This window comes from Solanum stenotomum, chromosome 12, assembly GCF_019186545.1.
Source record: "Solanum stenotomum isolate F172 chromosome 12, ASM1918654v1, whole genome shotgun sequence".
NCBI lineage: Eukaryota > Viridiplantae > Streptophyta > Magnoliopsida > Solanales > Solanaceae > Solanum > Solanum stenotomum.
This window is the reverse complement of record NC_064293.1, coordinates 43,016,903-43,160,464: the sequence shown is the minus strand read 5'-3', so window position 1 is coordinate 43,160,464 and position 143,562 is coordinate 43,016,903. Positions and strand designations below refer to the sequence as shown.

Sequence of the window (143,562 nt, the reverse complement as noted above, 5' to 3'; positions counted from 1 at the left end):
AATTAGAATACTTATCTTTATTGATTGACATCTATTTCATTATTTTTAAAAAGTATATAATTATTTTTAAAAATAGGGTGATGTAAATGTAATGTAAAGAAAACAAAAAACTAATTTTTAACAATGACAGTTAAGAAAATTACAGGAGATTTGCGTTTTTTATTTTTTTTTAAATAACAGATTTAATTAAAGAAAAATTAGTTGTTAATATTTTAGGAGGAATATATGTATAATCAAAATTTAGTCGATAATGTCATGATATTAAGTAGTTAATAATGTAGTAATAAACAAAAGCAAGTATATTGTACAAGTTATCAAATGATCACGTGATTTCTTCTTCAATTTCATGGAGATTTAATTATATTGAGTTTAAGAAATAGATAACAAAAAAAGTTTTTGATTAAAAAAATGAGAAATGATATATATTGAAATAGGTCATTATTATATATATGATTAATAATTCTTTATATTATCCGCGCAACGCGTGGGCACGTATACTAGTTAAATGTAAAAAAAAGTTTCATTTTTTTTTATAGATTTTTTTTAATAAAAAGACTTTCTTATCTTTATCACTTTTTTTTTGTTTGCTTTTACCCATTTTATCCATTTAACTACCCACTTTTTAATGAGTATTATGGGTATTACTCGGTTTTTACCCATTTTAAATGAGTTGGATACCCAACCCATTTAAAATGGATAATATGAGCGGATACCCATATTATTTACCCATTTTGCCACCCCTATTTACAAACATCACTGTCACCTCCATTTACTAACATGCCTATGATGTGGCAGGTCAAAGTGGTACGTAACATTCAATTCACTTTAAAGTTGTTATGAAATATTTAAAGGTTCATAATTAAAGTGTTAAAGTAAATTTTATTGTTGTAAGATGAATTTAACGTATATAGATAATTCCTGATTCCACCCACTCTTTAAAATGCATGTAAAAATATTTACTTCGTACTCACTTTTAAAATTTAGATATCTAATATTTTTTTAAATATAAAGAATTAAAAGGATGAGAATTACGTGCCTGCCTGGAATTTTAGAGCGGTGAAGAGATTTAAAAAAAAAAAAGAGGTGCCAAAGGCTGAAAACTGGCGGGAAAGGATATTTTATTTTGTTTTTTTAGTTTTAATTTCATGATTACATGCTTTTTTTTCCTTTAATTTTTTAGCATATTAAAATAAATATTTTACAGGTACATAATATTTTTCGGAGAAATTTAAAGACTATTTATGTATTTTTATTTAAAAGTAAATACTCCTCTCTTCCTATCTCTCCCCTTTCCCCCAAATTCATCAGAACCCTAATTTCATCGATTCACCGGCAACACACCATTTTCCTCGATCGATCAGTACGATTCCTCTTCCGTTACAGGTATGGTATGCTTATGATCGGTGTTATTTCGTTTAATTCATTATTTTTTCTGTTAGCGTCTCAGCTGATTGTAGATAACTGAACAGGAGATTGACGATGGAATCATCTTCGTCTGTCATAACGCCAGAAGATGTAATGGGGACACTCATGAACGATGGAACAATTGATTCCATGAGGTTGAAAATCATTACTCAGCTCAAAGCTAATGTATGGTTTGCTTTCACCTACCCGCAATTACTTACTTTTTATTCAAACATATGTTTTCCTACTAATGTTTATCTAATATTATAAGTCGGTGTGTGCCGAGTACTATGAAACCCGTAACTCTTTTGTTATATGATTCCAGAATTTGAGTGTGTTTATATATTATGCCTTTAGTAAAAATATGTATATCGAAAAAAAGATTTCTCTCTTTAAGCACGCAGACTTTGTATGTGAGGGTATACACATTGCCTGAACATGCATCAGCCCTTCTTGTTATTACACTGATAATCCATTTCTATTGTCATGTAGGAAGAACTCAAGAATACCACCATAAAGATGGTTGAGCAAAGCAGGGTCCTGAACACACCTGGTGCAGAAAAGCAGACCAAAAGGGAGCTCTTTGATGCATTGCGACAAGAACTTGAGTATGTTTGTTATTTGTTCTGGTTTGGCTTCTGCATTATCTCAAGAAAGTTCAATTTGACAGCATGAAATATAATTGAAAGAATAATTTTTTTGAAACTTGGTATATCCTGAATATATTATGATTCATCACCCGTAAATCCTAAATATATCTGTTATACCAGCAAAAGAAATCCTGGATATATTTTTCATGACCCAAATCCAGGACATGACCGGCAGGCACCTAACAAGTTAAGCCTGAAGACCCATTCAACCTGTAAAATGCAGTCTTATCTGTTTTTAGGGATATCTGTACACCTGTATCAGCCAAGAACTCGATTTCTCAACACAGCGATTAAAAGTATAGTGTATAAGCCAAAATGCATTACGACATTGTAATGCCACAAAGGACATCTTCCAAAACCTTACGTCAAAACTATTGAACTAACTAAAGCCCAAGACTGATGAAGTGAATCTTCTCATGTTCTTTTTTTTTAAAAAAATTGACACTCAAATTACTTTTTATAAATATTGGCCAAACACAAATTGTTTCTCTAATATTGGCAAAAGCGGTTCTCAAATGATTTGGTTAAATATAAACTGCTATTCTCCCCAAGTATGTCTTGTAAAACTCTTTTTGAAAAGAAGTCCTTTCAATGTAAGTAGATGTTGAAAGCTGGACCAAGAGGACCCTGAATTAGTTATTAACAAAAATAAGACTCATTATGTCTCTGTAGGAGAGTCAAATAATTTGAAAATAGGAAATTTTAGGATACATGAAGGAAGAATACTCCATACTATTAACCTTAACAAATCGAAAGAATTTAAAACATTCTAACACTGAATTGCTGCATTAATTCTTGACTCACTGGGGCCCTGAAATTGAGTTGTCAACCTAAGTTGAAAAGTCAAGTGAAGCATGTTGAAAGAACTTACAGTTTGATGACTTATCAGTACCACTAATGATTCTCTCGACTTTCAGTACATTTGCTCACATAAAAATTTGGTTTTTTGACTGGTGTGCATAATCATCTCAGAATACTGAATTGAAATACAATCGAGGTGCGCGAAAGTTGGCCCCGACATTACGGTCATCAAAAAATAAAATAAAATACTGAATTGAAATACATTGGGGGAATTATTATTTTGTCTTATTATACTTGTAAAAATGGTCCATACAGTAAATTTAGTATTTTGTTTTGCTTGCACTATTTTGGTTGAGATATTCCTCAAGTGCGGAGTAATGAAACATTATCGACCCAAATAGAGCATTTATCATATTAAGGATTCATTCACCTGACCTTAGCTTGCTTGAGATTGAGACAGTTGTTATAATACACTATTTTGGTAGAAGGTCAGACATATCTCTGACGGTACATGTGAATGTGGGTTTTGGGTGCATTAAACATATAGGAAGAGTAAAAAGGCATTTCAAGGAAGTCCCTTGACCTTGTGCTACATCTCAGCAAGCGTTTGATTGGTATGGAAGTTTTTACAAAGGTTTTCAGGATCTTGATATTAGACATTTGTTGTTGGAGATGCTGATGCTTTATAATTAGAGCTTGAAAATTATGTGATCTTAATCAACGTTGTTCATTTATAGTGTATATTTGGTAGATAACTGAATCTTGTCCAATATCCAAGTTAGTCAGATTTAATCCGCTCCTGTACTTTCACCAGGACTTGGAGATGCTCATTGCTCCTGCACACCCTGCTTAGGATGCGATGATGCTGAAAATTTCACGTGCTTGCCACTGTTCTTAATTTATTCTAGAATTATATTCTCACAAAATCTCACCTACATCATCTCATTTAAGAATTGACAAATTTTCAGCTGCATAAAATCAGAGTGTCAATGCTTTTTCCTATTTTAAACGCGTCAGACCTTGCTGGCTGAACTCAAACCAAAAATAAGTACAGTGATAAGTGCTCACCTTATGAAATTGTCTCTTATTTTTTTGGTTGCCAATAATTTGGTTTTTATTCTCTGCTTGCCCAATTTTTCCTGTAGGACTTCAGTGCTTGAGAAAGCCTCCAAATCGGTTTGGGAACTTATTTTGGATAATAAAGGGATAGGGAAGGAAATAAGTGAAACAGTTGAACAAGTTTTCTGTCGGTTGAGTGGAAGAGAAGCACCATTATTTGTGTCGGATTTCGGACCTCAACCAGAGAAAGGGAAAGAGAAAAAGAGCGGGCAGAAAGAGGAAAACAGTGAAACTGGGAAAGATAATTCTGAATCTGCAGCAAAGAAGAGAAAGATGAACACAGAAGAAGAGTTTGATGAAGCTGTCTGCAAATCTAGTGACAAATCACCCTCATCGGATGATTCTAGTAAAATGCCGCCACCAAGTGTGAGAAGTCAATCCACTTCCTGAATCAACTCCATTGTGTCTTATCCAGCTTTTAGCGAGGGTATTCTTTTCTCCCTGCCCTCTTGTTTGTTCGTAGATAGAATCTTTTTCACATATACTGGATCGACATAGTTAATACTAAAAAGTTATAACTTATCCCTAGGTGTTAGCTTCTTTGAAATCTATGTAGCTGTATCATTTACTCCTGAGCTTCCAGAATGAGCTTCTTGTCCCAATTGGAAGTAGAATAAGTTTTATAGTGGTATTGAATTAATCTCTCTTGTTTTCTTTCCTAAAGAATTTCATGATATAATTTGGAGTATAATTTTGAATTCCTATAAATTAAAAAGGAAAAGTTAGACATGTATCTTCAAATCTTTTATCACACCAAATTATTTAGTCAATGAATCTAATTCAAAAATTTCTTATTCAGTTGTCATTCTCTTGTGAAGTAAAGTTCAATAGATGGGTTTAATTTTATACTAAGTTGCTAGGACTCTCCGAAATTGTTGGTACCGTCCAAATTTAGCTTCAAACTGTCCATCTTCCACCCTTAGTAGAAACATATTTAGATGAGTGATGAAAATGTGTTTCCTAAAAGATCGAATGTTTAACGAAGGGGGATTAGGCATAGATGTGTTGTGCTGGATTTTTTTTTTTGTTGTTGCTAAAACAAAGCTTTTATTGATAGCGAGTAGAAGTTACATAATAGAGGCTGAACACGAGGTTAAAAGTAGTACAGTACAAAGAAAAGGTAAGTAAAAGTCGGAGGGTTATTTAGCAGCAACGAGCATTGTCTTCAGCAGAAGTCAGGGTCTTGCTGTGTTTTGCCATAGCATCAGCCACATTATTGCTCTCTCTTTGAATGTTGCTAATGTGTTGAATTGCAGCTCCGCCGTTAGCTGGTGAAGGAGTACATGATAATCTGTTTCAATTAGCGCAACTTTTTTACAGTAGCAAGTTGCAGTTCAAGCATTAGCGCATATAGTTCAACATATATTACCATAGTGTGATATTGTGATTGCATGTATCCAACAACTGAATGCCCACTATGATCGTGAATAACACCAGCAGCCTCACCTCTGAGTGAGTGTAGGTGCTTTGCGTTTTGGTTTTTGTTTGAGAGGGAAAAAAGAAGACAGTAAAATGCAGAAATTTCAAATATGTGTGTAAAGAAAAGGAAAGCAGCCAACTTGGATTGTTTTTAGTCTTGTTTATACAGCCATTTCAGTATAAATTCCTATACATGTTGAATGAAAATCTGAATTTCTATCCTTATATTTGTTTTTCCATCCTTCCTACCGCCGTGGAATTTGCAACATTGAGTGCGTGTTACCTCTTTGTATGGTCTTGACTAACTCTTTTCTCATAAGTTAACTTTTTTGAGGTTGAGTTAGAGAATGTTTTTGGGGGCATTTGCCCAAATTGCCAGACACTGAAAATTTTATCTGCCAGCAGAAAAAAAGGGAAAAATCATCCAAATATTTTGAAGTTCGAAATTTAGGCATTGAGTTCACAGTAATAGGAAAGAGTGACCTCAAAAAAGGGCCATATTATGCATACAATCCAACTTTTGATGGCAGCATATTCATGGATTTAATCAACGATGATAACTTGGTTGATACATGGTCCAAAGCAAATATAGTATATTTCCCCGACTATGCCTAAAATTATTAGTATAAATATATTAAATTAAATGCGATTTCTCACTTGGAATACTCGCAAACCATTAGTTTAGAGTTGAAACGTACGGCTATCTTTCTTTAATAGCAACATGGTGAATTTAATTGTTGAGAGACATATGGGTGTATTTCGTAAGAAGAAAAATATTTCTACGAGAATTGATTTTCATATGGGTGTGTTTAAATCTTGTTATAAATTAATTATAGGTAGAATGTAGTAAAATATAATAGTATATTAATTTTAAATATTGTTAGGTGAAAAATTAAAACTAAAGGGTTCTCACTTATTTTTACGGATAAACATGAATAACTAGATTCCTAAGTAAGCCGATGGCTCACGGGTTGAGTCTCCTTCCCCCGGTCCCGCACACAGAACCGAAACCCAAAACCGCAAATTTTATTTACCGGTTTTTTTCCCCATAAGCGGTTTTCCCGTAAACCGGGAGCGCTTTAACGCGGGGACACTAAAATGGTCCACATTTCTCCAGGATATGTGGCGATTCGACCGCACTCTGACATTTTCACGTGATATCCACGCGCTCTTCATCCTTCCAATATACAGTATTTTGTTGTCACTTGCATGGCACCAAAGCCCAATGCTCCCCATCTCATCTCCACCTGTCTTTTCCTATTCCTCCATTTGCCCATTTTTAAGCTTCTCTGCTTCAATTCATTGCTCATATAAAGTAAAGGCAACTGCTTTTGGACCATTTGTACAAACAAAACACCACATTTTAGACTACTTAAACCATGCATGTATGTTAATGACTTACCAATAAGACTGTCAAGTAAACTATAATGATTGGGGTGTGAAAGGCACGTAGCTAGAACGAGAGTGGGTAATGACATTGCAACAATGTAATTTTATACTATATGATGATTTTAATTTAATATAATATGAATTTTCTTCTCTTTTTTTTTTTATATACAAATAAGGTGGCTGTGCATCCCCCTTATTCCAAGAATGTGGAAAACTGGTTTTCCAATGAAAACTTATACTGCTATTCTTCCTTTTTGAGGCAAACCACTGCGCCTCTAGTAATCTCACATAAGTAATTAATAAAAACCCAGGGACTTTTATATATATAAGTCTCATGATTTCTAACTCATAAATTATATAATCTTTCTCTTATCTCTGTACTTACCAAAATTATTGACAAATTAAAAATGCGTATGAGTTGCAATGGTTGTAGAGTTCTTCGTAAAGGCTGCAGCGAAAGTTGTAGCATTAGGCCTTGTCTTCAATGGATCAAAACCCCTGATTCTCAGTCCAACGCCACTGTTTTCCTTGCTAAGTTTTACGGCCGCGCTGGTCTTATGAATCTTATTAACGCTGGCCCTGATCATCTTCGTCCTGGTAAACTCAATTTCAATTGTATTATTCAAGTGCATGTATAGGTTATATGTACAATTTTAATTTGTATTGACATTTTTTTAAAAAAATTTGCAGCGATATTTAGGTCATTGCTTTATGAGGCTTGTGGAAGAATAGTGAACCCGATTTATGGATCGGTAGGGTTGTTATGGTCAGGGAATTGGCAGCTTTGTCAAAATGCTGTGGAGGCGGTACTGAGAGGAACTCCAATTACTCCCATAGCTTCTGAAATTGCTGTAAACAACAACGGTCCTCCTTTGAAATTGCCTTACGACATTAGGCATATTAACAAAGATGAAAGCTCTACCAGGTCCTGCGAGCTTCATCGGGTCAGGACCCGATGTCGATTCAAGCGCTCAGGTGCTAACACAAAAGCGACAAAATCGAATCCTGTATGTTCCGGGTCGGGTGATGAATTCGCCCATGAGAAAGTTAACAGGTCTACGAGCCATGAGTCTTCATTGAGTCACCAGTCTGAAGAAGAAGCGGCGGCGGCGGCGGTGGCTCTGAATGTGGAATGCGAAAGCCCGGAAATGGCTGAAGTAGAAGATTCAGCTAAGGCGGACGGTGAAGTCGAATTGGAACTGACGTTAGGTTTTTCGTCTTTAGGAACTGTTGAGGGTAAACCGAAGGAAACTAAATGGAATAAAGGTGTTCAGCTGGTGGACGGCGCTGGAGAATGTAAAATAGAGCTTGGACTTCATTGTTTAGTTTAGTACTAGTAGTTCATTTTTCTTTGTTTACTTTTTTGCCCTCTACATTAGTACAAATATCAAGTTATATAGTAGCAGAAGAAACTGTTTATTTCAAATATATAATTGTTAACAGTAAGCTTGTTAATTAGTAATTATTAAAGTTATGGAGGATACAAATTCATTAACTTATAATTACTCTTAATATATAGTTTATCATCATGTTGAATTGGTTAAAAATATTTGGGAATGGAAAAGTGGAAGAAGGATGCAAAACCTCTATCATATATATACTCTGTTAAACAAAAAGAATTGGAAAAGGTGGTAACATAATCAACGAAGTGGCTACCAAAATTATAAGTAATGCTTATTAGTCCTTGTCAATTGCCTTACCAGAATGTTAATCAATATGGAACAACAGCCTTACCAGCAAATGAGTAGGTTCCTAACCGCTATTGAGGCATTATTTGTACCATAATGTAGTGTTTCAGCATGTTTAGATGGTTCCAAAGGAATTTAAGATGTTGCATTATATTAAAGCTTTCTGGCTTTGGTGAAAAGTTACACATTCTGGTTGGTTAGATCAGAGCACCATGGATTCTAGAAAGCCAGTTACGACATTTTGTTCGTCTTTACAACATAGTACTTACTGCCTTTTGGCGAGTGTAGATCAGGCATTGCTGTATTGTGTTCTTTGCTGCATTCCTGGCATGAGTACTCAAGCTTCATATTTGTTGGCAACCTTCTATCATAATATATACTCGACGTTCATATGCATTGACTCTTTGTTTCAATAGTCAATTTGAAAATTTTCATTACTAAACTGGATTAGATTAATTTCTTTTAACTAAATTTAAATTCAAATCTACATGAAATCTACTCTAAGCTGCAATATTACTCATATCTAAATAGGGAAAGTGAGCATGCCTTTTTGTTATAAAAAACAATACTCCCTATGTCCCTAATTACTTGTCTATTTTGACAAATTAAGAAATGACAATTTTTTTACCTATTATACACTAAATTAATTACTTTAAAAAATGTAGATCTTCTAGAAGAAGATCTTAAGTTTTTAATTCATCAACCTCATAATCAATAGGGATAAAATAGTAAATTCATTATGTCAATTATTATTTTCTTAATAAGTGTGTCAATTCAAAAGTGAACAAGTTAGGGACAGAGAGAGCGCTACTCTAAAACTAGCAAAACTAGCTGTAGACAGTGTGGCTCCCTCAATTTTCTCTAATCAGCTGGGCTCAGCCCATGGGCTATGTACTGGTTGGGCCAAAAAGATTATAACAGTTGGGCAAGGTTAATATTAATTGGGTAAATCACATAAATATTTTATATTAAAAAAAACATTTACCATTTATGGCAATACAATTTTTCTAACTAAATATAACACTTTTTTGGAATTAAGAAAATTGTATAGTGGCTTGCCTCTTTCTCTGCCGTTTTTCCTCTTCCTCCTCTTTTTTTTTTATTCTTCTTCTTCGTCTCTTTCTATGTCATTATTTATCTTCCTCTTCTTCTTTCTTTTCTTTTTTTTTTTTTAAATTCTTCTTCTTCTTTGAAATTTTCATTTAAATAAGGCAGAAGTACTCACTACCCCCCTGAACTTGAAGCTTTTTATACGGTGTACACCTAAACTAAATTTCGTTTTAATTACCCCCGAACTTGTTTATTCCTCTGTCGCGTGCACCTTTTTCGTCCACCTGGCGTAGATATTGACAACACACTCTATTAGGCGCGTGAGGAAGTGATTTTTTGCCACATCACAAAGCTACAACGGTAAAAAAACGTAAAATCTCCATTTTTCTTTAGTATTTGACATAGTTTAAACGAAAAATAGGGCAAAATGTAAATGAAAAGTAAAGGAAACAAAGATTAACACTTACTTGGTAAGAATTTCAGACAAATTTGAAATTTAATCGACCAACTTCACGTCTAGAAAACTCAAATCCAGAAGGAGTTCCGCGAAATCAGCCCTTATTCAAAAATAAATTTTAAACAATGAATTTTAAATTTAAGAAATTTATTTTTTGCAATATTAATTTATCCATGTGGCTGTTATTTATCCAGGTGGAAATCCACATCACCAATTTAGATAGCTGTCGCATGCGTGTAGTCACAACAGGAGTAGGTGGACGAAAAAGGTGTACGCGACGGAGGAATAAACAAGTTCGGGGGGGTAATTAAAACGAAATTTAGTTTAGGTGTACACCGTATAAAAAACTTCAAGTTCAGGGGGGTAATGAGTACTTTTGCCTTTAAATAACTATCCTCAAATCAATTTTTGTCCATACTTCATTATTTTTACCCAAAAATACGACGAAAAGAGGAATAGAAAGACGAAAGTTTGTACAAAATCATGTTTTCAAGCAGAGATTTCAAATCTCTAAAATTACAGCAACAAAAGTTCACCATTAATGGTGATTATAAAACTTTAAATTTTGAATACATTATTTGAATTTTACGAATTTATGATTAGTTTGGACATGTTGTTCCTACAAATAATTGAAAATGTTGTTTGGAGTTTATATCTCAATTTTAAGAGGGTTTGGTTAAGTTTATAATTGATTTTAGGAGAACTATTAGATTGAAACTCGAAAAATGTAAAGTTTATGGAATTGTTTCACAATTGTATTAAAGTTGTATTAGATATGTTTCATAATTATATTAAAATTGTATTAAAATCATGAACAATACATTTATAATATACACATATTACAAACTTCACTACTTTTTTAATAATGTCAACGAAAATAACTCAAGTAACACACTCATAATACATTTATAATATAGGAACAATACATTTGTAATACGTATTGCAAAAGTCGCTCTTTTTTTTAGTGATACAAATCAAAATAATTTATAAAATATATGTAATACATGTTTTATTCATGAATAGTACATTTATAATACATATTGCACACTTCACTTCTTTCTTAGTGCTACCAACAAGAATAATTTAGGTAACACACTAACAATACCTTTATAAGACATCCACATTACATTTTTAATATATATTGCAATCGTCACTCATTTTCTTAGTGATAAATTAAAATAATTTATAAGACACATATAATATAAGTTTTATTCATGAGCAGTCCATTTATAATACATATTGCAACCATCACCCATTTTCTTAGTGATACAAATCAAAATAATTTATAAGACACATATAATATAAGTTTTATTCATGAACAATACATTTCTAATACATATTGCAAACTTTACTCTCTTCTTAGTGATACCAACCAAATGATTTAGGTAACACACTTACAATATATGCACACTACATTTTTAATACATATTGCAAACATCACTCATGTTCTTAGTGATACAAATCAAAATAATTTATAAGATACATATCATACATGTTTTATTTATGAATAATACAAGTTTAATTCAGTCTATAGATTATTGTCTTGTCTTTCGTTAGTACGTTTTTTATTTATTCTTAATTTTCTTCTAATTCAATTTTAATATTGTGTAATACACTTTTAATGCAAATTTAATTCATTTTGTAGTTTATTATTTGTTACTATTAGATTGCTTGTTTAATTCATTATTGATATAAGTCTAATTCACTCTATAGGTTATTGTTTGGTATTTCATTAGTTACATTTTTTATCCTTGCATAATTGTCTCTTCTAATTCAACTTTAGTATTTGTGTAATACATTTTTAATACAAGTTAATTAATTTTACAGTTTATTGGTTGATTTGTTATGATTAAATACTTGTTTAATTCGTTACTGCTACAAGTTTTATTCAGTTTACAAATCACAAAATGCTCTTTCGTTTGCTACATTTCGCATGCATGTTTAATTCATTTCTAATTCAACTTTAATATATGTGTAATACATTTTTAATTCAAATTTAATTCATTTGGCAGTTTATTATGTTTCTTCATTTGTTACGATTGGATTACTTGTTTGCTCTTTCGTTTGCGATTAGTTTGGATAGGTTGTTCCTACAAATAATTGAAAATATTGTTTGGAGTTTATATCTCAATTTTAAGAAAGTTTGATTAAGTTTAATATTGATTTTAGGAGAAATAGTAGATTTAAACTCGAAAAGGATGAAGTTTATGGAATTATATCGGGTTTGTATTAAAGTTGTATTAGATATGTTTCATAATTGTATTAAAATTGTATTAAAAGCATGAACAATACATCCTACATTTTTAATACATATTGCAAACTTCACTCCTTTTTTAATGATATCAACTAAAATAATTTAGGTAACACACTTATAATACATGCACAATACATTTTTTATACATATTGCAAACACCACTCACGTTCTTAGTGATACAAACCAAAAATAATAAGACACTTATAATAATGTTTTATTCATGAATTATATAAGTTTAATTCAATTTATGGATCGTTGTCTTGTCTTTCGTTAGTTACGCTTTTCATTCATTCTTAACTCTCTCTTCTAATTCAACTTTCATATTGTGTAATACAATTTTAAAGCAATTTAATTTATTTAGCAATTTTTTGATTTATTTGTTACTATTGGATTATTTGTTTAATTCATTATTGATACAAGTTTAATTTATTCTATAGATCATTGTCTAGTCTTTCATTAGTTACGTTTTTCATTCATGATTAATTCTCTTTTCCAATGCAACTTTAATATTTGTTCAATACAATTGTAAATCATTTTGCAATTTATTGGTTAATTTGTTACGATTGAATTACTTGTTAAATTCACTATTGATACAAATTCATTCAGTTTACAGATCATAGAATGTTCTTTCGTTTGCTAAATTTTGCATTCATGTTTAATTCTCTTCTAATTTAACTTTAATATGTGTGTAATACATTTTTAATTCAAGTTTAATTCATTTTGCATTTATTATGTCTCTTCATTTGTTACAATTAGATTATTTGTTTAATTAATTAATTATGATACAAATTTTATTAATTCTACAAATCATTGACTACTCTACGAAAGAAAGTAGAGAGAGAAAGAAAGGGGAAAAAGCAACAAAAAGAGACAGAGAAAAGCAACAATAAAAAGCAAGAAAAAAAAGCAACAAAAAGAAAGCAAAAAAGAAACAATAACAAAAAGAAAACAAGGGAGAAAGAACGACATAAAAAAGAAAGAGAAAGAGCGAGAATGAGAGATAAAAATTAAAAAGCTGAGAGAGAAAAAAGAGAAAGAGGCGAGAGAGGGAAAAATCTAAAAAAATATATAGTATTGTTATATATTGCTATAAATGGTAATAGTTAAAGAATATATTTAAAATAAGTAATTGTTTTTAAAAGAGATTCACTCAAGTAATTAATCCTATTAGGAGGTTTTTTATACACTTGTTTAGCTTTTCATTTTGCAAGTATTATGTCCAGAGTACTCTTGTTACTATTTGTTTTGGATTTCTAGAGTTTCCTGCATTCCCCTTCTTTCATTTCCATGTTTCGTCCTGCTGCTATGATAAACGATTCTAATATAATACTCTGTGTTGCACTATAATACCTTATCGCATACTTAAATTTTGATAGAATGACTTAAAATATCTCTATTGAAAATTGAACTTGAAACCTAAGCCTTTCCATGTCAATGAACACGATCTGTATATTTCTCTTCTTGTCCCTATATTACTCCAACACCTTGAAATTATATAAAATAATTACTATGAGCTCAGACATGCCCTTGTATCACAATTTAACTTTACACTTAAACAGTTAAATCCATTCACACAATCTATTTTAACTTGTTAAAGTTCCATTACCTCCTTTGTTTTCCTGAAAACTAGTTCCACCTTGTCAGAATCGTGTAAACAATTTTAAAATTCCCAGTGTATCACTATGTATATAAGTCAAAACAAAACACATATTTTTCTAGGTTCCCCATAGTTATCACAGACATACCTAAATGTATCGGGACGTCGTTGAAAACAGAAGTGGGCACAGTGCATGATTTCTGCTCTTTTTTTAAGAGTCGTGACTTCCTTTGGTGAAGCATTGTTGTACATGTGTGTTGACATACTTTTTTGAGTGGCCAAATTTGTACAGTTATTTGCGTGTTACACATGATCTCTCATAGTACGTAAAAAGAAAAAGAGAGTTGTTTTCTCTCGCCTCGTCTCTTATCTTGTCGTAATCATAGCTTGTAGGCCAAATCACAACAAAATGGTCGTAATAGCCTTACTCTATTATTATTATGCCACCATTTATTTCGATAAAATTCACGATATATGGCCATAATTAATAAAGTGTTTGCTGTTCGCAATTTATCATATGCTCCACCCATATATTAGTGCTCTTACCCACTTGTCCACTCTCTATCTAATCTCCACAGATAAATATTGGGTGGGTAGCTCTATTTAGGAAAAGGTTCAATTACCATCTATCCCCAAAAAAAAAATAACTAGTCTACGTGATTAGAGGTAGGCATAATAATTAAGAGAAGCTTGAAAACACCCTAGAATTATTAATTAGTTTCATCTCTGAACTATTAACAATACTAATAATATTCTTCTTACTTGACTAACTCAACTTAAATTATACACCCACGATCTGTCGCATGCATGGCATAGTAAGTGGTCTCAAACTCTTGTAAACGTGAAACCAAAGTGTTGAAAACACCCTTAAACTTGGGCGAGAATTCAGAGATGTATTTCACCCCTTTGGCAAGATCCGGGGTGTCTTTAAGTTCAGTTAGTCAAGTAGATGAGTGTTTTTAAGGTTGTCAATAGTTCGAGGACGAAACTAATAATTGAATTATTGATTCGAACTGAGATTTATCGTATTGAAGTTTGATTTGAATCTAAATTTGGTATTTACTTTAAATTATCTATTACCGAATTATTTAAATCAAACTTTAATCTGAAAATAGTGAATCAAATATCGGATGGCCACTTCTAAAGATCCTGTGTCCGTCTTTTGTTTGTGGTAACAATTGTCAGGTCACATATTTACTTACCATGCATGAATACTAGTAATAATGATAAGTTGTATTATTATTTTTAACCTAAGTATTCTCTCTAAGCATATTATGGCTAATTGATCTAATTAACCAAATTCACCAGGAGCCCATGTTAGAAAATTTTGGCTATTTACTTTTAAGTTGGTGATCAGTATGAGTTGTTTACCATATAAATAGATAAACATTAGTGAGTGATTTGATTGATTTCTAACGTCAAGTTTTATAATCTGTCCTTTTTTTAAAAGCTACTAATATATTAAAATATTGGACAAATATGAGAATATATTTGTCAAAATGTATAATTATTGAATTATTGTATCGGAATTTATTGTATTAAATTTTAATTTGTCATATTGTACCGAATTTTAAAAGTTTGATATTTGATATTTACTTTTTGTTATCAATTATATTACTATTAAAAAATATAACTTCGTCGCTGGTCCATTACTATTTTGCGCTAACGAAAATCTGTCACTAATTCATCACTAAATAGGAATAGCAACATATTTTACTGTTTAGCTACAAAATTTGTCCATCGCTAAATAGGATTAGCAATAGATTTTAATATTTAGCTACGCTGAATTGTCGAATCAAATACCAAATGCGCACCCCTATTGCATATCCCGCATGTTAAGATCTTGTCATTTCATAGCATTAATTAATTAGTTTCTTTTGCATCTCTACAGAAACTATCACTAATCTTGGATGATATAATACTCACATTTCATTTATATCTTAAACAATAGTTCTAAGTTTGTCACTTATATTCTTTAGGCGTGAATCAATTACTATTGAGACTCTACTATTCACTATTCTCTCTGTCCCAATTTATATGACACCTTTTATGTTTTGAGAGTCAAACAGTTTAAGTTTGACCGGTAATTTGTGCATGGAATTTTCAATTTTTTTGGAATAAAATTTATATATTTGTAAACTACGTAAAAAGTACTATGAGTTAGAATAATTGATAATTCAAAATGTTTAAAAGATCTATGAAAAATTTACGTTCAAAGATAGACTTATTTGACTCTTGAAATCCGAAAAGTAACATATAAAATGGGACGGAGGAAGTATTAATGCTTGACATCTACATCAGATAATCATGTCTTTGCTAGGAAGCGTGATCATTAATAAAGTTAGGCATACCAAGAGATGAGATTATAAAACAATTTGTTAGCTACTTATGCAGGTATTAAATTATGCATAAATAATACTATCATGTTGGGTAGTTGAATAGGAAATCACTTATCAATGTTTAAAATATGGTATTTAGTTTGCAACTTTGAAACCTGCTTAACAAGTATATATATAAGTTATGAGAAAATTTATATACATTATTTTATGCAGGATAATACCATATAAGTGAATTACTAAAACAGACATAATAATAAAAAAAATACTAATCTCTTTAATTATTAAAACATGCATAACTCAAATCAACTACCGATCCTCACATTATGGTTTCATGGCCGGCATTCTGAAAGGATATCGTAGATGTGATGGTTCAAATCTGGTATAATGTTCCATGTGAATAAGAAAAGACACCATGAGAAAACCACTCAAAATTAGTTCAGGTGACCTTTGTGTCAGAATATATTCATTTTCGTTTGTGGCTATCGACTCAATAACTTATCGTTCGATAGTTGGTTAAAGTTATGTATTATATAGGATATGTATTAATTATTTTATTTTTTTAAATTTTACATAAAATTTTTCGTAACTTATAAATATATTAATTATGTAAATTTTAAAATTACAAGAAAAATATTTTATTAACTATGCTATCAAATATAGTATTATTAATCATGCAAAATTTAATATACGATTAATTTATCTCATAACCAACTACCAAACGATCTCGAAGGAACAAGAAAAGGGGTAAAAATGAAATCACGATTTGGCGTTTAACTTATTCCTTGAGTGGAAGTATTCTATAGAGTTTTATCTTTGAAAAACTTTTTAAATTTATGTCTTTATTGATAAATTAGACGCTAATTAATAGGTTAGGTTGTAGTGTTGTACAAAAATCCTATTTTAGAGGCTTTATATTTTTGGTGTCTGACATGCCTTCCAATAGAGATAATTGTTCAATTGCATTATTAGTCAATTAGTTTATGAGTGCCTTAGGACCTCGTTGACTAGCATTTTTTTATTATTTTTTTTAATTTGAAAATTAGCATATGATCATAATAAAAATTCACATATAATTTTAATTTTTATAAAATTTTATTTTTCAAATTTACCCCTAATTTTTTTAATTATAAAATTACAATATTTAAATCAAATTTCATGTTTGTTTGTTTTTTTTTTAAAAAAAATACATTTAAATCAATTTCAACTTTAAAAATTTCTTTTGATATTTTATTTCATGATCAAACATTCACTTAATCTCACCTAAGAGAAAATAAATATGAGGTCAATATCAAGGATCTTCCTCACGTATTGCATGGGGATTTTTCGTTTTGATGAAATCAATTAGCAGTTTGACTTGCTCATAGTGATTGGCATCATAGGCGGAGTCAGTACTAGCAGTTTGGGGTTTTAAATTTTCTTCCCCTTTCATAGCATTGAGTTGTCAACAGTTTTGTTAGGGGTTCACAAGTTAATACATATGTATTTACTTAATTTTTTAGTACAAATACAAGGTCTACAAAAAAATTATTGGGTTCGTTCGAACTCACGAACCCCCACCTAGCTCCGCCCCTGATTGGCATGGTTTGTCGGTCGTCTAAACGCTAAACATGTTGTTTACAAATATCAGTGGGTACGTATTATTCGCTTTGGCTCAATAGACTTTAATAATTTGTTCTTTGATTATGCAATCACCAAACTCAAATTTATCTTATTTTGATATGGGATTCATCTGAAGTGTTACTCTTATCAGTCTCTTTTTTACTCCACCGTCACATATATGAAACAACAACAAAAATTATATAGTTGATTTCAATTTGTTTTGGAGTGAAGCGTAATTGTATACCTAATTAATTAACTTTATCAATTAAATTATTTTAAAAATATGCCAAAATGGAGGAGACTATATCTTTAAACCACAGAAGGATATCGGACACTAATTTATCATTGACTTCTATATCGAACTAAAAAACTTTCAGTGCGATTTATTTATATCTTGTACTTTTTGTCTTGGAACTTATTATTTCAATGAAATGAATAATTAATAAAACCTGCCTCCAATGCTATTTGTATTATTTATTGCATTTAGAAGTTACAGAAACACAATATTTGATATCTTGCCATACATACTACAAGTACATACAATATAAACTTACCATGTTGCATTTTAAAGTTTTTTTTTTTTTTTAAAAATCAATAGAGAAAAAAATATCAGGTAAATTTTTTCATCTGCTCTAATTTTAATAGACAAAGTTATCTTTGTTGAAGGAAGCGTGAAGACTGATGGAAAATGTCGAAGGAACAGGTCCATCGAAGCAGGCTGACGAGTTAGAGTTAGAGTCATACTAGGATTAGACTACTAAATTCTAAGTTATGTATGACTAAGCTACTGAATATTGTAGGAGTCGACTATGATAAGGTATTTGACTTGTAATACAATACTACTCATGTAATTAATTGTGTTGTATGTAGTAGAATTCCTAGTATAACTAGAATAGGACTCTTCTCCTATATAGGAAGCTTGTAACTCAATATTATAATCATCAATACAATCCTTGATTTCTCCATACTTACGTGAGATTTCTACATGGTATCAGAGCAATAAAGTTTTTCCGTTCTTTAACGTTTAGATCAAAACCAAAAACAGCCAAATTATCAAACCGCAATGGCCCCTTCTACCAACACTCTTTCAACTTCTTCACTTCATCATCTTATTTTGTCCTGCTCCATTAAACTTAAGCCAATGAACTATCTTATATGGAGGACACAAATGACTCAGTTGATTCAAGTGATGAGATTAACATACCTCATCACAGAACCACCTAAAGCGACCTGTTCCACTGGACAAATTATTGAGAAAACTGTAGCAGGCATGAAAGGTGCAGAAGACAGCAACATTGTTGATGACTAAGAGGAGAATGATGTGTTACTAAGGAGTTGGATCTCAGGCACCTTGACAGAAGAAAGCATGTACCTGATCGTAGGCTGTTCAACTGCCAATGAAATGTGGGAACGCTTGGAAGAAACTTATCTTCAAGCAACAAAAAATAAGAAGTTCCAACTAAAGCAACAATTGCAAAGTGAATCTAGGAACCAAAACAACTGACGAATACATTAAAGAATTCAAAGGCATATGTGATGGCCTTGCAGCCATTCACAAGCCTGTAGATGAAGATAGCAAAGTGATTAATTTTGCTAGAGGTCTAGGTCCTACGTATAAGATCTTCAGGACTGTTATGCTAGGTAAGACACCGTATCCTACTCTAAATCAGTTTGTTAATGCTCTCAGGGGTTTTGATACGAGGGAGGATAAAGAAGAAATGCCTCAATAAAATCATAACATGGCATTCTTTGCCCAAAGAGGCAGGGGAAGAGGAAACTATTCTTAAAAAAGAGGAAACAAAAACTTCAATTCTAGAGGAAGAGGCTTCAAGCTTGCTGGACATGGAACATGTTCTTATAACAGTAGAAACGGACCAGGTCCTCAGAACAATCCTTCAAGAGGAAGTCATGAGAGGAACAATTCTGATGCGTGTCAAATTTGTGGTAGGAATAACCATACTGCTCTTAAGTATTTTTATAGGTGGAATTACTCTTACCAAGCCACAGATGAGCTATCACAAGCATTGATTGCTACTAATCTACAAAACACGACTGATGACACCTTGTATGTGGACTCAAGAGCAAGTAGCCATATGCCACATAACTCAGGTATCCTAACTGATCTTAAACACTACAATGGACCAGATCAAATAATTATTGGAAATGGATCAAAGTTATACATAACACATGTTGGGAACATATCTGGAATAGGTCTAAAGTTAAAAAAAGTTCTTGTAGTTCCTAAGATCAATAAAAAATTACTCTCAGTTAGTAAGCTTGCAAAGGATAATTGTTATACTCTTGAATTTGATGAAACTAACTTTGTTAGAAAGGACAAAAGGACAAGGACACTGCTGGCCAAATGATCTAAAAGAAATGGACTCTATGCTTTGGAATATAACAATCTTTATGCTTTAACTGTTGCACACGATTGGAACACGTCAGACATCACGTGTAATACTAGATTAGGACACCCTAGTTTGAAGTCTTTAAAAGTTTTGAGTAGTAATAGTTGCATCAATATTAGTAGTTGGAATAAAATGCCTACTGTTTGTTCTAGCTAGTTGACAATTGGGAAAGAGTTGTAAACTTCCTTTTGGTTTGAGAAATAAAATTGAGAAAAAACTTTTATTGAAAATTCATTGTGACGTACTCTTGTCGAATCTTCCCAACATATGAAATATTATGTCGTTTTTGTTGATGATCACACAAGATATACATGGATTTATCTACTGAAAAAGAAATCTGAATTCTTTGAGGTCTTTCTAAAATTCCAGAAAATTGTGGAAAAATAATTTTCTAAAGAGATTAAGATGTGATGGAGGTGGTGAGTTTATCCAAACAGACTTCATTAAGCATTTGGAAGATTATGACATTGTGAGACATATTTCATGTCCTAACACATCTGAACAAAATGGAGTTGCAGGGAGAAAACATAGGCATATTGTGGAGACTGACTTAACTTCACTACTTCATATTAACCTACCTTTGTTTCTATGGGTTGAGGCTTTCCTCACTGCAATATTCCTCACCAATAGACTGCCTTCATCAATCCTAAAGATGGTGACTCCATTTGTTAAGTTGTTTTGGGAATTACCTGATTACAATAGCTTAAAAGTGTTTGGGTGTAGATGTTTTCCATATATCAAGGGTAGCAATAAGTTCAGTCCAAAGACCTACCCTTGTGTGTTCATAGGGTACATCAGTTTACACAAAGGATATAAATGTTATCATCCATTTACAAGGAGGGTTTACATATTCAGATATGTTGTGTTTGATGAAAACACATTACTCTATGTGATTGCAAAACAATCTCAGACTAACATTGATGTCTCACTTAACCTTGCTACCTTTGTTGAATCTTTCTCTAAACTGCAGGTATATGATACTTCTGATTCAGGGGAAGTACAAACTGCTAGTCCACACATTAATAGTGATAATGCTGCTACAATTCATATACTTCTTGATGATGAGAGTACTATTGACTTTTCAGGCGCAGGATCAGATGTTGAGGAACATGTTGAAGGTGATGATCCATATAGTAGTATTGAAACTCCAGCTGCAGATTTTAAATCCGCCAGTAGCAGTGAGGAACAAGTTACTCTTACAGGTCCAACCAATGATCATCAAACAACTACTTTAGTTGATGTACCAGTTGACCATCAACCTGACAATGCTACACTCCAGTCAACTACCTTGGTTGATGTATCAGTTGAGGTTCTCCCTGCACTACAAGGGCATCATATGATCATCGGGAACAAGGCGAAGGAGCATCACTTGTCACTTGTTGCTCGCAGCAGCACATAAATTGTGAGAGAACCAAATACTATTAAGGAAGCACTAAGATCACCTCAGTGGCTTGCAGCAATGCAGNAGTTGAGGTTCTCCCTGCACTACAAGGGCATCATATGATCACCGGGCACAAGGCGAAGGAACATCACTTGTCACTTGTTGCTCGCAGCAGCACATAAATTGTGAGAGAACCAAATACTATTAAGGAAACACTAAGATCACCTCAGTGGCTTGCAACAATGCAGGAAGAAATTGATGATTTACATACTAACAAGACATGGATTGCCCAAATCTCATGGTATAAACTTGGTTGGCTAAAAAATGGTGCTCAAGACAAAATTAAAAGTTGATGGGACAATAGATAGATGCAAGGCCAGACTTGTGGCAAGGGGATTCCCGCAACTTGAAGGGATAGATTTTGAAGAAACATTTAGTCATGTGGTTAAAGCTACAACTATTAGGGTGGTTTTATCCATTGCTGTCAATTCAAAGTGGGAAGTTAGACAACTAGATGTCAAAAATGCCTTTCTCCATGGCTTCCTACAAGAGGAGGTGTACATGAGTCAACCTCGTGGTTTTATTGATCCTCAGTATCTTCAACATGTGTGCCTTCTTAAAAAGGCATTGTATGGTCTTAAACGAGCACCAAGAGCCTGGTTTGATAGGTTTAACATGCAACTCTTACACCTTGGTTTCATTTGTAGTAAGGCTGACCCTTCCTTATTTACTTTGCAAACTCACAAATGCAAAATATTTCTCTTGTTATATGTGGATGATATTATTGCCACATGAAGTAATACATCTCATGTTAAGGAGTTTGCTATGAAAGATCTTGGCCCTTTACAATTCTTTCTAGGAATTGAGGTGAAGTATTTCAACGGTGGAATTCACTTAAATCAAAGAAAGTATGTTGCTGAGCTGCTGGCCAAGACAGAGATGACTTTGGCAAAGGCTGTAGCCACTCCTTTGGCTCAAAAACATGGTTTGCATGAAGTTGTGGGAAGTCTTGTAGATACATCCGTGTACAAAATGATAGTAGGGAGCCTTCAATATTTGACCCTCACAAGATCTGATATCACTCATGCTGTGAATCTAGCAAGCCAGTTTATGCAAAGCCCAAATATTGAACATCTTCGAGGGGTAAAAAGGATTCTCAGGTACATCAAAAGTACTCTACACTTTGGACTCATAATTATTTTATAATCACCATGTAGGTTGTATGGCTACTCAGATGCTGATTGGGGATGTTGTTCCACAACTAGGAGATCAACTACAGCCTATAACATCTACCTAGGTGCAAATTGTATTTCTTGGACCTCCAAGAAACAGACCACAATAGCCCGATTGAGTGCTGAAGCTAAGTATAGAGCACTAGCCTCCACTACCGCAGAAATGACTTGGATTTTGTATCTTCTTCATGACCTTGGAATGTTCCTTCGATTTGTTCCTACGTTGTATTGTGATAATATGAGTGCCTTGTACATGACAGTTAATCCAGTTATGCATGCTAGAACCAAACATGTTGAAATGGACTATCATTTTGTTCGTGAGAAAGTGGCCAGGGGACAACTTCTTACTCAATTTGTGAAGTCTAAGGATCAACTAGCTGATATTCATACCAAAGCCTTAACAAAACAGGTTTTCTCTAGTTTTCACAGCAAGCTAGGAGTTACAGTTCCTCCACTCACTAGCTTGAGGAGAAGTGTTAAAGGAAGCTTGAAGACTGATGGAACATGTCGAAGGAACAAGTCCATCGAAGCAGGTTGACGAGTTAGAGTTAGAGTCATACTAAGACTAGACTACTAAATCCTAAGTTATGTACGACTAAGCTACTGAATATTGTAGGAGTCGACTAGGATAAGGTATTTGACTAATACAATACTACTCATGTAATTAATTGTGTTGTAGTAGGATTCCTAGTATAACTAAAATAGGACTCTTCTCCTATATAAGGAGCTTGTAACTCAACATTATAATCATCAATACAATCCTTGATTTCTCCATACTTATGTGAGATTTCTACAATCTTATACTTGTTACAGGTAGGAGATGAAAAATATACCATAAAATTAATCAAAATGCACGCAAACTAGTCCAAACACCACGAATATCAGCTTTAATTTGAAAATCACAATCTCAATCTCTAGTCTGAAATTTCTAGGAAGCTCATCATCCTTTTTAAGCAAAGCAAATAAAGAATGTAAATCTTGATTGACCAATGGGCATTGCCATTAGTTAATAATAAGATCAATTTTTTCATATCGCACTTATTGCCGCCATGTGAGTCAACACATTAGTCTAGACTAGATTGAGTGGATTTTGGTAAGATTTCCACTCATTAATTATCTCAAGTATGTTTGTCAATGTCAAATAATATTCAATGCTCTTCCCTACTGTTAAACCACATCTTTATGTACAAAGAATAATTTAAAAATGCAACTATTAACATACATAAATAGTTGATACTCTCCGTCCATCTTCACTTGTTTATTTTAGAAAATCAAAAGATAATTATTAAATACATAATACTTGTCATGTTTAGAAAATCAAGAGATAGTTATCTTTTATGTTTATTTTACCCTTGATATTAATTATTAAATACTATTCAATAGTATCTAATATATTTCTCAAAATATTTTTAATATATGCAAAGGGTAATATAGTAATATTATGTCTATTATTTATTGTTTCTTAAAGTGTGTGTCAAGTCAATAATGAAAAACTATTGAAAAATAGAATTAATTGAAGTAATTTTTTACTTTGCTTAGAGGGGATATTAGGGTCTAAAAGTAAAGGTAAAATGATTTGTAGAAATCACAAACTTACCATAATTGCATTTGGAGTAGTGTGTTATCAATCGACCTCAAGATCCATATATTAATATTTGTCTGCCCTAAACAATCTTTTCCAATACATATATTGACCAGCCGCCTCAATTATTATTTTTTTGTTTATGTTTAGCTTATTTTAGCTACTTCAAACGGAATTCAAAATATTCAAAGTGGGGGAGTTCTTTATTTAAATATTTTCAGAGTACGATTTCTTTTAATTTGGAGAAGTGGAAAATCGGAGACACCTTTTTTGAGTACTATGAGTGGGAGTTAATTTACACTTTTGTCCCTATTTTGTTTTGAATTTTAAATTTTATCCCTCATAATAAATATTTTTTTTCATGAAGCTTAAGTGTATTGTTTTTTTATTATAATATCTCATAAATTATAATTCACTTATTAGGCATAAGTTTGATTATTGCTAAAAAAAAATTAATAAATAATCTAATTTTAAAAAAGTAAAAATTAAACATATACTGATCCATTTGAAAAGCAAAACGTGTCATTTTATAGACGAGAGAGAGTCTTACAAAGATTTTTTATTTTGCGACCCTACGGGACTTTGTTTTAAAAAGAATAATCCAAGTTGATCATTAATTTTCAACTTGAAAAGTAAGCACTATGTTAAACCAGTTGAGTTGGGCAAAAAGAAAGAATCATAATATTATCAATCTTAATAAAGGTATCAAAGGAAAGAAGAAAACCTTTTTAACAATAATAAACTAATTTTGTGTTGTGATCACTTAATTAAATATATTTCTGGGTGCTTATCTAAAAATTAAAAAAAAGACCCTCATCAACTTAATCGTATCTTCCTTGTCTGACTTCTTATTCTAATCATTAATCTCCAAAACCATCTTTTTTTGAACCCACTCAATTAATTGATAATTAATCAACCTCAAAAGCCATAGTCACAATATCTCTTCACTTATCTTTTGTTAAAAAGAATAGTACAAGCACAACATGATCACTCCATCTTTTTACATAACCATAAGTTGCCTACTTAAGTTACCAAAAAGACAAAATAAAAAATACAATAACAATTACGTTTCAGTTGCAAATAAATTGAGATTAATCATTTATGTATAAATCATCACTGACTCTGTCAGCTCATTTGAACTCATCTCAATCCGATATTACATAATAAAGCTACTTATATCATTAGTACTCTTCTCCAACATCCTCCCCAAAAACTCTTCTTCACCAAAAAAGGAAATAAAAATGGCAAAAAGGAGGAAAACAAATCCTCTAAAGACCAAAAATTAATTTCTCTAAGTAGTGATCAAAGGTGTTAATTTGACTTGAACCCCATATTTAGGCTTAATTGTGAGGACAATTACAGGTGCATGACGATAATTTTCTGAAATGGTGAATCGAAATTTGGATATTAACATTGCTAATATAATCTTAGCTTCCATTAGGGCAAATGACTGTCCAACACAATTCCGAGGACCCGCGGCGAACGGAAGAAAATTTCGCCCGGCAGTAAAGGGCTTAGAGGCAAAACGATCAGGCCTAAATTCATTTGCATCTTTTCCCCAAATTTGTTCACTATGATGTATGGCAAGTACTGGAATCCATATTGATAAACCTTTAGGTATATTAAGATCACCTAATTTAAAATCCTCAAATGCCATTCTTGGTAGTACAGTAGCTGGTGGATATAGTCGTAACGACTCGTTGATTATCATGCTCAACTGCAAAATAATAAAAATCAATCATTTATACTTGTCAGTATATATATAAATTAAGTTACGAAGAAGAATGAGGAGCCGAAAGGACCTTAGGAATATTTAAATCATTCTAATTTTTAGTGACTAGACTTTAAAATTTATCAAAATATTGCCCCAATGGCAGCAAAGCTGTCAGTAGAATCTAAAGATCAATGGAATTTATTGACAAGACAAGTTCTCAGTTGACAGATCGACCCTCAACGAATGATAATAATTTTAATTTTTTCGTATTTTCCCTAACTAAATAACTAATTTTATTAAAAATAAAAAATAAAAAGAAATCTCAAAATGTGGAATCCTTGATATATAAAGACGAACTCAATTTAAAAAAAAAACTAACTCATGAAGTGACAATAGACTATTGTGGACCTTTGCCACCACTAAAGTTTCACCGAACAGACTATTCTCGTTTTCTTTTAGTTTTTTAGTCACCAAAAAAAGTCTCACACCTCATAGCGAAAAGCATAGTAGAAATTAAAATTACTACTAGCACTTACCAAAGTAAGCTTTGGAAGGTTATCAACAGTAGGCGAATCTCCTTTGCAAACTTGGTTAATTTCTTCACGAACTTTATCCTGCCAAGAGGGATTACTTGCTAACAACATAACAGTCCAAGTTAACAAAAGGGCAGTTGTTTCATGTCCAGCAAAGAAAAAAGTCTTGCATTCATCCATAATAAGCTGCAAATTCAAGCTGAATCCATTGCTTGATCTTTTCTTTTGCATCTCATTTAGTAACATTCCTAACAAATCATTCCCATACGAACTACTTCGCCCAATTTCTACACAATCTTTTCGACTTTGTATTATTTCCATCAGTAATCTCTCCACTTCCATTTTTAATGTTTTTATGTCTCTGTTATATTTACTCGGGAAAAACCTGGATAAAAAAAGAATTAATATGAATCAAAACTCGAAAATTATGAGTTCAGAATTAAATTTTTTTCGAAAGTTTAATAATGTTGAGTTGAATAAACAATCCAATATGCCAATGCATATATCACATTGATGAGATTACTCGGAAATGGAGTCACACCAGTCGATTCCAAGAATTGAAACTGAATTTTGTCTTTTTCTTAATCTTTTAAGAAACATTTTCAAATGTTTTGGAATTAATTAATCTTTTTTTTTAAAAAAAAAAAAAAGGAAAATGGGTATTCTGTGAGCACCAAAGACAGAGACTGTGACAAAAGTTGTAATGGCTGCGTATTATACTGGATTCCAAAAATTTACCTGCTTCCGGGAAAGCACAAGTGTTTGCTAGCTTGCGCGCACTTTTTCTGTAGAATGGTTAATAAATGGAATATTTGTTTTCCCTTCTCATAGCTACTGTCAAACTCTGTTCTCGAAATTATTTCAGCAGTGAGTCGAGTCATGTACTCTCCAATCTCGAACTCCATTTGGCCTGATTTAACCGCATTTCCAAGTGATTGGAGCATCCCACTAGTACATTCCACCATGTATCCCGCATAACTCTGTCCATATATACATATAAATTACTTTATTTGATAGAGTTCTATAAAAAAATTATTTATTGAGAGGGTAAAAAAAAAAAAATGTTTCGTACCTTCAATTTATCTCCGATGAAAGCAGGAGCAACAATGTGGCGTTGATGGTACCAATCGTCGCCGTTAGCCATCAATAGTCCGCGGCCGATAAAATGCTTCGAACCTTGTTGTTGTAGCCATGATTTTCCAGAAACATTGCTGTACTTTGAAAAAAGTTCTTTGATTAAATCTGCTTCTGATAAGCACATTCTCGGCTCTGTCCCGTTCCAGAAAATGAATCGTTTCCCTGTTAGTTAATTTATTTGTTAAATTATTACTAATTACAGAATATATCATTCTTTTTAAAACGAACTGAAAATAAAAAAGTGTCCCAAATCAATATGTATTAGTTATTACCATAAATCTTAGACCAGGCGACATAATGGGGCAAAAGGCGAGCGACGATATCATGGTGAATAGAATCCATGTCATTTGAGGTTGATTTGGAGACAAGAGAAGCCATATCCAAGATATTTCCAACAAGAAATCGAGGTTTAGGGCCACACACACCTTGTTTTTCCATGATTTTAGTGATACGTCTGGGAATTAGATAGTAACATAAGAGAGTTTCATAGGCAATTTTCAGTGACATCAAAATGATGCAAATCAAAAGTATCACTACCACAATAGCCATGATGGTTACTTTTAGTATACAACTATCACTCTTGTTCCAAAGGAGAAAGAAAAAAAATATAAAACTCACAAGATTTGTGTGTTTGATGTCTTTGTGAGATTTTGAGGGCTATTTATAGGATGAAATTTATTTTTGAAAAATAAAGGTTAGAGAATTTCAAGCCACGATATTTTGTCAAAAGGCAAAATTGTCTTTATAATGAAACATATTATAATGGAGAAAAAAATATTCATCATTATTATTATCCCCAAAAAAGAAAAAAAGTTATTTAATTAGTAGGAGTATTAAAAAGTAATTAAAGTTATGGGAGCAAGGCTTGGTGGAGGCGGGGAAGGTGGTTAAAGTGAAGATGATGGGTGGAGCATAAATCTTAAAAATTAAGCATGAGTTGAAACATATTTAATCAAGGGGATTATCATTAAGGGCCCCAGATTGACTCCAAAAGAAGCTGTCTAATCATGGGATTAGGGATGAGAATTAGACTTATAAACAACTAGTAATTTAATTTGAAGAGTCAAAACAATTGAGTCTTTGTGGCTCATTAGGTATATAAATAAATATAATTATCTTTGTGATCTTCTCCACCTATCTCTTTCCTTAAAAAAGAGTGTAAAAATCAAGAAACTTTGGATTGATAAGATTTTGGAAATTTTAGCGATGACAGACTTTATTTTGTTGGTTTCGTCTTGAATATTATTTGGCTCCATTCTAAGCTTAATAGACATAATTACATTTCCATTGGAATTACTATACTTGAAAAATAGGTATCGGAAATTTTTAAAATGCATATTCAAACATAATTTAATTTTTAGATATTTTTTTCAAATATTATTCTTTTGGATATCATATTTTTATATCTCAATATACAACTTAGCAACAAGCTATATTATATTTTGCGTAATTTCAAAGCGGAGGTTGGAGGGAGGGGGTTGTACGTGTGGAGTCTTATTTCTATCCAAAATAATATTTTTGGATAGATTTTCAACTCAAGTAAAATATAACAACAATCAATAATAAATGTAAAATATAATGGAGAAAATAAAAAATAAAATAAAAAGAGAAAAAGGAAGTGGTTATTGTTGTAGCCATCAAGTTAAAGGCACACTCGTGCAAGGAAATGAATAAAATAAGTGGTGAAGTGCTATCATCTAATCATATAAAAATTGTTTTATGAATGTGAGTGCGTTACTGCCATTTCATTATTATTTTTATAGAAATTAAAGAAAGGGTCTTTTTCTTTCTGATAGCTTTCTTCATTTTTATTCATATACTAATTCCTCTTGTGTTATTTTATATGACACCATTTAATTTTGTATAAAAAAAATAAAATAATTTTTTAAAAATTTGTAATTTAAAATAATCCTGAGATATTTATATGATTAATAGCATTTTATTAAGAATAAAAAATATATTTTAATATTATAATAAAATGACATTATATTATTTTGAAACGAACTAAAAAGAAAAAGATGTTATCAATCCACCTCCAAGATCCATATATTAATATTTGTCTGGCCTAAACAATCCTTTCCAATGCATATATATTGACCTGCCGCCTCAATTTTTTTGTTTATGTTTAGCTTATTTTAGCTATAATACTTCAAACGGAATTCAAAACATTCAAAGTGGGGTGCTTTATATATTAACCTCAAAATTCAAATAGTTTTAAGAGTACGATTTCCTTTTATTCGGAGAAGTGGAGAATCGGAGACACCTTTTTTTTTATTACTAAGGGTGTATTTGATATAGAGCAAAATATCTTTTAACATTTTTTTTTATATATTATTATAAAATATTATTCTAAAATTATTTGTATATCATATAAATAATAATTATGAGGAAAGGTGGGAGGGAGTAGGAGTGTGGGGTGGTACGAATAGGGACTACGGGAGTGATAGTATGTTTATGAGAGGATGAAGATGATGTTGACATCATTAATGTAGAATGTTTGTGGAATTTGTTTTCCCTATATCAGCTAATTAAGAAGTCATTTTCTTTATTTTAGAAAATTTATTTTTCTAGAGAAAATATTTTTCGTGTTGTGTATGCGGATGATGGGGTTGGAGCAGGGGTTAATTAACACTTTTGTCTCTATTTTGTTTCGAATTTTAATTTTTATCCTTAGTAATAAATAATTTTTTTCACGAAATGTAAGTGTATTGTTTAGGTATTATAATATCCTATAAATTATGATTCAAGCATGATTACAATTGCTAAGGAATTTATCGCTTATTAGGCATAAGTTTGATTTTTGCTAAAAAAAAATTAATAAAATTATTAAATAGTAATAAAATTATATGTATATATAAATCATCACCGACTCAGTCAGTTCATTTAAACTCATCTCAATCCGATATTACATAGTAAACCTACTCATATCATTAGTACTATTCTCCAACATCCTCCTCAAAAACTCTTCTTAAGCAAAAAAAGAAAAAAATATTTTGGCAACAAAAGAGGAAAACTAATCCTCTAAAGACCAAAAATTAATTTCTCTAAGTACTCAAAGGTGTTAATTTGACTTGAACCCCATATTTAGGCTTAATTGTGAGGACAATTATAGGTGCATGACGATAATTCTCCGAAATGGTGAATCGAAATTTCGATATTAACATTGCTAATATAATTTTAGCTTCCATTAGGGCAAATGACTGTCCAACACAATTCCGAGGACCCGCGGCGAACGGAAGAAAATTCCGTCCGGCAGTAAAGGGCTTAGAGGCAAAACGATCAGGCCTAAATTCATTTGCATCTTTTCCCCAAATTTGTTCACTATGATGTATGGCAAGTACTGGAATCCATATTGATAAACCTTTAGGTATATTAAGATCACCTAATTTAAAATCCTCAAATGCCATTCTTGGTAGTACAGTAGCTGGTGGATATAGTCGTAACGACTCGTTGATTATCATGCTCAACTGCAAAATAATAAAAATCAATCATTTATACTTGTCAGTATATATATAAATTAAGTTACGAAGAAGAATGAGGAGTGTATATATATAAATTAAGTTACGAAGAAATATGAGGAGCCAAAAAGGACAAGTTCTAAGTTGACAGATCGACCCTCAAAGAATGATAATAATTTTTATTTTTTCGTATTTTCCCTAACTAAATAACAAATTTTAATAAATAAAAAATTAAAAAAAATCTCAAAATGTGGAATCCTTGATAAAGACAAAATCAATTAAAAAAAAACCTAGCTCATGAAGTGACAATAGACTATTGTGGACCTTTGCCACCACTAAAGTTTCACCGAACAAACTATTCTCGCTTTCTTTTAGCTTTTTAATCAGTCTCATTACTCGTAGCGAAAAGCATAGTAGAAATTAAAATTACTACTAGCACTTACCAAAGTGAGCTTTGGAAGGTGATCAACAGTAGGTGAATCTCCTTTGCAAGCTTGGTTGATTTCTTCACGAACCTTATCCTGCCAAGAGGGATTACTTGCTAACAACATAACAGTCCAAGTTAACAAAAGGGCAGTGGTTTCATGTCCAGCAAAGAAAAAAGTCTTGCATTCATCCATAATAAGCTGCAAATTCAAGCTGAATCCATTGCTTGATCTTTTCTTTTGCATCTCATTTAGTAACATTCCTAACAAATCATTCCCATACGAACTACTTCGCCCAATTTCTACACAGTCTTTTCGACTTTGTATTATTTCCATCAGTAATCTCTCCACTTCCATTTTTAATGTTTTTATGTCTCTGTTATATTTACTCGGGAAAAACCTGGATAAAAAAAGAATTAATATGAATCAAAACTCGAAAATTATGAGTTCAGAATTAAATTTTTTCAAAAGTTTAAGAATGTTGAGTTGAATAAACAATCCAATATGCCAATGCATACATCACATTGATGAGATTACCCGGAAATAGAGTCACACCAGTCAATTCCAAGAATTGAAACTGAATTTTGTCTTTGTCTTAATCTTTTAAGTAACATTTTCAAATGTTTTGGAATTAATTAATCTTTTAAAGGGAAAAAAATGGGCATTTTCTATCCAATAAAGAATCTAAAATTTATCAGTGCTCACTGAGTTAGCACCCAAAGATAAGAGACTGTGACAAAAGTTATAATGGCTTCGTATTATACTGGGTTCCAAAAATTTACCTGCTTCCGGGAAAGCACAAGTGTCTGCTAGCTTGCGCGCACTTTTTCTGTAGAATGGTTAATAAATGAAATATTTGTTTTCCCTTCTCATAGCTACTGTCAAACTCTGTTCTCGAAATTATTTCAGCAGTGAGTCGAGCCATGTACTCTCCGATCTCGAACTCCAGTTGGCCTGATTTAACCGCATTTCTGAGCGATTGGAGCATCCCACTAGTACATTCCACCATGTATCCCGCATAACTCTGCCCATATATAAATATAAATAACTCTATTTGATAGAGTTCTATAAAAAAAATTATGTACTGAGAGGATAAAAAAAATATATGTTTCGTACCTTCAATTTATCTCCGATGAAAGCAGGAGCAACAATGTGGCGTTGATGGTACCAATCGTCGCCGTTAGCCATCAATAGTCCGCGGCCGATAAAATGTTTCGAACCTTGTTGTTGTAGCCATGATTTTCCAGAAACAGTGTTGTACTTTGAAAAAAGCTCTTTGATTAAATCTGCTTCTGATAAGCACAATCTCGGCTCTGTCCCGTTCCAGAAAATGAATCGTTTCCCTGTTAAATTACATAGCATATCATTCTTTTTAAAACGAACTGAAAATAAAAAAGTGTCCCAAATCAAATATGTATTAGTTATTACCGTAAATCTTAGACCAGGCAACATAATGAGGCAAAAGGCGAGAGACGATGTCATGGTGAATAGAATCCATGTCATTTGAGGTTGATTTGGAGACAAGAGAAGCCATATCCAAGATATTTCCAACAAGAAATCGAGGTTTAGGACCACGCACACCTTGTTTTTCCATGATTTTAGTGATACGTCTGGGAATCAGATAGTAACATAAGAGAGTTTCATAGGCAATTTTCAGTGACATCAAAATGATGCATATCAAAAGTATCACTACCACCATAGCCACGACGGTTACTTTTAGTATACAACTATCACTCTCGTTCCAATGGAGAGAGAAAAAAAAAATCTAAAACTCACTAAGATTTGTATGTTTGATGTCTTTGTGAGATTTTGAGGGCTATTTATAGGATGAAAAAAAAGCTAGACAATATATCATGAATTTCTACGGGCTATTTTGGACATAAATTAAAGTAGACACAATCTTTTTTTTTTGTTTTTGGTTACGAAATCTAGCTCTCAAATTACACTAGGTGACTACGTGGATTGGTAAGATAAAGGCTAACACCTTTGAATGGTTCTTATTCCTATTAAGGATGTTTTATTTTTAATTAAATGGCATTTGACACTTTTAGTGATATAATTAAGTTTAATATTTGTTACTCTTTCAAGTGAAAAATTTAATCATATCCAGTCTAATACTTATCCTGTATTTACTCCCAAATCTCATTAATTAATCATGGTAAGTACTAATTAATATATTGAGCTAATTAAGAAAAATGGTAAAGAGATAATTATGTTGGTCAAAGATAAATGTTATATTATATGGTCATTACTTTATTGGAAAATGGTCAAATATACTCTGTATTAATGGAAATGATTTAAATATACCATTTGTTATACTTTTGGGCTAAATATATCCCTCTCATTATAGTTGAATAACTAATAGAGTGACACATGGAAAGTCAAAATTAAAATGTCATTTTACATAAATAATATAATATAATACATTAATTATGAATTATGGTATAATATGTACGCTTACAGAAAATAACATTAGTTTTGTTATCAAAAATAACAAAACACATTTTCTTTTTATATTTTTTGTTCTATTTATGCGGTTTCTTACTCTCTTTCTCGTTTCTTCTATCATTTTCTCTCTCTTTCATTCTTGTCTTTTCTTCAGCCAAATTTTTTTCTCTTCACGTCATTTTCTTTCTCTCTCTTTTATTCTTGTCTTTTCTTCGGTCATTTTTTTCTCTTCTTTTCTTTTCTTTACGTCGTTTCTTTCTCTTTTCTTCCACCATTTTCTTTCTCTTTCATTCTTGTCTTTTCTTCAGTCATTTTTTCTCTCATTTTCTTTTCTTTACGTCATTTTATTCTCTTTCTCTTTTCTTCCATCATTTTCTCTGTCTTTCAATTTTGTCTTTTCTACGGTCATTTTTTTCTCTCTTTTCTTTTTTAAATTTCAATTAATTTAATGTTTAAGGATATTTTGAAGATTAGCATTTTATCTTTAAAAAAATATGTATTAATAAAATAAATATATGTAAATAATATTTTTAATACATTTTGAATTCAATACATTATATATATTATATGCATTTTTCAATGCGCAATGTGAATATATAACTAAATATTTTAATACAATAATATATTTTAATATCGTTAATAAGAGAGAAAAATAACAATTGTAGCACATTTGAATTCAATATATAATACATATTATAGACATGTTTCAATGAACGTGTTGAATATATACCTAAACATTTTTAATACAATAAAATATTTTAGTATCGTTAATAAGAGAAAAAATAAACAACAATTATAATACATTTTGAATTCAATTTATCCTACATATTATAGGTATGTTTCAATGCATGTGGTGAATATATAATTAAAACATTTTTAATACAAATATATTATATAAGTATTATATGTGAATTTCAAACATTTTGGTACTATTTAAATTAGTTTACATGTTAGAAATGTATTATATTTGTTCTGGATTAATAACTATCGAATTTATAGTAATGTATAATATCGAATTCGAATTATATTATAATTATCGTTTATATTTATACAGTACTCTAATACAGATTTTTTGGAGTTTCACCTCTTCTTTTTCGGTAAATTACCATCACCAGACCGCCGATTGTTTATAGTTAATACAATTTTGATACAACTTTAATACAAATTTTCAGTACTTCACCTAATATATAACTAAAATATTTTAAACACAACTATGTTATAAGTATTATATGTGAATTTCAAATATTTCGGTACTATTTAAATTAGTTTACATTATTAGAAATGTATCATATTTGTTTTGGAATAATAACTATCGAATTTATAGTAATGTATAATAACAAATTCGAATTGTATTATAACTATCGTTTATATTTATACAATTTTAATACAACTTTAATAAAGATTTTCCGAGCTTCACCTCTTCCTTTTCGTAATCACCACCATTAGACCACCGATTGTTTATATTTTATACAATTTTGATACAACGTTAATATAATTTTTCAGAACTTCACCTAATATACAATTTTAATACAGATTTATATCAAATGGTTATTAAAGCTAATATTATGTTATATATGGTAATAAAAATAAAGTAACACTTAAAAACGTAATTAATCAAATAGAATATATTATTTATGTAAAACAAATTTAAAAGAACTCATCTAATTTTAAACTATATCCGGTGCTAAGCTAACCCGCCCTGCCCAATTAATATTACCCGATCCATATTACATTTCAAACATAAAAATTCCTAACTCGTATTTATCTTCTTTGATTGCCTCTTTTGTGAAACCGAGAAGATAAATACGTGCTAGGGATTTTTATGTTTGATGTTTAATTTGGGTCAGGTAATATTAAGCGGGTGGGTGGGTTAGCTTAACATTGGATATAGTTTAAAATTAATTGGGTTCTTTTAAGTTAGTTATAAGGATTTATATATGTCTAAGTATATCGAGGGTATATTTGAGTTATTTTTAATAATATAGGAGTATATTTGACTACCAACTTTAAATCTTGATCTCATCTCTCTTCTTTTGAAAGTTTAGTACTATTTAGTTATCAGGACTATTAAAAATATTTGATCCAATATACCTATCATGATATAAAATTATTTTTTATTTTATTTTTAATATAAATTAATAAAATTTCTAACATAAATAATATTAATTTCATCACATATATAGACATAACTCACATAAGTATAGTGTGTTACAGGTAAATACATATTAATATGAATTTATTTTAGGTAATTTTAAAAAATATGGACTTTTTCTTAAGTTTGATGGAGACTTATAAAAAAGATATATTTTAAGGTAAAAAGGTAGCTCTGAATCTTTAAATAAATATGGTCCCTAAACCTTACAGTGTTTTTTTCCCTTCTTTCTCTATTTCAAAAAATAACAACTAAAGAAATTAGAAGATTATATCTTCTTCAATCAAATTATTGTAATAGAAGAAAGTCAGTAATTTTCTTTTTCATTTTTACTATTTGTGATCTTTGGTGAATTCCATAGAAGTTTTCCAACATAGTATACATTTATTTTTTGTGATTTGTTTGAGGAGAGTGTAAAAGGAAAGTATGATGACTAAAAAGGAAAATAATTATTTAGGATAATCTTTATTTGCGGACTTTTAAAGATAAAGATATAGAAGTAATTAAGTAATTTTTTTAGTGGTGATTAAGAAAATCTTTTAATTAATTAAAGATCTGTAATATTTTGGATTTGGAATAGAAAAATAAAAAGAGCGACGGCTCCAAATGTAGAACGTGGCCTCTTGTGTTTCGCGAAGAGTCAAATTCGGGCTCGGTAACACAAAATTCAGTAAGACAACTAATTAACTAATTAATTAATTAATTAACTAATGAGATTCTCTGAAAATAAAATAAAAAATATATAAACTACTTTGTCAGTTTATGTGAGCCTTCCAAAAAGGGAAAGCAAAAAAAAGATTTTCTTTATCTAGTTTAGGCATATAATATAGTGGACGAGAAGACATGACTTTAAATAAAAAGAGATGAATATTGAGTTATTGTTTATATCGATTATCGTACTATTTTTTTTTTTGCTTCAGTTATCGTATTATTAGATATAAAAAGGAGGTATTAAATGTTTGATCCAAAGATATTTACCAATTTGATATATTAGTTCACTTAAATTTTTAAGAGGAAGAAATCGTGTTCTGAATTTATTCCTAAGAAAAACAAAACAAAAATATACTTACTTAATACACCTAAGAACGAGAAAAATTAACTCGAATTCTGTGTTTGTACTGAACAATGTTTATTTTAAATCATAAATTAGTGATAAATTAAAGTACAAATACAAATTCATTAACTATATGAGATAAGCCTTATATGTAAAAAAAAGCATGTGTTTATTTATTTATTTATTTGTTTGTTTGATGCATGCACTGAATGTTAATAGTAAATCTGACCAAAAAAGAATGTTAAGGTTAAAAAAGGATCACTAGGATGTGCTTTTTTTTCTTTTTTCTGTTCGATGTTTAAAAATAAAACAAATTATTTTCTGTTAATTAAATTGGACTTACGAAGAGTTATTTAACGTATTGGCTAAAAGGAAAAAAGATAGGAAGACCGAAGATATGGCCTAAAAGAACTTCATGCGCACAAAATGGTGCAAAAGTCAAGTGAGTGAATTATGATGTCATTTGATGGAAACACCTCTTTTGAGTTTTTTTTTAAAAAATATTATTATTATTATTATCTAATTAATTATTCGGAAAAGGGTCAAAATTGCCCCTGAACTATGCAAAATAGCCCACTTATACCCTCCATTACATTTTGGAACCAAAAATACCCCCGCCGTTATTCCAGGAGACCACAAATACCCTCAAGAGTTAACACCCCAAATTTTTAGTTATGTGGCAGGCCACATGGGACTAATCCCTCCACCTAAGCATTGCCAACTAAGATTCACTACAAAAGAACTTGACCTTTAGTGGCGACAAAGTCGCCAACAACCATTCGTTAGTAAAACCTATTTTTTCAACAAAAAAATATGATAATTAATTTTTGATTGCAACCTAATTTTCTAAACACTACTAAAAAACTACTAAAAAGCGACGGACAACGTCTCTCCAAAAAAGCGACGGACTAAGAGATGCCGTCCGTCGCTTTTTAATTAAAATAAGTATTTTTAAAATTATTTTACAAAAAGCGACGGACTACATCTCTTAGTCCGTCACTTTTTTTTTACAGATTTTTGCGCTAAATATATATATAATTAATAATAATTTATTTAATATATATAGAGACGTCGTCCGTCGCTTTTTATTAAAAATAATTATTTATAAATTAAACAATAACCACGCTGTCAGTCGTTTTAATTTATTTTATTTTATTAATAAGTTTTTTAAAAAAGCGACGAACGGCATCTCTTAGTCCGTCGCTTTTTGGTCAAAATATCTAGTCAAACATTTTTAAAAAGCGACGGACAGCGTCTCTTAGTCCGCCGCTTTTTAATTAAAATATTTTTTAACTTTTTTTTTTAAAAGCGACGGACGGCATCGCTTAGTCAGTCGCTTTTTTTCGCGTATTTTTGCTAATCAATTATTTTATATAGATAGTGACGCAGTCCGTCGCTTTTTATTAAAAATAATTATTTATTAATTTAAAAAAGTCACGCCGTCCGTCGCTTTTTATTAATTTTAATTGTTTAATTATTTTTTAAATTAGCGACGGACAACATCTTTATGTCCGTCGCTTTTTGGTCAAAATATCTGGTCAAATATTTTAAGAAAGCGACGGACAATGTCTCTTAGTCTGTCTCATTTTGGTCAAAATGTTGGTCAAACATTTTTTTTAAAAAGTGACGGACATAGAGACGTTGTCCGTCGCTTTTTTAAAAATATATGCACTAGCAGACGCGATTTTCCCTATTTCTCCATATAAAAAACAAAATTGAGAAATATTTCTATTTAATTTTATTTAAATCGTTTTTCAGAGAATGGTTTTGTGTGAAATAAAAAACAAAAGAAATTATAATACCGACTTTCAGATGTCGATAAAATTAAATAGTATGTAATAAATTAATATTTTCAATTAACTTTAAATAAATCGTCCTCCGAATGACGGTTTTATATAAGTTAAAAAATAATTTAATATAAAATACCGATCTCCCGATGTCAATATTATTTAATTAACATTATTACTTTTTATTTATCTTAAAATTTAATGTGATACCGACCTCATGAGGTCGGTATTTTTTATTATATCTAATTACTTTTAATAAAAGCGACATCCGGAGGTCGGTATGTTTAAAATATTCCTATTAATCATAATTTTGCTATTGTGCATAATATTAAAATTTCATTTTACACCTACGATTAATTGTTCAAAAAGTGTAACAATTTTGTATACTTTTACAAATAAAATGTTAGAATTCGTGAAATAAATAAAAAAATATCTATAATCCATATTTAGAGTATGAAACTACGTTGATATGAATTTGGAGATAATTATACTTATATTTATAGAGTAATGTACAAATCCTATCAGTCTGTCGTCTAATTATAAACTTAATATCTCATGTCATGATGTAGTAGAGCTGAAGAGCTAACATATAATCCATTCCAGTATGAAATGTGAGATAGTATTATTATATACATTCGATCTTGAATGGATGTCAAGTGTAGTGATCACCTCCTAATTATGATGACATGTAAAGGATACTTCATAGGAGTATGAAATACATTGATTAATTGTTTTTTTTATATATATATATATATAAAGTCTTATATACTAGTGGTTCAGATATGAAATACATTATCAATTAAAGAAATACCGATGATCAATTCAAGGAGATTTATATATTAAATTTGATATTGATAAACTTTTGTTGATCAATAAAATTAAATTTATATAATTAGAAGGTATCTAATTTAAATTTATAAAATTAACTTGATCGAAAAATTAAATTTATTAAAAAAACACGTCTATTTTTTTAAAATAAAAAATTGCAATTGAAGAACATAAATAAAAACAAATCATAAAAATTAGTATAAGTGTTTAAATGGTACAGAAAAAATAGAGTTAAAGGGTTAAAATGGAACAAGGCTAAGTTGGATTGCCAAAATGAAAAATGAGGGCAAGTTTGAGGGGCTGTATATGTGTTTGGCCTATATATATATATATATATATATATATATATATATATATATGTATGTATGTATGTATGTATGTATGTATGTATGTGTATATGTAATTTTAATTAATAAAATCAACCTCAAAAGGTGAGTTTATATTAAAATAAATTAATAAATACCGACCTAAAGAGGTCGGTATATTTAAATAATTATTTTATTTAGATAATATCGACTTCACGATGTCGGTATGTTGACACCCAATTTTGATAGACCTATAACCCTTTCGGAAGTGCTATTTGGTTAAATTCGTGTTTTTTTTTAAATATTCCGAGTTTAAATTTTTAATCGATTTTGTCTAAAAATTATATATTTTAGTTTGCATGCTTTATAAAATTATCGTAAATATTATTAAAATATTTTTAAAATTATAAGTAAAACTCGGAATAATTATTTTATTCAAATGTTTTAAAATTTAAGTGATTTTTATTATATAAAATGTTATAATATTTGTAGTATTTTAATTGGATAGCGTTTCTTTAATTTTTCTCGAAATTATTTAATTTTTAGCCTATTCTAATCTAATTCCTTTCAATTTTAGCTTTTTCCTTATTCAATTCATTGCAATTCTAGCCACCTCAATCCAATTTCGTTTTTCAATTATAGCCTCTTATTTCAATTTTAGTTGCAATTTTAGCCATTTATTCATTGCAATTATAACCTTTTTTGTCCAAATCTTAAAACATTAGTTTAAATCTTAACCGTCCATCATTTAAGTGAATCCTAGATCAAATTCTAGGCGCTCATCTTAACTAATCCAATGGCTCAAATTAAATCTACCTAACCTTCCTATTTTTTACCTAAAAAAAGACCAAACCCTCTAATTTTGAAAACTCATTCTTTTCTTCTCTCTCAAGCAGCCCAACCTCCTCCCGCCGCCCTCCGCCCTCCGCCCTCTGCGCGCCACCCTCCTCTTCTCATCTCTTCTCTCCTTGCTCCCTCCCGTGTCTTCTCACCTGTGAGAACGGCGAGACAAATCGCCGCCTCACTCTCGTCTCTCCAATCAGCGAAAGTTCGCTACTCTGTCTCTCCCTCAACTGCTCCAGCCAGAGAGCTCCAAGTAATCAACATCAGCAGCCGGCGAGGAGAGCAACAACATCTCCGGCCAACTGACCCCGACCTCGATCCACTGCCCTTCTCCTTTAATTGAAGGTTAGGGTTTCATAATATTATTTTTAATTTCTTTCAATTTGAGTATTGAATTTGTTAATTAGTGTATTGAATTAGTTTTTTTATTGATTGTTAGTTAGTAAGTGAATGATTTAGGGGTTTTTGATGGTGAGTTTGAATTAGGGATTATTTGATTGTTAGTTTGTGTTTGTTGATTGTGAAATGAAAATTTTAATGTTGGGGTTTGTTTGAATTAGGGTATCTTTGGATTTGTTTGAAATTCGGTATTTCTTGAGTTAATTTGTTCGATTTTGGAATTGTAAGATTAGATTGAATTAGGGTATTTAAGGAGTTGTTTGAATTTAGGATTTTAGCACTATTTAGATTTTGGGATTTTAGGACTAGTTTAAATTTGTGATTTCAAGACTAGTTTGAATTTTGAATTTAAGACTAGTGTGAATTATTATTGAAGTTGAACTTAGAATTTGAACATGAACTTGAACTTAGAATTTGAAGTTAAACTTAGAACTTGAACTTGAACTTAGAACTTGAACTTAGAATTTGAAGTTAAACTTAGAACTTGAACTTGAACTTAGAATTTGAACTTAGAATTTAAACTTGAAATTAGAACTTGAACTTGAACTACAACTTGAACTTAGAACTTGAACTTAAACTTAGAACTTAGAATTTGAACTTGAAATTAGAACTTGAACTTGAATTTAGAACTTGAACTTGAACTTAGAATTAGAACTTGAACTTGAAATTAGAAATTGAACTTGAACTTAGAACTTGAAATTAGAACTTAAACTTAGAACTTGAACTTGAAATTAGAATTTGAACTTGAACTTAGAACTTGAACATAGAATTTGAACTTGAACTTGAACTTAGAATTAGAACTTGACCAATCCCTACATCTTTCTAAGTTGTGTTATTCCAGGTCCCCGGAATCCAAAAAGTTTGATTGATGTCTATCTACAACCATTGATAGATGAGCTCAAACAATTGTGGTTTGAAGGCGTTTTGACTTATGATATATCAACTAAGCAAAATTTTATCATGCGTGCTTCTTTAATGTGGACTATTAATGATTTTCCTGCATACGGGATGTTGTCTGTTGGATGACAGCTGGAAAGCTAGCATGTCCGTATTGCATGGAAAATAGTAAGACATTCACTTTAAAGAATGGCAGAAAAAATACATGGTTTGATTGTCATCACCAGTTCTTGCCAATGGACCATGAGTTTAGAAAGATGAAAAATGCATTTAGAAAAAATAAGGTTGAAAGTGATCCCCCACCTCCATTGCTCACAGGGCATCAAATTTGGGTGAGAATTTCTCAATTAATTACCTAAAGTTACAGAAGCTTCACCTTCTAGACTTCCTGGATATGGTGTTGAACATAATTGGATCAAACAAAGCATATTTTGGGAGTTGCCGTATTGGAAGGACAATCTGCTATGACATAATCTTGATGTGATGCACATTGAAAAAAATTACTTTGACAATTTGTTTAACACAGTGATGGATGTTAAGGGTAAGACAAAAGACAATCCAAAAGCTAGAATGAACATAAAGGAATATTGTAGGAGAAAAGAGTTATGGCCGCAGGAATTACAGAATCGAAAAATAGCTAAGCCCAAAGCCAGCTTTTCATTCACATTGGAGGAGAAACATGAAATTATTGAGTGGGTTAAAAATTTGAAGATGCCAGAGAGCTATGCTTCCAATTTAGAAAAGTGGGCATATATGAATGAAGGAAAATTCATAGGTATGAAAAATTATGATTGTCATGTGTTCATGGAAACTTTAATTCCTATCGCTTATAGCCATCTACCCGAAAGGATATGGAAACCAATCACAGAGATAAGTCTTTTTTTAAAGATTTGTGTTCTGAAAAGTTGTTGGAGAGTAGTTTAGATAGGATGGAGGAAAGTATTCTTGTCACTACTACTAAGTTGGAGAAGATATTTCCATATGGTTTTTTTGATGTGATGGAGCATCTTCCAATTCACCTTGTACAAGAGGCGCACCTCGGAGGTCCGGTTCAAACAAGATGGATGTATCAATTTGAGAGGTATCCATTTGAAATATTCACTAAGTTATATATATTCGCCAAGTCTTTTATATATTAACATACATATACATATATGCATGCAGAAAAATTGGTAGTTCGAAGCAAACGATTAAGCAAAGGGGAAGGATCGAAGGATCATTTGTTCAACGTCATATTGGGAGAGAAATATGTGATTTTTATTCTTATTACTTTGGTCATGATGTGTCATGTATGAGAAACAGGCTCAATCGCAATGATGAAGGCGATATTGATCCTATATTTCCACTGATATCAATTTTTAATCAAAATGATCGGGGATCTAAAAAGCGTAGAAAGCAAGGCTTCACTGATATGGAAATGCAATCAGTTGTGACACATATTTTACTTAATTGTCCAGAGATTCAATCATATGTCAAGTAAGTGTTAAAAATATGTTATTAAATTACATACTAATAAGTGATCATTAACTAACGAAATACTTGAATGTAAAATGATCAGCTTGTTCGTAAACACATGGGGTAATGAAGCCATCTATATAGAATTTTCCAAATGGATGATGAACTATGTAAGTGTGCAATCACTTAGTATTTAATAATATATTCATGTTATACTAAATTATATTACTTGAAATAACAATCGCGTAGGTTTACGATGAATACTCAAGTGTCCAACATTTGCAATTAGTGAAAGAAGTAGCCCTTGGACCTGAATCTCAAGTACTGACAATGAATAAGTATTGTGTCAATGATTTTAAGTTTCAAACTGAAGAAGTATCTAGGAACAAGAAAACAAATAATAGCGGTGTCTGTATACAAGGTGATATTGATGGTACTGGTCAAACTATTGAATATTATGGTGTCATTCAAGAGATTATTAAAGTGAGGTATTCAGATTGACCTAATAAGAAGATTGTATTGTTTCGGTGTGAATGGTTTGACCCATCACATAGAGGCACAAAGGTGGACCATCAACATAATATAATTGAAGATAAGCACACCAGGAAATACAGAAGTTATGATCCTTTTATTATTCCACAACATGCTAAACAAGTGTATTACGTTTTATATCCATTGCGTAAAGACAAAGCTGATTGGTGGGTTGTTATAAAAAGTAAGCCCGTGGGAAGAATTGAAATTGACAATGTCTTAGATGTGGCGTATCAAAATGATGTTGCAATTGTTCAACAACAAGTTGATGTTGAATTGGAAACCACACTACAACATCCTCAACACATATTAGAAGAAGTATATGATGATGAGATATTGAATGTTGAGGAAGAAATATCCGAGAATGAGGAAAATGAATCATTTGGTGACGAAAAATGGGGCGATAATGAAAATGAAAACTGAGGAGGGAGAATGGGAGAATAATAGAATTGAAACAAGCGAAGAGGAATAGTGTAGAATGAAAGTTAGCTAGTACATATGTAAGTGAATTTTACTAATTTTATTTAATTTATGATTTTTATATATATTATACATGTAAATTTGCATACATATGTCATCAGGCGGTGACGGTGATAGATATCGTGAGCATCTTGGAGTTAGCGAGACTAAACAGGCTAAGAAGAAGAAGTCTAGGAGACCGATAGATCCTGAGGATATTGCAGGATCTATTTCTTCTGCACTAGAGCGCATCAGTCATGATACTCATTTATTTGTTGTTCTGTTTGGTACGGCGGATCCTCGGCAATATTATCCTAATTATCGTCAACCAGTCGGTGTTTCATCTACTTCACAGGCATTGCCTTCACGACGCTATGAGGACCTACCTTTACGGGCTATTCATCGAGCACGACCCTTATCGGCAGGTACTTCATCTCCCACATGTACATCTCCTTAGTTATCTGCCATGAGGCTTGGAGATTCTAGTAGCGAGCAGTCAGATGCTATGGCCGGTACGCCTTCATTGACTCAACGTTTTGTGCATCCTGATGTATCACCCTCGTCTATAGCTGCACCTAGTGATACACCACATGATACGATGTATGCTCTAGCTCATGGCCAGAAGGACAGACTTGGTAGAGTTCTGATTGAGCCGGATGGATCATCGTAAGTTTGTTTTGTTATCTATTTGTTAGGTTATTTTATTTATTTCTTATACTTTAATATATTATTCATGAACTAACATATTTATTACTCCCTCCGTTTCAAAAAGATTGACCTCCTTTCCTTTTTAGTCTTTTTCAAAATAAATGACTCATTTCCTTTTATGGCAACACCTAAATTTTAAGATTCCAATAATACCCTTACCATCAATTTAAAAATTCACTAAGCATGGACCCACTGATATAAAAACATGGTAGATTAATATTTTTTATTGGATGGAAAATACGGTAATCATTTAAAAGTACAACCAATTAAATTGTTAACTTTGCCACTTTTAACTTCTTCTTTCTGTATTTTATTCTTTCCTAATTTTTTGTCTTTTTCATTTTTTTTCTAGTGCAATACTTAGGATAGTACCAATTCATAATTTTTCAACAAAGAAATTTTCTTATTAACACCATCATAGGAATATTCAAGTGCATATCACTATTGAATTATCAAAAGGCTTAGTTGAGACCATCAAATTTAAAAACACTCATAATATGAATAATTTCTTTGTGTACATTAATCTCTTCAATTGAGAGATAAAATTACATTAATTTTAGATGTAGAAATTTACATAAAATAAGATAAAAAAGGTCAGCCATGTAAGAGCTTATACAAAAAAAAGATCATCTACATATATGATCTTATACCAAAAAAGAGCCCGCACCAACTCCTATTAGGATTGACATACATATATTTCATATCACACTTGAAGCAGAGCATTAGCTTCATTGACAATGTCAATATCACAAGAAAGTTGAATCGGAAGATTTCCTTCTCGTTCTAATCTTTCTTTCATCATGTGTGGCACTTTATAGTTGTTCCCTCCTTTAGCTTTCATCACTTCAATCATGCAAGCTTGCAAAGTTAGAAACACGTGATTGAGTCGCTCCCATTTCATTTCGTTAAAAGATGTTTCAACTGCATTTATCAACTCATCAATGGTTAAAGGAGCCTTTTGATATTGAAGAGATTGAATGGCTCTAAAGAATCCAAGATTTAAAACATTTAAATCCGGGCTATTAGGAGGCTGAAAGCAAAGTCTGATATCAAATCCACCTTCTCGAGCAGCTTCGTTAAATTCCATATCATTTATATCAATATGAGGTCTTGCGTTATCTTGTTGGATGAAAATGGGAGTATTTGACTCTGAAATTGGCCATTTTGATCTAATTGCTGGAAGAACTTTTTCGATCAAGCAATTCCTTGTGATATCTTTAGTCATAGATAAAATAGGTTTTGTTTCCAAAGTTCCTGTAGCTCGATTTTTGCTATTCCGCTTGGCTGCCTCCTTGACCACAAAAGGAAAGATCCCTATTTTTCCCGAGAACAATTCAACTCCATTTTGATCAAATCTAGGACGTGCAACAACAGCCATGAACATAACTTTGGTGATGAAGTTCTTACTTTTACATGATCTATATGGATTAGACTCTAGTTCTTCTGGGAGGAGATAGTACCGTTCACATTTCTTAGATAGAAGAAACCATTTTTCATCTATGTGAACATAATTGAACATATCTGAAAATTTTGGATTCGAATGAAGAGTATCCGGATCAAGCATTGATAAACAAAATTGAACCCTTACCTTTTTATTATTCTCTGTCAGATGAGGCTTTATAGCATTTGTGTGCGCCCTTATAGCACCTTCTTTGATACGTCGAAAAAGAGTTGATGTTGACACGTTGACCGCATATGCTAAAGATCGAATATTTGTTCGACGATAAAGAGGAATTTCTTTTATTTGATTAAAATCGATTTGAATTCGTTTTCTCCCAACTGTACCAACAAGTCTCGGTGAAAGATTTAATATAGTTCCATTATCAAGAGATAATCTTGTTTGTCTCCAAATTCGTTTGATCGTACTTTCCGAAGTGTGAAATAACTCTGCAACTTGCTTTACAGACCCATATCGAAGACGCCCTGCTTTGCTTTCTTCCAAAAGCCATTCACCAATAGCTTGATGATCCTTGCAATATAGTCTTGAATTTACTGTAGTTGGATTTAATTGTCAGTTCATTGTTTTTGTATGTACAAAGGGTAAAAAATCTCAGCATCACTATAAATACATAACCTTATTATCAATAAATTTAAAATATTTAGCAAAATTATTTGGCTCCATGGAGGGAAAAGAAAATTTACCCTCCAAAATCTTTGATCATTGTTGGAGGCTATGTAGACTAGGAAATCATGAGTAATCTTTTTTAAAATAAAGAAGAATATAAAAGAAATAATCTAGCATATAAAAGAATACAAAAACCAATAAATTAACCTGTAATTGTTGAAATAAATAAATAAATCAACCTGTAATTGTTGAATTTTTTTTAACATTGCTAATCTTCACTAAGATAAGCTTTGCTCTTCAAGAAAAAGAGAGAATTGGATAAGACACTAAATTAAAAAAAGAAAATTGAAGAATGATTTTATGAGAGAGAAATGACAAACTTAAAGAAAATTAAAAATGGACACACATTTAATGCAAATGAGACAGCATGCTAGAGATGTCATAATTGTGTACAGTATTTGAACTTTCTTTTTGGTATTAACACGTATCCATTCACTTTCTCTTCTTTCCACAAGTTCATTTACTTCACTGAAGAGCATAATCGGTAGTTTATATATATTTGTGATGATATGGCAAAAGTCTTCCCTTAATATTAAACTCCGTGCCAAGTCAAACCAGATCAATCTTTGTGAAACGGAGGGAGTATGTGTTTTACAGGTGGCATCCTGCAAAGGATGTTGCCCGGGCTTTAAAAGAGTATGTTAGAAGACTCTATACACAAGCTTATCACTCTTGGAGCGAGATTCCAAACAATATACGCCAGGCGATGTTTAATAACTTCAAGGTATATATTTTTTAGTTAAGTTTAGTATACTTTACCTTTTTTTACTATCGATTTAATTAACGTTATTCAATTTTTTTTCAGACTATGTGTACTTGGGAGTCGAGGTACAATTTGGTCATTGGGACCACATTTGAGAGGAAGGCATCCGCTAGACTGTCTAGCTGGCTAAAGAGCGTTTGGGATAGTGGTGAACGTCCCGGTTGGATGTTGCCTCATGTTTTTGATGAATTGGGTCTGTATTGGAACACAGACAAATTTAAGGCAATATCAGATCAAACCACAATGGCTAGAGGCAGTCTTAAAGGTGGCTCGTTGCACACCGAAGGTGCAAAGACGGTTGGAACAATTGCACGAGAGATGGTAAGTTATAATTCAAACTTTTAAATAAATAATTAGTTGATACATATATATCGTTATAAATTTCAGCTTTTATTTATAGGAAAAAAATTGGGACGCACTCCCATTGAACCAGAGGTTTTCAAAAAGACTCATGTCAGGAAGAAAGAAAATGAGTCGGATCCGGATGTGTGGGTAAAGGAAAGGGCCGAACGAACTTTTGTAAGTTATTTAATATGAATAATATATATCAATAGTGAATATATTTATGATATGTATATATATTGATGTCAATATTTATATTTAATATACAGAATGACTTTCATAAGTACGTCGCTGGGAATCTAGATAGTCCGGTTCAATTGACACCTAAACTGCCCACTCAAATTTGGAAAGAAAAAGTGGTAGGGGAAGACACAAGGGTAGATGCTATGGTCTAGGCTCTCGCAATGATGTTAGATGCCTTCAGTCAGGCTTAGAAGGTATTGGATCGTCACGTCAAGCTGAGGCACTTGATGATGTTCAGATTGCTGCTATGTCGGATCAAATAGCTAAACCTATAGCGGCACTAGCAAAGTCAGAGCGGAAAAGAGTAGTTGAACAACAAAGCATGAGTGAGACCGTTTAGCAAATCAAAGAACAAGTGATGAACCTCGCTCGTCGACCTACTACTTCGGCTCCCGATGACGAGAGTGATGAGGATGATTATGTAGATCTCACTCCTTAGTTTAGATCTCTGGACATTTATGAACTTTTTGATATTTTAAAACGAATTTTAAAAGACTTTATAAGTCTTTAATTTATGATTTAGATACTTTTGAATGTTATTTTAAGTTTGTTGTTTTATGTTTTGTTTAGATTGTTAGTAATTGTGTGTGTTTCATTGGGCTGAATAGTGTAGAATTGAATTGAATTGCATTTGCAGGTGGGCAGCAGAAGCTGCGAGCTGCTACTATCAAAAATATTGCAGAAAAAGCGACGGACAGCGTGGTTTATTACGTCGCTTTTTTGGGTTTTAATTTTTTTTAAAACCCAGAAAAGCGACGGACAGCGTGGTTTTGTCCGTCGCTTTTCTGGGATTTTCAAAAAAAAAAAATTCCAGAAAAGCGACGGATTGCATTGCCCTTTAGAAATTAAAAAAAGTGAAAATTAAAATAAAGCGACGCAGTCCATCACTTTTTTTTAAAAAATTCAAAAAAAAAAGTAACAAAGCGACTCAGTCCGTCGCTAATAGAGACGCAGTCTGTCGCTTTTTTAGTGACGCAGTCCGTCACTTTTTTAAAAACGACGTTGTCCATCGCTTTTTGAAAAACATCAAGCTAAAAAGCGACGAAAGTGACTGTGTCGCTTTTTCGTCGATTTTGACCAAAAAAGCGACACAATCCGTCGCTTTTGGCCGTCGTTTTTTGACAATTTTTTAGTATTGAAATAAATAACTTGCAATATCAATATTAAAAACATACAATATTATTACGAAAAATCATCAAAATTACTTCTTGATTCAAATCTCCTACTATATAATGCATCATTGTACATTTTATACATTTACATATGACATAAAAATAAAACATACAGTGTCTTCAAACTCCTACTTAATCGATATCATTTTTTATTTTTTAAAAACAATGAAGAAAAAAACACAAAATTATAATTTAATGTTAAAAACTTTTAGTGACGGTTTTCTGGGCTTCTGTGGCGACTGTTGTTGCCGCTAAAGGCTTAGTTCTTTTGTAGTGAATCCTTGTTGGCAACGCTAGGTGGAAGGATTAGTCCCACGTGGCTTGCCACATCAATAAAAATTTGTGGTGTTAACTCTTGAGGGTATTTGTGATCTCTTAGGATAACAACAGGGACATTTTTTATCCCAAAATGTAACGAAGGGTATAAGTAGTCTATTTCACATAGTTCAGGGGCAATTTTGACTCTTTTCAGTTAATTATTTAATAAGAAGAAGTTGAATTGCTCGTAATATCAAAGTTAGTGTTAAATAAGTGGAATGAATTGAATTTGTGCTGGTCAAAATGGATTGACTTTATAAATAAGTGAGTTTTTGATAATTTGACATGTTTAAAAGTTACTAAAGCTGAAATGGATCAAAATACGAGTTATAACTTAATCCACCTAATTTCTAATAAGTTCTAATTGCTTTATTTGTTCTTATACAATTATTCAGTGACTAATAAAAAAGTCTTTATTATGATTATACATATAACATATCAAATAAAAAAAATATTTTGACATTTTTGATGGATGAGTGGGGTTGAAATGGGTCAATAACTCATTCAAGGATTAATCAATTGGCCAATTATATTTTCATGAGTTAATTTTATAATTTCAAATTGAACTTTAATTAGTATTAAAAACAAATATTTAAACATACTTTGAGTCTTTGGTTTATTTATTTCTCATCTTAGTGCTAAAATATTGTATTTTAATTAGTGGGCCATAATTTCCCATATTAAAAAATATGTTTAATTGCTATGTTGATTAAGTAATATTCATTATTTAAGCTTAAGTGCTCTGAAGATTTGACCCATCCCTAATTTTGGCTGGAATCCTTCTTCTCTATTAAATTTAAATTTAAATTTAAAAGAATTTGGCAGATGTTTTTACAAGCCAAATTAAACCTGTAATGCCTAGTTTTTTGTGATAATAACAACTACTCCCTCCGTCCCTTTTTAGTTGTCCACTTTAGAAATGGCACACAGATTAAGGCAACAATTATTAGCACAGTGAAATTACAATTTTACCCTTATGACAACTTTTCACTTCAAAATTACAACCACTTATTTGAATTAAAGTGAAATAAATTGGAGGGAAACAACATACACTTTTACAATTTTCAAGAAGTGTAAATAAGGGTATAATAGGAAAAAATTTGTTGTCCTTTCTTGATTTGTCAAAATGGACAACTAAATAGGGACAACCAAAAAAGGAAATATGGACAAGTAAATAGGGACGGAGGGAGTATTTAATAAGTCAGGTACAATTTTTTCTTAATAGTGACTGCCTACCTACACTAGTGAATAGTTAATTGTGTATATATCGACTATCAAAGTTCACAGACAAGTCAATTATATATGATTTTTTCAAAAAATCACACAAAATTAGAATAAACCTATACACAATTATATAACCTTATTGATAAATTTTAAAAATATATATTAATGTGACTTTATTCACACACCTAATATATCATTAAAGTTTTAATAAGCTTTAGGCGGAAAGAGAAATGCCCTTTGACTTTACTAGGCGTCTAAGATTTGACTCCTATTAATTAAAGATATCTTCTTGTTCATTGTTCATGATACTTTTGGGCTTGAGGCACAATCACTTTTTTTAAAATTTATCACCATTTTGCAACTTGCCCTCAAAAATAATTTTATTTTCTCCACCAGTATAGGATTCTAATTAAATTTGAAATAAAATAATTTGAACATAGATTCAGATCGCATGCAGTGTCTATTATGACATTTTCGTCATCATTACCCCCACAATTATTCATTTTGATACCAAGAAAGCAAAATAATTAACCATAATACTATATTCAAAATGTTATTTGTTAAGTTAAATTTGAACAAACAGATCAATATATATATATATATATATAAAGAGAAAAAAAACAGTAAGCCTATTAAATAGATTTAGATCTAACTCACGCTTCAAAGCCCGATTATAACATAACATTTTGTGAGTTTATATATTTCAATCTTCCATGTCGTAGTTATAAGAAAAATACTTCCATTTATTTTTCTATAACATTGCGCATTATGGATATGTATGTCTTTTTATTTTATTTTATTTTTCACCCCGTGTCAAAGAGCTTGTATTGGCACTCTGATTAAATCCGGATAATGTATACGGAAGGGCTCATTCGGAGGTGACTTCCAATAGAATTTTCTTCATACTTAGAATTCAAATTCGAAACCTCTAGTTAAAAGTGAAATAATTCCATCATCATTGCAGCACAATCCATATATGTGACTTATTTGTTTGAAAGTGCAATTATTCGATATTTCCAACACACTAGAAAATGAGAGAACTTTTTTTACTTTCTAACAAAGTAAATATCCTAATTCCATGCACCGTATCGATGTGGAATATATTTGAATATGTGCTCTAAATTAAAGGTTACCAAATCTTGGAAAGGAGTCAAATGAGAAACTACATGATTATCCAAAATCTTGAAAGATTAGATTAATGAATAAAATGAATTAAAATATTTATTAATAGGATAACCGAAAGCCGAAAGGTTCGAGGAAAATTCAGACCATCACCTCTAGACCTTAATTAGTTATTTAAACCATGCAAAACACATTGATGCGTCTCACTAAATTGATCATAACAATCCGTACAGATACCAAAAGATTCAAAATTATTTTAGATATGTTCACATTTTATAAGTTAGCTCATGCAATAAGTTCACATTTTATAATTTAGATATGTTCACATTAATTCTGAATATGTTCCACATATGCATAAATGCATGTAGATTGTAGGTCGGTTACCACTAAAGGTTGTGGTGGGATATATAGCCGAAAGTACTTCTAATGCACTTTTAATTAAAGTTTTTGATAATCTGATTCAACTTTGAAAATGAAAAACTTCTCAATAGAAAGCGATTTATCTTTTTTGATAGGTATACTTTGTGATCAATGAGCTTTCGACTCTTGAATAATTAAGCACAAAAAAAAAAAAAAGTGAGTCGATGTTCAAGGAAAAAAAAAGAGAGGGAATGGATTTTTTTTTTTTTTTTTTTACTTTACATGGTGCATAATAACAGGTAAAGTTGCATCATGTAATTAGGAAGTTGTAAATTCAAATTGTGTAAACAAGTCTTTTAAAGAAATACAAGATAGGACTGTATATAATAGAAACTCGTGATTCGATTTTTTTTGTTGCCCATATATATATATATAACAAAAAAAAATAAAAATTAAATGACACTAATAGTAAAAGTAAAAGTAAAAGTAAAAGAAGAGTTAACTTTAGTGATAAAAAGAATATAGATGTAGAAATGCATGATGGATACTGAAGATTTTTTGGGGGTAAGAAAGTTAAGATGGTGAAAAGATGTCATCAAAGACGGAAAGAGGGATTGAAAACGAGAGAAAAGAGTCGTTAATTAAGATGTTTTCAATGTTATGATACACATTTTCAAAAGTATATAAAAAGGAATTAACAACATTATGATAGATTTATCGAGAAACGGATGGACTATCTATTATAGCAAATTAATTAAAGTATTTGACTTTTCTCTATTAATAATGTAATAAAATTTTCATAATATATGACTTCAATTTAGTCCACTATTTTATAGTTTTTTTTTTTTTACCTCTTCTGTTCACACCTTTTGCTTCTCGAATTTACAACCTTTGAGTTATACGTAGAGGGTGTTTAGTCATCAAGTCATTAGGATGCATGTTTTAATATTACTCTTCCTGTTAACTTTTACTTGTCCAGTATTTTAAAATAATTTTTAATTTTTACTGTCAGATTTCACATATCAAGAAATCAAAGATAATTATTTTTTTCTTGTTTTACTTTTAACATTAATTAATTATTTCTCAACTCATTGTTCATGACCTAAGATTATACATTAATTGATATAATATTGTGATAAAATATCTATATTAATAACATTATGTCTTATGAAACGTGCAAAGTTCAAAATAGACAAATAAAAAGTATCAAATGGAGCCGAATGGTAATTCAGGTGAGTCTGTAAGGACCAAATTCTTCAAATTGTGAATTTTGATAGCAAATATATTGGGCCTGTAATAAGCTTGGGTCAGTCCATCAAGAGTTTAGAAAATGGGCTATTCAGCAGGCTAAAAGCCTTAAGTAAGAACCATTTGAGATTTGATTTCCCATAAAAAGAGATGTAAATTTGGTAATAGCCACTTTAGTATCTTTTAGCAAATTAGACATGATATAAATAGCCATTTCATCATTTCAAACAACTATTTTCAACAAAATAAAAGTGTCTATAAGAAATAATTTACTATTAAGTACTAATCATTTTTAAATCACTCTTCAATAATTAGATGACTTATTGTAAATAGGAATGATATAGTAAAATTATCTTTTGTTTATTGATGTTTAAGAAATGTGTCAATCAAGTCAAAACATGAATGGTGGAAGTAGTATATCATACAAATGATAATTAAGACGAATAGTATATATCTTTAAGCGATTTTTCGTATCATAAACAAAACATATATTACAGTAAAAAACATGGATCGATGGAGCTTCTCTTCATTTCTCTACTCTTTATTTTTTTTCAAGTTCTTATTTAGATTGAAAATACATGACATAAGTTAAATGAACAATCAAAAATTTAATTGACTAAAAAAGACTCTATTCAAGATTTAGATAACCAATTCCTTTTTTTTTTTTTCAAAAAATGAAAAAACATCGTTACCTTTTCTTTGACAAAATTAATTTATACGACACCACATTTTCTCCATACATCAACAATGAACTTCTTTCTTATAACATTTTTCTTCATCTTTTCTTTTCCCCATTTCAAAATATTAACTCACAAGGGAATTAAAATATAGACTTTATCAATTCAAAAATAAAAATAAAAATGAAAGATATATATAGAGCAAGGAAAAAAAGTATGGATAGGGGAAAAAAATTAAAATTTATGAACAAGATAATATGCAACTCTTATTCTAGGGTTACTAAAATTCTTGAAAACAAATATATAAAATATTAATGATCTAAATCATGGTTAATATCTTTTTTTAGTCAATTAAATTTCATCCATTAATTTTAACAATATGTCATATATCCTCAATCCAAACAAGAACTTGAAAACAATAGAGAGAAGAAAAATGAAATTTGTTTACACGTTCTTGGACTCGAACGAGAATAGCATTGTTCACAATAGTAACAAAAACTTCAATTGGATTTGGAAAATTAAGTTCTTCATTTGGCTCCTCCACCACAACAAATTACCTACTAACCAATATCTTAACCTTATTGGCATGAATATGTCTCCGGTTTGCACATTTTGCGAGACTGTAAATGAAACCATCAACCATATAATTTCTGATTGTTGTAATGTAAAGTTGTTTTGGAACACAATCATCCAGAATAGCTCTAATCCCACTCTACTCAACAATATCATCTTTTCTTCTGATGAATGGTGCAACACCTGGAATCTAATTAAGAACAGTCCATTTAACAACTTCTTATCATGGAAAGAACTAATTCCATTTTGCTTATGACATATTTTGTTAACTAGAAATGACAATCTCTTTAATAAGAAGAAGGCTCCCATAAATACTCATGATACCGTCGCAAAAGCTACTGAATATGCTCTTTTAATTGCTAAGAAAGATGTTGCTATTAAGCATACTATTAACGTAAAGTGGGAACCTCCCTTACTTGGCCATTATAAACTCAATATTGATGGTTCCTCCTTAGGTAATCCCGTTGTAGGGGGTATTGGAGTTATACGTAATAATAGAGGTGATTGGATACTAGGCTTCATGAAGGGTATTCCAAATAGTACTAATACTCTGACATAATTATTAGCTCTTATGTAGGGACTTAAGATTGCAATGGATAACAACTTGATGCCTTTGAAAATCTCCACAGACTCAATCGAGGTAATAAATTTTATTAACAATGACCACGAATCTTATAGCTCTCTAATTTGTGAATGCATGTCATTGATGCAACTATTGAGAGATCTGAAAAGATCTCGCATACCTATAGAGAACAGAACAAGGTAGCCGACCTCTTAGCCAAGAAAGGGGCCAATAGGCGATTATTTGAGCGCACAAGAATTTTGCAAGTTCCTCCGATATTCGCAAATGAGTCAGTTTGGACAAATATACTAGGAACTACTTATCCAAGGGAGATTTCGACTCATAATAGTAATTTGATAGCAACCAATGCTACAATATATACAAGGAATAATACTATTTCCTTATTTTGTAATGATATTTAAGCTTTTTTGCTAATAATATTATCCAGTTAACCAAAAAAAAAAAAGTAGATCCAAATAATACGTCATAAAAACATTCTAGGAATATAATCATATGTTTTAGGGATAATGGTCTGAAAAATATCCCAATTTTGGTCGAATTTGTTGTTGTGATACTAAACTTTCATGAGAACCTATTAACTCCCTAGACTATTTAATACCGTATTTTTTACCCTGTGAACTATTTAATAGTGTATTTTAAAGTATATATGTGTCCATGTGGACACATTACTATTTATAATTTTGCATTATTTTTTATGTTCACGTGGGCAAATATATATGTTTTAAAATACGGTATTAAATAGTCTAGGGAGGTAATAGGTCCTCATGAAAGTTTAGCAACAGCAAATTCGACCAAAATTGAGGTATTTTTCAGACCCTTATCCCTATATTTTATGAAAACTTAATTTTAGCAAATAATTTAAGCATCTTCTACTTGTCCGTTCGTAACTAAATTTCATCAATTAAAACGCATGACATTTCCACCGCCACCTGGCCTAGCTACTTGTTAATTAGCCGGCGCCATTCACAACGTGTGAGAGCATTTGTTAATTAATTAATGACAATAATCAAGTAGAGTTACGTGGTTCTGCCCGCCACGTAGCTCATATATTTAATATATAAAAAACAAAACTACCTAATAAATATAGCTCGTATTTATTACTACTACACTATGCTACTTGCATGGAGCGCAAGTAGAATACAATGGTCAATTAGCCAGCTAATCCATTCGCCCTTACCATTGCGACATAACGACATATTCAACTGAATTCATTATTTTTATGTTTTATCGAATCAAAGTTTGAAATTAGCTTGCATGAATGGTACTATAAAAGACTAATTTCAAGAATGCAGAAGGGCACAACTTTCAATGAATTCATTAAACAGTTATCATTCTATTTTCGTGTATACGATTCATCAAATTATAACTGTTGATCTTAAAAGGAGGGGGTAGGTAGCGTACATGATATAAATTCGTAGTAGTTGAGAAAAATAAATAATTATACAGTTTTTCCATTGGACGTACAGTAATAAACACCCTAACAACTAAATGCAAATGGTATATATGTTGCAGACATTTGACCAACTACCATTTTCCAGCTGTCCACAAAGAAGAAAACTGATGATCCACCCGATGAGCACATTGAATTATCCATGTGTCTGAGAGCTCACACATTTAATTTCTAATGAAGTTTAATTAACAACACCCCTAATATCCTCTTTTATTATTATTTTTGAATAAATAACTTTGTAAGATATTAAATAGTTACAGCTTCACAATCTCTGGGATGAACACTGGGTACCTATCAATGCAATCATCCCATGGTCCATCAGTTGGTGTCTTGATTGTGCGGTTACACTTCCAAACTGCACTGTTACACTTGAATCCACTTCCAAATGCTATTTGCCAAATTCTGTCACCTTTTTTCATCCTTCCTTTTGCCTCGATGTAACTCATCTCATACCATAGTGAAGACGATGATGTGTTACCTGTTCAGACATAATATAATTAAATAAATTAAACATATCGCTAACTGTTGTGATCATTCGCCCTTGAAAAAGAATCAGTCATAGACAAACAAGGAGTAGAGTTACAGTTCTGCTTATAGATTTGATAGATCCCAGTAGCTTTATCCTAGATACTTTAAGTTGTCCTTTTAAATATCCAAAAGCAATAAACTCAAAATATTACGACATATATACTTGTGAGGGGAGGGGACGTGTTGAAACATAATATAATAAAGTGAAGAGTGTGGTTACCAAATTTGTGCAGAGTCATTCTTGAAGCCTCAACATGTTCAGCAGATAACTGAAGATTCTTCTGAAGCTCATCAATAACAGCTCTTCCACCAGCATGGATGCAAAAATGTTCGAACGCTTGTTTGAAATCAGGAATATAAGCTTTCCATTTGGGATTAAAAATCTTCCTTCCAATAAGAGTGAACAAGAAAAGAAGCTGCTCTGATGCTGGAAGAACCAACGGACCAATAGTAGTAATATTCGATTTCAAAGCTTCCCCTGCTATAACCATAAGATCTTTTGAAAGATTAATACCAACTTTTCCTTGTGGATCTTCTTGTTGAAAAACACATTTAAATGCCTTATCATCAGCACCTTTATGTGTTCTCACCACATGCATTAATCTGTACTTAGCTCTTCTACTATCTTTTCTCTTGTTAGACAAAAGTATAGCAGCACCACCCATTCTGAACAAACAATTTGGAAGTAACATTGCTCTTTCTGAGCCTTGATAATAATTAGGAGTGATAATTTCAGTACTTACAACTAAAGCACATGAATTTGGTACAACTTGAAGAAGATCTCTAGCCAAATCAATTGAAATTAAACCAGCACTACATCCCATACCAGAAAGATTGTAACTTTTTATGTTACTTCTTAACTTGTACTTATTAACAACCATAGCAGATAAAGATGGAGTTGGAGAAAACAAGCTACAGTTAACGATAAGAATATCGATATCTTTAGGCTTAAGTCCTGTTTTCTGCATCAAGTCATCAATAGCAGAGAATATAACAACTTCAGCTTCATTTCTAGCAGTTTCCATTGTTGGTGTTGGAGGGATATAATGAATTGCTGGTGGCAAACATGTTTCCTCACCAAGACCTGACCTTTCAAGAATTCGCATTTGAAATTCAACACTTTTTGGATTGTCTTTCAAGATTAAACGCGAATGTTCCATGAAAGTCGAAAAGGGTACTCTGCATGTAACAGGGGCTTTGTAACATGAGTAATCTACTAAGTAAATGGATCTTGGTTTTGACATGAAGTAAACTGTGGCTATGAAAATGATGAGGAATGAAGAACAGAGGATTTGGAGGAGATCAAAGTGAAGTGAATTCCAAATACTTAGAATTTCTTCAGGGCCTAATTTTAGTACCTGAATAATGAGAGCAGCCATTATGGGAACAATCAAGAAAGTAAGAAAATTATTAACAAGGTATTGGTAACCAAGTTTCACATATTTCAGCTTAACAGAGTTTGAGAAATTTGGGACTGGTTCTGGCATTTTCACAAACAAAAAAAAAAATTGAGAGATTTTTTTTTTTTAGAAAGTAAGGAGGGAAATTGTTTGATTGTAGCTAAGATAATAGAAAGGGAAGATTGGTGGGAATTTAAAGAGTAAAATGTGAGGGGCAAAGAAATTAAATGAATGGAGGGGCAGATGAGAGGAATTAATGAACAAATATCATGTCACACAACTTCCTCTTAGCTGGAGTTTTTTCATTTGTCTTGTCATTTTTATTTTTTTGGTTTCGCAGCGCGTTAAGAGGAAAGTGTTTCCTACCAAAGATTTTTTCATACCTAAGACTCGAAACCTGAGATCTCTAATTAAGAAAAGAGCAACCTCATCCATTGTACCACATTCTTTGGTGGACCATTTTTTTTTCTAAAGAAATAATATTCGTCATTTTCGTAATTTTTTGTTAAAGTTGGTAAAACTATGCTTTAAGGACCAAACGTTTACCCTATCGTGTGTAATTGATTAAAGAAAAGTTTGTGTTTCAAGTTTCAATTGCTACTAGAGTATTCTGATTGATATATCATCTTAACTAATGAAAATTAATCAAAGTTGTTTGATACTGAGGATAAAATTAAAATTCGTGACATACATCAAGAACTTTAATTACACATTATGTTTGATTTGTAGTGTGAGATAAAAATGAGTTCCTTACTAGTCCTCCTGGTTTCAAGAATCTATTTATTTTGAAAAATTTGTCGTTATAGAAAAAATAAAATCTAGTAATTTCTCCCCTAATTCTATCGTTGTAGTTCGAATTAGTGTAGTGTCAATTAAGTATTAAGGAGATAACAGGTAGTAACTACGTATAGCTTAATTTAGACAAGTACACTAATGATTAAAGATTATTGAGTGTCTCATTTAAAGGGTGTGCAAGAATCTTTAAAAAAATGGATAAACACCTAGTTTAAATGTCTTATTTTTTAGCGTATTATCATATATACATTATAGAAATGTAATGTAAGGCTGCGTATAATAAACCTTTATGGTTGGATCTTTCTCTGAACCTTGCATATAGCGGGAGCTTTAGTGTACCGATCTCCCAGTATCATAGATATACATATATATTAAGTCATTCTTTAAGATATTTTGAAGCAGCAAATAGAAGGAAGATGTGCTTGTGATTATTTTAAAGTGAAAATGACCCAATATCACATGACTTAATCAATTAGTAACTCAAGAAAGAAGATAAAATTAATACTAATGGATAATTTGGCCAGAATTTTATTCTATTATAAATAAAATGGGAATTAATAAGACAAGGCTTGAGGCTGAAGGAATGAACCACAATCATATTCATAATCTTGTATTTCAAGGTTAGATGCTCTAACTTCAACTTCCTCCTCCTTCTTTTTTCCTTTTTTGTACTTTTTTTATTTAATAAAGAACTCGTTCCTTGTGGACTATACGTTAGTAGAGGTATCAAATAGGCGAGTTGAATTAAATTTGAACTGATCAAAATGAGTTAAATTAATAAATGAACATGTTATTGATCTGCCCAAAAGATACTTAAATGGAAATAGGCTAAAAGCGGGTAATAACCTAAACCCAGTTGTGGTTTATTTATTTATTCTATTTATATATTTTTTTAATACGTAATAAAACTAAAAAATATATATATTATTTATATATAACATATCAAGTAAAAATAATACTTAATATTTTGTCAAAATTTCTCATAGTTCAATTTGGACTTTATATCAACCCAAAATTTATGCGTTAAACTAATAGTGAAAATTAAGCAGGTTAATAATCAGCCCAAATTTAAATAGATTAGACCGATCATATTTTAAGCAGGTTAATAATCAGCCCAAATTTAAACGGATTAGACGAATCATATTTTATTGCGCTAATTTTGTTATTACCCCTTGCTATAAGCGAAAACATTGAAAAATACAGTTATGAATGTGTCGATGCTTTGCACATTTGCAAAATGAGCAGTGAACAAATTGCTGTGTAGCATTAACTCTCTAATTATCAAAGCTTTAGAAATTCCAGACATGCATAACCATACATGATCTGGTATGTTTTTTTATGTACTGTATTTATTTATTTATTATTTTTCACTATTGAATACGGTCCAAAAATTAGATCTAAAGGATTGGGGAAAATATATACTTACAAATTATTGATTTTTCAGTATATTGGAGAAGATAACGTCAAGTTACTTTCCTATTTATAAAATTTGATATTCAAAGCATTTTGGCCCTCAAATAAGACTAAATTATATGTCAAGGTTTGATAATGACAGATTACCATTAATTGCAATCAAGGTTAATTACAGATTGAAGCAAAATGTAGACAGTTGGGGTAGTTGTAAGTTGGGGTTGTGACCATTACCCTCCCAGTATTTAATTCTCTACAGCTACCCATTAATCTATTGAGCTAACAATATAATATCCACCTTTTTTTTTATTTTTTTTTTAAATGCAATGATTTGTTACAATTAATTGTTTTTGGAGCATATAGTTCCCATGGTATGGTACAAAAATAAAACTCAGATCCTACCTATTTAATTGTTATTATTTATTTTAAACTTGATTTTTATTAAAAAAAAATAAATGCAATGATTAGTGACAATTAATTGTTTTTGGAGCATATAGTTCCCATGGTATGGTACAAAAATAAAACTCAGACCCTATTTAATTGTTGTTATTTATTTTAAACTTGGTTTTGCTTTTATTAGTTAGTACAATACAATAGTAGTACATTTGTGGTGGATATGATTTATCTACTTTGGACGCCATTTGGTAATAAAAGTCGAGAAAAAGAAAAAACAATTTAAGTACCTAAATAGCTTTATGGTTGCTTCTAATTAAGAATACGGTACCTTTTCATTTTTGGTTTTCAATTTGACGTTCGATATGTGTATAGGAGTCTGACTATTTTAAATTTGTGTTAGGATCTCATTCGTAGGGGAGCACTCTCTATTAAGAATTTTTCCATATCCAAAGCTCCATCCCGAGATCTCTAGGAGCAACTCCTTCCGTTGCTGGTAATATGGTAGCTAAATAAAGCACTTCATTTGAGTAATTATTTGGTTTAAAAGTAGCTCCTCTTTACTTAAAACTTAAAAGTACTATCTATTAAGTATTTTTTTTAAGTACAATTATTAGTGGCGCATATGTTTGTGTGACACGTGTATGTAATTTGATTACCTTAATTATTTGCTCTTCAAAATTTAGCCAAATAAATTACCTAAACTCTAAAGTGCTGGTCCAACCTTAATTTCTTTTTATTCCTTCCATTTCCGGTACTATTTGGTTAAATCAAAAAATGTATATTCAGATTTGAACCACTGAATCAAAAGAAAGAATTAAAGAAAAAACTGTATATAGAGATGACTAATTAAGTGTGTCTCATTTAAACACCATGTTGACTTGTCGTAGTCCACAATAGTGTTTCTAATTGTAATATTCCTATTTCTGTATTTTTATTGTGATAAAATTTCAAATTGCAAAAATTGGACCATATAAAAGCTGGCCATATGACTAGATAATATTCACTGAATAAAAAAAAAATATTTCTACTTAAAACACTAGTCAATACTGTATGGTAGTATGGTTTTTGGATTAAAAAAATACTTGCTTAAAGAGCTTATAATTTCCAAATTGAAACATAAATAAATTTTCTCAAAAGAAAAAAACTTGTCTTCCATTGTTATAGGAGTAGTAATTATTTTGACCAACAACAAATCGTACAAGTGGTAAATATTTTTGTGCGACGAATAAGTTATCAACAAGTCCACCAACTCTCTACCATTGACTTAATTGATAGGAATATTTATGATGCATAATTTTTCTGAGCTCTGAGAAGCTAATTACTCTCCCGTTACAAATTATCTTCTACACACTTCTTAAAAAATAGTATTATTTTCGTTTACTTTTACTTGATATATAGAAAGATTTTACCATATTCCCCTTATGGATTGATATGTAGTATTAAATCTTAGAAATTATTCAGGATATATAAATAATTAATGTCAAAGGTAAAACAATATGGAGAAAAAAATCTATCTTGTTTTATATGTTTAAAGTAACATATGAAAGTAGAAATCTATTTTTGAAATAGGGGATATATAAGTAGAAGTCCGAGGAAGTAATTATTTATAAAGAAGGATTTTAACTATCTTATTCTTATTTATATCTTAAGATATAATCTCATTTTATTGAATATTTACTCTATATATGTATCATCACCCCATAATTAAAGTGTGCCTAGTCTTTAAAAACAATTACTAAAGGGTCCAATGATAGATAATTTGAGATAACTATTTTTAAAAACCACGACAAATAATTCGAAATGAATATAAGTAATATTTTTTTTTTGGTACAGATTGAATAAGTTACAATATTTGTTTCTTTCTGTTGTGAAACTTGAATGCGCTAGGTACCCCTAATCAATTATTCCCATCAATATTCAACTCAGGATTATTAAATTCCTTATCCTTATTAATTCATTACTAGCTTTCTTCCCCTTTTTATTTAATATTCTTACTCCACAATAAACACAAGTTGCTAAAAATAATTCTGTGTTTTTTTCTTCAGTATTTTATTTTATCAGCTTCTAGAGGACATGCATAATAATAAGGAGAAATTACACGATTAAATAAATTTATAATATTTAATTAGTCATCATAGCTATAGTTTGCTACAATTATCACTCGCGACTAACATTAATAATAATAATAATAATTTTAAAATTGAAAAAAAGATAAATGTATCATATTGTTTTTTCAACTTTTAGGGTTGGAGAAGTTAATTTGGAAAATGACAGGAGCTGAAAACAACAGAAAAATCAACCAATAGGAAAAAAGAATAAAAGTTTATGAACCGATGTATCATTTTTCTTTCATCATTGAATACAAGCGATAAAGTATCGAAATAAAATTTGCCTACTTTTATTAATGTTACATCTTCTACACATGCCTACGTTACACGTATACAAAAGTGTTGCTCTACATATTTATTTCTGCTTATTGTATTTGATATATTTTTTTGAAAAAATAATTTTATTTTACTATTAATTATTATAAATAATTTATATATTAAAAAATAAGTAATACTTAGTAATAGCGATATAAAAATAAAACAATCACATATTTTTAATTTATCAAATTAAATAAAAATTAATATTTATTTTTTAATAAAATAAAGTAAAAGTGGACGAAGCGACTACAAGGAGTAGTGAGATAATTGACATTAATTAAGAAATTCCACTCATAGCTAAAAACTCCAAAAATGAGACATATACGTGGCACTTGAAGATGTAACTTAGAGTGTTCACGGGTCGATTATTGGTCAAATTCAAAATCAAATCAACTTAATCGATTTTAAAATTATCATAATCAAATATAATATATATTTATCAGTTTGGTTGTTATCGGTTTCGATTTGGTTTGGTTTGTTATTAATCATAGACAAAAATAAAATAAACAATTCATTCAAAATGTAAAAAAAGTGACAACAACCCATCAAACAATTAAAAATGAAAATAATTAGAATGACTGACATTACATAACTTTCATTAATCATTGAATTTACTATGAATAAAGCTTCAAAATTCATTATTTTGGCCTAGAAGGAAGAAACAATGACATTTTCAATCTCATAAAGAATTGTCATAGACACTCATGTATACATGAAACCAATAAGATAAATATTCTCACCTTGGACATTTTTACTTTCATAAGTAAATTATAAATAAATTTTGATGAAAAACACATTTAAGATCTTTAAAAGTGTTTCTAAAAATAATATATTATGTATGTATAATAATAATAAAATATATGTATATAATTTGTTGGTTCGGTTGGGTTATTTCTTCGGATTTTTTCGAACAAAACCATAATCAACTCAAATACTATCGATTTTTAAAAATCTAAAACCAAACCACACCTAACCCAAATAAAATTGATTTATTTAATTGATTTGATTCGATTTTTTCAATTTAAATCGATTTTCATCCAAACCGTAAACACCCTTATATCTAATAAGTCCCCCTTACAAATCTGTAAACCAAACTATTTTTAGGTGTAAAATGTACGGCTATTTTGCATGTAAAAACATATTACATTCCAATTAAAAGGATACAGTAAGGTTTCGGTTGCTGATCTAGTCTTCTTTTTTTTCCTTTTCGATTAACTATATGATCACTTAAATATAGATAATCAGTAATATATATATATATATATATATATATATATATTTGTCATCTCAAGTTAATCACTACCTACTATAAAAAAAATCGACTTTGTGACGGACCTATATTAAATCTCGGTCATCACGTAGTTGCTCATCTTTAAAAAAAATTGTAATCAAATAATGACTTTGTTACATATTCATGATAGATTTGTAATGAAATTAGTGATGGGTCAAAATCTGAAAAATGAACATACTAAGTAGCCGAAGAGGGTTCAACATCTACCCCTCTCTTTTAATATATATATAATAATTTTAATTATGTATAAATAATATGCCAAAGTGAGTTCAAATGAACCCCATAATTATAAGCTAGTTCCGCCCCCAAACGTAATATTGACAAATTTTATTAATCAGACACAAAATATTTAACGTGGTAAAGGTTAAAGCCTTCATAATATCTACTTGAACATCACTTCATTAGTTACGTAAATTTTCCTCATTAGACATATCGAGAACATATTTGATTACACGAAACCTGATTATTTATAATAAATTAATAGCCTTTTAATTTCTTGCTTAAGGAGTTAAACTTTTACGTGTGGTTTTTAATACTGTCATCATGTGTCCAATCTAAAGAATACGTAGTCAAATTTGAGAGCAACGTTAATTTAAATTAGTCAAGCTTGACTTGATGGATAATATTATTTATATATATTAAAAAAATCACTGAAAATTAAATTCATTTTGTCAGTATATATACTAGTATATGGGTTAGGAGTCTGTCCCAACCATGCATATTGAATTTGAACCATCAATACTACCCCGCCACAATTGACCATTTAAATTTAGCCACCCATACAGGGACCAATTCTAGTTACTACTCACATAGATAAGTACAGAGCTAAATAATTACTCCATATAAGATATATAGTACTATAAAAAATATTTAATATTGGGGATGTGTTGTTATTGTAGGTGTGTTTGGTACGATGGAAAAATATTTTTCAATAAAATAAGTAAATTTTTATTTATTTTTTGGTGTTTGGCTATAAATAAAAAATATTAGTACTATTCTAAATAGTTGTATATAATCTAGATAAAAATAAGGATAGGGACGGAGGCTACGGTGTGTAGGGGGGAGAGATAAGTGTTGGAGGGTAATCTATTACTTATGAAGTTTATTTTTAAAAATTTTGTATTTCTAAAAAAAATATTTTTGATAAAAGTGAACACAAAAAAATCTATCACACTTTCTTCGTACCGAACATACCTTTAATTATATTAACAAAAAGAAGAGTAGAATTAGACTATAGGAGTTCTCTTAATTAATTAATTTTGACATTATGCTGAAATGTTTTATTTTATCTTACCTTTTTGTGTTCCTCTACTTAAGAAACCTTTTTAGAAAGTTGAAGACAAATCGTACTATCTTCTACAACACCGTAAATAAATTTTATTATAATCCAAAATTTTTAAAATTTTCATATCCCTTTTTAAAGTGTAAATAACTTTATCCCATTTCCTAATTCTTGCGTCGATAACATCTTTATTTTCCTTTCAATTCTAGACAAAATCAACAACTAAAAATACCAACTTCTTGAAATAGTCTATACCAAAGGCCTATCACGATATTGTTTCTCTTTTTCACGGTACAACTGTCTGATATTCAAAATTCACTAACCTGCCTACTTCATATTCATGTAAGTAGTCCTACTTTGAACTCGAACTCAAAATATTAATGAGGGACCGTCACGCAACACTCCTTGGATTTGGTCATTGTCCTCTCTTCCACATACATTACTTTAGTTACGATAATCAAGTTTTCTGCTACTTGTTAATTCCTATCAACATATAGTAATTAACATGTACACTTGGAAGACAACAAATACACAAATGTTGTGGTCCGGCAATAAAGGCCTAAAGATAGAAAAAGAAAAAAGCAACTAAACTTACCAGTATGGCTGTAGAAGCTACCATTTAATGGCAGTCTCAGCATATATTGCCACATAAATATTGTTATATATATATATATATATGTACATAAAAGCAAATGAATGAATTACAAACAAATTTTGCTGGCCAATAAATGCATGCTATATAGGCTGCCTACCAAACGGGGTGACTCAAATTTAACTCTAAACGTCGTTGCCTTGCCCCTACTTTACAATCAATGATCACCTTCAAATGTATGTATAATTCAAGATATATATTTAATATACATGTTTATGATAAATTTGAATAAATTGCACAAAGGGATAACTCTAAAAGTACCTAAGGCATTCAACAGTGTTCATTTACAATTTTGAATCCGTCTCTATCTCCCCTCCACCTTCGTCACTCCTGCTTAGAAGGAGACGAGGTGGGGGTAGAGCTGCAAGATTTAACATGTCAACGCCAATTAGGTCAGTAATGCACATCAAATTAAGAGGAAAAGTGGAGTTACTGGAGTTATATCCAACCCCCAACCACTTAACGTGATCGTCATTGTTTATTTATTGTATATATCCCTTTCTGTACAACACAAAATGTGATCACTTTCAATAATTCTGATAATAGTTAGTCATATTTATTGCTCCTACACCCCACGGGGTTCATTTGGTATATAAAACAAGTCAACCCTCAAGTCTACATAAATTTACAACCACTAGTAAAAGCTTTAAAAAAATAAAATAAAATACCAATGAGTCAAAACAAGATCCAAACAACTTCTACTGCGTTTTCTTTGCTACATCAAACAACCCAGACCCCACAATCATGTTAAAATATAAGTTTCACTATGCATGTTTCCATACTACATATACCCAAAATATATTTAAACATAGAAGAAATAATCAATGAGTAGACACAACCTTTGTAAAGATATGACACCTGAGTCTAAATCAACCTCAAAAGCTAGCTCATAAGGAGAGGTTTGTCCAAGTCCATATAAAGAGACCAAATTTCCATCTCTCTACTGATGTGGGACATCTTAACACTCCCCCGCACGCCCAAACCTCAACTGGAGCGTGAACACTTCTAAATGGGGGACATCATCGGTGAACAACAAATTGAAATGAGTCTGACTCTGATACCATGTAAAGATATNAGCTAGCTCATAAGAAGAGGTTTGTCCAAGTCCATATAAGGAGACCAAATTTCGATCTCTCTACTGATGTGGGACATCTTAACACTCCCCCGCACGCCCAAACCTCAATTGGAGCGTGAACACTTCTAAATGGGGGACATCATCGGTGAACAACAAATTGAAATGAGTCTGACTCTGATACCATGTAAAGATATGACACCTGAGCCTAACTCAACCCCAAAAGCTAGTTCATGAGGAGAGGTTTGTCCAAGTCCATATAATGAGACCAAATTCTCATTCCTCTACCGATGTGGGACATCTTAACAATCTTCCCAATTGAAATGTTTGATTAAGATGAAGAGTTGAAGTCAGTTTCCTCTTTAATGCCCCTAAGTTATCAACTTTTTTCAAATAATACAGCTAGGAACATTGATTAACTTGATTAGGTACTCATTTTGATAATGGCTGTTTTGAATGATATAAAATTGAAAATGACCTAAACCAAACCGGACTACACACGTTCACACATACAACTACAACGACTAAAACAATAAACCAACTGAATCTCTCTCTGACAGAGGGATACACACACAAAAAATATCACTTGCTTGTGAGTTGTGATGGTAATCATTTCACAAAAAAAGTGAAAGGGTGAATGTAATTTAGCCCGCACAAAGTAAGAGGGATAAACCAAACATCATTGAATTCCAAATTCTTCGAAGGACTATATCTCTATTATGTTGTATTATTACATATCAATCTGAACCGATAGCACAAGACTCAATTGGTCATAGAAATCAAAGAGTTAGAAAGTTTTAGATAGAGCAAGTGAGAGCACTTAGGCAAGCCCCACCAAGAAAGGGGGGAAAATGAACCACAAACTTGATATCCATCACTCTAGCCATTCTATTTGTTCTTGTCTTAGTTCCACAAGTAATGAAGGGAAGACCAGCTTATCTATAGGTATGATCAATGCATTACGAAACGTTTAACTCAGTTAAGGGGTATTGATTTACTAATTTCTTTCTACTACCGAGTGTCTGATCTCCTTGAGTGTAGAACATTTCATCACCAAGCATTCATTTTAGATATAAAAGAATAATGTACAAAACATGGTTAACCACGTCACACACAAGAGAACTATGTATTGGATATCCATCCCTCTTATGATATGTAGATAACATGCAAACCCACAGAAAGGTGGCGCAATCAGAGAGAGCAGCTGAACAGGGGTAGGAGTCAAAGAAATAAAGGTAACGCAGAAAACAACGAAAAATGAGATTAGGCCAATCAAAATCCACACGCAATGGGCTAAAATAGGAGAGTCGTCTCCTCATAGTTCTGCTAAGCTCAGCCATACAAGTTAAATCAGAAGTGTTCCAGGCACTTGAAAGTATAAGCATCTTTACCATTTGAAAATGAAACTAAAAAAATTCGTTTACAAATTTTCTGGCAAGAAATCACCAAAACTACTAAATATTTTTCTTTTCTCTAACTGTTTGACTGGAAAGCTTCAAGAGCTCCCATTGTTTCATGTTTGTGTACATAAAAATAAAAAAGAACTGAGAGAAGCAGAGGAGCATCATTACTGCCTCAAAGAGGAAGGGGTACCTTCTTGGTGGAGTTATCATGAAGTAAACAATATGCAGAAGAAGAGAGCAGGTGATGACAAAATATTTTAAAGTTGTAAAAGGAGAGCGAGTCTGCCTTGTGTCTTCTCTTTGAACAGGTGCATTGTACAGGAGGACAAAGAGACCATATAAAGCAACGTATGGAAGAATCAATTCATCACGCCTTAGAAGAGGGAGCATAGAGAGCAGGGCAAAATATGTTAGCCAGCGAAAAATAAGAGGCTCATCAATCGCCAAGAAGCTTGCTGGAAGAAGAGGCAGCAGAATAGATTTCTCATGAACTGTAATTCAGCACAAAAGCATCAATTAGAGTTATACTGAGATGAGAGAAGCACAATCACATAAGTAGAGGTGCATGGCCAGATAAGGGAATCAAATCGGTATTTTGTACCTTGAAATGAGAAGAAGTAGAATGATAAAGCACTGCTGAGCAGTCCAAACAGGAAGTTTCTTCTGCTCGGTGCCAATATTAGCAGCAGCATTGAGGGCAGACACGTGGAAACAGTTGAAACAAGACTTAGAATCCTTAGTGCTTGAGTACTGAACAACCTCTTCCACTTCACAATGACTGAAGTGGTACACCAGAAGCTAGCCACATAATCCTCATATATGCCCCTCTCAAAAGGAGCTAGGCGGGAAAGAACCTGTATCAAGCATCAAAAGAAACTGAGTCCATAATCTCACATATTGTGATGGAAATATTTGCAAACAGGATGGACAAGACTCAATCCCCAATCAGGTCGTCTGTTTCCATTTAGAAAAGAAGACATAAATGCAAAAGGGGTGGGCTAACGTAAAGGGTTTCTGACACATCTGAAAAATAAAATCAGGTTACAACTTTCGTGCCGTTGTGATTATGAGGGTGTATAAGCACTTTTAACAATCTCCCAAACTACATTTTGAAAAGTAAAAGGTATAGCTCAAAATTCCTGATGTTTAATTATTTAATGGTCATAGTAAAAATTGGATAGCCAAAGGAAGCCACCTAGCAATCAATAAAGTAGGGTGAAAATCATGAAAACCCTATCTGTTGGCTGGTTAAGTAGAAAACCATATCATGGTACATTCGCTTGACCTTTGAGACTTCTATGCATTTGATTGATATGACCTAACAGGCTAACACCTAAGTGGGTCGAGAGGATGTGGAATGGGATAACTACCGAGTTACAACAGAGGCATTGCTTGCTCTTAGTAATCACAGTTTCAATTTACACTTTTAGTTCTTTACTCTTTCAATGTGTTATCCACCAAATCCTCCTGGAGGACCTCAAGAAATACACCCACACACAGAGAAACTCACAAACTAGGTGAACTTTCATGAGAAATCCAAAACAAAGAAAGAAGAAACAATCAGCAGGATTTCTCATTCCATAGACAAGTAAAACCTCAAATCAGTAGCCCCAGAATATGATCATCTTACCAGTATACTCATTTACTCAAAACATCTCCCATCATCCATGCATAAAGCTGACTTCTTATTGGAATTTTCCTCCTGTACCTTACTACTAATAGGGTGTTGCTCATATATCTAATATAAGAAAGTCCCCCTATATGCTCTTGCAGTCATTCTCATTCTTCTATAGAACTAGTAAGTATATGAGAACACATGTTTTCAAGTATGCTTACCTTACATTACTAACTCATTCTTCCTTATTCATTTTTTAGACATGACTAGAAATCAATTGTTCTTATTTATATGAAAATTCCACCATGAAATTACCCCTCCCTGCATAGGCCATTCTCATCCCAACCCTTCTGGGCAGTGTGGTAACATCCGCAATTGCCACTCTAACGCCACTGTGAGAAACTAACATCTTAAGTATGTTTGTTAAGAAATTCTAATGTAATCAATAGGAAATATCCTAAACTGACAAGAATTACAGATGCAATATGCAATATCAAGAAAATAAGGTAGAATCCTTCTTTTAAAGGCAAAGGTATGACATATTGACATTTTACCTCTATCTGGCAGGATAGAAACCCTAAGGAAAGAGGCGTGACAACCATAAGTTATAAAATTGTATACATTTAGTACAATGACATACTATTTGAATAAGAAAAAAATACTGAAAAGGTTAGGAATGAGGGAATGTTCATCTTTGCTAAAAAAATCTTTGTTAAAATTTTGTTTCTATTATAACTAAGAAATCCCAGAGGGCACATGGTGCACGATTCAAAACTCGATGCATAATGGCCCCGATCCTCTACCCTTCTCCACTTATATCAAACTTTTGTTTGTGTCAGAGTTCGAAGCCGCGACGTGTGCCTAATCCACACATCACATGTTGCGCTCTCACCACTAGACCAAAACCATGGGGGGCAAAAAATATTTGTTAGATTAAATAACCTTTGATATGAAATTGTTCTTTTCTTATAGAAATCAATTAAATGGTGACAAAATTATCAATCTTAGAAAGAAAAGATCCATTTTCAAATAAACCTAGAAACTAATATTGGCATTTGACTTTCTTTTGCACTCCCCATTTTTAACATAAAGCAAATGTTTATGGTACAATTACTAGATAGTCACACGTAATATAATCATACTTAATGTCATGTAATGTTAATATCCAACGTCGTAAATATAGCTATATACACTGTACACTGTGCCTATAAAAAGATGTCGTAAGACATTAGAAATCATGTGTTCTCTCTATTCTTTTCCCATTTTGCTTATTTCTCAGAAAGATTTTAACATAAGTATATCATCTGTTTTTCTTATATCTTTAGCAAAATTGAGGCTCAAAAGGTATCCTACTTGCTTAGGTATTTGAACAAACAAAAATAGCCCAATGTAGTTTAATTTACCTCAAGCAATTTCAACTCGCCCTTCCCCAAGGCAAGCCTTAGCATGAGTTCTGAAACTGTATTTCGCAAAACAAATATAACAATGGTAACTCCTCCGATTATTAGATGAGGAGATTTTAGGATATTGGTTATCATCTTCAAAACAATGGAACCACTACCAGTAACCTAAAGCAGGTAAATCATGATTCAATGTACTTGCAATTTAAGGCACCATTCTTTTACCTCGAAAGGTGCTTCCAAAGAATAAAGATATGGCCACCAAAGAACAGTGAACGTTCCTAACACCGCCAAGCCCAATTTCAAGACCTCAAGAAAAGGATTATGGCGCCTTAAGCACTTGCCAAAGAGATAGCCAAAAAATGCAGGTGCAAAATAGGCACTCATCTGCATAAATCAAGATCTGTAAGTAATACTTAATAATACAATGGAGCAAGGGACCAAACACCAATAACTTTAAAGAGTAACTCCTAGTAAATCTAGAAGATAGTCAAGCACAATTACAAACTTTTGGCATAAGTTTATCATCACATCAAGTTACTCAAGTAAGATATCATAACTTCAGTATCAACGTAAGATCACATAGCTAAACATTAATCCAGGTAATCATTGTTCCCCTCATTTGATTTTATATGATAATATTTGACTGGGCGCAGAGTTTAAAAAAGAAAGAGCTAAAAATAAGCCAAATATGCACAACGTACCAAGTTACCAACAATACCCCAAGAATCTACTAGTCTAAAATATGCTATGTCATTCCTATAAGAAAGTGTCATAAAGGGTAAAATGGAAATATTAGAACTAGACATTTTCAATTACAAAAAGGTATCAATCTTTTTGGAATGAACTAAAAATGAAAAGAGTGTCATATAAAATATATGACGCTACCTTCCCCTCATTTCATTTGACGATATTGGACAAGTTTAGGTGATTTAAGCACCTCTTATGACTTGCATGCTTTATCACATAGGAGTGGATCATCAATTTTTAGTTGAAACTTATTTGATCCTTGTTTCTGCAAACTTGACCCCAGACCCCACTTAGTGGGATTTCACTGGGTATGTTGTTGTTGTTGTTCTGCAAACTTGAGTGGATCATCAGTTTCTAGTAAAAACTTATTTGATCCTTGTTTCAGGCTTTCAGCAAACTTGAGAGCCATTCAAGATTTCAAAAAGAAATGATTTTACTATGAACTTCTTTATCAAAAAAGAATTCACTGTCAACTATTTGGCGCCTGAACAAAGTTATGATCTTTTACCCAAAGAGAAATATACTTGTTCCTACTGATCTTGATTCAAGAGCTTCGGAACACAGCATATGTCCTACATTAGTTCAACAAGAAGTTACCTCATAAACTCTCTCATGTGTGCAGTAGAATATACATGGGATAGCTCATAGCAAACAAAAGGCTTAAAATTTATCACTTAGTCCAACACATCTACTACACTCTCGCATACATGGCTAGTAGACCCATTAGAACCTTAGATCTTTGAACTTTCTTTCCCTTTCTGTAAGCTACTTTGGTCATTGACTATTTCTTTATGTAGGATGACTCTACTTCCTCTCTTTAGAAATTATATCCTTTTCATCTCTTGAAATTGGCTTCAATTTTTCTTAGGGCATTAGGAATACATACAAATTAGCAGAGATACTCAGTCACCAATCAGAAATCAAGCTAACCGATTGCCACAAGATACTAGGTTTGTGAAATTAATATTATTGTATATCTTAGTTTTTCCACCAAGAAATGAAAAGTTAACTTGCACGTTCACAATTTGGTATTTGTATATCCAAGCACAGATATGTACAAATTACATGTTCAAATTTGCTTCTTTCAATTGGGATATACATACGTATAGAAAGAATGGTACCTGTTTATGGTTAAGAGCAAGAGAGAACAAGATTGAACCAACAATGTCTCTATCAGATAGGATTGCAGAAACCGCAGCAACAGTAAACCCCAAGCTAATACAATTGTACTGTCAACAAATAAATTGAATCAAAGGCCAAAGCATTCAAACAAATGAAAAAACACTTCAAATCCAACTGGCAAATCCCAGACCATGAGAGATATAGTACCTGAAAATGACCATGATCAATCAAGATGAGACATGGATTCAACAAAATCATGGCAAAGTGCCACAGCCTACCACTTTTCGACCCCTCATGAATACCGGAGTAATATGCAATTATAAAATAAATAACAGCAGGAAAAAATATTAGGACATCGGACAATAACACTGTCCACCGCATCAACAATTTTCTGCATCAAACAACCAACACAGATCAAATTCGTTTATCATCTCATCTTCCAGTAGATACTCCAAAATATCAAAACTTTGAAATTGATCTGCCACAGCATACCCAATATACGACTCGTAGCCGCGAGAAGTGTAGAGTTCAACTGACTGTGGATCAAAATATCTGAGGAAAAGGCCATGAATATAGCTCTGATACGCTGTAAGAGGAGGGTAATCTAGACCCCAGTATTTCAAATCATTGACAGTGCTATTTCGGTACCATTCTCTAACAGGGAGATTAAGAGTGATCTCCATCCAATGCCGCTGAGCCTCGTAATCTCCATACTTAGGCGGAGTTCCGGCGCCTGAATAGGGGTGGATTGATACTGCAATTCGCACCAAAATAGCAAAGAGAGTGATGCAAATGAAGGAAGCTGTAGTGCCCTTTTGAGTCAGAAATGACCAGATGGTAGATTCTGAATCGTTGCGCGATGGCTTCGTTGCCTTCTTCTTCTCCATTTCAGTCACAGAAATTTCACCGGAGACAAAAAGGGGAACTCAATTCCGGTGGACGCGGGGTCGTAATCAGTTCACGGCGGGGGGAAGAATCCAATTCAACCCGCAAAGGAATTCGGGCTGCTCCTATAATTGAATTTTGGGCTTAAAGACATGGCATGCTCGGATTATAATATGTAAAAATTAGGCAAATAACACAGTATAAAGAAAGAAATTAGTTCTTTTCCTACTCTTTTATTAATTACCAAAAATCTTTTTTTAGTGTTTTTCGGATACATAATATAGCAGCGTGGATACTTAATATAGCAGCGTGGATACTTAATATAGCAGCGCGGATACTTTAATTAATAACGGGCGGATACTTAAATTATTAAGTTGTTAGCAGCACGGATACTTAATTAACGGGCGAATGCATAATATAGCAGCACGGATACTTTAATTAATAACGGGCGGATACTTAAATTATTAAGTTGTTAGTAGCACGGATACTTAATTAACGGGCGGATGCATAATATAGCAGCGCGGATACTTTAATTAATAACGGACGGATACTTAAACTAATAAAGTATCCGGTTAAGTTGAATTGGGGGAAAATAAGGGATTTTTGTATTTTAGTAAAAGAGTAGGGAAATATTGAGAATAGGTAAAGAAGTGTTGTGTATTTAAGTAATTTTTAGCAAACACAAAATTCATATTTGTATGTTATAGCAAAATTTGCATAATTGCGCTCCATAGCAAATATATATATGTATAATTCGCTATACATATACAAAAAAAAACAGCTGTATAATTCGTTATACATATACAAAGAAAACAGTTGTATAATTCGTTATACATATACAAAGAAAGCAGTTGTATAATTCACTATACATATACAAAATAAAGCAGTTGTATAATTCGCTATACATATACAAAAGAAAGCAGTTGTATACAAAAAATCAATTGTATAATCTGTGTATGTATAAAACGAGAAAGAGAGAAAGACAAAAAAAAAACTGGGCAGAGAAATATTTGTATTGTATAATTATAAGTGTATATGACGAAGATATATGTATTTACATGTGTATATACAATTTTCTCTCGCTTTATACAAACAGAAACGTAATTTATACATTTTGTTTCCGTTTGTATAAGCGAGAAAGGCGAGGGTGGCGAGCGAGATCTGGGAGAGGGGAACGAAAATATACGTATATATACAATTTCCTCTCGCTTTATACAAACACAAACGCATTTTATACATTTGTGTTTGTATAAAAGCGAGAGAGGCGAGCGAGACTGCCACCAAACTAGAGTGGCGAGTGAGATTCCACCAGGGAGAATGGCGAAAAAAGCAATAGTTTGTTATAGGGTACAATTAAATCAAAGTATATTTATAGCATTTAATTATATAATTTTCCCTATAATATTTTATTAGAAGTTTAGTTTAATAAACTGCAAATTTAATCTTTTAAAATAAAATACTATGTAAAAGTTAAGTTTGTATAAATTAGTATATGCATTATTAAGTTTTTTCATCTTAGTGGTTTTAATTTATGCATTATTAGTTTTGCTTTATATTTTATATCTCAAAAAATAATATAATATAAATTTTCACATATTATTTGAGAAAAAAATTAAAATTAATCAATAAATATTTTAATTAATATTATATTTTATATGTCGATTAAATCTCCACCAACCAAACAATCTTTGCACTAGATTTTGTAATAAAGTAATCGTTGACCAAGTGTTTAATTGCCTTTCAAAGAAAGAGTTGACATTGCTTTGACATAAAAGGGCGTCCGTATTAGGATTGTTCAGAAACAAATCAAAATTGATAATCTAAACTAAAAAGTGCTATTAATTATTCGAATTATTAGTTTAATAATTTAGTAATGGTTTAATTTTTTTTTATTGAATTATTGATCTCGTATTAGTTCAAATTTTTCTTAACACTGGTTAATTGATAATTTAACAATAATTGAAAATAAATTTTATAAGTTTGATTTACTTTTTAGATTGCAAATAATGTAGAATTAGTTGGTTTCTTGTGTTGAAAATAGACAATAGTCCACAAGTCGTTTGTCAGGAAATTTGTCAACTTATACAAGATACTCAGATATAAGTGTCCGTGCTAGTACGGGCCCAATATATTATTTGTTTTGTCCCACTTTATATGACATGAATAAAATTTAAAGAGCGAATTAAATTTTGATATGATTTTTTAAATATTTTAACTTGTTAATTATTGTAATTTTTAAATAATATATATTACTTTCCTTGTCCCAATATATGTAGCACAAATAGAATTTCAAGAGTCAATATGTTGTCAATTATTGAGATTTACAATATTTTTTACATAGTTTTCAAATTAAATAATACACGTTACTTCTCTTGTCCAATTTTATGTGACACGAATATATTAATTTTAGTTGTCAATTATCATGATTTATAGTATTTTTATGCAATTTTTAAATATATAAAAAATTTTAAAAATAAGACAAAAAAATTAAAACGGAGAAAAAAGTAGGCAAATATATATGTATGTGTGGAACCACACAGGTGAAGCAGGCAGACCGCCACATGTGTGGTTATCCACACTTATATATAAGCACTAGATTTTGTTGTCTCACTTTATGTGACATGGATAAAATTTAGAGAGTCAATTAAATTTTGATATGATTTATAAATATTTTAAGTTGTTAATTATGCAATTTTTACGTAATTTTTAAATAATATATGTTACTTTCCTTGTCCCAATATATATAGCACAAATAGAATTTTAAGAGTCAATATGCTGTTAATTATTGAGATTTACAATACTTTTTATGTAATTTTCAAATTAAATAATACATGTTACTTCTTTTGTCCCATTTTATGTGACACATATGTATTAATTTTAATTGTTAATTATCATGATTTATAGTATTTTATCCGATTTTTATATATATTAAAAATTAAAAAAATAAGACAAACAAGTTAACACGGAGAAAAAAATAGGCAAATAGATATGTAAGTGTGGAACCACAAAGGTAAAGCAGGCATGTTGACCTCCACCTGTATTGTTATCCACACTTATATATAAGTAGTAGATTTAGTTTTAAAAAACAATTAAAACAACTTGATAAAATACTGTATAGTTCAAAAGAATAAATCACTACAAAAACAAGAAGAATGAGAATGAAATACCTCAATCTCAAAATATAAGTCCAATATTTATTTTTATGTTTTATCCTCTTTTTTTCTCATAACAAATACTTTGAAAATCGAAGATACGGATTAAAATTGACTATCAAATATTATAGTACTTGTCTTTTTTTCTTTTTACAATTAATCTTCCAAACATCACGTGTTGTTGGTGCTTATTCTAAACTGATAAATTCCAATTTAATGAAACTTGATTTTCACATACAAATTACTAGATAATTTTTTAAGTACCCTATTAAATATTTTGAGAGTATTATAAAGATTTTTTTTTAAAAAAAAATTGATTTGTTATACCTTCAAAATCAATTGATTGATAAACAACTTTACTTTACATGTAGTTTTAATTTTTATCTTATCAAATACTTTACTGAAATAAAGTTTGCTAATAAATCATCAATATTCGGCTTGAAATGTCAATCATTATCTACAAGTCATCTTTGAATAACTTTATATAACTATAATTTTATTCCTATATTGTGAGGGTACTGGGTACATACTTAACCATCCTTGAATTTAATTGTATTTTGAGTCAATTGTTATGTGTAATTCATATGCTCATATCTTGTGGGTCAGTGAGTCTTTTTTTATATTTAATTTTATGCGTTGGTTATTAATCATATTTATCAATTGAAATTTGAAAATGATCTTTAACAATTCAATTTTATTTTACAAGTACTTGTAATAATTCTTGGTTTTGATTAAAAAATTATATTTATTTTAATAGTACGAATGATACATACGAATAAGAATTATAAGAATGATAAGAATAATGTCGAACAAATTAATTACGTAATTAATATGACTTATGTACTATAAATAATCTAAACAGTGCTCACTATGGTGTCGTATTGGGGATGAAGAATTAGGATTATCTCCTAAAAGTTAGTAAAAAATGGCTCGTTACGATTTTATTATTAGATACTATATTTTAAGCTAAACATGAAAGAACCAAAAGTTAAACATACACATATGATAAGAGTAGTAGACTCACCAATTAGTAACGGAAAGAAAGAATAAAATCACACGCGTATATGTAATGTGCGGTGAATATTTAAAACTATCATCAACGATAATTAGGAAAATCATCAAAGTTTCATTTAGTCTTACTATTCAACGGTTAATTCTCTCATATATAAATATCCTTAAAAACGTTAAAGATAAATATACAAATTTATCAATAAACATATTTTCTATTCTATTTTTATTCAAAATGTTAGGTTTTCACACTAAATTGGGATGAAGAAAGTAACAAAATTTAAGATAAATTTATGTCAGTATTTGATTATAGATTTAAAAAAATTATCATCAAATATATGTTTAATTATGAAGTTTGATAAAATGGTTTAATTTTTTTTCTATTTTTAACTTCGATATGATTAGACAGGAGCTATAATACGGCTGTCAACGTTGAAACGTGCGGAAATTTCCCCTTACGTGGCATCATACTATTGGTAGAATATGGGCTGTGAAAGACTGTCGGGTCACCAAATAATTGCCTTTCCTAAGGTTATATAAATTACGTCACAGACATCAGCTTCGGTTTTCACTGTGACTCCGACTTCAGATTTTTTGCTCTCTCCGAACGTTCCGCCGGCGACGGCCGGTAATTTCACGTGCCGGTTTCCAATAAGTAGAGTAACGGGTAAACAAGAGCTTGAAGATGAAGATTTTCGTGAAGACTTTGAAAGGCACTCACTTCGAGATCGAAGTAAAACCAGAAGATAGCGTAACTAACAACCCTTTTCTCTTATTTGTCAATTGTATATGCTGCTTGAATATTCTTATTCACGTGCAATCTAATGTGTGTATCAAATTGAATGGCTTTAGCGGCATTGGAGTCTGATTAGGGTTTTGAGTGGCAGCTCGTGTGGTTTTAGGGCGTTACTTTAGTAATTCTGAATGTGTATCTGTATTAGTTCGAGTCCAAGTTATGCTCTTCAGTATACGTGTTAATGCTGCTTATTAATTTTTCTCGGGACATCCTTATATGACTGCTTGGAATAGTACTCAATTTTGTGTTACACGGATAATTGTTTGCCAGTTAGTAGTTTTAATAAAATTGTTGCATTGTAAGTATTACAATACTCAAATATAACTATCAGTTACTTGCTTCTGGTGTTGTAAAAATGCTTTCTGTGAGATTTTGCATAATGGCCACCGTTAATTGAACTAGTTGCACACAAGTTAGGTTGCAAAAAAGAACTTCAAGTTGTTGTTTGTTCAAGAGGTGCAAGCTTGGGTATAGTTTATCTTCCCTTTTTTTTGGGGGAGGTGATCATAGAATAGTTTTTCATCATCCAATGCATGAGAAGCTGCATTATTCAAAGATGGTTCCTTTAGGATGTGTATTGATTGTATTGATTACCGTTAGTTGAATAAGGTCACCATAAAGAATAGTAACCCCTTCTTAGAATTGATGACCCTAATCCCCTACCTCCTCTCGCATTAACAAAAAGGGCGCCTCTCTGTTGCTTGGCGGCAAAGTGAAGTTCTTCGTAAATCTTTTTCAGCTGCTACGTGTCGTAAAGACACCACATCAGTGGCAACAACAAAATAAGGCGATGCAGTTTTTTTAGGATGGCTCCTTTAGGATGTGTATTGATTACCGTTAGTTGAATAAGGTCACCATAAAGAATAATTACCCCTTCTTAGAATTGATGACCCTCATCCTCTACCTCCTCTCGCAGGGCGCCTCTCTGTTGCTTGGTGGCAAAGCGAAGTTCTTCGTAAATCTTTTTCAGCTGCCACGTGTCATAAAGACACCACATCAGTGGCAGCAACAAAATAAGGCGGTGCAGTTTTTTTTTTCTACGCGTGCAAATCTAATTCAATTGGGTTTGGGTTTCCTAAATTGTTTTGAACTCAATTATTTTATTTAGGGTTTCTATATCTATATTTTGGGTCCCTCTCCCCCTCCCCCTCCCCATGCTTTTTCTTTTTTCCTTTTTGCAGAAGCTGATGTACCAATATGGCTAATTATTCAGGTTGCGGATGTGAAGAAAAACATAGAATCAGTTCAGGGGNGCTCCTTTAGGATGTGTATTGATTACCGTTAGTTGAATAAGGTCACCATAAAGAATAATTACCCCTTCTTAGAATTGATGACCCTCATCCTCTACCTCCTCTCGCAGGGCGCCTCTCTGTTGCTTGGTGGCAAAGCGAAGTTCTTCGTAAATCTTTTTCAGCTGCCACGTGTCATAAAGACACCACATCAGTGGCAGCAACAAAATAAGGCGGTGCAGTTTTTTTTTCTACGCGTGCGAATCTAATTCAATTGGGTTTGGGTTTCCTAATTTGTTTTGAACTCAATTATTTTATTTAGGGTTTCTATATCTATATATTGGGTCCCTCTCCCCCTCCCCCTCCCCATGCTTTTTCTTTTTTCCTTTTTGCAGAAGCTGATGTACCAATATGGCTAATTATTCAGGTTGCGGATGTGAAGAAAAACATAGAATCAGTTCAGGGGCAAGATGTCTACCCTGCTGCACAACAGATGCTTATCCATCAGGGCAAAGTTCTCAAGGACGCTACGACGCTCGAGGAAAACAAAGTTGCTGAAAATAGTTTTGTGGTCATTATGCTTTCCAAGGTAGTGACTGTACAAGCATGTGTTGAGCAATGAGCTTTTCTATTGTTTAGTTGTGAGTTGTGCAAGTGTGTCTTTTTACATCTTGTCTAATACTGGTACTGTCCATATTTTTTGTGCTAATTGTAGAATAAGGTCTCATCAACTGGAACGTCATCTATACCAGCAGCTCCTTCAAATACGGTGAGAGCTTAATTGCCTTCATGGGTTCAGGTTGTTCTTGCTTGCTTGCATCACTGCCTCCTTCCTTTTTGCTTTCAAAATAAAATATTTCTTTGTTTAAGATGCATTTATGCACTTTTATCCATTGGCTGGTATGGCGATGTTTACCCCTGGTTTTATGCTTGAGAGTTGAGACTACATTTAAGTCTTTTTCTAAAATAAGGTTTTAAGTCATTTTTGTAACATGATTTATTGCGGAAAGAGAATAAGGGCATTAGTGCCTTGCAGAATGGCCATATTTTCATTCTCTTGTAAAGTATCATTTCACATGCCATTCCTGTGTAGCAAGTGTAACAATATTTTATTTGAACAATTGAAAGATAGTTATGTTAATCTAGATTTTGAGAGCTGATATTAATCTGAATGACTAGGCACAACCTGCTGGTTCCACTGACCAAGCTAGACAGACGATAACAGCACCTCAAGCTACTGCTGCACTGTAAGTTTCTCCTCCTGGTATCTTTGATTTCCTCACTGGTCGTCTGTACTTGAATTTTTGTTGGTTTAGTCTTAAGATTTGCTTGCTCTGCAGTCCACAATCTGCTTCTGAGTCTCCTCCTGCTCCTGCTCCTGCCCCTGCCCCCGTGCCTGCTGCTGCTGCTAGGTGAATACATACGACATGCTTGGTTTAGGGAATTGGCTTTTGCTTATATTACTGTGTGATTAGTCTCGTCTTTATTTGAGTATTATTCCTTTCTGTCAAACAGTTCTGTAACAGATGTGTATGACCAAGCAGCATCAAACCTTGTTGCTGGAAGTAACTTGGAGACCACAGTTCAACAGATTCTTGATATGGGTGGGGGAAGCTGGGATAGGGATACAGTTGTGCGTGCTTTGCGTGCTGCATATAACAATCCAGAGAGAGCTGTTGATTACTTGTATTCTGTGAGTCTGCAGCTAGCTTTGCTTATGTGATCTTTCTTCGTGTTCCTTTTTTGCACCTCATTCCTGGTTAGATTTTGCTAGGAGGTAAATTCAAATTTATGCTACGTTGGTGGTGCAAGAGCATTGGCATATCATGTAGTTCAGTGTTTGATTTATTCCCTTTCTGCATGACCACTTCCCTTTGCTATCTTTGTATTCTTCTCTTTTCCTGGCTTCTGTCTTCCAAACAATTGAGGATATTTTTCTTCCAATATTTCCCAGTTTATTGGTTAAATGATGAATCCAGTTGTCTGGTTAATGTGAGAGTGATGCAGGATTGATTCACCTTCTTCATGCTAGTACCTTGGAGAGAACCTTCTCTCCTTTTTCTTCAATTTGTTCATTGCTTTTTGATAATGAGTTATTCCCTCTATTTGATTTACATAACGGTGTTTGATTGGACATGGAATTTAAAACATTCATTTGATTTATGTAATATATATTAGTCACAGTGGAGGAAAATTGTAGAGTGTCATCTGTCTACTAGAGAGGAAGTTCACTGTAAAAAACCAGCTTCTAAAATTCCCATCCAGTCATCTGTATAAACAAGGGTTTCCTTGCTGTGTGCCAATCATACACATTAAATGGCAAAGTGTTCTTATTGTGTAGCATTGAATTTTTTCCTGCTCCTCAAATGCCCTTCCATTACATTTTTTCCAGGTCACCCAAAATATGCACTCTTAAACCTTGTGCATTGCATTGCATTTATAGTTTATTCATCCCTAGAGCTTCATATCCATTTAAACCTGTTTTGCTTAGGAAATGGTACTGAATTCATGAAGTAAGAAAATATAATTATATGATCCCTGTTTGTAGTCTTATTAAGGCAGACATGGGTATGCCTTTTATTTTCTGTGCTTGCATCTTTGACCTATACTGGAAACACATCAATATCAATTTCTTTCAGGGTATTCCTGAACAAGCTGAAATTCCGCCTGTTTCCCCTACACCTGCTGCTCCTGCTCCTGCCAGTGGTCAGGCTATAAACCCTGCAGCTCAGGATGCTTCACAACTAGCAGTTCCTTCCAGTGGACCAAATGCTAATCCTCTAGATCTGTTCCCTCAGGTAGTAAATATACCAGAAACTTAAATTTGCCTAGTTACTTGTTGTGACGTTAACCTAAATTTGTATTTACGCAATCAGGGCCTAACAAATGCTGGCTCAAATGCCAGTGCTGGAAATTTGGATTTTCTACGCAGTAGTCCACAGGTGGGTTATACGCTTTCTGCAAGTTAGATTTTATTAGTTTGAAATCACAATTTCATATCCTTCTCCATTAACAGTTCCAGGCCCTTCGAGCAATGGTGCAAGCCAATCCGCAAATATTGCAGGTATGGGATATTATATGCTATGATCAGTTTGTTTGCTCCTAGCATTTCCAGACATGCTTGAACCATGATGTTTGTTATCTGCAGCCTATGCTCCAGGAGTTGGGTAAGCAAAATCCACATTTGATGCGGCTTATTCAAGAACATCAACCAGACTTCCTGCGCCTCATCAATGAACCTGTTGAAGGGGAGGGGTAAGAGCATTTGCTATTCTTCTTCTTTTGATTTGTGATGGATCTATTTTTCTACTAAAAGTGCTTTGAGTGGACTGCATTTAAGAGCTGGTTTTTTGTGTTCTATCTATTCTAGATCCTTTCTTTACCATCTTGTGTCTGAATGGGAGACTGATTTTCTCATTATATGGTGTATCAGGAATGTGTTAGGGCAGACAGCAGGAGCAATACCACAAGCTGTGACTGTTACACCTGAAGAGCGGGAGGCTATTGAACGTGTAAGTTATTTATTTGTCCTTCATCAAATAAAGTTTTATGTAAATGCAATTATCGACGGTTTAATGTGAATGCCTGTACTTTGATATCTCAAAATGCTGATGGGTCGCTTTGCAAGTTTTTTTTTTTTAGTGAGCTAACATAATTTTCTTGTACTTGTCCACTGTGGTTGGTGATATTGTTTTGGCAGCTTGAAGCTATGGGATTTGATCGAGCTTTAGTATTGGAAGTATACTTTGCCTGCAACAAAAATGAGGAGCTGGCTGCTAACTATCTATTAGATCACATGCATGAGTTTGACGAATGACATGGATATAACATAGTGCTATTGACCTGTTATAGTTTCCATTATTAGTTGTTTTGCTTCTCTTCATTTTAAATCTGCGCGATTTCCTATTTATCTTGCCATGTGGAGTACATTTTATTTCCTCATTCGCAGCAGCTAGCCTTGGATACTCGGCCCCTTTTGTATAATGGATCATATTATATCAGTCAAATCGTCCTGCAAGCTCTTTTGTCCTTGGATACTTGGACGCTTTTGTATAATGATTCATATTAGATCAGTCAAATCGTTCCTGCAAGCTCTTTCATCTTTCCTTAAAGCTAGGGATCCTTTTTTTTTTCTTTTTTTGATTTGGATGGCGGCTATGGCCACGTAGTTGCCAAATCGATTTCTTGCCTTGTACTAGGTGTCTTTTGTGTTTAATTTACAGGATGTGAACTTAATATCCCTAGTTGAAAAAAGTCCCTTGTCTCATGCCTCAAATGCTGAAAGTTCCGTTGGTTTCTTTTTACATGGTTGTTCTAAAACTTCACAATAGAGGAAGAGTTCTGCAATTTCTTTGGTTTCCCCTTGGTGGGTTGAGATCTAGAAGCGTCAACTCAATCAACTATGTTGGAAGTCGGAATCATAAATATATTTCTACGACATTCATTTGTCAAGTGAATCAAGAAAAAAGTGAAAACCAAACCAATCATGTTGAAAGAGTCGGCACAAAATAGCTGTTGAACTGGTTAATAAACAGGAAAACGTCTTTATTAAAAAGTAAACAGGAGAGTGTAAAAAGACTGCTAGGTCTCTTTCAGCACTACCTAGTCCTTTAACAATTTGGCAAATGGAACATCAGCGATTAAAAGTATTAGTGAATATGGAAAGTGACATCTTCCAAGACAGCCATCAACCATTCATGAATTGAATAAAGTTGTTGACAAGTTCAAAGGTTGAAATAATTGAGTCTTAACACGTTATCAAACAAAGGGAATTAAGAAATCAATTTGTCTACTTCAACTTGACGACTCCTTCAATTGCATGTGTGTGTGTGTGTATATATATATAAACAAGATTTCACTCCAGTTACTAGTAAGTAGCAAGCTCCCAAGACACTTGATAAACAGAAAACAAACATGGGACTCTTTGGAAGAAAATTCAAGGCATCAAAAGTTGCAACACTGGCTAACCTTGCCATCTCAAGGATTTCCATTCTCAAAAAGCAACACCAAGTTAGGTGCTCACTCGCCCGTTCTGATGTTACTCAACTACTTCATCTTGGTCGCCAAGAAGATGCTCTTCATCGAGTAAGTTCCCAAAATATACCCCATTCCATTTTCCTCTTCTCAACTCAAGCAATATCACTACTGATCATTTTCACTATTAACAGGTCGAACTTGTTATCAAGGAACAGAACACTGTAGATGCACTTACAATGATGGAAAAGTATTGCCATCTCCTAATAGAAAAAAAGGTGCTCATAAAAACTAAAGGGTGAGTACTACTTACTTGTATATATCTTATCAAAATCTGCAACTACCGAGATTGGGGCATCTCTCTGACAATGTGCTTGCGAATGTTTAAACAGGGAATGTCCTGAGGAGCTAGCGGAGGCAATCTCAAGCTTGATTTATGCAGCTTCAAGATGGGGAGAATTCCCAGAGCTACATGAACTTCGTGAGATTTTCACCTCAAGATATGGGAATGAATTTGCAGCTCAATGTGTTGAATTAAGAAATAATTGTAGCGTGCAGCCAAAGGTAGGACAGCTAACTTTATTCTCTCGTCCCTAAAATATTCATGACTTCTCAAACTAATCTGATCATGAAAATTTCTCCAGATGATACCAAAGCTATCAAGACGTCACACAGGGTCAGGGAAAAGACGCGATATGCTTAATGATATTGCTGCTGATTGTGGTATCAATCTGTGTGCAGAGGATGAGACTTGTCACATATCACAATCAAAGCCAGAGGTTAACAGTGAAAATGAATGATCTAAAGGTATTTTCTTGACTATTTTTAATGGCAATCACTACTTATGAGTGAAGCTTCAGATTCTTACTTCATAAAAAAAGAAGATTGAAACTTCAAATGACATGACATTAATTTTTTTTTACCATTACAGGTGAAGAGGGATCTTAACAAGGCATAAAAGCAGATCACTCAGTGATCATATTGAAGGGTAGTCAGATAGTACATAAGAACTGATGCTTCTCCTATCAGCAGCAGCACTACTAGCAAGACTTTTTTGGATCCATCCAAGTCTACTAAGGGATGGTTGACTGACAAGCATCTTTGCAATCATGTAACCATAACACATTCGCCAGGAAAACAACGATAGAGCAGCTGCATGTGACAGAAGCTATTCAGGGATGAACTGCTACCTTCATATTCTTTTCTTAGTTAGGAATTTGCTTGTGTGTATGTTGGGGAGTGGGGGGTTGTTGAAGACAGAAACATACAGGTATATGTAGATCAGTAAGCAATTACATATGTTCTGCAGAAAACATGAGATACTACATTTATTACATCCCCAATAATAAATAACTTATGCTCCCTACAAATTCTTTAAGATTCAATTTTTTATCGAAAAAAATAAATTCAACTTTGTCAAATTTTTCATTTTTGGAGTAGTTACGAAATCTCCGATTTCTTATTCCATGATATTTCTTTTAAAGAAGTCCCCGATACCTACAGTGGTATGCGATTAATTCCTAAGATCCATTAAAGGGGAAGTGCTCCCTACCAATTCTTTTCCCGCAGTTAACAGGAATAATTGGGTAAAGAAGTCACTAAATCTGATCTTGTAGCATTCATTACCATTTAAATTATAACTTCTTGATCATCAATCACCATGCTGATTATTAAAAATGAATGCGTCGTAATCACTTTATTACACATTGCTTTTAAATCTATATTAAAAAAAAGTCTTTCAAGCTATATAAGCTTGAAGAAAAGGTTAATCAATCAGTAATTATAGCCAAATACGTCTAAATTTCATTCCATGCCAAAGAGATCAATCATGCTACTTGAAAACATTGATATACTTTTGTAGGTCCAACCTTGTTTTTTCTGTTTATTTTGGGATTACATAATAAGAAATGCTATATCTCAATAATCCTTAACCTCACATGAATTCAATTCTCAAAACATAAATTGTATTTCCCCAACACAAATATCGCACCATACTAGCCATTAGGGATTGCTCTGGATTTTCAGCTCCAAATGACAAGGAACCTATCCTAGGCAACGATCAAGCGACTCTTCCTTCTGATGCACTCTGTTCTCTCGATAAAACCTGCTTTTTTGTGAACACTAGACACAAATTCCGCGTATAAATATGGTAAATATGAATCATGTAGAAATAACTGGGCTGAATAGGGCACAGATTTTTGGCTCCTCATCCCAAAGTTTTAAGGTGAGATGGAAAAATACAAGCAGCGGTTAAGACCATGCTTCGACATGATACTTGCCTGCCTTTTCCAATGCCCTAAGCCACCTGACTGCAGCTTCCTTTGGAACCCCGCCTTCTTTAGATACAATTTCTTCAAATGCCAACAGCACATCAGAAGGCATTTTATTGGCAGAGCCTGCGACATACACAGCTGCCCCCTCGGTTAATAGATTCCATATCTTAAAGCTTTCTTCTCTCATTTTATGCTGCACATAAACCTTCTGTTGCTGGTCTCTGGAGAAGGCAACAAAAAAGCCGCCACCTTTTTCTTCAGAAAGGACTCCCCCCTTTTGTGAATGAAACAACCAAAAATCTCGGTATAAGAAGTCATTTTCTTCATTTCTACAACCAAAGAAGAAAAGCATGGGAGCAGTAGGACCGGATTGACTCTGAAGGGCTCTTTCCTCCACAAATCCACGAAAAGGTGCACACCCTGTGCCAGGTCCAATTAGAATAAGAGGAAGTGAAGGCGGAGGGGAAGGAAGAGAACCTTTTTGAAACCATGCCGGTATGAGGCCACCTGTTTGACATAATCCAAAAACCATCATCAATGAGGTACAAGAGGTAAATGAATTAGGCATTGTAATTATAAATTACTCCAATAACCATACTTTTCTGAGGATCAAGTTCAGCTAGCCATGACGAGCAAAGACCCGTGCGCTTCCTCTTATAAGGTGTTGTCCACGATACCACACTAACAGTTAAATGCACTTGGTTTGGATGAGCTGAGTGAGAAGAAGAGATGGAAAAAGCCCTAGTTTTTAGTGGAGGTACCAACTGAACCAACCATTCAAAAGGCATCTGAACAGATGGAAAATCATCCAATACCTGCAATATAAATTGGAAAATAGAAAAATATCAAGCAGTGTAATAAAATGAGGCATTATCAGCAGAAATATTTTTATAATTTATTTCCAAATCAAAAAATTATCTCCTGTGAATCGATAAGTTAACTACAAATGGGCATTTTTAAAAATAAGGGTGGGTCAGCTTGCATGAGAAGGCATTATTATTTAGTAGAAGGATCATTCTATAGGTGAAAGATCAAGTGCCTACATGTTTTCCAAAACAAAAACGTGGAGTCTGTAGCTATTTATTCCATACTTCAACTAAAAATAGTGTTGGCTACCTAACTAACATATCAAGCTTTCATTGCTTGCAAGTAAAGGGACTAGTGGAAGATGTGCTCATTTCCAGATTTCACATTTAGAGTCTGATTAATTACTAGACCAAATATCAACTCGAGCTATTTTCTAATTTGACAATCAAGATGCTGTAATGTGAATGTATGACAGGGTTAATGTTGGCTAACCAGTTTTGCTTCCAAAAGAACTGGGCCAACTTCTTGCTTCTTAGTATGTCTTCTTAAACTATAGTACCTATACATTCCATGAAACAAAATCTACCATAAGAGAAACCATATTATTGAAGAACCCAACAGTAAGGGAAAATGTCAATGACCACTCCGAGGCAACTTCATTAATCTATACAAAGAGTGGAAATATTTTCATTACCTCCAGTACAGTTCTACGTTCCTTCTGATTGTACTCATAAAGATCATCTCTTCCTTCTGGTGAAGCAAAGTATTGAAGCCTCTCCTTCTCATGTTCCGCAGTAGCAAAATAACTCATAACCTGAAGAAGTCAACGATCCAAATGGCTTATCAAATTACTATGATATGTGGTGATCATGCATAACATGCTATTCCCCAAGCAGCAAAAAAAGATGAACACAAGATGCATCACTGACGTCAGGGGCGGATCTATGAAGGGCCTTGGGGGTGCCACGCCACCCCCGAACTTCGACGGAAACTCTATATATACATAGGTATATATACATAATATTTATATAAATATAAAGTGTGCCACCCACAGAACAAAATTGGCTTGTGGTGCCATGGTAGGAGGGCAACTTTAGAAGGTTGAGGTTGCGGGTTCGAATCCCATTTGAACCTATTTTTTTGAAAAAATGCTAAAAAAAAAAGGCCCCAAGCCCCTTTTTTTAAGGAAAACAGCTGCACATTATTTTTATTTTTTTATAATTGTTATTGACGTTTTTAATTTAATCGAATATAAAATTAATTTAATCGATAAGTTTATTTGGCACCCACGGACTCTAAATCCTGGATCCGCCACTGACTGACGTCTAGGCACATAACAAAGACAACAGCAGAAGATATTAATTATATAATGTCATGGGATATTACTCGTAAGAACAAATAAGAAATTCAGACATTCCATGGCTTACCTCAAAGAAATATCGTCTTGGGGAAGCTGATGCAACATCCATTGCCAGTTCCACAAAAGTTTTCAATCTTACAGGGACCTTCAATGTATTTCTCAAATCATAACTTTGTTCATTTTCTTTATTATCATTAGCCTGAACCTGAAAAAAATGTTCATATAGTAATATAAGAATTGAAGAGTTCCTTTCTTTGAGTTTTAACTATCACTTTAGTAACAACCCCCCCCCCCCCCACCCCCCCACCCCCCCCCCCCCCCCCCCCCCACCAAAATAAATAAATAAATAAAAATAAAAAATAATAGAAGAGTTCATACATTGATAAATCTGCCTTTTCAATTGATAAATTGCTAAGATTTGCAAACCCTAATCTCACCATAAAGAAGGGAGAAAAGAAATGAGATGATAAATCTCAAATTCCTCATTGTAGAACAGATTTGTATACATGGACTCATTAACTTCAACAACATATCCAGCGAAATCCCACAAGTGGGGTCGTCTAAGGAGGGTAGAGTGTACACAGACCTTACCTCGTGGAGGTAGAGACATTCTCATTAACTTATCCAAAGCAAATGAACTTCAGCTACTTCAATGCTTTTATTAACAAGACCTCAGGAACTTAACCTAGAGATTGAAGTGATCTAACCTATTTTTGTATACGATCCCCTCACAAGAAGTGCTAATACATTCCCCATCCCCCCACCCTCTTAGCTCTCCAACAAGGAGGTTTTGGTGGTGCCTGTATTGTAATAGTTTGTGCTGCTGCTTACCTATCTATTTCTGACTTCTTCAACTTCCAAAAGGTTCCATCCCACTGAAATTTTTGAAGTTAAATTTTATTAGCAAAAGTAGCACAAGAAGGGGACAGGTACTCATATGGAGCTTAGGAAGTCAAGTAAAGTACCAGTCATATACAATCTTCATATAACCCCCAAAAGCTAAAATACTTGGACAGTGTATTTTAGTCTATGCACAGCTGCAGAATCATCTTCAAACACCTAAAATTCCTTCCTTCCCACACAGCCCACAGAATACATGCTGGCACAGTGATCCACAGAACACACTGTTATTTATTCTGTTTTAAGAAAGTTCAGAATAGGACCCCCAGAAAGTTAGTGTGTAACTGGAAACTCGACCTTGGTTCAGGGGTGTACTAATGCCTTTTCCCTTTAATTGTATCTCTTTAATTAATTGAAGTTTGAACTCCTTATTTTTGTTCTTTTTAATATGGTAAACTGCAGTCCCCAAATGCGCTACTCAGGAGCCCAGTAATGGTCCTTTCTCACTTGCTCCCTTGGTTAATTAAATCCCAAATTAGAGGTGCAGGGTCTTTACCACTAGGTAATGCTACCTTGTCTACCATATCCCAAATCCTTTGCAATACCTGTACACTTTTCCTTTGAGTTGCACTTAACATTTCCAAATACTTGCAATCCATGTGATAATAGACCCATATTAAAGATGCATGAATACAAAATAATGTCTAGGAGGAAGATTTGAAGGAGCAGGGTCCTAGTGACAGCAAGAGAGTCAAGGAAGTAGACAAGTACATACTCGGATATATGATTCAGGGTTCAAATTACAGTGCTTTATGAAGGCATCTACAGCTGCAGCATCTTGGCCAGGGAGAATATGAACAACATCACCAACCTCATACTCAATACTCTGAGATCACAAAGGAAATCATCAAAAGGATCATATGAGGTGAAAGGAGTAAAAGAGAGATTAGAATGTACAGCACTTACAGATGAAACAGCTTCAAATTCAAAATGGCGGACATCTTTCCCAGAGCCAGCCTTACTTAATGGATCATTTTTAACCTACATCAATAAGGTGAATAAAAAAAGAATATATCAATGCCTACATCACAACCATCACCATTGAAGAGAGAGATATAGAGATAGATAGAGAGAGAGAGTTATATATTCAAACAAGTGTTGGCAACATCTCTTTAGTGGGTTTTTGGTGCCATATTTCTGCAGTAAGCACTTCTCACAAGGAAAAAGAGTTATGTATCTTGTTGATGAAGTGGTTCAGAATTCCATCTTAATGAAAAAAAATTAAATTCCTCAACTGAATGACACTAATTATGATATCTTCAAGGATGATATCAATTATATGTCATTTTCTGTTTGGGCTCAGAGATGCTCAGAATATATGCTACTCTTCTACAGAGACACTAGCACTTTGTTGCAATCACTTTTGCTTGGTAAGAATCACAAGTGAATCCACCACAAAAATTCCCTGTTTCAGGAGCAGGAGCTATTCAACCTCCACAGGCGACAGCTCCAGTGCATGCATTGACACATAATCTAAAGAAAGGTATATAGAGATCGTGTACCATTTTTAAGAAGCACTCGGGACTGTACTTTCCAGAAAGTTTTCCTGGCAATATGAAGCGCGTGCTCTCAATCTGCATTTCGAGAAGCTTGACATCTGCAAATTCACAGGTTTTATCAATACTACATGTTGAAAGGCAACTAACAGAAGCCTTTAGGCCAAAAAAGCCATACAATAAATAAGAAACACTCCAGCTTATTCAGAAAAACAAATAGCAAAAAGCACAAGAAACAATAATTAGATGCACTCATGCATCAAAATAATAGAAAGAAAATGATTTTCCAAAGCTCATTAGTGACAGGATAACAAGTAAAAAATTCCTGATAGTCCTGAAGGTACTCCAGAACAAACTACACAAACTTATGTATGAGTTCTCCTTATCAAAAAAACAAAAAACTTACGTATGAGTTCTCTTTTGTATCATTAAAGGTTTTATATATATATAGTGATCTTTCCTTGTAGGGGATAGTTTCTCCATAAATCCAGGCTTATAAATGCTTTCATGCACTGAAATTTTATTGACTGTCAGCCAGAACTCTGAATCTACAATGACCTGAAGTTTAAAGCAGATGTTGATTCCTCAAGTACAATTTAGCAAGTTACCTGGGATAGATGAAAAGTTTGAAGTCCCTTCAGCAACATCATGATAAGTAATCTGTACTTTAGGTTGATCCATCAAACTCATATTTGAAGTCATCAATTCTGGACCTTTAGGAAATAATTTCGGATCTTTTTGGTATAATGCTTTCCACAAGGTGGACATCCAAGGATCCAGAGCACCTTCATACCTGCAAAAGGAAATTTGATGCATCAATTCAACCTTCGAATAGAACAGCGGCTAAATAACAAGACATTCTTCAGGGCGCCCATGATAACCAGATGAATGACATGATAAAGTGAACAGACATAAGGTGATAGACAAGGAGCAGTTCCTAAAATTCTTTTTTATGATAACTGATAAATCCGGTCTTTTCATCTTTGAAACTCGGTGGATAATGAGCCTCCCCTCTACCCTCTCTAACATCCCTCCCCCCTCTAACCTGAAATTCTGCTAGAGTATTGAAAAAATTTCAGAAGAAACGAAGAAAGAGGAGCACTCAACATAAGCAGGTGAGCAGCCTCTCCAAAGCAGTAAAGCCATTGTATTCCTAATGTAAAGAAGCTTCAGCACATGTAATCAACTACAATCACGTAGAGAGCAAAAACTTCTGTATTCTTAAATTACCATTACCTACAAAACTAGGAAGATTCAAGATCCTAACATGCAAATTCTTTTAGATCTGTCTCCTGAAGAGTTAGATTGAAGAAGTTTAATGTCATTCAATCCCTGTGGTTTAGTTGAATAAATATTAAATGGACAAATAATCATCCTGTATATCACATTGGATTCTCCTTCTTAACAATTGCAAAAGATGATGAAACAACACGCTTGTTTGGACAGAAGGAAACAGAAAGGTGCTTTTGATTAGTTCAAAAATATTATTTTTCAGTTCAAAAAGGTGCTTTCAAGATAGTGTTAACTCAATCCAAATGATCAAGTTTAATTGCATTTTTTTTAATTGTTGCTAATTTTGTTTAACTTCTTTTTTTTGGATGACTAGGGAAACCCGCAGCCGCTACCCTTTGGGTGCGCACAGGGTAAAACCTCCGCTCCTATGCAATAGCTCGCAAACCACATAGGAGAGCTAACCCGCACTAGGCAAGCCCGGTGCAACAAGCTTGACCCAGAAGGCAAACCCCTTGCTTTCGCTGGCAAGGGGTTTCGAACTTGAGACCTCCAACATAGAAGTCCCAAGCCCAAACCACTGGGCCACCTCTAAGGGTAATTTTGTTTTGTTTTACTTTTGGTGCAAGGAATTCATAGATGAGGCTGAATCAGTGTTGGCATTTATGGAATTGGAATTCCTACAGGAATAGAAGGGAATACTTTTGCCTTTTGCTATACCTGTAAAGAATTGTTAGCACCATTCTTAGGGAAGTACATTATAATCCTTACATTCTCCACACAAAAAGGCAAAAGAAGAGCAAAAAAACAAAAGATGATGAAACAACAGAAGAAAAGGACAAGCTAAACAGGATACGTGATGAAATTCAGACCCTATTTCTTTTTTTCTTTTTTTTGAGAATTGGTAAACAATTCAGACCCTATTTCATTATGAGTGTTTCCTGATTCAACCAATCCACAACATAACATGTGCATTCACAGTGCAGAAGGCCAGATCTTCATGCAGGAATCGCTGCAGATGATCAGGCAAAATAAATCTACTATTCCTCTACAAGATTAAAAGTTAACAATACCCTGAAGGGTGCTGATCATTTCCCAGACCTCTTTCCACCACTGCTGTCGCACCAAGATCTGAAAGTCTTTTGTCAAGTTTCTTTGCAACGAACTGCAGCAATAAAATCCATACATCAACATTCAAAGATGGAATACATAATTTCATAAATCTAAAATTTTCTAGATAAAATATTTGCTAGGGCAACAAATCAACCGACAAGCAAAAAAGTCATCTAGAAAACACAAAGCACAGATATTGACCAGGATCACTACCTGTCTTTGTTATAAAGGGAATAAATATATCTTATGGAAAGACAAAGTTGAAAAGTAACTGATAAGCCTAAAACACCATAAGACACAGGCCAAAGTTATATTTCAGAAAAGGCAAAAAAGTTGGAGGAGTAAAAAGAGTTTCAAAAAGAAAAGTAAGAAGATTAAACCTTAAGGGGTCGTTTGGTGTGAAGGATAGGTACAAATAGTCCTCAGATAATTATTTTGTGTCTCTTAATTTAGTGTTTGGTTGGGAAGTTTGGGATAACTTATCCTGGGATTAATAATTAGTACCGGGGTAAGTTATCCCTTCCCATGGGTGGTATAGTAATCCCGGAATAACTTATCCCGGGATAAAATGACTAAATGACAAAAATATCCCTTTAAACACTTTTTGTACATTACTTTTCACATCCATGAAGGGTATTTTAGTAAACCTATATGTTGTTCTTAAGATTTCTTATTTTGAATACAACAAACCAAACACTCAATAAAAAATAATCCCAGCACAACTTATCCCATCATAACTAATCCCAACATAACTTATCCCATCATAACTTATCCCATCATAACTCATTTTCAAACCAAACGACCCCTAAGGGTTTTCTTTCTGCTATTATCATTTCTCCTCAGAGTACCATTCTCTTTCCACAGTTCTGGGGCTGTTCTGTCAGTACAGTTGAGGTATCCTAATATCATGTTTTCTTTCACTTTTTCCCAATTCCCACTTTTGTCAACATAAACTAGTGATGCACAGTTAAATAAGAACTGTCAAGAAGGATATTATAATCTCTCAAGCACATTAAAGTACGAGGATTGCACCAAGCATGGAAATCAGTTGGTTGCTGAAATTATATTTTTTCTCTAGATTTGATTTCGAAATTCAACAATAAGCTCTATCTCGTAGGCTTGGTGCCTGGGTCACTGGATTCACTCCAGAATCTGGCCCTAAACATTCCAAGATGATATGACTATATTGGTAAAATTCTTGCGTAGCTGACGATAGGGTTCCCGTTCACTTATCAGAGTGGTTTTCAAATACGGGATTCGCCAAATGACTAATACGATCATTCTGTCCCTAGTTATTGAGGAGATGAAAATGGATGTCCAGCCATTGAGGAGATGAAAATAGCAAAGCATATTCTTGTTGTATGCATGGGCATTGCAAATATTTAAAGGATGTAGATACCCCTGTTCCTCCTATGTAGTAACAATGAAAACATGTTAAAACATAAAAGCCTAGTCAACTTCTGCAGAATCATTTTTGCGACTTCTCTGTTCCATACAGTGCTTTACCATTCTCTTCCAGTATATTAGTTATGGATTTCAGCTGTTTGAAATGAATATATAGCTGGTGACAGTTCGTAATTTGGTGAAGTATTGAGATATTAGTCATCAACCATTTTGCTGTTATAAATATTAGAACTAAATTATTCTCCTTACATTAGTGAATAAACTTTTGACCCCTTGTCAAGTCACAAAAACTAATGAGATTGGTTCTACTCATAGTCTTGTATTGTTTAGGAGAATGGTATAACTGCATATTGGTTACATGATTCATTAAGAACCCATATCTGGACTTTGTGCTATGGGATACCTATCAAAATTGAAATTATAGACATCAAGATTCTCTGGGAGAACTGAACCAGTTGATCCAAATCTTCAAATCAGACCGAGTTACTTTTGGAAAATCTTTAGCTAAAATAGCAGATAAACAATGAAAAGTATTATTAGGTAGAGCGAGTGTGTACATTATATTTCTGGTAGCCTGAATCACCCAAACCAAACACAGCATAGTTGACTCTACTAAGCCAGTTCTGGGTAAGATTCCTTTGCAAGAGAAACTTCCAAAACACCTACAAGAAAAAACAAGAAAACGAGAAAACGAAAAAAAGAAAGAAATTACAATTATGTACAGTGTCTTCAGGAGTTACACCTACAAGAAACATCAATATCATGGACCTAATAAACACACGAGAAGCTTAATGGCGATAACAAACAAACCTTAATAGAATCTGGGTTGTCCCCTTGACCTGTAGTTGAGACCACAAAGATTACAATTTCTTGGTCCGGTAGAGAACTCTAACAAAAAGAATGAATAACTAATTAGACCTGTAATTGTTTCTGAAGCAATGAGGAGAGGAAAGGAAAATTACAGGGTCAAAATCATCAACGGAGAGCAACAAGACGGGGCATCCTCTACGCTCAGCTTCACGGCCAAGACGCTCAGCGGCGTCTATGGCATTACCAGTCTCAGATGCATATAAAATTAATAGCTTCTTTGGCTTCTCCTCCATCACCATTGATTGGTTACTGCAATTGAAGTCTTCTGGAATTCAAGAAGATACTAACGGAACGATAGCGTAGTCTTTACGGGCGCTGCGCCGTCATATGGGAACCCCTTTTGTTTTTAATCAAAGAACCCGCGTTAAGCCCATTTTTTTTCAATAGTTTTTTGCTTTTATTTATTTTTACTTTATAAAATTCATTTAATTTTCTTTTTCGAGTCATATAAATTTTTAACAGTTTTTTTTTAATTACGTCAAAAACAATTAGAGAAAAACATCACGTCGAAAATATTAAACAAGTAATAATTACGTCTTAAGAGCTGATTAATTTCCAAAAGAGCCACTGACAAAATTAAGTTTTCATTGAACTCCTAACCAAATAATGGTGTGTGGTCTTCTACCGTTTTTCAAAGTTTGAAGGCAAAATCTCTAAGAAACAAAATGGCAATGAAGTCATTTTATAAAAATGAAGGGTAATTTAAGTCTACCGTTATTCAAGAGATTAGGAGAGATTACGTTGCTAAGTTTTAAAATATTGCCTTAAATGTAGTGGAAATAATCGTTGTGTTTCAACGTGGCTATGTCAAATGACTTCATGGCATATGAAAAGTTAAAGAAGCATCTCTGATCGCTCTCTAGCAAAAAATCATTAGCTGATAAACAATATATAGCACTCTGCAGTACATTCATGGAGAAGAATATCTTTACAATGAAAAAACCTTAACCTCACGCAGCACTAAAATAGTTCTTCTATCTTCAATAAATATTGCCAAACATTGTCAACAATAATACTAACTTTACATAAACCTATTGTGGTGACCTTTTCTAATTTTGGTGTCCCTGTATTTTAACTCCAATATACAGCCTACTGTGCCATTATAGGCATCAACTATTTCCTGCTAATCATTTTGGGTCAAAAGAGACCCTGGACTTTTGTAGGCAATTTAACGTGGTCATCATTTTTTGTCAAGGTGGACTAGTTCGTCACCTTCTAAATTTTTAGGAGACTGCTCGGCCAATTCTATATTAGAACGCTGGTCTTTGTTTTCTGCATTTCTCTCTTCATGGTGATCAAGTGTAGTTTGTTCCAAATTTTTAGGAGATCGCTCAGACAAATCTATATCAGAACATAGGTCTTCGTTTTCTGTTTTTCTCTCCTCATGGTAATCCTCGAGTGAGGTCATGTCTTTCATATCCTTCTCCTCATAGTGATCCTTGACTGAGGTTATGTCTCTCATATCCTTCTCCTCATGGTGATCATCAAGTGTAGTTTGTTCCAACTTTTTAGGAGACTGCTCAGACAGATCTATATCAGAAGGTTGGTCTTCGTTATCTGTTTTTCTCTTCTCACGGTGATTCTTGAGTGAGGTTATGTCTTTCAAATCCTTCTCCTCATGGTGATCCTCGAGTGAGGTTGTGTCTTTCAAATCCTTCCCCTCCTGGTGATCCTTGATTGAGGTGATGTCTCTCATTTCCTCATCCTCATGGTGATCATCAAGTGTAATTTGTTCTTTCATGTCTTCATTGCGGTCATCAAGTGGCATGCTTTGTATTTCAGTAGATTGAATATTCGGCAAAGCACCTTCATTTGTTTCACTAGATTCCTCTCTACTTCTTTGATGATCCTCATAAGAGGAACCATGTGCTTTTACATCTTCAGCATGTTCCCCCACTTCAGAAGACAAATTGCCGCCTGTTCTCTTTTGGACCTCCAGATTTTCACATGTTTCAGGGCCTTTTCCTACCTCAGACTGAGAATCAGGCAAGATCACATCACCATGGCGTAACACTGCTCTATCCTTCTCCATGTGGTGAGCATCAGATAACTTGTCATCATGGAAGCCATCTTGGGAACCATTAAGATCCTGTGTCTGGTTGCTGCTATCTGCATTGCCTGACAGAGTCTCATCATCACTAGCCATTTGATTTTCAGCAGTAATTTCTCCTACCTCATCCTCAGGTATTGAAATAGTTTCTCCCTCCAAGCCACCATCTGAAATTGTAGCAGTAGTTTCTTCTACCTCATCCTGTGGTACAGAAATGAATTCTCCCTTAAAGCCATCATCTGAAATTGTGTTTTCAATTGAGCGAGAATCCTGGAACGCAGTTTTAGTAGGATCAACTTCGTTCGTAGAAGGAAAAGACTGAAAAGTATCCCAATCATCTTCTTCCTCTTCCTCGGAATTGTCCTCCACCTCTTCACTGCAAGGAGCTGGAACAATAATTTCCTCTTTTCTACTTTCCTCTATTTTTGCAGGCAACTTGATAATAAAAGATGGTCCAGTGGAATTGACTTGTTTCTGGTTCTGGTCTTGCATCACAGAAGCACGTATTATATCCTGCAAGCATAACATTCAATACTATGAATATCTTATTGGTTTCTGCTAACCAAAACTGTATTAAGTCATATTGAGCCACTCAATACATGCATAAAACTATAAAATCCTTTAAAGCCATAGTTTACTGCCAGATGTTAGTGTTAAGAGAGGAAAAAATCTCCAGTTAAAACCTTGATGCCAGATTTCGCAGTCAAAATCCCAAAAGAAGGGAAAGGGCTGGTGGACCCTACATAAGAGAAGCACTCCCTTGCGACAATCTCTGTGCTACTACTGTTTTGAAACATCAGAAAATTTTTTATGCACTTCCAAATATAACTGTATTCCAATCAAATTTCAAATTCATTTAAGACAACAAATTAAACGATGATCTAAAGATTTGTCCCCCCGAAAAAAATCGAACTACAATAACATTTAATTAATACTAAAACAAGGTATGAAAGTAGTACAAGGTTCTTAACCTCTACAGTTACCTTACGTGTCAATCTTACGATATCAGAAGAACTAGAAAGCATCAAGAAAGAGCACATATTTATAATAAAGTTATAACCTGCAATTGTTGTCTTCTCATCATGGGCATTGTGAGTAAAACCTCCTTGATACAAGCAGATGAGTCAGGGAGTTGAGCCAGTTGTGTAACCAATTTTATAGTTGTGATCTTCAAATCACGTGCTTCCTACAAAGTAAACAAGAACACAATCAGCCAGTGAAGGCAAACAAAGCAAACATAAGTTTCATATATAGCAGAACCTGAGAAGAATTCTCTGACGTTGTAAAAAGGAGAACAGCTTCCAAAAACAGATTCATTAGGCATTTCTGACACTCATTAGTTCTTGAAAGTGTCTGAAGAAGCATTAAAACCTTCAAACACTCCCCAGCAATAGCCACCACTTCCCTGTTCATAGGTGTCTGCCATCAATAGAAAACTATCAGGTTCTGTAAGAACGCGAAATTCAAATCTATTGTCCACCCCAGCTCCTGGCGCCAAATACAAGAATTTAAATTTACACGTGGAAAATACATAAAACTGAACTTTGGCTACCTTAAAGAGTTTCTGGATTACAGACCCAAGGTCTTCAACAAGTTCCCCAACAAAGAATACGAAGAATGAGTACTCTGAATTGATTTTCCTTGTTAGCACGCCTTTCAGTATTTGCAACCCAATTGCTTGGACCTGCAGTAGACAAATTATGTATGCTAACCAGTGAACAAAAGCATCATTTGAAATAAGATCTGCTTACCTGAATGTCAGCATCAGTAAGAGCACTCCTGAAGCACCGGGTGGCATTGCATATCATGCCATAAAATACTGGCTTACATCCTTGATTTTCTTCAAGAAGTTGAATTTCAAAAGCTAGTTTAGCAAATGAAGTAGTCTGTTCAAGAGAGAGAGCAAGCTTCAACAGCAGCAGTTTATGTAAGTTGGACCTCTTATTCTCAAGCTGATGAATTCCTTTAGTGCAATTCTCAGCCAAAATAACACTCGCAGTCAGACAAGTTCTTGTTATTGTCATCAAGTAACCAATGCTGTCATTTCCAAGTTCAGAGATATCTGTATTTAAAGCAAATAACCATCACTCAAGTACGATAAATAAGTTACTGTGGACTACTTCAAGATTGGAAATAAAAAAATGGAAAACAGCACTTTCTCTAGATTATGCAATCTAACCTGGAGCTCACAATCTGGCTCAAGAATAATTTTTTTTCATGTTTCCAAGAATTTCCAGATTTGAAGGATCTCTAGTTTGGAGCCTAATTTGCATTAACTGACAAATTATTTAACACTGGATTGACAAGAACCTGAATAGAGTGAAATGGATATAGAGGAGTTGTATAACTGACCCTGACCAATTTGAGATCAAGGCATATTTGATTGATTTTTTCATGCGAAAAGAAACACAAACATTAAATAAACTGACTCCATACATTGGGGAAAGAGTTAATTATGAGTACTAGACTGAACAAGATGCTAAATAAAACAAGCTCAAAAGCTTTCTTTACAGCCTAATAATCTAAAGAGGAAGGACCTGAATGCGCCTTATGAGAATTGCTTACCAGTAACATATGTTTTCATCACAGAAGTTAGACACTGGACAAAATCATGAACTCTTGAAAGGGAAACTTCGGTTGAAGCCCTTTCAATGCACTGGTAACCAACCAAATGAAAAGCCAAAATTGATTTCAAACCCATCTGCATGAAAACCGTAAAAAAATGATTAACTATCAACGGATGAAAAATTGAGACGTGGAAGCAGTAGAAGCTTAAAAATATTTACTAGAGACCAAAAGGAACTGTCTGTAAAACATGACACCCACCTTTGGCTCATATTGTTTTAAAAGTGTTGGTGCTGTGGTAAGTAAGACAGAAACAATATCATCCCAGCTTAAATGGTATTGAGAAGTTGCACTGACAAAAAAGAAAGCAAGTTAGTTCAAAATTACTTTTTTACTGTTCATGAATAAGGTAATTTGACTTCATCAAAAAGAAGTGGTACCTTGTGAAGGATTTAAAAAGAAGCGCCAAATAAAGTTCTGATACTAAATACACAAAACTTTCGGTCTTTAGGAAATCCAAGGGGCAGTTCTGCACAATCTACCAAACAAACCGAAAGAAACAAGAAGTTAAAAAGACAGATCTTTATGGGGCTCTTATGCACATATAAATAAGAAATTGAAATATGCTCCTGCATCTACTATAAGAAAATACGTCCAAAAAAACACCATAAAAGAACTTTATGGCATCGAGTCCTTTAGATTACACAAAAAATATTTAAAATGACAACCAAAAGGCCATACATGAAAGGAAATCATTCACAACACAGAAAGTTAAAGGCAACAAAGATAAAACCAGGGTGCATATTAATTTCATTTAAATTGATGGAGAGACCCTTCATTAACTACATCTTGAATGTAATAGCATGATCATGACATGAAATGGGATGTTACCTGTGATAAAATAGAGATGGCAAAATTGTCCCATGTATCTTCAACAAAAATGGAGAAAAAGCAAACCTGCATCCAATTAAATTTTGAGCTTTGATTAGACTTCGCGAAAGGCACATCAAATGAGAATATCTAGCCTAACACTTCCTGCACCTCCTAGTGTAGAAACTAAAATGTTAATCCACTGATATTCCTTCTCCTTTTTCACTAAAATAATGATTTAGCACTTCCCTAAGACTCCCCCAACCACCCACCCAAAAAACTGCATCAGAAAAAAGACGATAAGAAGGAAATGAAGGAGGATTTTGGGATACTAGAAGAACGGGTAACTTCCCTAATCCACTCTGCAAAATGCATACTCTCTAGCTTCATAAGAATGGGTAATAGGAACTCCAAATGATAGCGCTCTGGTGGCTCCATTTATTTAATCAGGTAGTGCTCTGGTGGCTCCATAATACCATGTAACTAATTGGTTATAGCTTTTCATTACTCATTACCAAGTAAGCAATTTGCACAAACCCACAAATAAAGCACATGTCAGAAAATTTCAAGATTCAATCGCTGAAACTAGCATTTCAAGGTTGATGATAATCAAGGTTCAGAATAAGAATGTCCAAAGCTGAAGAATGACAACATTGCTATTCTCTAAGAAGAAACAAATTGATCATTGGCAATATCTATGTAAGGTTTTGCATAGTTGATCACCTATGTGATGTCTAGAGAACCTTAAAATGCACATCCAAGAAATATTACATCCATAATGTGAATCAGATAGAACAAACAACCAAACTACATTAGAGTGACTTAGCATGAAGAACAAGACACTGAAAGTACCTGCAGCAGTTCTTGACAGGAATCCATAGTGAGAAATCCTACATTAAAGAATCTCTCCGCTAACAGGACTTGAAACACAGGCAGAGCAACTTCGCACAACTCCAAAGCAATTGACTTTACTTCATCACTAACACAGCCACCACTTAATATGGTATTGACAGAGCCAATATGTAGCCTAGATTCACCAAGAACTGAATCTTGCCCCTGAAATAGAAGAAGAAGAGCAAAGCCCCACAAAAATTGAAATTCTTCTGAACCCAACTCAACCATGTTATAACCCGAAATTAAGTCTGTAATAGACTGTTCTTCAGTTTCTGAGGATCCTTTTATGTAAGTGTTCAAAGGAACTGCATCTAATGCCACCGCTTGCACGATCAGTGGCCAAGCTTCTTCCAGACATGCCAGCAACTTAGTTGAAACTAGTGTAGACTGAATCCCATCAAGAAACGGTTTCCACTGCATGTAGTGCATATTGGAACATGGGAAAGAAATTGCCAGAATTAGAAGAGAGAGTAAGAGAAAGAGAAAGCAACTACTTTAAGGGCCGTTTGGACATGAAATATGAAATCAATTATAAAAGACAGAAACATAAACCGAACTATGAGCTCACATTTTCTTTAGGAAATGACTGAGTCCTAATATAGCTGTAGTCCTTCAGAAGACAGAGCCAGTAAATTCCAAGAATTTTTGAACTCTCAGAGAAAAGAGGCAATAAAGCTAAATATTCATCAGTAATCTCCTTTTGTTGATTTTTCAAGAATGCAAAGGTGTAACATTTCAGAGAGGCATGTGCTGTAAGGAGTCTCACTTTTATCTGGAAAGATACATTGATAAATATGTTAGAGAAAAGAGAAACAGTCGTACGAAAATATTTTGGACGTGAGTGAACCAACCTTGCACGAGACCCATTCTGCAAAGGATGGATAGTAAAGGTCATTGAATTCATTTAGAGGACGTGAAATCAATGAAAATATCCGTTTTACAGCAAGTTGATCCCGACTAACAATTTTACATGTCAATATCTGCAATATTCACACATGATCCCGTTTAAACTTGTATCAATTAAATTACACAACTAGATGCATGTATCTAAGTATTCAACAACCTTTGTGGCGAGCTGCAAGCCTGCTTCCAATAGGACAGGGCCAGAGGACGAGTCCAATGCAGTTCGAACTGCAGAAACCAATTGGGCCTGAATGATAGTGACATAACTAGCTTAGTTGAGCTAATATCAGTAAGGATTTTGCATCATTTTGAATTGTCCCTTTAAATTTGGTTATTGAAAATAATTAGGAAGATATAGTTGCTAAGCAGGATAAAACTAAAAAGAATGATCCAAGGACTTACCTGATACTGTTCCAGAAGAAGGTGACCAGGAAGCTCAGGGTCCAATGTTCCAAACTGAAATTTATAGTAACAGCATGAAGTTGATATGTGACAACAAATTGCAATTCACATTTCTTTGAATCCAGTGTTTCGTGAAAGAACCAAAATATAAAAGTATGTTATTTTATTCAGCCCCAAAAATCAGGTGCATAATGACTGGCTTCATCAACTCCAATGATCAATTCATAGATGTTCCAATAAATCACTGTGAGTCCAGAATTAAGTACATTTGGTGACAAGCTAGGAGCATATACAATATGTACGCTCCAACATGAAGACAAGCGTTAAGAACGTTAATGTGCGAGAATCTATTCCTCGTAAAAGATTAAATGTTTATAATCCCTGTAATTGTATAATCAAGGATTATGAGTTATTTTCTTTTCCTTTTCCAGATCTCTTATAAAAATTAATTAAGGGGGTGTTTGGATTGGCTTTTTAAAGTACCTTATATAAGTTAAAAGCTAAAAGTCATGAGTTGGTCATACCCAACTTTTGCCTTTTAGCTTATTTTTGTACTTTTCTTACCTAAAAGTAAGTGCTTCAACGCACTTAGCCTTTCCCAAAACACCTCCAAAAATTAAAAAAGAGCTTTAAAAGCCAAGAGCTACTTAAAATAAGTCGATCCAAATGCCTACTAAGAGCCCGTTTGGATTGACTTAAAAAAAGTACTCCCTCTGTCCCAATGGTTTGGGCTTGGAACTTTCATGTTGGAGGTCTCCAGTTCGAAACCTCTTGCTAGCAAAAGCAAGGGGTTTGCCTTCTGGGTCGAGCTCATCGCACCGGGCTTGCCTAGTGCGGGTTACCTCTCTTGTGTGGTTTGTGAGCTATTCCATAGGAATGGGGGTTTTACCCTGTGCGCACCCAAAGGGTAGCGGCTGCGGGTTTCCCTTGTTATAAAAAAAAAAAAAAACTTGTTTAAATCTCGAAATCTGAAAAGTGTCCCATAAAATGGAAGGGAGTAACTTTTAAGTAAAAAAAAAAGTAGGGAGAGGCCTACTTTTGGTTTTTAACTTTTTTCAAGTCATTTTAAACTTATTTTAAGTTATTTTTAACTTTGTCAAATACTTTCTAACTTATTTTAAGTAGTTATTTTTATAGTAGCCAAACACTTCATGAAGTCAAAAACTGACTTAAAAGTAGGTTTGACCAAACTTTTAGGCCAATCCAAACACCTCTAAATCCTAACATGCTTGAGGAAATAATCAAGCAATACGTTTCCCAAATCTCTTCTTCCTCCACATTCTTCACACCGTGTTTCGAAACTAGCAATTTGAGTATTGCCCTCTAGCAGGCATCTGATTTCTTTAAACTTAGGCATTGTCCTGAAATTCCATCTTGTTCTTTTTGAGCATAAGTGATGATTGATCTAGCAATAGAAAGTATATTACTTTTATTTGTTTAGCATGGTCTATAAAATCTGAACTATAGAGATAAAAAGGCATCAAATTGTTGTAGTTTATATATATATGGACTTACAAATGATAAAACTTAACGCCAAACTTATAGGGTATTGCCTAATAGATAATGCTATACCATTTGAAATGACCATAAGGGAAAAGTCTAACCGAATAATTGAATGAGTACCTTGTCAATAATAGTACTCAATAGGGTCACACCAACTGGCCGCATGTTCTCAAACTGAATTGTGCTGATCTGTAAGATGTAATGGGAAAGAACCAATTTATTTCCCTCACCACAGCTGATTTTAATAGCATAAGTGCAACAAGGGTTGATGTCAAGTATAGCACCTGATAAGCAAGGGAAACTAGTTCTTGCAATTGAAGAACCAGCCAGTCTCCAGAGGTCGATCCACTGGCAGGCTGCTGTCTTGCCAATGCTATATCAAAATGCACTGGATTCTTTCCAACTGCTGCAGGAAGATGACTCAAACACCTAAAATTCAGAGAAGATTATTCAGAAGAATACATTGTATCAGAGAATAACAAGCAAAACAAATTTCTTAACAAGACAGTAATTTGAAGAAATAATGCGCATTAATATATAGGAAAAGATTCTCTCCCGGAGAGATAACAAAGCGAGAGCCAAAGAGAAGAACGAGTAGGGACTAGGGCAGTTTATAAAACTGGAACTAAGAGAGGATTCTATTTTAACTGTAATTTTGAGAGCAGATAAGCTTGCGGATCAGGAGAATATTGTATGCAATTGCATCAATTCACCAATCCAAGATCTTGATACACTCATTAAGTAAATGAGCAGAAGCAGTTCTGAAAGGCTAATTCGATGAAACACTTATTTGGTTGACTGAACTAGTTAACTACACTTATTCTTGTTGCCTTTAGCCTCATTTTGGTTGCAGCATAAAGAACTGGGGTATCAAGAGTAATTTTTATTGTCAAACTCATAAAAGAAGATGACATACAATATCACCTTTCTAGGGCTATTATTGCAGATTGCAGATTCTTGCTAGAAACCACCAAGACAAATACATATACATCTGGAGAGAGACTAACCAATGTGCAAATTTGAATGAAGGTCACAGCAATGAACAAGAGCTGCTAGTTTGGGAAGATGCATTGAAGGATATGGAGTTTTTGCTCCTAGCAGATTTAAGCAATGTACCTTTTGAATGATTTTAGTTTAGTTCTTTCCAGTGTACCAAAAAAAAGATCATGTGCACTGCTTTTCCAAAAGAACAGTATAGCCATATATCCATCCAGACAAGGAAGACAAAGGATAAGGTAATAACAAGGTACAGCAGGATGACATTAAAATTTGTGTAATCTTAACAAGGCGACAACAACTTCAATTGAAAAAAATGCATTGAAGTGGGCACTGAGTGTAAAGAACTTCAATACTATCTAACTAGCAACCTATAGTGGTAATGTTGGACACCACAATAGCAGAAGATAGATGCCTTCAATATTCCATTTATTTCATTTCTTCTGCTTCTTTGGCATTAACGATTTACCGTCTCTGTTCTTGGCATTTCATTGTCCTTTTGGAATTGTTTTATATTTGTTCATAACAACTCCCTTGCCTGATTATGCGAGGAGTTTGAATGGTGGGTTGCAGGGAACAAGGGAGATCGAGATGATGTCAGAAGAAAATGCTTACAAATGGGCATACAGGATAGCTACAGCACGAGGAAACTAAGAGGAGAGCATAAAACCAAAATTGCTCAGAGAGAGGGATAAGCTTAACATCAGTCACGATACACCAGGAAAGCAACACTCACTCTGCAGCAAAAACTCTTGTTCGATATCTGAGGTGCTTGTCCCTAGGAGGATAGACAATGGAATGACTGTTTCCATAACCTTGAAAGTTTCGGTTTTGGGAGCTCGACACCATGTTCTCATCATCATCCCCAGTATTCAGTCTAGTGTTACCATCCAGACCACTTGAAGAATCATTTAGTGAACTGTCACTTGTGCTGAGCACTCTTGAGGATGACGAAAGAATCTATGCACAATAAATAATTTCAGTGAAGAATTCTGATCACCAGGATAAAACACTAGAAAAGAACAAGAAAGGAAGCTTAACAAGCCATGTGACAGAAAACAAAAATGCTAGACAGGCAAGGTATAGATTGCAGAGAGCATAAATGTTTGACACAGGGCTGCGAATTACAAGCAGTCATATGATAACTGATTCTAACTTGCAACGTAGTCCTTCAATAAGATCATAAATATTTAATAGAGGAGTTCCGAAGAATCAATTTACCCTGTTCAGTCTAGCTTAGTTTTAAAGAAGTAAAATGGTTTCATCTGATGACTGCACTCTTTTAATCTTTAGAATAGCTTAACTAGTTCTGGAAGATGCCGGCCAGATTACAAATATCAGGGGTGATACAGATAAAAAATTACCATGTTGCGGCAAATTGATAGCCATTGTGATGGCCGTGATGGACATGATGCATAAAGCAATCTCATAACTGTTGTTCGTGCTAAGCTTCCAATCCTGCAAAAGTTGAAAAAATTCTAAGTACGGTGCAAGATTAGTACACAAAAATTTGAAAGCATCAACTTAAAGGTAAATGGAAAAAGGTTAAGACAATTAAGCAAAAAGGTATAGCAAATAAAAAAACAAATGTAAATCTGTCCAGGTAGATTAGTATAGAGCACTCAGACAGGCAAAGCTAGCAACAAAAAGAGAAATACGGAAAGCACTTTCATGGGGTAAAGACAGAAGATGCATGGTTATAAAAACTAGTCTCATTCAAATAGTTACTCCCTTAATAACAGTTTATGATACTATCAATATTTTGGGAGTCAACTTTTATTTCTTTGACAACAATTTTCTATAAAAATACAACTATTAAAAAATTGGAAGCTGGTTATGTTGTCCTTGTATCTGAATCTATAACTCATATATCCTAAAAAAGAAAGCAATGCCAGATGCTAGACCTAAAAGTAATAAGCCAACCCAAACAAACAAAGAGAGAAGAAGCAATCACCAAATTAGAGAACAATCAAAGAGAGATAAGGTTCAGGACCAGCTTGTGTAGGCATAATCAACTTACTCAGCATCAGTTTCCTCATCCAGCATATGGAACAATGTATCTTCTATATGTTCATTCATAATGGACCCCTGCATAAAATCAAGCATCTGTATTAAGATATAGTGCAAAGCAGACAAATCGGAACTTGGAAACTGTAGGATTGAATTGAAAATAGATCTACTAAAATTTCTATATTTATTGTTTCTTCATAAAGATCTCAAGCACACATTACTTTTCTTATTTGAAGAGTGCTTTCTTAGCAGTGTAATTTTCACATGTGTGTTTTCCATGCGGAAAGAATTATGGGAGCAGTTTTCTTGCCAGTTGAATGTCGAACAATGAAAGAAGTCATCAAAAGTACTCAGCAAAGCCTCCCTAACAGGCGCAGAAGAACTTCAACAAAAAATCAAAAGGTAGGAAGCATATTAACTTGGCTGATGATTTCAATAGGCTCTTCTAGATACAGGAATGGGTATGCGGAAATGACCAGGGAGAAGCAAGGAGGGGGTTGCCCTCAGATCCGAGACAGGGGAAAAGTTTAAAGATTATGAGTTTGGATGGGGGGAGGTGTATTGGTAGAAAGAAGAGGAAGAAGGAAGGGCAGGTTGATGAGTTGGTTTTTTTTATCAGGTAAATATATTGGTGGACACATGGTCAAAATGGACGTATACAAGGGGTATACCAAAAGGTAAAGCATCTACAAAAAGATGTGATTGTTTACAAACTCCAATCATCTATACAACAGGGAACTCTCTGTGCGTACCAAAAGAAAATAAGGGAACAAAGAGAGTCCTCAACTTGGAGAAACTCCACTCCACTCTCCTTCAAAAGCTCTCCTGTTTCTCTCTCTGGAATTGAGTTGATTTTATATCGACTCAATCAGTTGATATCTCTTATTGTTTACATGTCTTGAGGTAACTATTTATTTATTCACACTTACTTGCTTTTGATAGGTCCTGGTAAGATAACACACTTGACTTAATTCCAGAAATGATCATGAATGAAAAAAAAAAAAAAAGATGAAGGAATCGAATAGCGCAGTGCAGCTGCATTGAAAGATTTCTGCAGCTGCGTGAGCAAAATAACACAAATTCCAATGTTAGTGCAGCTGTGCTAAAAAAGTGTGAAGTTCTAAGGCTACGTCAAAAGACTACAGAATGACAATGAAGCTGCACCAGAATATACCCAGAAGGTGCATAGAAGGCCAGCGCATATGTGCTAGTAACTGCCACACATGCACCATAGTTCAGCAGAAAAAGAAGGTTTCTTTTTTTTTTTTGATAAAAGTTAGAAAAAGAAAAAGAAGGTTTCTTCTGATTAAAATGTTCCTAATTCTGACGGATTCTTGGGGGGGTCTATTTAAGGATGCTAACAGAATGTACAATGCATTCTTCCAGAGACATATGCTGAGGAGAACGTAGAGGGTATCTCCAAAAGAGGAGATGAAAGTTTGAAGAAGAACATTAACCTTGTTATGTGCAAATGTTTTCATTCCTTTCACCTATTCTGGATTTTGTCAATGAATACTTGCAATCTCTTGGTGTTTATAGTTCCATACATGGGATATATATTTTGGATAGGGCTTAAGGGATCTTCAAGTATTTAGCTTTAAGAAGAAGTATATTTTATTGCTTATAACAACATTTTTCTGTTTAACATAGACTTAAACAGAGAAGTTGTGTTACTAGAGTTAAAACAATCAATTTGATTCATGAATATTAGCCTGTCTTGATTAGTATATTGCAAGCTATTCAATAAACAACAAAGAGGTTTAAAGCATAAAAACTGTTTTAGTTCTGTTCATACCCCTAATAACTTGCAAAACCTGGCCTTAAGGCATCAAAATATCTAAAGCACAGGATGACACATAGAGGTCACAGTCAAGTACTTACTGGATCCTTTTCAATGAGATGTCTCAGAGTGGATAAAGCTAAACGTCGCAGTGTTGGCTGTTGAAAATGAAATTCAGATGCTTCAGTACTCAAAAGATTATCTAAGAAAGGAGTCGATCCCAGAACCACCCACCCATTTTTTCCATGGTAGAGAAAGCATTACCTGTCTTGAGGATAGAGTTGGGAGCAGTGTTTGCACATTATGGTGCACAGTAACAGCTTGTGGTGCAAAAAGAACTAGCTGCTGAGTGAATCGAACATTCCTTCAAATTAACAAGTAAAATAAAATAAAATTCAAACACTGAAGAAAATCCATATGAGTATTACAAAACTAGATGAAGTAGGTGTAGTCTAATGAACTTTCATGTGCCCCTGAGACCTAAACCAGACCGGCCTCAAAACCATTGCGTTTTATTTGGTTTATAGATTCAAAAAGGGGACAAAATATATGAAATACAAGTGGCCATACTCATAAAGTGTTGCAGTCTCTTGCCGAGAGCTGACCTCTGCAATGACAGACTGAAGGAAAACACATGATTAGAATGAAACTGAAAAAGTAAAATTAGAAATCTAGTAAACATAACAAGTTAAAAGATCTAGTAAACAAAAAAGCTTTGCTACTACTGAAGTGAAAAAGCCTCTTCAACAAAATATTGAAAGATGTATATGCTAACAAACCCAACAAGGAGTAGAAGATTTATTCCTTGCATGTGTTACCCATGGAAAATATTTTATACCTATTATGATTAGTGATAGTGATTAGTGACATGAAAACACAGTTCCTAACCTTGTAATAAAAAACAAATTAAAGAGCTCTGTATGTTAAAAGAATGCATGATAATAGGTCATTTTGTCTAGCACTCCAACTTTTAGTAAAATTTTCAATAACACAATGAAATATGCCAGGACATGACTGAAATTATAAATATTGATTTCATAACAAATACTACATTATGAATCTGATATTTGCCTCCATTAAATTTGACTACGTATAGAGAAACTTCAAAAACATGATGAGTCTAACGAATGTCTGGAGACTTATGATGCAATTGTAACCACGATGTGATCCTTTCATTTATCAATAACATATACTTAGTTGCACATATGAGACCATAAAAAGGTAGTATAGAAATGACGTATACATTTCTCAATTCTAGAATCTTATTGATCTCAGAAAGTTCGCTTAACACAAAACTAGCTTTCTAGCATATGCAAGTGAGTTTCGGGAAGTTACTTGCACTTTTGTTTTCTTTAGGTATTGCTGGCGTCTTTTATATAGATCAGTAATACAGATTATAAGCTTATAATTGAATTGACTAACCTTGCAGCGCGAGAAAAAAATGCTGCCAGGGGAAAGTTCAGGACCAAGGACAGCAACAATAGCATTTATAAGGCGGCCCACTGCCTGATGCAGGTTAGTCGAACCAATCTCATTTGACAACAGAATATCCATGGCAAGGCTAAGTGTCGCCTGAAAGTAAATGAAGATCGGAAACTTCAGGCTAAAACAAAAAGTTGAATTAGAATTTAGAACCTAGAGGTGCCAAATAACAGATCTAGCCTTTCTTGCTTTTCACATCAGAGGGTAACCTCTTGCCACAATATGAACATCAAAAATCAAAACGGAAACAGCTAGTAAAAATGAAATTATAACATATCAGGCAGAGAAGCTTAAAAGACCTAACAGTGAACTCAAGAAAATTGCTGAATCAAAATTCATCCTGATCGGACTTCAATAGGAGGAGCACAAGGAAGGATGATCACCCACTCACAAATCTCAAGATGACACAAAATGCTCTGGATAACATAGCAATATATAGTAGAATGGACAATAGATGCAGATTGAACGAATGTAGCCAAGTAGATCTTAGTGGATTTATTAACAGAACACGTTTTTGATAGCCAATGGTCCCCTTCTTCAAAACTGTAAATCTCAACTTCTTCCACTAGATCCAATATGACATTAGTTTCTTGATAAGTAACATCCTCAAGAGAGAGCCATAAGCAGCTGGCTGAAGTTTGAGAGTTTCTAGCATATATCACTTTATTATACTTCTGACATAATAAATCAGATGAAGGATACCAAACAATGATTATCAAACAATGCGGATAACTGATGCTCACAGAGACACCGATGCATACCATTCTGAGAATATGGATACCTGAACATGAGAAACATAGGATAATCCAGCCGCCTCCACAGTCAACAGTAGACCATGCAAAGACCAAATTTGTAAGCCAGTGTTTGAACTTTTAGCCAGAGAAGAAAATGAATTAACAGTAGCAGGAACCAAGCTTGACAATGCAATCCCCCCTGCGCTGTAAGAAGGATTAATTGAATGAGGACTTCGATAACTAACAAGAAACAATTCAAACAGCATACTCAGACACTCTAAGTGCAGGAAGATAATTTTAGTTTCAAGAATGCTTTATAATCATCAGACAATCAACCATTGCCGTTACACCTTTATTCACCTTAAATACTGCTTTGCACATCAATTTGATTTGCTGCTCATGGACTATCAGAATTATGGTGCATTTATAGTTGAAACGTTCAGCATAATTACCAACATCAAAGATCTGTTCTTAGGAGGGAAGGGGAGAATGAAAGTAAACAGTAGTTGTATTCATGCAAGACAGGTAAATACTAAGTTGCATCACCCAAGCTTACCTGCGATGAATGCAACCAAGTGACAGTGCAACTGAACCAGCATAGTTTGAATCTACAGCTGAATTTATATCACCAAGGAGAACTCTTGTCTGCAGTGATACGTAACAGTTAAAATGACGAAAAAAAGATGAACACTAATGGATAATTGAGGTTCTTAGGGATTCAATAACACTAGTTGTTGCATGACGCTACTAGATGCAACTCGGAAAGCTATTCTAGAACCAGGAGGTTAAGAAAAATACAAAATGGAACCAACCAATCTGGCAGTAAACACATCATTTCCAAGACGAGCTAATAGACCAAGTCCTTCAGATGATGCTCTGCGTTGTGAAGCACAGATGTCACCCTCAGCCAGAATGTTCTGTCAAGGTAAACATCTAAAGCTAAGAAACACTGAAAAGGGTAAAGGATAGCAATAGCGCCAAAATAACATTAAATATAGTGAAGAACCTGAAATATAGACTGTGCCAAACCAAGTACTTCCAATGGTAAGGGTTCAGGACGTAAAGCAAGCAAGGCCTGTGAGGAAGGCAAGCACAAGAGAAGCAGATGTAAGGAATGAAAACTCCAGATAAGCCAGAAGAAGTCAAAATAATTAGATCACCTTCAGGCCAGATAGCAGGCCCACACATATGTTTGTAACACTGGTAGCATGCCAAGCTTGTTTCTTTCCAGCTCTCAGACACTGCTCAACCATTTCTAGGAGTGAGAGCATTCCCCCAACATCCTGAGAGGAACAATGACATACTAAGTTGCAAGCTACCAATGCCTCCATATCTACTTGGCTAACGTATCAACCATATTCACTTACCTCAGAAGCAAATATGTTGCCAACACAGAGGAGCTTCTGATTTACTAACATTTTGCTTATAGTCTCCGGCTTCATGATCAGTAACATGTATTAGTAATGGATATCAAACAGGGGGAGGGGGGAATTGGAAACCTCCTCATGGTTTCTGAAGTTGTATGGCGTCAAGCAAATCATATTTTTCCTAAAAAGCGAACCTATTCACGAAAGTTCTTTACCTTAGGAAAGCTCGGAAGGTCGTTAGCCCATACACATGGTACCAGACCATCTTTTCCACCTTGAAATGAGCGAAGTTCATCCTCGAACAAATCCCTGGTTGAACAATCAACAAGATGAATGACTAATTTGTACATTGAGCTATCACTACCAGGTCAGAAGATAACATTTGGTACGATGTGCACATCATTAACCATACCATGATTGCGAAAATAAAGTTAATCCCCCAGAAATAATAAATGATCCATAGAAAGAAAGGAACAAGTTCCATGATTTTAGTCTAAGTACCTGCCAGGGTTCCAAGGACCCAGCCAAGCGTCTCTTTTGTCTAACAGCATCCTCAAGCATGAACTTTCCTCACATTTGGACGCTTCCCTGTCCCCCAAAAAGAAAAAAATAATGAAGTAGCTCTTCCAAAAAATGAAAAGAGAAGGGGAACATACATGCCCTTGTAGAAAAGAAATGGAATGACCCTGCCAGGGAAATACATAGCTGTGTCACAGCTGATGAGCTGGATCAAACATTCACCTATAAGGAGTTGCACATATCTGAATAAGACGGGCATGGTCTCTTCGATATACAGTTGGATCTGAAATCGACTGATAGGCTATTAGTGTCTTGATGATAAATATGTCTGATGCCTGTTTGAAAGTCATTTGGTCTTTGGCTGCCAACAGCAATATATATGATAAAGCCCTGTGTTAGCAAATTCCACAAACGTAAGTTACAGCTGCATAAGACTTATCATGCAGAAAACATATATAAGAAGATGCTTCTTTCACATATATCATTACCTACTAAGGTATAGCAAAACTGGTTCAAGTAAGATCCCCTTGTTCATAGCACCAGAAGAGACAAAACTCTTTATGAATGCTGTCAATGCATCCACTGCAGCAGACCATACACTACCAAAAAAAACGATCTTCACAAAGTCATAAAACAGTCTCAGACTTCACAAAACTACATGAAGGTTTTTTTAATTAAATTGTACAGCCCCACAAGTGATATTTCTTGAACATCTTTTATAAAGTACACAATGCTGCAATGAAGAACAAAACGAGACTAAAGTATAGAAATTATATTAATGTATACCCAGCAGAGCGTCATATATTATCTGTTTTACTAACAAACAGATTTCAACAATAAAAATGCAACAACTACACCTCAACACAAAATAAGGTGGGCAAGATATATGAATCATCAACGTCCATTTCACTGCATTTAGGTCATTACTCAATTGCCTTTAGGAACAAATTAGAGATTCTCTCAAAGTAGGGATTCTTTATATTTCAACCTGTTCCTACAATGCAATACAATCTCCAGACAAAATTGAAGACTCATGAATAATGCTAGTGTGTCAATAACATCCAAACCTAAGAAGCTAATCGGTATCAGCTCTACGGGTAATTAGCTTACATTGTGTTCTTCTATTTGCTAAGTTTGCATGAATTCCAAGTAACTAAAAAATCTTTTTGAAAACTGAGAAATCTCAAGGACCAGTGACACACTCATTCAGTCTTACAAGGAAGATTCATTGTATGGTATCTCCTACAAAACTAATATGAATTCTTCAATCTTGAAGTTCATTTTTTTATCATTATTTTCTGGCTAGTGGCATACTTGACAGCAAAAGGCCTGGAAGATATATGCAGCACTTATAGATGTTTACGTGTCTCAATAGAGCACTATAAATCACTCATAGTTATTGTATCCATCCATCTAATGTGGGTCAGAGTTGGGAAACTTGCTCATCCGAAATGTAGGATCTGCGCTGACTAAAATGATATTGAACAGTAGATGCACACAAGGTCACCGTCACCGTGTCATTACCCAGATGTAATTTTTCCTAAAATCCTACCAAAATATTAATAAATATTTCTGTAAAGTTTAACACATCTTTGTTTGTTTTTTTTGAGGAAAAATTACACTTGGCAGGTTAGATATGTTATTTACACATGGCAGGTTAGGCATGTCAAATTAATATAATTTAACATATCTAACATGCCATGTATAAGTTCTCTTCAAATTGTAATAAATCATTTTCTATAAGTTTTACATATCTAACCTTATGTTAGATTGGAGATCCTTTGTTTCATTGATATGGCGTTCTGGATTTCCTTGGAATGCAGAAGCCCATAAAGAAAGAATATCAAAAACTTGATCCTCAAGTTCCTGCATCGAATGAAATAGCACCATGAGAAACAAAAGAGGAGAAACTGAATTCTACCTACAAACCAATTACTGTACCTCTTTTGGCATGCACGCAAGCAGTGAGGACAAGAGCATCCACCCAGCCTCCTTTTCAACAGCTGCTGCCATAGGATTCCGACTTGATTCCATTATCATTTTCTTAGACAGTTCAAGTACTGATCTGGGCAACCTACATAAGGTCCCAAAGAAAAAACAAGATAAAGATTTTTTTTTTTTTTAAAGTATGAAAGGACATGAATAGATGATACTTCTACCAACTACAGAAAATGCATTTAACGGGAAAGATAAGGAAGCTGAGAAAATAGCCCTAGCAACAGATATGATGATAAATGAAGGGGGAAAATCTATAATCCTGTCAAATCCGTTTTCAGATACTGTTTACCAGTAGTGTTGCTTCTGGTGAACCATACCAGAATGACAGAAACAGGTTACTCATGGAGAAATGGATTTCGGGAATAAAAATACAGCAGAGAGAAGTTAGAGGAAATAAACAGCTTAGTAACATTGTACAAGTAGGACAACCAAGACAATGATACAACTGTTACCCATTGCTCTTCAGATCAATATGTATGCCTCAACAAAGTAAATCTATGTATCTCAAATTTCAATGACAGCTGGGTACAGATACAAATTGAAAAGGAGACCTCACTGAGGAATTAGTTAATCGACAGCCAAAATGTATGCTTAACAAGATCTGCTACATATTGTTTTTTAAAAAAAAACAGCCAATCTGCTCAATATTGTTTTTTAATCAAGTAAACGCATTTTCATTCATAAACATGGCTAAAAATCTGGTCGTATACAAGGGGCATACCAAAAGATAAAGAATCTAGAAAAAGAAATGATTGTCTATAAACTCCACCTGATACAATTGGGAACTCTATGGGTGCACCAAAAGATAATAAGGGACCAGAGGCTACTCCTCAATGTAACAAACCTCAGACTCTACCACCGCAAAAGCTCTGCTAAATATTGTTTTCAGTAAAATTCCAGCAATATAAAGATTTAAAAGTATGCTCACCAATAGGTGCTAAATACTGTTTCCTGTCAAATAAAAATTTCCAGCAATACAAAGATTTAAAAGTATGCTCGCCAATAGGTGCTAAATACTGTTTCCTGTCAAATAAATCTTCTCACTTATGCCAGACAAAGCTATTATCGCCCTTAAACAAAAGTTCAGGTTTGAAATGACATAGTCCAATATATAGCATTATGTTTGCAATAACATCTTCAGAAGTATTCTAATACTATCCCAAACTATTCCACTAATTAACGACAAAGTTTTCAATATAAGGCCAGACTAGTTGTTCATTCTTGGATGACAAATCTATGAAAAGTAATGACACTTCTACTTCTAGCCTACTCCTATTTCAGATGTACATAAAACCAAATAGCATTTCAAAGAGCTATGGAGGAAAATCGGAAGCTGACACTTTAATTAGAATAACTGTCCGCACAAAAGAATCAGCTTAGCAGGTGAGAAATATTAAACTTCTCTCAGTTAAATTTCATTGGAGCATTCTAGGAGTTGGGACTATACAAAATTTCCCAGGCATTATAGATGGGAAGCTCGTATTATAAAAACGAGACTAAGGTAGATATGCTAATAAGTAAGGAAACAAACGCAAAACTTTCAGAGATTTTGCAAAGTGAAGAAATATACATAACTAAAACTAATCAATGGTCATAACTCGCATGGGAACTGTAAAAGGTTATGCTCTTTTTTTTTTCTTTTTTCTTTTTTTTGGGGGGGAGGGAGAGATAAAGCTTAGAAATAAAAGGAGGAACTCATTACCGAGATGGATAACCAAGAGGTAAGTTTGGAGAAATAGACACCAAAGCTGCCAAAACTGCAGCCTGACCATCTAGACACTCCAGCTCATACTTTAGATTAGTTCCCTGTAAATCACACAGAAAAATAGACCATTAAACCGATTAATCCTGTAATAGAACGCAATGCACAACTGGGCTTCAGGAGGAGAGAAAATGTCAGGCATGGGGCATAGCTCCTTTGAGACAAAGGAATAGGAGAGCTTTTGAAGGAGCGGAAAATGAACTCCTGCAACTGAAGCTTTGTTTTGGTTTTTGGCCAACTTTTATGCACCTACGAGATTTTTTATTAGTGCAGATGATGGGAGATCATTTGCATAACCATATTTATCTACTAGGTCCTCCACTTTTTGTATAGTTTCATCACAAAAATAGTAACAACAAAGGAGAGATGATGATGAGGATGATAAATGAATCACAAGCACAAACAAATCTTCTACCATTCTTCCAGAATAGAAGCAAAAAAATCCGTTCTGGTATAGGACAATTCATCTAGACTATGAGCAGTGGAATCTTTTAGATTAGGTAAGTAAAGAACTCCATTAGATTCACCTAGTTATAGGAAAAAACCTAATTCCGCAGAAGATGGAGAAGAATGTAATATCAGAAATACAGACTCCTCAGCGACATAATCAAACAAAAATTTTACTCCCTAATATCACGACACATGTCAGCCCGCTGATCATTGAGCAGGGAGAGATCCTTTAAGCAAAAAATAGATAATACAATCAAAGACAGTAAGACATCCAAAAAAAAAGAGAGCAGCTAAACCTTACTACAGTCATCTCAAAAAAAATCTCCCAAGTGAGCTGAGCAGCCCCAAAAGTTTTACCTCTTTAATACAACTAAAATCACAAAACAAAAAAACAGTGCAGAAGTGGCAATTATTAATAACAGCCCAAACAAATTCCAGAGTTCAAATGTTTTTTCTTCTGATCAGTACTTCGGACTCGTAATGTTGACACCATATATTTCCATTACGTTTATGTTTTAATTACAAACAGCAAGTGGTTGAATTACATGCTAAAGGTTTGTTCAATCCCCAAAATACATGTAAGTTTATCATCTATGGTGTTACTACCTAGAATACAACAAAGATGACGACCATGTTCGGGTGGAATCTTAAGGGTCCATAGCTTATGATGGTAAGTGAAGGAAGTGAATGGAAACAATAAGCCAACCTTATTATTTTTTCTTGTTTCCTCCTTATTCCTCAAACCAACCATCCAGACAGAGAACTATAACCTGGTCTTTATAATTACATTGAGTATGTTGTTGTTGTTGTTGTTGTTGTTTATAATTAAATGCGAAGACACCACGAGCAATGAAAAGATGCAGTTTCTCCATAGGATCTTGAATATGTAAAAATAGAGTGATACAGAGAACTGAAACTCATATAGGCTCGGTAACACTTCTGATAAACGTTGCCACTATTTTCATTGTATTCAAAGATATTTGAATGGAAATAGAGTTCAAAATGTTAAATTGACTTGCATATTACATTAGAGGAATGGAAGAAAATATTAACGTAATTTTTCTCAAGAATATATATATATATAGACAGAGAGACGCACACACTAAAGTAAATGTTGAAAAGTTTGATTGAGAAAATATCACCGTAAATGTTTATAATTCGAATAATTAGATGAATCTGAATTCTAAAAGTAGCATAAACTTAATATTACTAATAAATGTAAGAACATCTCAAAATGAAAACAATGTCATAAGAAATGAAGCACAGGAAGTATACGCAGAAGCACAATAATTAATAGGTGAACCAAGACTTCATTATTAAGACAAGGAGCCAAACCAACCTAAGTTCCATTTCCAGAGAATTCGAGACTACCGTCTTTACATTTAGCAATTAGAGATGTGGTTGGCTGGCCTAGTGTATGGTCCATAATAACAGTTTGACAAGTCATGCATAACCTATTTCCACCAAGGCATGCAGTTTGGAGTGATTGGTTAAAAATGTTGAACAGATACAAGCATCATGACAACCAAAATAACTGAGAAATGCAAAATTAAACCCAACTAATAGAACCAGAACAAACTAGAGAATTGAGCACTATGTATTTATCTTGGCTTTACCTTTTCAAATGAAATATTATCTCTAACTGCTCCAAGCATTGTTATTGCATAAGAAATCAAACCACCAATACATGTAGGATCAACCTCAGCTAATGCACGCAAGGTCAAAGCAGCCTCAACACGCACCTAATAAAGCAATAATCAAGGGGTCAGAAGACGATTAGCAGCTAGACCACCTATGAACTAAGTAAATGATGGATTCAATAGAAGACCTTGGGTGTTCCAACTTGGAAGTACATAAACATATATTACAAGTCCAAAGACATAAACAGGATCCCTTCCACCCTTCACTAATGGGCTAACTCAACCAGAAGCTAGCCTGTGTCAAGCATATTGTAAATAGGTGAAGTACATAGTCATAGATAGCCCCCCCTAACATTTACCAAGTGACAAAATACATTTTTTTTTATGAAAAAAATACACAAATGCACGCCTCTGATTGGCATATGTGTGCCTCGTACATACGCGGATCTAACCTAGTACCATGTGTGTGCTATCTTAGTGCTGGTTTTCTCAAGCAATAACATTTTTTCTTATTTATCATAAAAAGAAGTTACCCCTATTTAGCACCAAGATAGAAACAAGAGTCATTTCTGTAAAAATTAAAATAAACTGCATACTTTGTTAAACACAACTGGCTTATGGCACCTGATTTATAGATTTTCTTTATGTATTTGTCCTTGAAAACTCAGGTCTTGAAACACGCTAGTATTTATTCCCATATCAAGGAAGCCTCAACCTAGTAGAAGCTTACCAATGGTGCATGATGGGAAACTGCAGGAACAACTGTGTTATCAAGAACATCCTTAAATTCAGCGGGAACCTGCATAACAAGCATACCAATTACTAAACAATCACTACTTCTACAAAGCAATCTAAACAGACTAATCATAGACCAAAAGCTTCTTTGGAGAAAAAACATATGCAGAGGCAAACATGAATTTCACTAAGTGAAGCAATAAGCTCAAATCTATTCATCCTAGAAACAGATAACTCAAAGACCTATCACCTCCCTGCTTCAACCCTGTTGAAGAAGTATATAGGTGAATATCAGCCAAGCCAAGATGAGTAATAACATCAGCTGGCAGATTCATGCTCAAAATATTTTAGTTTTCAAGCACAGGTTAGTAGGTTAAGATGAAATTCCCACTCTCACATAGAAAAATTAAATCCTCGTGATTCAGACCAAACCTCCCTATGCTAAAGAACTTAATTAACTATCTGATAAATCACGTGGAATAGCTAATGTGGAAGGTAAAATACATTACCCTTCAAATTCATTCTCTTAATTTCCATGAGACCCTCTAGCAGTTTTTTGTGAAAACTGTTTACATTTCCCTGGACTCTAGCAGTATTTGTTAAAGTAACAACCTGGTAACAATCTATCAAGTATCAAATGATTCATAAAGTGATAAAACACAACAAGCACAGTTTGAGCATAAAACAGGTGTACAATAGGTCATAGGTTTCTAGATGAAAATCTGGACAAGTTCAGATGTTAGTCTACGTAATCGGACTTGAAAAGTATACAGAGATTAACTTGAGGTCTCATTATTTTTTGAATTCAGTAAATTAATGTTAACATTTGTACATAAGCTGTCATGCACCCCTACTCATTTGGATTGAGCACAGCTGTTGAAATGTACATAACAATCTTGAGGAGAAAAGCTACTAATACAAATAAAAAGCTCATCCACGCTGATTGTGCACATAAACAGATGCAAGAAAAGAAACTCTGTCCACAATTTCCTCAGTCTAATTCTTGGATATCGTCATCAATCCCAACCCGCTGTGAGCTTACTGACCCATATAATGTGAGCTTACTGACCCATATAATATTGACCACAGCGAGATATATTCCACAAACAGCATATTGTGGTGAACTCAGGAATCTAGTTGTGTTCTATTAAGTACAGTTGAGACTTGAGATAAAGGATTAAAGGTTCCTGATGTGAAAGATTGGCAACAGTATTTTTTTGGTGAAGTGAAAGATTGGCTAAAGTATTTTTTTTTACAGTACATGTTAATGGTAAAAAGAAACATGTGTAAATAGATGCACTAGAAATAAGAAACAGCATTGATGAATGCTCACAGGAATATTGACTTTTTCATGAAGGGCATTCCCTACCTTGTACTGTCAGATAATACAACATGATGCCAATGAGATCCAATAGTTCTTGCAGGAGAAGAAGGATCTACACTATGCAATTGCAAATGACTTTGCAGGTTTTCACCTAGACTACACATGACACTGCACTAGTAGATGATTGGATGAAGTGTGTAAAAACAATCTTTTCTCTGTAAAACTAGTGTACCACTTGTAAACATGATTTCTCATTTTCTGGCAAAAAAAGGTTTAATTACTTATCAGTAGAAATGATCCCATGAGTGCAAAAATGTCAAAAGGTCATAGGTGGTACAAGTTTCCAGTCTTGAATAAACCAATCAAAGAAAATCAGGCTGCATAGAATCCCCAACCAGAGATAGTAAGTAGACCACGCAAATCGTCCATTTGTTTAATAAAGTGGGCAAATAACAGAAACATATGCAAAGTAGAGAAAACTGTCCTTCACCTCCCCTAGAGTTTTCAAAGCATATGACATGGTCCGCAAAGAAGCAACTCGCATGGAAGGAGTAGCATCAGGAGATTGAAGCTGCAGAAAGCAACTGTCAGAGTATATCAGGTAACAACACACTGCAGAAGATCCATCTAAAATACCACCAAGAACTTCAACAAAAAAAATTCAGAAAACAATTCACAAGGGACAACCTGTTTGCCCAAAATAACCAACAGGCCTCTCTGAGTAGGTTCGCTCATTTGATCAGTTATGCCCACTCGAAGGATGTATAAAATGCAGGCCTTCAGTTAATCAATTAAACTGGTGAGGACATTGAGTCAAAATCTCGAAATCGAAAAAACATATATTACAAAGCAATGAAGATGAATAAACACTGGATTAATATTTAATGTAAGGACCAAGTGGATACAAGTTGAATAGACACCAGTCTCACATTTTGGTATTTTGAGATAAGATTTTTGGAACTTACCTTTTGGTGGTCGTATCACACTTTCCTTCAGCTTATTTTAACAAACAAAACATCATGCTTCAAAGTTCATTAGCTATTGGGAGTTGGTGAGTCCACACTAGAGCAAAGTTGGTATGAGCAACTTTGTACATAAAAACATGATTTTTAACAGATAATATGTAGTATCCATAAGCATTTTGATTGATGTTTATATCCATCAAATTCAAGTCCCATGAAGAGCATGCACTGATCAGATTTCCAGAACTATAAACTGAAATCTAGGCTTTTCAGTCAAGTATCTTACAGATGTAAATCTTATTTCATATACTAACATCCATAAGTCATTTTCAGAAGCTATGAAGAAATTGTTGATCTTAAGCATTCTTAGCTCATTTAACATAATGATGAGAATTCTCTCATCCAGAAATAGCACGAACGCGTTATATGGAATAGTAATCTAGTGCAAATAAATAAAAACAGGGTGAAGGCCTGAGGGGAGGGCTATAACCAAGATTAGTTGTACATTAGCAATTAGAAATTGAACACTTCATCATTTGCTTCCTGGAGTGGAACAAACAATCCCTTTCACTTCAGCAGCAGTTAAAAAGAAAATATAGCAATGATACCAGTGACCAACTAGTTAAATAAATATGCCAAAATTGAATGAAAATTTTGTGGAGTAAGAATGCACTACATACCAGTGCTTGAGCATCAAACAAACTATCAGCACGAAGCATGTCCATCACTAGAAAGATGTAATTTTCAAGCTCAGTATCAGGGTGAAGGTACTTCAAGCGGATTGCCTGAAAAGAGGAACTCATCAATGGTATGTTCTGCTAACATATTTCGCATTAAATTCTTCTTGTTTTTTGGTTTGGGAGGGGAGGGGGCTGTAATAAAAGATTGTATCATATAGATGGCACCAAGGAGCTGAGATATTAAAAGAAAAATAAGCACATCAACAGACAAGTTTTGTTTTTCTAGACAAAAGATCCAAAGACAGTCTCTATTATTTGATAAAGTACAATGTCAATATATTATATCTGCACAAAACTTTCATAAGACAAATTTTGCCCTCCTTTTCCCAGCTTCAGTTATAGAGGAGGTGGGACATTAAACCCTATTTATATCAAAAAAAGGACAATGGCTTCCTTGATGACTACAAAAATATTCACATAAAAAAAAACATGGACAGACATCCATGTGCATATGTTAATTTGATATTCCAAAACAGAATAAATTGTTTATCCACTATCCCAGGGGGCCAGGGAAAGAAAGTTCAAATATAATAGAGGATTTATTGATTCATTGCTACCTGGAGAAAGGAAACCCACGACAAGGTTAGGCCAACTCGCAGAACTTTCGCCCGAGGCCCACTAGCTGCAATTTATCAACTTATCAGAGACTGAGAAATCACTGAAAATCTTCCCAAGATTTTCAAGCAAAAGCAATACAAGCACTGAAAGAAAGAATCATGAAGCATGATAATTATGTGGGAAGGAGGAGAGACAAACATATGTCAAGTTACAGCTTGCAAACATAAGACCAAGAAAGAAATCAAGTATGGAATGTTTTAAATCTGACTTTTCAATGTGAATTACTTTATTTATCTAAAAAGGAGGTTTCAAAGACAGCTAAAAAAGATGTTTCAAAAACAATGGATTGGTCCAAGAAGGGATCTCCTTTGGTTATGGATTTGTATCTAATAAGGATACTGTTGTTTGACCTAGACAGATCCCCTCATCATTACAATGGAGCAGGACAATCAACTTTGCCATTGCTCAATTATTATTATTTATGAAAGATGAGCAAAACTGAGAACCGCAACGAGAAAGAAGGTCTCTATTTCTTGTTTGAAATTGGATACTAATAGACTTTTTTACTAAAATATGAAAAACTCACAACTTCTGACTAAAAAAAGTTGTGTTTCTATAGGACAATCAATCCCCTCAGTGAGATATGCATCAGAAAATGAGACACCAGTATATATTGCGTTTAATGCTCTAAATCAGGAGCACATGCCACCTTCCATATTCTGATCCCGCTGATTGACGTGTTTAAGACCTAAATTCACTGCAATGACTTTTCTGACAATTGAAACATATATATTACAGTTTAACTGAAAAAAGGATATGGGGATGATGTTATATGTACCTTTTACAAATGGCAAAGTTAAGTGTCTCTCTAAACCCCCATCAAGTTTCTTGGGAGTAAAATGACTTTTTCCCCTTGGTTGTACCTAATGAGCATAAGCAAAGTGAGAACAAGCAATATAGATCTTTTAAAAACACTTAGAATATATTTATCTCCTCCAATTCGAGGGTTTCTTTTTGCCCAGATTTTGTTTCCATTCTTTTTCTAGGTTCCCTCGTCTTGGTACATTTCTCTTTTTATTATATCATTTTCCTTCTTTTAATGAGATCATGTTATTTTATCAAAAAGCACTTACAACCTGTGCATCAGGATTCATCCCAAGACCAAGCAATGCTCCCAAAGCTTCGGCGAATGCATCCCTTACGGACGATATAGGATCTTCAAGGGCCTGCAAAATACAGAGTTAGAGATTCAGTTTTTACTTCCAATATGGTGAGAAGAAGCATCCCAATTAAAATGGGAAATTCAAAGGAGAAGAGAAATTCACCAACCCTGACACAAGAAGAAGAAGCATTATCAAGTTCTCCAACCCCTAATCCTGGCCCTCCGATGCTCGCCAATGCTTTTAGACATCTAGCTGCAGCTACTCTAACAATAGATGATTTGTCCACGATCCCAGTTCGCATAATGATACGAAATGCATCAGTATATGCTGAGGCAGCAGCACCTCCACCAGAGCCTTCCAAAGCATTTTGAAGCATCTGTAAAGCCTCTTCTCTAACAAAGTCCTGAATGAGCAAGTGGTTATATAATATAATACCAAGTTTTAAAAGCTAAACCGCTTTCTTTTCATAAGTTCTTTTTTTCCAAGTCAAATAAACGTTTAAAAAGCAAAACATGATCTTGAAGGAAAAAGAATAGAAGATTTTGTGCAACATATGGACAGGACCTTCAGAGGTTCCAGCCAGAAACTCTATAGTGTGTCAGTTAGATTATTATTCGAAAAAATTTTGATAATATCAACCGATTAAAAAAGTAAAGAGACATCCAACACCTATTACGCACCAATGCAAAATACCCAAGAGTTCTCCATATATCAACCAAACTCTTTTCAGCTACCTTAGCCTATAATGACAGCTCACATATCTCAATCTCCCACAAGTGCACCAGTCCTAAAACTAATCCCAGGTTGGACATTTAGATGTGCATCATAGCCACAACCTAAGGATTTATTTACATTCTTTTTTGTTTGAGAAGGAGAAATCGTGTATTTAAGTGATCCATGCAGGTCATAACATTAAGGATGTAGTAAGGCTTCAAAGTAATCATAACTACGGGATCTAAATTTTATAAAAAGCCCAAAGTAGAACAGTTGGGACAAATACAATAAAACTTTAAAAAGCAATATCTGCAACATTACTGGACTTCATAATCTAGTGCATTTGTTACACAAAATGTCCACTGATGTCAACTCCAGAAAACCATAGAAACTCGTCTACTGAGTATCGTATCTGATCAACTCATGTCTCAATCCCATTACAGTAGTAGTATATACTAACTTTCAGCAACTCATTTACTCAAACTATCTGCAATGGGAGTTATAATTTGGTTGAGGCTGGATTTATCGAAAGCAAAAAACAACTTCGAAAGGTGGTCATCTTTTCTTTGGTACCCATTGTTTAAAAGGGACAGCAATTTCAGAACGCAATTTCACCAGTATCCCTCTGAAAGGACCCAAATCAAGTTACACAACCAACAGAACAGCATTAATTAAAATGCCTTCCAGACTCACACATTCTGAGGAAGCTAACTAGATTGTATTGAAAAAATAAGCTAGCAAATTTCTATTCCTAAACAAAGTGATTCATGCATGAACACATACTTTGGATGGGCAATGAATGATAAGGAAATCTCAGTACCTCATTGAACTTCAGCAGTTTTGTGACAATCGTGGTTGTTTCAAGTAAGCCTGAAGTGATTCGTCTCCCAAAATAGCGATACAATTCTCCCAAGCACTCGGCAGCACCTAAAATAAGTGACTCGGTATAGCAACTCTTATATACTGAAGGAAATCTCATAATGCATATCAAGAAAAATAACATCACAAGGCATAGATCCTACATATCAATTAAAACAAAGAAAACAAGATGCAACCTGAAAACAAAGACACGGAAAAATTGATCCTATTCCATATAAGATAGTTATTGGATTGTCTACTTTATAAAGCTCGACTTCTCCGGCAAAAGATAGCATGGGCATATTTGGGTGACTAATTACAACAAAACTAATATGGAATTCTAGATAAACTATTCAATTCTATGAAGCTACAACAACCAGATAAAAACTAAAAAGGAAATTTATCCTGCAATAAATGATCCCAAGTTCTAAGTGCAACTATTAATGAGCTAAAGCATAAACAACAGAAATCAAAGTTTTAGTGATTATTGACGCACCCGCGATTCGTTGAGGCTCGCTCTTCTTTCCATCAGAGAGAAATCCCTGCAAACTGCTAGCCCTGGAGTATATTGAAATACTGTCACCTTTTTGTATAATCCTTGCCATTGCCACTGAGGCCAAATGACGGACCGGTTTCCTTGCGCCTAGCACAAGTAGAGAATAAAGTGCATCCTCACATTTCCTTTGACACAGCAGTATAGAATCCTGAAATATATATATAGTGTTTAAGACAAAATTAGTAAAGAGAAGTTAGAAGTAGAGTGAGTTTTACTGTGAATACACAATGTGGAGTGTATTCCAAGAAGTTAAAATTTTGAATGTGAATCAAGATCTAAAGGCGAAGGGAGAAAGAGAGTAACCTTAGACTCTTCGGCAATGGCGGATATGAGATCAGAAAGAAGATCAAAACAGAGGAGAGCGTCGGGAGACTTGTGAGACGCTGATGCGACTATTGATTCCAACTGCGCCACCAAGACTCCAAATCTTGATAGTGGAACGTCATCTCTAACGAAATTCTTCGCCATTGTAACCAAATCTTTAGGGTTTTAGAAAGCAGACAGTATTCCTCATTTGTTGGGGGTGAAGAAGTGAGATGTGATCGGAAAAATAAAATTATTAGTAGCAGAGAGATGGAAAGGTAAAGGCTATGGCGCAGGCAGTAGAATAGAGCAGTCGGGTCGACTAAGCGCTAATAATGTATACAGTGATTAGTGCTTCACCCGTACGCGGTAATTTATAGTGCTTTATCCATACGCAGTAATTTATAGGGTGCTTCATCCATACGCGGTAATTTATAGTGCTTTATCCATACGCAGTAATTTACATATGGAAATTGTACTCCCTCGGCCACTGCACACATATTAAAATACAATTAGGACATAAAATAAAAATTATTTTCACTTTTATCCTTTTATTTATATTTAAACTTAAACTAGTAAATGAATCTGCCCTTCGTGCAATTAGATTATTTTTCTTTAAAATTTATTAGAATAGAACTTTTCTTGTATTTTGATGTTATAGCATTTTATATAAATCAATTTTCAAGAGTATATAGGTAATTCAATTGTAATTTACTATTTGTTTTATTAAAAGAAAAGGCAAAATTACAAATCATAACACTATTTTCTCCTAGTTTACATAATTTCATTTTACAGATTCATTAATTTGATTTTGAAATTTTACAATGGTTAGTTTAGATTTATCATCTATATGCATGGTTACATAGTTTTTCTTCTTTGCAAATTTCGTTAGTATAACACTATCAATTACTTTCAAAATTAATTTTTTTTTAAAATATATATATATAACTAATGTGTTTATCAAGAGCAAAGGTTCCATAGTCATATGATATACCAACAAGTAATATGTAGTCATTATGTGTTTTAAAATTAAAATGCAATCTTCCAAAATCCAAATTTTATATATAATATAGTTATGATGGTGTCTGGGAATTGAAGTTGTTCACGAACAAAACATTAAGGATCTTTGAAAAGGGTGAAAGAGAAGTAAGAGATAATGGGAAAAAAATTCAAAAGAGTATTTTGGTGCAAGAGAATAGTCATTATTGTGTATCATACAATTGTAATTAATTGTTAGTTTTAGTTCTATCATTTGAGTTTCTATTTTCTTTTACTCCTGTTAATATTAACATTATTATGACAACAACAAAAAATCATATAAATTTCTAGGCTTGATCTCTTGGAGAAGAAAAGATATCTTTGNTATTTTCTTTTACTCATGTTAATATTAACATTATTATGACAACAACAAAAAATCATATAAATTTCTAGGCTTGATCTCTTGGAGAAGAAAAGATATCTTTGACAAATGTTGTAAAAAAATGTATTCTATAAAATGTTATTTGTGAATCTGCAGTAGTTGGATTTACATAGAGTCTGTACTAACAAATACTTATAACAATAACTTTACAGAAACATAAACAACAAAGTTTAAAACATGTACTCAAAAACAACAATTGATATCATAAGCATAAATTAATGACTGTAAAAAAAACAAACCAGAATCTGTAACAATAGAATGAAACAAAAAGGAAAAATCGAGCTCATTGAATGCATAGTGTTTCCTTAAGGAAATCATTCCCCTCTAATACCCGAGGTTTAAAGAAATAGATCCTCTCAGGATGAAACGATTTTATTCACCAGTGTAATGATACAAAAACAATAGTTCAGTGAGCTACTCAACATGAGCAAAGTACATAAATATTTAATTGTGCAGAAGAAAAAGAAGTTCAGAATCAAATATTAAATTGTGCAGAAGAAGAAGAAGTTCATAATTTTTGTTGTTTTAAAATGAGAGGGAACCCCTCTATTTATAGACAACAAAGGGTAGCGTGAACAAATGTTTATTGTGTCTTTACCGGAAAGGTCACAACTCTTTGGAGAAGTCGCAACCTTTCATAAAAGTCGCAACTCTTCATAAAAGTCACACCTTTTAATAAAAGTCGCAATTCTTCATAAAATTCACAACTTTTCATAAAAGTCGCAACTCTTTATAAAATTCACAACTTTTCATAAAAGTCACAACTTTTAATAAAAGTCAATATTTCATAAAAGTTGCAACTTTTAATAAAAGTCACAACTCTTCATAAAATTCACAACTTTTCATAAAAGTCACAACTTTTAATAAAAGTCAATATTTCATAAAAGTTGCAACTTTTCATAAAAGTCACAACGTTTAATAACAGTCACAATTTTTCATGAAAGAGGAGACTAATTTTGGAAATAAATAAATTAAAAAGAAATTCTTGTTTGTGGTGGCGCCACATAGGCTGACCTAGGGTTTTTATATATATATATATATGATTACTCTTGAAAATATAAATAATTCAAAGTAAAATTATAAATATTAACAATTAATTATCTTAAAGTTGTCATCTGGACCCTTCGGGGTGGCCAGTGGTTTGGGCTTGGGACTTCCATGTTGGAGGTCTCAAGTTCGAAACGCCTTACCAGCGAAAGCAAGGGGTTTGCCTTCTGGATCGAGCTCGTCGCACCAGGCTTGCCTAGTGCGGGTTACTTCTCCTATGTGGTTTGCGATCTATTGCATAGGAGCGGGGGTTTTACCCTATGCGTACCCAAAGGGTAATGGCTGCGGATTCCCCTTGTCATAAAAAGAAAAAAAATTGTCACCTGGAATTTATAAATTAGGGGCAAAAAAGGAGAAAAAAATTCTAACAACTTTCTTGAACTTTGAATAATTCACTCATTTTAAAATTTGAACTATGAAAAAAGGCTCAACAATTCAGTTATTATGAAATGGAGGGAGTAAAAGTCGATTCAATTTTTTTTCATTTTTTCTTTGCTTTTTTCTATTTTTTATTTTTTCTTTGCTTTTTTCTATTTTTTATTTTTTTGGTTATCTATTTTTGTTATTGTTTGCTAATGATATTCAATTTCTTTTATGTTTTTTTTTAGCTTTTTTCTAATTTTATTTGGTTACTTATTTTCTTATATAGATGTAAATCTATTCAATTTTGAATATGGAACTTACATTGTGAATAACAAAATTATGCTCAGTTATAGTTTTAAAATCTTAAAACAAGATGTATCCACTTATATCGAGTTTTCGATAATAACGTAAATTTTAGGTAGGCATATATATCGATCTTTTAAATTAATTCGTAGTTCAAGCGGATCTTTCACATTACTTTTTAGTCTTGGGATGATGATGAAGGAAAATCATTGTTTTCATTTTATATTAATTTAATGTTTTGTTTCCTTGTTTAATAGTATTTTCAAGACCTTTAGGACCCGTTTGGTAGGCGGTATTCGATTGAATAATCCATGGATTAAAATTTAGTTCATCTAATACATTGTTTGGTTACTTCATTTAATTTAATCCTTGGATTGCTTATCCATCATATGTGGTCTTATCTTATCCCTAGAAAATGAAGGGATAACTAATCCAATGTTTGTTAAACCTTGGATAAGACCCCTAAATGACTAAACTAACCCCTTATTCCTTTTCCTAAATTTATTTTGTAATTTAATTTCCTTTTTATTTATATTGGAATGATTATAAATGTTCTTTTTTAATTCTCCAATCCGTTTATGTAATTTAATGATTTCACTAATATTTTTTTCTCCATTTTTTCTTGATTTTTTTCTATTCAAGATAGTTTGTGATTACCTGCTTGAACTATTTTTTTATTTTTTTAAAAATAAACTTTTGGTATTGAACAATTTAAATAGTCTTAAATCTATGTTAAGTTTAAAATATACTTGACCAACAAAAAATTAGAAATACACCGTGCCATTAATGATCTTCTTAGTGGTACATCATACCTTAAAATTAATAACAATTTTATGTGTATATATATGTATATTTGATTTAACTAATTAAATGGAATAGATAATCCTTAAAAAAAAAAAGTTCGGTCCGACGGTTATCTACTAATCTCTGCATTACTAATCCATGCGTTACTAATCCATGCATTACTAATCCTTGCATTATCAATGTTTGTATCAAACGACCCCTTAGAGGATAACACCATATAGTCTTGAAATTAAATTGTGCCACTTAATTTGTTGTTTGGTTGCCAAATCTGGAATAAGTTATCTCAAGATTAATAATTAGTACCGAAATAAGTCATCCTTCTCCTTGAATTGGGTTAAGGAATAAGTTATCCCTATTCCTTCCCCTTGAACGGGTTAAGAGAATCACCAACATCACTGTCCCAACTCCCAACTAAACATGTATGAGATCCAATAACTTACAATGCCGGTAAACTTTCTTGCAGGTCTGCATGGGAAAATCTCAAGCAAGTCTGAAGCTCGACATTCACTGCCTCGAGAATTTGGAACAAAACATTTCATTAAAGTCTTATTCTTCATGATGTAGCTCCATAACAGAAGACTTCCTACTGATGATGCAATTAAGAAGTTCGGATTCACAAACGTTTAAATTGCCAGTGTTGCAAAGCATCTAAAAGCCTAAATCCATTGAACATATTTTCATTTTAGGATGCTTAATCCTGGAGCGAGTGGAGGAGGAGGATGTCTAAGAGATCATAATGGGAATTTGGTCATGGCTTTTAGATTATTTTTGGGAAAGTACTGTACCAACAATTTTAGCAGAAGCCTCAGCTATACTACCAGAATAAAGGCTGAAATAAGTATTTCATTGCATTAACACACACACGACAAATACTCCTAACTAAAGTGCAGACCTTGTTTTTAAGATCAATGATCTTTTGCACTCTCTCATCAACTGAGCGCCTTTCGGCAGCAGCCATTGCCTCACTCTGCTCCGCATTCGACTAGAAAAACCCTGCATTTACTTCACTGAGAAAGACAAGTGCGTTAACTATGTGAACTCAATAAGTCCAAGTAAATACATGTAATATGAAGCTGTGATGAACAATAATCACCTCATCTCATATTCCAATGATACATTACAAGTCATAATGTAACAGTTCTCAGCTCGTCTTTTCATGTCTGGATATCTTGAACCATAACGAGCACAAGTCCCCCAACCCGAAAGCAGAGCAAGAAAACATGAGTACTGCAACATGTTGAGTCTGTACTCACAAAGTTCAATTTTTCAGTTTACATTGTTCAGAACAGATGGGTCTGTGGTTGACACGTTGTGTCCTAGGTTGATAGTTTAATAGGCTGACCAATTGGAATAACACCAATTTGATTTTTTTTCCCAACTTCCTGCATAGCTTGTTGGTTTCTCTGTTATTTTCCTTCCATTCCCCTTTATTTTTGAGTTGCAGATATTCTAGAATTAAAGATAGTTGTTTCAAGCATTCTCAATTTTAATTAAACAAATGGTTAAAAAGAATGAGATTTTTTTTATATTTATTTTCTTTTTCAAGATAATATAAGTGTGTCTATAAATATAATTTTTGATTGAAGGTTTTTGAATTTGGAGAAAATTTTCATTCAAGAATTTGTCAACAATAATATATTTAATAAAATTGAGTATCTAATGGATATAGTGCAAGTAGGCCTTATCGCTGTCTTCCTGAGATAGATAGATTGTTTTTAAAAAGACTCTCAGATCAAGCTAATCAAAGTAGTAATTAAAAGAAAAATTGGATTGAAGACAAATATGACTATTAATAACAAAGCAGTTCAAAACTATATGCAAGAAAACGTAATAATTACAAGGTGTGATTTTCTAAACACATGAATAGGTGATATCAGATACCTAAACACAGTAATACCGTAAGGGATAATTAAGTGGTCATATAAATCCTTTAAATTAATTCATAATTCAAACGGATCTTTCATTATTAAATATTTAATTTTTAGTCCTTCATGGAAATGATAACGAAAGAAAATCATGACCTTCACTTTATCTTGACTTGATATTTTATTTTTTTGTTTGATATTATCTCTAAGACCTTTAACGTCAAGTAGAATTTCAACATTAAATATCTATGACAAATAATTCTTATAAGTAATATCAAGTGCTATAAATTCAAACTTTAATAAATTAAACATGATAAAAACTTAGAATAAAATTTAATATATCCAAAGAAAATTAGAGCCTAACAAGTTTATTGGAGTATAATATAAAATGGAGTACTAAACTTAAAACATCAAAAGATGCTTAGTTGAGAGAATCAAGAAGAGTACACATGAGTTTTCTCGTCCACGTCTCATCTCATTCTTACCGCATTAAAGGGGTTAGTTATAACTCAAAATATACGCCGACCGATTTAGTCATGTGATATGAAATTATAAGATGAAATTAAAGTTTTATTTATACATGTAATTTAGATTTTTTATATGGTATGTTTTCACATAAACATAAAAACTCCATAATTAGTTGTAAAATTATTAAAAGATACAGTGTTATCAAATAAGCAAAAGTTTATAAAATCACATAATACACTATCACAAAGCTATTCTTAAAAATACAGCATTTATCGCTCAAACTTTATGGAAGACCTTATACCCCTGCACTATTTAATAGTGTATTTTAAAGGTATATATGTGCTCACGTGGACGTTACTATTTATAATGATGTAATATTTATGATGTCCACGTGGGCACCTATGTACCTTTAAAATACACTATTAAATAGTGTAGAGGGTAAAAGATCCTTTCCAAAGTTCGGTATTGTTACAACAATTTCGGTCGAAGTTCGGATATATTTCAGACCTTTTTCCCTATAAATTATAAATTTTATTTACATATAAAATAAATGACTAGTAGATATAAATGTGTTTTTTTTTTACAAAATATAAATTTGTAAGTCAATTTTCATATTTGAGAAATCTCAAATCATGATGTAAAATTGGGAAAATTGTATGAAATAGAAAACTATTAATTCAAATTAAATGATATAGCCATATTTTATTTTATTTGTGATTCGCAGCAAACATCCCCTTTTTTTGTCATCTGGTTCGGTATACAATTAGCGATTTTCGATATACAATTACCCATTCGGTATACAAATGTATAAAATGTATAAATGCGTTAATGTTTGTATAAAGCGAGAGAAAAGTGTATATACAAATACAAATACATATATTTTCGTCCTATACACTTATAATTATATAAATACAGATCTTATTATACAAATTACAATGTATAAATGAATTTATACAAAACTGAACAACTGTATAAAACTGGATGTATCTAGCGAATTATACAAATCAAAAGCTTCATAACAAATATAAAATTTGTTATGGAGCGCAATAATTTATAACATACAAATATGATTTTTATGTTTGATATATGTGAAAGTTGCTCTATAAAATTTTCAAATCATAATTTTTGAGAGAATTTAGAATTTCTCTTGAGATGAAAGCAATGTGACTAGGACCATATTCTTGGGTGCAAACGATAAGACATTGAGGATGCCCCATCGACACCCATTTTACAACACATAGCTCTTTTTTTTATGCTCTCTCAAATTTAGATGGTTAATGTGTTTCGCTTATCCTTGTTGTCATAAAAGAATTCATAGTTTTAACTTTTTCAGATCAACTAAAAAAGGTAAAACGTAATTATGTGTCTTGATAATATAACTTTTTCTCAATCATAATTTAAGTCAGATAACAAAATTGAATTTTGAATAAATATTGTAATTAATCCCTTTATCTCTAATTACTTATCCATTTATAAATTGACACATTTATTAAGAAAATAATGATTGACATAGTAAATTTACTATTTTACCCCTATTTATTATAAAGTGGATAAATTTAAGATTTTCAAGAAATTCTACCTTTTTGAAAATTAATTAATTGAGGGTATAATAGGTAAAATTCAAATGTTCTTTCTTGATTTGTCAAAATAGACAAAGTAAAAAAGAAAAAATTGGACAAGTAATTAGAGAATGGAGTACTTTTTCTCTCCACCCGGACCAACCCACCGACTCGGCTTCTTAGATTTAAGGTGATTTGTGTATCTACCCCAACGATACTATTGTTCCGTACCATTATGGAAGAAGATCCGGGCAAGATATACACCTCTTCAGGAATGAAAAAAAATCGATTTACTTTCATTTGGTATTTTGGCCTAAATTCCTTGACTCCTCGATACTCAATCAAATACTCTTTTTTGATGACGAAATGCGTTTCTATAGTCCCATATTTAATAATGCCCGAACTCTTTCTTCTGTATCGAGGATCATCGAAATAAGCAAGAATACTATTACGACGGAAAATACCATTTACGGGGACTTCAATCGAGATACCTGAACAGGGCATTAGTTCATTCTCGAGTTCTTGAATCGAGTGTATATCTTTATTATGCATAATAATCTAATTTCTTTCTAAAAAGTATCCTATTTTAATATTACAATGAGTTGAAATTAATGGAAAATATTATATTTTAATAAATTGTATTGTATTATTTTTTTTTATCATAGATCATAACTCATACTGAGCCACTACCTCATCATGTTCTTTCCACGATTAAGAAAGTAACAATTACTGAGTTAATCAAGTTATAGAAACTTGAACAAACATCAAACACCAAAAAAGAGTTACGTTGAAGCCTAGAAAAAAATAAATAAAAAGTAGACATGTCACTCTAGTATACATATTATTCCAAGTCACGGTAGCATCCACAACATTAATTTGCACACTAAATAATCAGATCATTCTACATTTCCAATTAATACTTACTACTACTTAACCTATTGATTATAGATAAAAGCCTTGAGATGAGACATCATATCTTGAGTTCTTGGTTGAGAGAGTGGTGAATTATGTAGAATATGAAATGCATGTCCTACACCTTTATAAACATGTTTTTCCACTTTAATTCCAGCATCTCCCAGTACACCACACATTTCCAAATTTCTATCTTTGAGTATGTCCATCTCCGATATACACATCAACACAGATGGAAATTTCATATTATTAGTACTACTCAATCTCGGCTTACACCACGGATGATCACGATTCGAGCCCACTGGCAACGCGATTCGCCAATAAGTATCCGAAGCAGATAAATTCAAAGCAGAGTATGGAGGTTGAACTGAATATTTCTCTGATTGAGTTCGCGATTCACCTCCGAAAAATGGTTGGATTAAAATAACCCCTTTGAGACATAAAGGTTTGATATTATTATTATTATTATACGAATTGAGCCTAATGGCTACGTGATAAGCAATATTAGCACCAGCACTGTCACCACTAATGAACATATTTGAAAAATTGCATTTACTAGACCACCAATTTTGTTCCTTGGAATTTACCATAGCTTGATTTTTTAGCCATGTTATAGCGTGGAATCCATCGTCGTAAGCAGCAGGAAGACGATTTTCGGGTGCTAATCGATAGTTAACGGACATAATTACAACTCCGATTTTCGAAGCAAGAGTTGATAAAAAATCATGGTAACATTTCCATGCAGCGGAGCCTACTGAAAAACCACCCCCATGAAAATAAATGAGTAAAGGGAGTTTCTTTGAAGGATTACTATTGGTAGGGAGGTAAATTCGTGACCATAAATTAGTAGGATTGTGAAAAATGACATCTTTGGATGTAACATGAGAGAGGGAATTAGGTGGGACATTTGGGACAATAGGTGGTCTTTCAATGTGGCCATTGTTGTAAACTTTTATAAGACCTTCAATTTCTTCTACTACAACAATTCCATGGTCTTTTCTTAGGTTGAGATTTTGTCTAGGATCGTATGAAATTGCAGTAACCATTTTATTTTTTTTTGGTTTTTGAGAGGATGATGGTATATTTTTGTAGTGAGTAATTTGGTTCTCTTTGTTGAGATTTTGGTGTCCTTTTATAGAGAGGTTTGATACCCTCAAATGCCCAACTACGTAAAAAGTGAATAAGAAAAGTGATAGATCCTTTGCCACAATATAGAATTTTTTTTGGTCAATTAGAGTGTTTTACCTTCCAGTAGGATTTCTCCAAATTCAGATTAATCAATTCCTAAAATGAATATTGAATACCGAAGAGAAAAAAACACTATCTTATTGAACACCATTAAAGTGCAATAACATGTACTACATCTACCTCATATTAGATGGACACTTTTTATTTCACACGGTGATTAAAAAATTATTAATAGATTGATCAATTTTACTATTTTGTCCTTAGTTCATATTAATTAGTTTCTTGAAAAAAAAATTACAAAATCTTTAAAACTTAACTTCCGAAGATCATATTAATTATAGGGCAAAAATTTGATTAATTCTATCTTAATTTAGTAAATGACCAAGTAATATAAGCAATTCATTTGTTTAAATAAGATGTACATCTAATATGGTACGGAAGGAGTAATAACTATTTAGAACAAACATATTTGATAAACACAAAAATAAGTAAACATGAGTAGTTGCTATGACAAATTAAATTGCATAAATGTATATATTTTTGCAAAGATATGGAATAAATACTATGGATGAATTACCGTGCGCCCAAAGTATGTCGGCATGTAGTCGTAATATATTCTTCGGTTTTGTAAAAGAGGTGTACGTATCTAAATTCTAAAGGCTTAATTAAAGTTATTCCTAGAACTTGGGCTAATTTCTATTTAACAGATAAAAAAAAATAGAATGAAATAATCACACATTTTGTTATGATCATAACTTAATTTTTTAGATAAAATAAATGTATATAGTATTTATTAAAAAGATCACGTGCTTAGTTTTTTTAAGTAGATTTCAATGTAGACATCCTAAATATATAATTTGAAAATTACATATTTGGCTCCGACCTGATAATCTTTTAAAAAATCATACAAGCAGTCAAGCATGTCACGCAAATAGGTAAAACTGGATCTTCTCAAAAGAGCATTTTGACTTATACTTTCTAGCTAGAAATATTATATGATTAATTGTTTATAGTATTTCATTGTTCTGTTTTTTTTAATAGATTTGGAACTAGTTTTTCTTCACTTAAGTTTATTTTTTTATTATTCTTATGTCTATTCCATAAAACAAAAATAACTGATGAGAACAAAAATGTTTTCTAATCCAAATTGAAGTTAAATTAAAGATAAGATAAATAGATTTTTTTAAAAAAACTTTGGAAAAAGCTAAGAGGTCAAGAACCTTCGATTAAACACCCCCAGGCAACCCAAAGAGAAAAAGGAAAGAAAACGAAAACAAAAGCCTATCTGTTTCATGGAGTGTATTTTTTCAAAATTCCCCACTTGCATTTGGACTTGATCTCAACCATAAGGTAACATTAATCCGTAAAGAAATGAATCTTTGGTCTAACTCAATTCAAAACTAGTTCATGATGAAAGGATTGCATAAGCCAGAAGATCATCCATCATTTTTAATTTGTACCGTTAAACATAAAATACAAAATAGTAAGCCTGACAAGTTAAAAGGAATGGGAAAAAGAACAATTAAGTTTTATGCACATATGACGCATAATTCACGATTAGCTTGATTTGATTTACGATAACAACTAACTTTTCATAACAAATTTGATAAGATAGTAACAAGATTCTAATATGATATATCCAACTAATTAAATTGCACTGAGAGTATAAACTGAGAGCGCATATAAAAAGCGTGACAACTGCAAAGACGACTAAAAGATGAAAAGCTAAGGATGACAAAAAAGAAACCTTATTTATCCTTAGAGATACAAGCATGCAACTATGCAATAGGGACAAGTGATGAGTTAGTCAAAAAGGAATAAGTTGCAAATATTTTAAGATATATATATCATAACGATAGGTACGTACTTGAGGGTCGATTGTAAACTAATATGTAGAATCTTAAAGTTTTGTGACCTTTATACTTGCTAAGAGTTCCTTACTGGAAAAGTTTTTACAACTATCTGGTATCTGAATCTCACTAACCCAACTAATTCAGATTCGTGGCTCATAAGATCCATTTATAGGAAAATCACTCCTTACCAAGAATTATTTGAAAATTTCTATCATATTTAAAAAGGTAGAATAAGAAGTGAAAAGATCACATTTGAATTTTGATAGTTGGATTGTACTTTTTTGATGCATGGCATAACCGCACACGGCACATCCTTTAAGTCTCTTTGTGATTCCTGCAGCAGCCAGCACACATTACATGTTTATTAGAATAAAATCTTCTGCTTGGGACCTACTCAATTTTTTTAAAGGTTATTGGTATAAGCCAATCTTCATATTTAGTGAGTGCCAATTCAGTAACACGCTAGGAAAAGTAGAGTCTACTAACTAGTCTCCAACATATGCACCAAAAAAAAAAAATGAACTTGATCTCTTCTCATTTATCTATGTTACTGTAGATAAGGGGTCAGCTTTGTCAAATGTGAATTGGGTGGTTCACAAAATTATTCTGCCATGTGCGAATATACATACATAATAATATAGTGGAACTTATCCCATTCTAATATAGATATATGTGTATTGAGTGGGCTAACAATCCTACAATGTCAACGTTGACCATCCGTTTTCAAATCTCCTATACCTTTCGATAAGATTATATTTCTGCTAAAGACAAAAGAGTTAGACCTATCCCATCCCTTTCTTGTTGTGGGAGGGGTAGGGGAACAAATGCCAAAGTTACTCCTAGTTTTAAGAGTCTAAGTAGGGCCTGTATTAACTCCAGAATTATTTTCTTTTGTTGCCGACTTGCAATTAAATCATACATGGATTAAACATTAAAATGACCAACCAAGCCTACATAATAGTGAACAAACTTCTATATTGCTATCCATGAAGTGTGCATCAACACTAAACAAAATGTCAATGTCACTAGAAGACGACAAAAGGATCAAAAGTAAAATTCAATCCCACTGAGAATGTCTATTCCATGAATTTATGGTCACGCACTAACATTTGTGACTTATTAGCCTTGGAAAATTAGTCTGCATTCTTTCCTGATACTATAACCTAATCATGGTAACTAACATAATTTGGTCTAATTGATG

The 143,562-nt window shown here is 33.0% G+C and overlaps 12 protein-coding genes across 18 annotated transcripts in view; 4 read left to right on the top strand and 8 right to left on the bottom strand.

Moving 5' to 3' along the window:
• The window catches only part of LOC125848450 (uncharacterized), a 22,539-nt gene extending 17,153 nt beyond the window's left edge, over positions 1 to 5,386 (top strand). The window contains exons 1-5 of one of the 3 annotated variants that reach the window (XM_049528314.1): positions 1,276 to 1,383; positions 1,470 to 1,590; positions 1,897 to 2,012; positions 4,001 to 4,401; positions 5,231 to 5,386. In XM_049528314.1, coding sequence (XP_049384271.1) covers positions 1,480 to 1,590; positions 1,897 to 2,012; positions 4,001 to 4,364 — 591 coding nt within the window. In that variant the 5' untranslated portion in view covers positions 1,276 to 1,383; positions 1,470 to 1,479 and the 3' untranslated portion in view covers positions 4,365 to 4,401; positions 5,231 to 5,386. Of the gene's footprint in view, positions 1 to 1,259; positions 1,384 to 1,469; positions 1,591 to 1,896; positions 2,013 to 4,000; positions 4,550 to 5,230 lie in introns of those variants that run through there. The other 2 variants (XM_049528311.1, XM_049528313.1) reach the window with 2 other exon arrangements.
• A 1,641-nt stretch (positions 5,387 to 7,027) lies between these two features.
• LOC125848232 (LOB domain-containing protein 40) lies at positions 7,028 to 8,187 on the top strand. Its single transcript, XM_049528062.1, has 2 exons — positions 7,028 to 7,379; positions 7,473 to 8,187. The coding sequence occupies exons 1-2, from the start codon at positions 7,190 to 7,192 to the stop codon at positions 8,111 to 8,113; spliced, it is 831 nt and encodes a 276-aa protein (XP_049384019.1). The 5' UTR covers positions 7,028 to 7,189; the 3' UTR covers positions 8,114 to 8,187.
• A 17,300-nt stretch (positions 8,188 to 25,487) lies between these two features.
• Positions 25,488 to 28,420, bottom strand: LOC125849141 (cytokinin hydroxylase-like). Its single transcript, XM_049529163.1, has 5 exons — positions 28,026 to 28,420; positions 27,689 to 27,915; positions 27,355 to 27,596; positions 26,620 to 27,001; positions 25,488 to 26,086 (listed from the first exon to the last, which is right to left on the bottom strand). The coding sequence occupies exons 1-5, from the start codon at positions 28,300 to 28,302 to the stop codon at positions 25,661 to 25,663; spliced, it is 1,554 nt and encodes a 517-aa protein (XP_049385120.1). The 5' UTR covers positions 28,303 to 28,420; the 3' UTR covers positions 25,488 to 25,660.
• A 2,207-nt stretch (positions 28,421 to 30,627) lies between these two features.
• On the bottom strand, positions 30,628 to 42,658 carry LOC125847449 (cytokinin hydroxylase-like). The gene is made up of 7 exons (XM_049527067.1): positions 42,653 to 42,658; positions 41,203 to 41,283; positions 33,065 to 33,401; positions 32,753 to 32,979; positions 32,419 to 32,660; positions 31,655 to 32,036; positions 30,628 to 31,220 (listed from the first exon to the last, which is right to left on the bottom strand). Exons 1-7 carry the CDS (start codon positions 42,656 to 42,658, stop codon positions 30,798 to 30,800), a joined length of 1,698 nt encoding a protein of 565 aa, XP_049383024.1. The 3' UTR covers positions 30,628 to 30,797.
• A 3,547-nt stretch (positions 42,659 to 46,205) lies between these two features.
• On the bottom strand, positions 46,206 to 47,664 carry LOC125847448 (uncharacterized). The gene is made up of 2 exons (XM_049527066.1): positions 47,645 to 47,664; positions 46,206 to 47,484 (listed from the first exon to the last, which is right to left on the bottom strand). Exons 1-2 carry the CDS (start codon positions 47,662 to 47,664, stop codon positions 46,206 to 46,208), a joined length of 1,299 nt encoding a protein of 432 aa, XP_049383023.1.
• A 9,853-nt stretch (positions 47,665 to 57,517) lies between these two features.
• Positions 57,518 to 59,787, bottom strand: LOC125846697 (3-ketoacyl-CoA synthase 6). Its single transcript, XM_049526269.1, has 2 exons — positions 58,451 to 59,787; positions 57,518 to 58,180 (listed from the first exon to the last, which is right to left on the bottom strand). Exons 1-2 carry the CDS (start codon positions 59,715 to 59,717, stop codon positions 57,957 to 57,959), a joined length of 1,491 nt encoding a protein of 496 aa, XP_049382226.1. The 5' UTR covers positions 59,718 to 59,787; the 3' UTR covers positions 57,518 to 57,956.
• Positions 59,788 to 70,396: 10,609 nt separating this feature from the next.
• Positions 70,397 to 76,283, bottom strand: LOC125848794 (probable dolichyl pyrophosphate Man9GlcNAc2 alpha-1,3-glucosyltransferase). The gene is made up of 6 exons (XM_049528728.1): positions 75,737 to 76,283; positions 75,452 to 75,635; positions 75,244 to 75,351; positions 73,598 to 73,759; positions 70,959 to 71,211; positions 70,397 to 70,848 (listed from the first exon to the last, which is right to left on the bottom strand). Exons 1-6 carry the CDS (start codon positions 76,129 to 76,131, stop codon positions 70,409 to 70,411), a joined length of 1,542 nt encoding a protein of 513 aa, XP_049384685.1. The 5' UTR covers positions 76,132 to 76,283; the 3' UTR covers positions 70,397 to 70,408.
• Positions 76,284 to 80,836: 4,553 nt separating this feature from the next.
• LOC125848650 (ubiquitin receptor RAD23c-like) lies at positions 80,837 to 86,405 on the top strand. 2 transcript variants are annotated; one of them, XM_049528561.1, is made up of 12 exons: positions 80,837 to 81,040; positions 82,742 to 82,903; positions 83,030 to 83,083; positions 83,494 to 83,561; positions 83,655 to 83,726; positions 83,830 to 84,007; positions 84,954 to 85,112; positions 85,191 to 85,256; positions 85,331 to 85,378; positions 85,463 to 85,569; positions 85,748 to 85,826; positions 86,015 to 86,405. In XM_049528561.1, the coding sequence occupies exons 1-12, from the start codon at positions 80,975 to 80,977 to the stop codon at positions 86,129 to 86,131; spliced, it is 1,176 nt and encodes a 391-aa protein (XP_049384518.1). In that variant the 5' UTR covers positions 80,837 to 80,974; the 3' UTR covers positions 86,132 to 86,405. The 2 variants fall into 2 exon arrangements, with proteins under 2 accessions (XP_049384518.1, XP_049384519.1); XM_049528562.1 differs by lacking the exon at positions 83,655 to 83,726.
• A 748-nt stretch (positions 86,406 to 87,153) lies between these two features.
• On the top strand, positions 87,154 to 88,556 carry LOC125848132 (uncharacterized). Its single transcript, XM_049527941.1, has 5 exons — positions 87,154 to 87,399; positions 87,483 to 87,586; positions 87,681 to 87,852; positions 87,933 to 88,095; positions 88,220 to 88,556. The coding sequence occupies exons 1-4, from the start codon at positions 87,229 to 87,231 to the stop codon at positions 88,086 to 88,088; spliced, it is 603 nt and encodes a 200-aa protein (XP_049383898.1). The 5' UTR covers positions 87,154 to 87,228; the 3' UTR covers positions 88,089 to 88,095; positions 88,220 to 88,556.
• Positions 88,557 to 89,099: 543 nt separating this feature from the next.
• On the bottom strand, positions 89,100 to 99,089 carry LOC125848604 (NADPH-dependent diflavin oxidoreductase 1). 2 transcript variants are annotated; one of them, XM_049528491.1, is made up of 12 exons: positions 98,834 to 99,089; positions 98,682 to 98,759; positions 98,429 to 98,533; positions 96,428 to 96,519; positions 94,733 to 94,917; positions 94,131 to 94,225; positions 93,535 to 93,609; positions 93,344 to 93,454; positions 91,796 to 91,933; positions 91,063 to 91,182; positions 90,160 to 90,376; positions 89,100 to 90,068 (listed from the first exon to the last, which is right to left on the bottom strand). In XM_049528491.1, the coding sequence occupies exons 1-12, from the start codon at positions 98,978 to 98,980 to the stop codon at positions 89,539 to 89,541; spliced, it is 1,893 nt and encodes a 630-aa protein (XP_049384448.1). In that variant the 5' UTR covers positions 98,981 to 99,089; the 3' UTR covers positions 89,100 to 89,538. The 2 variants fall into 2 exon arrangements, with proteins under 2 accessions (XP_049384448.1, XP_049384449.1); XM_049528492.1 differs by lacking the exons at positions 93,535 to 93,609; positions 94,131 to 94,225; positions 94,733 to 94,917; ... (2 more) ...; positions 98,682 to 98,759; positions 98,834 to 99,089 and adding an exon at positions 90,861 to 90,927 and having other exon boundaries at positions 93,344 to 93,362.
• A 545-nt stretch (positions 99,090 to 99,634) lies between these two features.
• LOC125849483 (protein SWEETIE) lies at positions 99,635 to 130,864 on the bottom strand. Of its 3 annotated transcripts, none has more exons than XM_049529570.1 (48): positions 130,580 to 130,864; positions 130,217 to 130,424; positions 129,683 to 129,789; positions 128,315 to 128,551; positions 128,119 to 128,211; positions 127,824 to 127,908; positions 126,985 to 127,049; positions 126,368 to 126,472; positions 125,413 to 125,502; positions 125,216 to 125,296; positions 123,397 to 123,465; positions 122,643 to 122,768; positions 120,517 to 120,620; positions 118,758 to 118,890; positions 118,576 to 118,682; positions 117,305 to 117,415; positions 117,039 to 117,206; positions 116,799 to 116,885; positions 116,513 to 116,606; positions 116,298 to 116,366; positions 116,091 to 116,213; positions 115,937 to 116,005; positions 115,743 to 115,847; positions 115,487 to 115,575; positions 114,978 to 115,134; positions 114,137 to 114,286; positions 113,285 to 113,334; positions 112,979 to 113,078; positions 112,816 to 112,872; positions 110,945 to 111,012; positions 110,289 to 110,382; positions 109,661 to 109,884; positions 108,213 to 108,357; positions 108,049 to 108,117; positions 106,426 to 106,479; positions 106,184 to 106,270; positions 105,972 to 106,100; positions 105,689 to 105,892; positions 105,079 to 105,534; positions 104,248 to 104,313; positions 103,797 to 103,894; positions 103,618 to 103,708; positions 103,357 to 103,492; positions 102,543 to 102,853; positions 102,344 to 102,475; positions 102,052 to 102,210; positions 101,852 to 101,977; positions 99,635 to 101,304 (listed from the first exon to the last, which is right to left on the bottom strand). In XM_049529570.1, the coding sequence occupies exons 1-48, from the start codon at positions 130,742 to 130,744 to the stop codon at positions 99,922 to 99,924; spliced, it is 7,236 nt and encodes a 2,411-aa protein (XP_049385527.1). In that variant the 5' UTR covers positions 130,745 to 130,864; the 3' UTR covers positions 99,635 to 99,921. The 3 variants fall into 3 exon arrangements, with proteins under 3 accessions (XP_049385527.1, XP_049385528.1, XP_049385529.1); XM_049529571.1 differs by having other exon boundaries at positions 128,122 to 128,211; XM_049529572.1 differs by lacking the exon at positions 126,368 to 126,472.
• An 8,422-nt stretch (positions 130,865 to 139,286) lies between these two features.
• On the bottom strand, positions 139,287 to 140,420 carry LOC125848185 (probable carboxylesterase 17). Its single transcript, XM_049528007.1, has one exon. It carries the CDS (start codon positions 140,364 to 140,366, stop codon positions 139,344 to 139,346), a length of 1,023 nt encoding a protein of 340 aa, XP_049383964.1. The 5' UTR covers positions 140,367 to 140,420; the 3' UTR covers positions 139,287 to 139,343.
• Positions 140,421 to 143,562: the final 3,142 nt, after the last annotated feature.

Bases quoted from the DNA above. Each gene is read 5' to 3' on its own strand.
- LOC125848650 (XM_049528561.1), top strand. From the start codon at position 80,975: ATGAAGATTTTCGTGAAGACTTTGAAAGGCACTCACTTCGAGATCGAA. The intron at 82,904-83,029 runs GTAGTGACTGTA...TGCTAATTGTAG, and splicing joins TGGTCATTATGCTTTCCAAG to AATAAGGTCTCATCAACTGG. The intron at 83,727-83,829 runs GTGAATACATAC...TCTGTCAAACAG, and splicing joins GTGCCTGCTGCTGCTGCTAG to TTCTGTAACAGATGTGTATG.
- LOC125847448 (XM_049527066.1), bottom strand. From the start codon at position 47,664: ATGATCAAAGATTTTGGAGG. The intron at 47,485-47,644 runs GTAAATTTTCTT...AGTAAATTCAAG, and splicing joins ATGATCAAAGATTTTGGAGG to ACTATATTGCAAGGATCATC.
- LOC125848232 (XM_049528062.1), top strand. From the start codon at position 7,190: ATGCGTATGAGTTGCAATGGTTGTAGAGTTCTTCGTAAAGGCTGCAGC. The intron at 7,380-7,472 runs GTAAACTCAATT...AAAAATTTGCAG, and splicing joins CCCTGATCATCTTCGTCCTG to CGATATTTAGGTCATTGCTT.
- LOC125849483 (XM_049529570.1), bottom strand. From the start codon at position 130,744: ATGGCGAAGAATTTCGTTAGAGATGACGTTCCACTATCAAGATTTGGA. The intron at 125,297-125,412 runs GTTGTCCCTTGT...TGCTTTCTGCAG, and splicing joins TGGTTATTTTGGGCAAACAG to CTTCAATCTCCTGATGCTAC. The intron at 104,314-105,078 runs GTACTTTCAGTG...AATTGGATGCAG, and splicing joins CCTGTCAAGAACTGCTGCAG to GTTTGCTTTTTCTCCATTTT.
- LOC125848132 (XM_049527941.1), top strand. From the start codon at position 87,229: ATGGGACTCTTTGGAAGAAAATTCAAGGCATCAAAAGTTGCAACACTG. The intron at 87,400-87,482 runs GTAAGTTCCCAA...CACTATTAACAG, and splicing joins AAGAAGATGCTCTTCATCGA to GTCGAACTTGTTATCAAGGA. The intron at 87,853-87,932 runs GTAGGACAGCTA...AAATTTCTCCAG, and splicing joins ATTGTAGCGTGCAGCCAAAG to ATGATACCAAAGCTATCAAG.
- LOC125847449 (XM_049527067.1), bottom strand. The intron at 32,037-32,418 runs GTAAATTTTTGG...TTTTTTATCCAG, and splicing joins TTGTGCTTTCCCGGAAGCAG to GTTTTTCCCGAGTAAATATA. The intron at 31,221-31,654 runs GTAAGTGCTAGT...ATTATTTTGCAG, and splicing joins ACCTTCCAAAGCTCACTTTG to TTGAGCATGATAATCAACGA.
- LOC125848794 (XM_049528728.1), bottom strand. From the start codon at position 76,131: ATGGAGAAGAAGAAGGCAACGAAGCCATCGCGCAACGATTCAGAATCT. The intron at 75,636-75,736 runs GTATGCTGTGGC...TGTTTGATGCAG, and splicing joins GGCTACGAGTCGTATATTGG to AAAATTGTTGATGCGGTGGA. The intron at 70,849-70,958 runs GTACAAAATACC...GCTGAATTACAG, and splicing joins CTACTTCTTCTCATTTCAAG to TTCATGAGAAATCTATTCTG.
- LOC125848185 (XM_049528007.1), bottom strand. From the start codon at position 140,366: ATGGTTACTGCAATTTCATACGATCCTAGACAAAATCTCAACCTAAGA.
- LOC125848604 (XM_049528491.1), bottom strand. From the start codon at position 98,980: ATGGTGATGGAGGAGAAGCCAAAGAAGCTATTAATTTTATATGCATCT. The intron at 98,534-98,681 runs GTTTGTTTGTTA...TTTTTCTTGTAG, and splicing joins ACAACCCAGATTCTATTAAG to GTGTTTTGGAAGTTTCTCTT. The intron at 90,069-90,159 runs GTATGGTTATTG...TATGTCAAACAG, and splicing joins TGAACTTGATCCTCAGAAAA to GTGGCCTCATACCGGCATGG.
- LOC125849141 (XM_049529163.1), bottom strand. From the start codon at position 28,302: ATGGCTATTGTGGTAGTGATACTTTTGATTTGCATCATTTTGATGTCA. The intron at 27,916-28,025 runs GTAATAACTAAT...ATTAACTAACAG, and splicing joins CGCCTGGTCTAAGATTTATG to GGAAACGATTCATTTTCTGG. The intron at 26,087-26,619 runs GTAAGTGCTAGT...ATTATTTTGCAG, and splicing joins ACCTTCCAAAGCTTACTTTG to TTGAGCATGATAATCAACGA.
- LOC125846697 (XM_049526269.1), bottom strand. From the start codon at position 59,717: ATGCCAGAACCAGTCCCAAATTTCTCAAACTCTGTTAAGCTGAAATAT. The intron at 58,181-58,450 runs GTAACCACACTC...ATGTCTGAACAG, and splicing joins AATGACTCTGCACAAATTTG to GTAACACATCATCGTCTTCA.